Here is a 144,179-nt window from a genome sequence, read left to right as displayed (position 1 = left end):
TACCTTTTCGCTAAGGGTTTTTTTTTAAAAATGTTTATAAAGTATGTGTGTATGGTGTGAAGTATAAAGTATGGTGTGAAGAGTATCAGATGTTTTCCATAAGGGTATTAAAAAGTAATGAAATCGAACTAATAGGAGCCCAGTCATTTCCCTTTTAGTTGCTGATTCTAAGGCAAGGCTCACGGCCTCCCTGAAGAATGGATATGGTAAGACACGTGTGCTTCACGGGATTATTGTGAAGATCAAATAAAAGTAGGGAGGGAGACACTGGAAACCAATGCACTTACTTAAAGAACTCTTGCTGAACACTTACTGCATGACTTGCTTGCCACTGTCCTAGGTACTGAGCACAGGGTGGTGAAGACGGACAATAGTATAGTATAGTTATACTCACACAAAGAAAACTTCAGATTGTGGCACCTTTGCAGAGAAACAGATAGGGTAATGTGCTCTGAAGTTCTGCTTAAAAAAAAAAAAAAAAAAAAGTTCTACTGCTTGAAGTGAAGGAAGCAGTCAGATGAAAATCTGGAAAATAGGGTCGCAGGCAGGTAAGCTCTGGGGTGGGGCTAGGATGCCTCAGACAGAATGTGCTGGAGACTGAAAAGAAGCCAGGATGGCTGGGGCAGGGAAGACAGAGCAGAGAAAGGAGTCAGAGGAGGCTGAGCAGGTGGGCAGGAGCCAAGTCACCTGTTGGAGGCCTTCGCAAGAGTTTGAATTTGATTTTAATCGGTGTAGGAAACTTTAGTGGCTGGGAGGCTTATGCATGTAAAAAAAAAAAAAAAAAAAAAAAAAAAGACTCCGGCCAATTTAAGAAAAGGAATTGACTGAAAAGAATTTTGAAAACTCACAGACCACCAAGAAGCCTGTGGAGTCAGGTTTGGAAAATGGTCAACTGCCCAGCGAGGCAGGCAGTGGGCAGAATGGGCAGGACCATCTCCCAGAACTAGTGCGAAGGACCTTGGCCACTGCCACCAGAGTGGACCCGGCACACCTGCCTCCAGCCACCTGCAGCCCCAGACTGGTGTCGGGGCAGCGCCCCTGATGGATCCTGGCAGGCAGCCTGTGATGGAGGCAGACACAGAAAGGCTTCACAGGCACGCAGGGCCGCCCAAACGCCGCTCCAGCTGCCCGAGGCCGGGCATTACTCACTGGCCACCTGGTTAATTATCTACTTCATATTCCTCGTTCTGAACAAGAAAGGAAATAGCTTGGGGTGTTCTTATTCATTCCCACATCACAAATATCCCCCTGCTGGTGATAACATTGTCTTATTCCGAGACTAAACGTTATGACATACTATAAAAATATCACATGTCACGGAATTGAAGCATTTGCTTACCTACTGCAATGGTAATGTTTTCTGCTAAAGGAAGCTGCTGTGAAGGAGCAAATTTTTCACTGCTCAGAAGCCTCCTCATTGGGGGGCTTCACATCATTGGCAACCAATTCCAGTTCCTGAGAATATACATTTTAATCGGTTTCTTTCAAAATCCTAAGTTCTGAGCAAGGAAAGGAAAGAAAAAGCAAACGGGTAGGCTTGTGTTGGACGCAGAAAGCATTTCAAAACCGCTGGCCCGGGGAGAAGTCAGTACTGAGAGCGCACACGGGGTGTGCCCAGGGAAGGCCGCAGCCTGGCAGGGCGAGGAGCAACCATAATCCGAGGCTTCCGGGAGGAGGCAGGCAGGCAGTGAGTTACAGGCCAGGTGACACGGACAACTTTCACTGGCATCGGTCCAGGACGGTAGCATCGCGGGACAGGAAAGACCAGAATGTTTCTGGCGGCGCTGGACGGTGGAGCAGTACCCTGAGAACAACGGAGCCGGCCCCATCACTTAACAATGGTGCAGGCCTGTTACGGTTGGGGGGGAATTATTTAAACCTCTAAACCGGAAGTTTCCAATCCTGATTACACATTAGAATCACTTGGGAAACTTAACACACACACACACAGAAATCAAAATCTCTAGGGAAAGCCCTGGGCCTCAGCACCTCTAGAGCTAGCTCCCCAGGGGATTGTGAGGTGCAGCCAGGACTGGGAATCACTACTGAAGCTTAATGCTTCTGACTTGGGAAGCACAAGCTCTGAAATTCAAGAGGCTGGGGAATTTCTGTACAAGGCTACCTGCGTCTCCATCACCTCTTCTTCGTCATTTATACAGTTCTAAGTTCAAAGAATTTTATTTTTCTTTAAGATTTTATTAATTTATTCATGAGAGACACACAGAGGGAGGCAGATACACAGGCAGAGGGAGAAGCAGGCTCCATGCAGGGAGCCCGATGTGGGACTCGATCCTGGGACTCCAGGATCACGCCCTGGGCCGAAGGCTGACGCTCAACCACTGAGCCGCCCAGGTGCCCTAAGTTCAAAGACTTTTTAAGGCATAGTCTCAGATCTAATTTTTGCTAGATCTAACTTGGTGGGCAAGATAAATTGCCTCTGTTTTTTTTGCTGTTGTTCTCTACGAGCTTAAATTTTAGGGCAGCCCCTGTGGCTGCCTCTCTCTCTCTCTCTCTCTCTGTCTCTCATGAATAAATAAATAGAATCTTGAAAAAAAATTTAATTGCCTGTACTTAAAAAAGAAAACACAGTTAAGTCCTGAGAATTTATAATGCTATATTTGTCTTCATATCCATCACCTTTAGAATTTTAATATCCAGTGGATTTGTAACAGCGTAATTTTATTCTCTCTACTAAGGCATAAGGTGTGGAACTGTAAATTTATAATTTCTACTGAGGATACGGGTTCGGTATGATTGGATAGCATCTGGAACCCTACAGTGGACTACATGTCATTCTTCCAGACAGAGGGAACTTTCTGTTTTGTACTCACATACATGGACGGGGGCTTAGCGGGGGCTGGCCAGCCTAGGATGCCTCCAGTGGACGGAATGTCCCCACTGGCTTCTGACAACACAAGCTGCCACTCTGGACAGAGCCAGTGCCCACTCTGGGGAAGCAGGGTGCTCTTGGGACCTGGATAAACACATGGTCAGTGAGCTCTGTGGGCTTTCCAAAAGTTATAAACTCTCAAAACCTTAATTTCACAGCTAGAAGGAAAAGAAAAGCCTCTCAGAGAGCAACACAAGCTGCTCCCAGTGTTGATAGTAAAATACATTTAAGGCTTCTTGCAAGTTTGCCTCCAGAGAGCATGTTTTAGTAGGTTTGGGGTGGGGCTCAGAGAACTCCCTGGTTGACCTGATGCAATTGGCCTGTGGGTCAGTCATTGAGAAACACTGGTCATGGGCAGGGCAGGAGCTTTCCACAGGAAGAGAGTCTAATTAAGAGAGCTGAATTGCTGATTTTAAAAAGATTATTTTTGGGCAGCCCGGGTGTCTTAGCGGTTTAGCACCGCCTTCAACCTAGGGTGTGATCCTGGAGACCCAGGATCGACTCCCACGTCGGGCTCCCTGCATGGAGCCTGCTTCTCCCTCTGCCTGTGTCTCTGCCTCTCTCAAACTCTTGTTTTTTATGGCTTCAGGGCCAGTAAACTGTCCCCAAAAGGCCCAAAGGTCAAACCTGTGATTGCAGAATTACGACACACATTGAATCCATAGCCTTGCCAAATGATCTATAAATTTGGGGTACTTTATGGGAATAGGGAGGTACCCTGTGCATTGTAATGAGGGCATTTGGGTGCATTTGGATGGATGTGAATGCTCTGAATTTCTAAACTCACCGATTATTTTTTGCTAGCAGAAACTCTGGGGAGACTCATTGTACTTCGCTTGAAGCCCTGAATAATCTCTTCTCAAGTTAATCTCTCCCAGGGAGAGAGATCTATTCACTAAGGGCACTAGAAGATGTTGGTGGGAATCTGGTACCTTCAACAATCTCCCAGGTCTTTCCAGAGAAGGTCTCCAACACTCTCATGAGCTGGTCTGCTTGGTCAAGATCACCAATGACTCTCAATGCCTGTAGGCCAAGGTGTAGGAATATTCCAGGCCAAGGGTGCAGCCTGCTCCAGCTCCCCAGGTATCAAGCAGCAGTATTAGGAGATCTGGTCCCTCTCGTGTGCCTGTTGTCCCTGAGCACTTGGAACACCTCCTTCATTTTTATTTTTTAGCTTCCACCCCCTGATCACCGTTGAATTAAAAATGAGTCCAGGGGCACGGAGATTAGAGACGACTGGGATGGAGGGGTGAACTGCATGCTCTGGTGTCAATCTTACTCTCCTTAGGTGACTAACCACTTTCTTTTGTATTTTAACAAACCTAAGACTTGCCAGGTGTGAGGCATATTGTTATTCTATGTGCCACTAAAAGGGGGAAAACATTGTCAGCTGTAATTGTAAGATACCATCAGTTATGAAGAAAAAAAGCATGCCTTAAAAGGGGTGGAAATTAGTAAACGAAACTCCTTGGATCTGCCTCCTCTTCTCAGAATTCCTCATTTTGTTTTGTTTTAAAGTTGTATTTATTTAAGTAACCTCTATGCCCAACACAGGGCTCAAACTCATAACCCCAAGGTCAAGAGTTGCATGTTCCCCCAGCTGAGCCAGCCAGGTGCCCCCCAACTCCTTGTTTCCCTAGACCTTCTTTCTCATACAAATCATCCAGCACGTTTCTCTGGGTCACAAGACATGCCCAGGCATAGCAGATTTCTGCTTCTACCAACTGATTTCAAAGGATTTTTTAAAGATACAGGAAAATGTCTATGGTCATGATAAGCTGAATAAGTCTATAATATAGTATGTAAACTATATTAGCAATAATGTAAGAAAATACGTCAAAAAACTGGAGATAAATATTCTAAGAAAATATTTATAGCATATTGACAAAGAGCTAGTATCTTAACTGCATGAAGAATTCATAAGAAAAAGAGAGAAAAAGAACATAAAAATTAAGTTCATCCATTCAATAAATATTATTGAACATTTACTGCATCTCAGGCTCTGTATAGGCTGAGGGTGTGCAATAAACCAGAAAAAAAAAATCTGTCCCGGTGAAGTTTATGATCTTTTGAAGGGAGACATGGTGACAAACAAGTAAATATACAGGCAGACCTCAGAGATATTACACATTCAGTTCCACACCACTGCAACAAAGCACATATCACAGTAAATTGAGTCAAATGAGTTTTTTAATTTCCCAGTACATATAAAAGTTATATTTACATGATACTATACCTTTTTTTTAAAGATTTTATTTATTTATTCATAGACACAGAGAGAGAGGCAGAGACACAGACAGAGGGAGAAGCAGGCGCCATGCAGGGAGCCCGATGTGGGACTCGATCCCGGGTCTCCAGGATCACACCCTGGGCTGAAGGCCGTGCTAAACCGCTGTGCCACCGGGACTGCCTAATACTATACCTTTTTTTGAAAAGGTTTTATTTGTTTATTCATGAGACACAGAGAGAGAGAGAGAGAGGCAGAACATAAGCAGAGAGAGAAGCAGGCTCCCCGCGGGGAGCGGGACGTGGGACTCCATCCCAGGACTCCGGGTTCATGACCTAAGCCAAAGGCAGAAGCTCAACCACGGAGCCACCCAGGCTTCCCATGATCTATATCTGTTAGGTGTGCATTATGTTTGAAAGACAATGTATGTACCTTAATTTTAGAATATTGTATTGTTAAGAAATGCTGACCATCACCTGAGCTTTCAGCAAGTGGACATCTTTTGCCAGGGGAGGGTCCCGTCTCCATGCTGATGGCTGCCCACTGATGGAGTGGAGGCCGCTGGAGGCTGGGGTGGCTGTGGCAGTTTCTTGAAGTAAGACAACAATGAAGTTTGCCACATCGATGGACTCCTCCTTTCATGAATGATTGCTCTGTAGCGTGCAATGCTGTTTGATAGCATTTCCCCCAGAGTAGAACTTCAAAACTGGAGTCAATCCTCTCAAACCCTGCTGCTGCTTTATCGGCTAAATCCCTTGTGGTCGTTTCAATGGTCTTCTTGGTGGAGTCAACAGGGAGGTTGACTCTCAGGTTCCATCTCAAGAAACCACTGTGTTCGCTCATCCGTGAGAAGCAGCTCCTCATCCCTCCGAGTTTGATCAGGAGATGGCAGCAATGGGATCCCACTTTCAGGCCCACTTCTAACTCCAGTTCTCTTGCTGTTTCCACCATGACTGCCTCCACGGACATCCTGACCCCTCCAAATCCTCCCTAAGGGTGGGAACCACCTCCCTCCACACTCCTGTTGACACAAATTATGCAAGTGTATTAGCCACTCAGGAAAAAAATAAATGTTTAAATAAACAAGTAAAACAAGGGGCAGCCTCGGTGGCTTAGTGGTTTAGCACCACCTTTGGCCCAGGGCCTGATCCTGGATCCCCAGGATCGAGTCCCACATCGGGCTCCCTGCATGGAGCCTGCTTCTCCCTCTGCCTGTGTCTCTGCCTCTCTTCCTCTCTGTGTCTCTCACGAATAAATAAATAAAATCTTAAAAAAAAAAAAAAAAACAAGCAAAACAAGGCTCACTGAGTAAACTGAGACTCTACTTAGGATCTAGCCCAATTGTTTATCATTAGTGCTAAATAGTCACCTCACACCTGAGAGGTACCAGTGTGGTGGAGGAAAGAACAGTATCAGAGCATCTGGAAGAAGCACAAAGGTAGAAAAGAGAACCTACTGCCTCAGTTTGCAGGTGCCAGCTAAGCACCTCCATCTGAGGGACACCTGGCTCCCCATTCTCACGTGCCCACGCAATCTTGAATGACCACTCTTGGAATCTTTCAAATTCTATTTTTAAAAAGATCTTTATTTATTTATTTACTTATTTCAGAGAGAGAAAAAGAGAGAGAGAGGAGAGTGCACATGAGAGGGGAAGGGGCAGAGGGAGAAGCAGGCTCCCCGTTGAGCAGGGAGCCCAACGTTGGGCTCCATCCCATGATCCTGGGATCATGACTGGAGCCGAAGGCAGTTGCTTAACCGACTGAGCCCCCCAGACCCCCCTCAAATTCTTTTTTTTTTTCTCAAATTCTATTTTAATTATTTGTTACCACATCTATCTTTCTCGCTCATTAAGACAGGGTTGACTCACACTTACCCAGTGTTAGTTCTTTTCTTTTTCTTTTCTCCTAGACAGTAGAGACTGTATTTTTTCCTGTGTCCTGGGGCCCAGTTTGCTCCTGAGTTCTAATATTCAACAAATGTTGTGGCATTTGGATGGATGTGAATGCTCTGTATGAATGTATGAATGATTGAATGAGTGACGACCGATTGGCCCTATCTAATACATTTAAGAACATATGGGAAAATAAATATAAAGCAAAGGTGGTTAATTTGGATACATCTTGAGTTAGTCTTGTACTAGGAACAAAGTAAAATTATCCCCAAAACTTGGTCCACATTCCAAATTTCATGTACACAGGATCTGTCATTGCTAAAGCCATTATGTCGCCAGAACCTTCGAAATAGAATGACTTCTAATGGGAATACCTAGGGGGTTCCACTTTAGTGTTGAATTTACTACAAAAGACATACTAGTTTCTTGCACAGTGCTTAAAAGGGTAGTTAAAAGGGACAAGCAGTAATTACAGATATTCAGTATCATTAGACTGTGTCTTCACTTCAGTCCAGTGTGGCTCTGGGTGGCCTGCCATGGAGTTAAGGCGAAGCTGGAATTCCCTCACTGGAAACGAGGGGAGGGCTCAGCCACTAAGGAGCAGCTGCCAGGTGCAGGGCCCTGCTTCCCAAACAGGAAGTTCAGCCAATAATCTCCATTCCCAGGGTGGGTGGTGGGTCCAAGCAGGTCAGGGCTGAGTTTAGTGACATGGCAGTGACAGGAAATGCTGAACATTGCATTTTTCAGATCTTTAGTCTGTGACTAAACAGGATGCTGATTTACCACATGTGTGCCCTCCAAGTCCAGGTAACACCAATATGAGATTCCCAGTCATTTTAAGCTTGCTCCCATTCTACATTCTTTCAACATCAGTTGTGTTAATTTACACTTGAAAATAAATATATCTGTTTATGATCCCTATATAAAGATCATTATGGGGTGCCTGGGTAGCTCAGCGGTTAAGCATCTGCCTTTGGCTCAGGTCATGATCCCAAGGTCCTGGGATCGAGTTCTGCATCGGGCTCTCCACAGGGAGCCTGCTTCTCCCCCTGCCTGTGTCTCTGCCTCTCCCTGTGTGTTTCATAAATAAATAAATAAAATTTTTAAAAAATCATTATGTTCACTGTGTGAGAATAAAAGGAAATTCAGCAGTGAGTTAAGTGGAAAAAAAGCAGTGGAAAAAAATCATGGTCAGTAGAACCATGATTTCTGCCTTAGGTGCGAGTATCAGGTGCCACCCTCACCCCTTCCACGCAAATGGAAAGAAACATGCAGGGGGCTCGGGCATGGCATCAGCAGTCCCGGTGTCCACGGCAGCGTCATCACTCACTGGTGGTGTACATTTGGCCAATTACCTGCCCCCTTCAAAACTAATTTTTCCCACCTACATACTGGGATAATAAAACTCACAAGATTACCAGGAAGGTGAATTACCAGGAGCGACATGGTTTGACAGTAGCTGTCACAGAGCACATCTTCACCTGGGCATTTAAGCTCCAGCGCTCAACTCTGCAACATACTGGAAGAGAAGATCCAATCTACCCTTGCTGTTTGCGACCCTGAGCTGTTCCATCTTGGCCACCAAAGTTTGATGTTTGTTGTCTCATTTTCACCTCGCCTCAGTTTCTGAATGCAGTATTGCCCCTCTTTCCCAGTTTCAACTTTGGCTCTTGTTCACAATGATTTGGCATTACACGTGACGCTGCCCTCCAACCCCTACACAAGTAGGCAAAGGGCACTTCTGGAAGAACTCAGCTGGTTGTTTCAGACTGTGGTGTGGGCTGGTGGCTGCTATTCCACCAACACTGTTCTGATTGTATCTGGACAATGACCCCCCCCCCCATCCACTACTGCCTATGCAAATTGTTCAGAATGTTCTCTGGATTGACTGTGCAGCCCAGTGGTGCAGGGAGTTGTTTAGTTTCATGTACATCTCTACCTGGTGATATTCTCCTCTTTTTCTTTTGGTTAAAAGGAAGCATCCTAAAGTAATTAAGAGAGACACTCTGGGGCACACTGCCTGGATTTGCCTGTGGTTCAGTCACTTGCCAGCTGGGGAAGTTGGAGTCCTCATCTGTAACAGAGAGTTAATCACACCAGCCTTCTGAGATTGCCAAGAGGACTAAATTTAATGACTGGATATTAGTTAATCACGTACAACAGTGCCTGCCACTTAGTGAGTGCTTGTGAGTGATACGTATTTGGTATGAGGGTAGTGGGGGGTCCACTGTTTATATTTGCATTGAGAGCAACTTTGTGAAATATAGTTTTGGGAATTTGGTTTTGACCTTTTATTGCCTTTAATATAATTTTTGTTGTTGTTTTAAAGATTTTATTTATCTATTTGAGAGAAAGAACCCGTGCGCATGCTTGCACACAAAAAGGGGGAACTGCAGGCAGAGGGAGAAGGAGAAGCAGGCTCCCCACTGGGTAGGGAGCCTGATGCAGGACTTGATCCCAAGACCCCAGGATCCAGATCCTGACCTGAGCTGAAGGCAGGCGCTCAACCAACTGAGCACATGCACACCCCTCACATCATGTTGTTGAATAGAAAGATCTGCTGACTTGTATAATAGAAAGATCTGACCTGTATGATGTCAGTCTGCCAAAATGACAGGATTTGGGAGTTTCAGAAAGATTAATTATGGAGCAAAAACTGCACAGACAACATAAAAATGCCACTGCTCGCAGTGGCACAAACCCAGCTTTGCACCACTCCTCCGATCTCCATTCTCATCATTGTACTCTTGTCCTGACGGTACAGTGGCTGTGACGGTTTCCCTGCAGGGAGCAGTAGAGAATCTGGAGGCAGGCTCCCTTTTCCTGGTTGAACAAAGATGATTCGCCTAGTGAGGAGCCTTGGCTGTTGGGGCAGCAGCTTGAGGAAGAATAGAGGGGCAGTGAGGAGGAGGGGTAATGCAGTAGCAGTGTGGGGCTCCCAGGCTGCTGGGTGCAAATGCACCCATGTGCCTGACCACCTGCACATCACATTTTATAATTTCTAAATCATATTAAAGCTTCACATTTCTTTATTTTCTAGTTAAAAATATCTCTGTAGAAATATCCAGGATTGTATTCAGAGAGAAACTTAGAGCCTTACTTGCATTTGTTAGTAAGCATTTTTCTATACTTACCAAATTAGTAACAGAAGGAAGATTTCTTATTAATACTTTATTAATAAAGTATAGCTATCAGAAACATAAAAAAGCATCATACTTAATGGTAAAATGGTATAAAATTTTCATTAAAGTCAGAAACAAGATGAATGTGCTTATAATAATTTCTTTATAGTACATTTTACAGAAGTTCTAGCTAATGCAATCAAATAAGAAAAATAAAGGAGGTATGCATATTGGAACAGAAGAGCCAAATTGCAATTATTTGCCAATGATATGATGATCTATGGTAGAACATTTAAGAAAGTTGACTGGTAAAATACCAGTACTTACAAGAGAGCTCAGCAAGATAAGCAGCTCAATAGAAAAACAAACAAAAGATTTTGATAAACACTTTGCAAAAAAAGATGTAAGCACATCATTAGTCATCAGGAAAAGGCAAATAAAAATAACCACGCACACATTAGAATAGCTAGAACTGAAAAGACCATAACAAGTAACGGCAATTATGTAGAGCAACTATAATTTTAATACATTGCTGATAGGAATGTAAAATGGTACAACCACTTTGGAAAGCACTTTGGCAATCTCTTACCAAGTTTGTTTATCAGAATTCCACCGCTAAGTATATACCCAAGAGAAATGAAAATATTTTTCCACACAAAGACTTGTACACAGATGTTCACAACTCAAACTTAGAAGGACCTCAAATATTTATTAACAGGTGAGTGGATAAACAAATTGTGGCATATTTATATAATAGAATATACTCAGATACACACAACAACATAGCTGAATCTCAAAAATATTTTGCAGAATGAAAAAAAAACAGAAACAAAAGAGTACATAGCATTTGATTTTATTTATAAGAAATTCTTTTTTAGGGATGCTTGAGTGGCTCAGTTGGTTAGGTTAGGCATCTGCCTTCAGCTCAGGTCATGGTCCCAGGGTCCTGGAACCAAAGCCCTACAACAGGCTTCTTGTTCTGGGAGAGGCTGCTTCTCCCTCTCCTTCTGCCTGCTGCTCACCCTGTTGTGTGCTCTCTCTATGTCAAATGAATAAATAAATAAATAAATAAATAAATAAATAAATAAAATCTTAAAAAAAAAGAAATTCTTTAAAAAAATGCATTACTAATCTCTAATGACAGAAAGCAGATCAGTGGTTGCCTATGGAGAGGTTTCAACAAAGGGGGTATTAAGGAACCTTTTGGTGTGATGGAAATGTTTCTTATTTTAATTGGACTGTATACTTAAATGGATGCATTTTGTTGTATGTAAATTCTCTCTCAATGAAGTTGATTTTTTATTTTTATTTTTATTTATTTCTTTATTTTTTAAGTAGGCTCCATGCCCAATGTGGGGCTTAAACTCATGATCCTGAGATCAAGAGTCACATGATCTAACAACTGAACCAGCCAGTTACCCCTGAAGTTGATTTTTTTAAGTGGGCTCCACCCTCAGGCCTGAACTCATGACCCTGAGATCAAGACCTGAGCTGAGATCAAGAGCCAGATGCTTAACGGACTAAGACACCCAAGTGCCTCCAAAAGTGATTTTTTTAAAGTGTCAGCCTTTTATTTTGGATTTTTATGTCCTTTTTTTCTGTACTTTTTCTTTTAGTTTGTTTTTACTTGTTGAATAAGACAAACTCAAGAATGTTCACTGAATTGTAAGAGAGCTCAGACTGATCCATCTAACTTAGGGACCTCTTTCCTGATTCTGCCCTATTTTCTTTTCAGCTACCTCTAGCCCTACATTTTGACTTCATCCCTTATATCAAGCAGCCTATTATTTCTGTACTAGATGTTGGTGTTTGCTCTTTTTGGGTCAACTCAGCACTTCCTTAGCAAATTTATACATTTTAGACTTTCCTCTGTTTGGGCTACATGGGTAGGATACTTTGCTTCCATCTGCACTGTAACTCAGCCCTGTTCCAATGTGCTGACCCCAACAAGGCTTAGCCAGTGGTCCTATAAGGAATAGGGTGTCCAGCAGGCAGGGTGGGTACTCCACTGGGTGCGGCAGGCGGAAGGGAGTAGGCCAAGGAGAGCTTCATGGTATGAGAAATGCTTTAAAAATTGTACTCAGAAAGGATTGGTTATATTTCTACTGTATGTGAGACTCAGTGCTTTGTGCTCATTCTCCACTTAATACTAACATGCCTAATAGCTGGCTAAAGATAGAGCTAGATTCTGAATCTGCTTGTTCCTGCTCTTTGCACTCTACTACACAGACTCTCAACTTCAAGCATTACTGCTCTCATCCACACTCTTCCCTCAGAGGACTGGAGAGTAAACAGTGAGGACTGACAATCCCAACCTCCGGGTGCCCTTAAAAGCACAGCAAGCAGGAAAACTATTTTGGGGATGTCAGTGGGCGAGGTCAGAGAGGATGAACTAGAAGGCATACCTGTGCAGGGTTGTTGGTAACTCCTGTTTGAAGGAGTATGTGTCATGGAAGGCAGCCAAATAGCATGGACTTACATAGAAGCCTGAACAAGTGATCAGGGCCAGAGGGAGAGAGGCCCAGTGGATCTCTGAATTAATTAAATCATAACATTTTAGAGCATGAAAGGATCTTAAGAGATCACATAGTCCCACTACTCCATCTTAAAGATGAATCAATGTGGCTTAAGGAATTTAAAAGATTTCCCCAAAGTCTTGCTAGTTAGTAATTGACTTAAAATGAAAATTCTAGTCTCCTCACTATGAGTTGAGTAATTATTACCATGAGGCCAGGCTGCTGATTTATGTTCACTTTTACCCTTAGCTTCCTGTCCCATTTTAACTAATACATGTGTCTAATCTGACCTGATTACAAGCTGACCTCTCCAACTCCTTTTTTTTTTTTCTCCAACTCCTTTTTAAATAAATTGCCAAGGGACGCCTGGGTGGCTCAGTGGTTGAGTGTCTGCCTTTGGCTCAAGATGTGATCCTGGAGTTCTGGGATCAAGTCCCACACTGGGCTCCCTGCAAGGAGCCTGCTTCTCCCTCTGCCTGTGTCTCTGCCTCTCTCTCTCTCTCTGTGTCTCTCATGAATAAATAAATAAAATATTTAAAATAAAAATAAATAGCCTAGGAAATATGCTTTTGTAAAATGCTTTATGTCTTATCCAAATTCTATTTAACTAATAAAAGAAATTGTGAAGAATTCATGCAAAGAAATACAATAAATTAAATATAGCCACTCTCCCTAGAGAAAAGCCTTTCCTGCTATTGAACCATAACATAAAACAATAGGGTCTCTGAAAGTGTAGGAAATTCATGTGTCACCTACTCAAGAAGGGATGCATATGTACAACTTCCTCTTATTTTTCCTATGCTTTCAGAAAATTATTCCCCTTCACCTCTGAGCTCTACCTATTTAAGTCTGGGACATCAAAACTGTTATTCATAGAAAATAAAAATTAAAAAAAAAAAGAAAAGAAAAATAAAAAAAATTAAAAACTGTTATTCATTTATAGAATGAGAACTGTTATTCATTTATAAGAATCACTCGAATATTTTTGTACATTGGCAAACTGTCCTCCATCTCCTTTGACTAGGCTAGATCAGCGTGCATGTGAATGACAATAATTGAGGAAAATTCTATAATTTAAGGTGAAAGTCTTGACAAACTAAAAGAAAATTATTATATTTTTAAATCAAAGCTGCTGAAATAATAAATTTCACTTAAATTCATTATTTTGAATTTCTATACTGTATATGATTGCTTAAAAAAACCCATAAAGAAAAAAAAAACCATAAAGTTTGAGGGATGCCTGGCTGACTCAGTCAGTAGAGCATTCAACTCTTGATCTCAGGGTTGTAAGTTTGAACCTTAGATTGGGTGTGAAGATACTTAAAAATAAAAATCTGAGGGGTACCTAGGTTGCTCAGTTGGTTAAGCATCCAATTCTTGGTATCCATTCAGGTCATGATCTTGGAGTCCTGCGTTGGGCTGCATACTCAGTGAGGAGTCAGCTTCAGATTCTCTTCTCTGCCTCTTCCTCTGCCCCCTCCCTGCATGTGCTCTCTCTTTCTCTCTCTCTCTCTCATTCTCTCTCCCTAAAATAAATAAATATTTACAAAAATAAAATCTGGGAAAAAATACAAAATTTGAGATTTCATATAAACACCTGACAGAGATACTGATCATAAATAATAAGCGAAGCTAATATGTGTCTGAATTTATCTCGCTGAATGGATAACTGAAGAGTGTATTGTGAAGGTGATTGGATTGTATTGGTCACCTGTTCTTGAAACTTCAAACAACGCTGGGTATGTAAATCAAGAGTGTGAATCACTGGAGGAACCACCAACAGTTCATGTGCTACTGTTAATTAGTTCACAAGGGATCAACATTTAAAAATCAGATATCTTTTTGTTTTGTTTTGTTTAATTCATGAGAGACACAGAGAGAGAGGCAGAGACACAGACAAAGGGAAAGCAGGCTCCCTGCGGGAGCCCGATATGTAACTCAATCCCAGGTCTCCAGGATCAGGCCCTGGGCTGAAGGCAGCTAACCTGCTGGGCCACTGGTGCTGCCCATGGTTTTTTTTTTTTTTTTTTAAATTGTGGTAAAAAAACACATAGAAGTTATCATCTTGACCATTTTTAAAGGTACAGTTCAATAGTGTTAAGTACATTCACGTTGTTGTACTATAGTTCTCCAGAAATTTTTCATCTTGCAAAACTGTGACTCCATTAAGTCACAGCTCCTCATTCCCAACCCGCCCGCTCAAGTAACCACTATTATACGTCCTGTCTCTAATGAATCTGACTACTTGAGGTACTTCATATAATTGAAATCATACAGTTTTAACCTTATGTGAATGGCTTTTTTCACTTAGCATACTGCCTTCAAGATTCATCTGTATTGTAGCATGTGATAAGATCCTCTTCTTTTTTAAGGCTGAATAATATTCCATTGTATGTACATATCATAGTTTCTTTACCTATTCATCTGTCGATGGACACTCTCTTGGCTATTGCAAAACGTGCTGCTGTGAACATGGATATGCAAACATATGTTCAATATTCTGCTTTCAATTCTTTTGGATGTATACCTGGAAGTGGGATTGCTGGATCATATGGTAATTTTATTTTTAATTTTTCTGAAACCAACAACTGTTTTTCATAGTCATGGCACCATTTTACGTTCCCATCAACAGTGCACAAGGGTTCTCTTTTCTTGACATCCTCTCAACATGTTATTTCCTGAATTTTTGATAATTGCTATTCTAACAGGTATGACATCTCATTGTAATTTTGATTTGCGTTCCTCTGATAATTTATGAAGTTGAACACCCTTTCATGTACCTATTGGCCATTTGGGCATTTTCTTTGGAAAAATGTCTATTCAGATCCTCTCCCTATTTTTTTAATCAGATTGTGTTTTAGGTGTTGAGTTGTATGAGTTCTTTACATATTTTGGATATTAGCCCCTTATCAGATACATGCTTTGCAAATATTTTCTCCCGTTCAATAGGCTGTTTTTTCATTTTGTTTATTGTTTCATTTACTGTGCAGAAGATTTTAGGTTTGGTGTAATCTTACTTTTGTTGCTGTTGCTTTTGCTTTTGGTGTCAGATTCGAAATATCATTACCAAGATTTGTGTCAAGGAGCTTACTGTCTATGTTTTCTTTTAGAAGTTTTATGGTTTCAAGCCTTTGTTTCCATAATCCATTTTTTTTCTTTTTTCTTTTTTAAAGTAATTTCTACACTTAATGTGGGGCTCGAACTCACAACCTAAGATCAAGAGTCACATGCTCCATTGACTGAGCCAGCCAGGCACACCAAGTCTTTAGTCTAATTTGAGTTGATTTTTGTGTATGGTGTAAGAAAGTGGTCCAGTTTCATTCTTTTGCATGTGTCTGTCCAGTTTTCCCAGCACCATTTATTGAAAAGACTACTCTTTCCTCTTTGTATATTCTTGCCTCCTTTGTTAGAGATTAATTGACTATGTATGCATGAGTTTATTTCTGGGATCTCTATTCCATTGATCTATGTGTCTGTTTTCATGCCAACACCATACTGTTTTGATTACTATGGTTTAATATATATAGTAATTATAGTAATAGAATTTAAAATCAGGGATCATGTTGCCTTCAGCTTCTTCTTTCTCAAGATTCAGGGGCTTCTATGGTTCCATACAAATTTTAGAATTCTTTGCTTTATTTCTGTGAAAAATACTATTGCTATTTTGATAAGGATTGCATTGGATTTGTGGTAGTGCAGTAGTGTGGACATTTTAATAGTATTGATTCTTGCAATCCATGAGCATAGAATATTTTACCATTTATTTATGTATTCTTCATTTTTTTCCTTAATGTCTTATAGTTTTCAGTGTATAGATCTTCCATCTTCTTGGCTAAATTTATTCCTAGGTATTTTATTCTTTTTGATGCAATTGCAAATAGGATTGTTTTCTTAATTTCCCTTTCTGATAGTTTATTATTAGTGTATAGAAATGCAACACATTTTTCTGTATTGACTTTGTATTTTGCAACTTTACTGAATTTATTATTTCTAACAGTGTTTTGATGAAGTCTTTAGGATTTTCTATATGTAATATGTCATCTGCAATTAATGACAGTTTTACTTCTTCCTTTCTAATTTAGATGCCTTTTATTTCCCCTTTTGGGGGAAATATGGCTGGGACTTCCATTACTATGTTGACTAAAAGTGGAGAAAGTGTACTCTTGTTTTGTTCCTGTTTTGTTCCTATAAGGGAAAAGTTTTTAGCTTTTCACCATTGAGTTTGATGCTAGCCATGGTCTTGTCAGATATGGCCTTTATTATGTTGAAGTATGTTTTACCTGCTTTGTTGAGAATTTTTAATATGTATATGTATATGTATATAAATTGAGTTTTGTTGAAAGATTTGTGTCTTTCATTCTGATAACATGGTGTGTCACATTGATTTGTGGATGTTGAGCCAAACGTGCATTCCTTCAATAAATCCCACTTGATCATGGTATATGATCCTTTTCATGAATTGTTGAATTTGGTTTGCTAATACTTAGTTGAGGATATTTCAATCTGGATATCAGGATATCAGCATATGGTCTGAAATTTTCTTTTCCTGTGGCATCCTTGTCTGGTTTTAGTATCAAGGTAATGTTGGCATCATGAAATGACTTTGGGAGAGTTTCCTTCTCTTACATTTTTTGAAAGAATTAAGAAATATTGGTATTAATTCTTTGAAGGTCTGGGGGAATTCACCAGTGAAGCCATTCTGTCCTGGACCTTTGTTTGTTGGTTTGTTAATTACTAACTCAATCTCCTTATTGGTAATCTATCTGTTCAGATTTTCTATTTCATCCTGATCCAGTCTTGGTAGGATATGTGTTTCTAGGAATTAATCCATTTTTTATAGGTTGCCCAATTTGTTGGTGTATAATTGTTCACAGTAGCCCCTTATGGCCCTTTGTATTTCTGGTATCAATTATAACTTCACTTTTGTATCTAATTTTATTTAAATCCTCTCTCTTTTTTTCTTGGTGAGTCCAGTTAAAGGTTTGTCAATTTTGTTTACCTTTTTAAAGAACTATCTCTTATTTTCATTGATCTCTTCAATTGTCTTTTTTAGTCTCTATTTTATGTATTTCTGCACTGTTTGTTATTTCCTTTTCCCCACTTTGAGCTTCATTTATTCTTCTTTTTCTAGTACCATGAAGTGTAAAGTTAGATTATTTGAGACTTTTCTTGTGTCTTGAAATATGCATTTATTGCTATGAACTTCACTCTTTGAACTACTTTTGCTGCATCATAAATTTTGTTTTTCTTTTTAAAAGACTTTATTTATTTATTCATAGACACGCAGAGAGAGGCAGAGACACAGGCAGAGGGAGAAGCAGGCTCCACGCAGGGAGCCCGACGTGGGACTCGATCCTAGGTCTCCAGGATCACACCCCAGGCTGCAGGCGGTGCCAAACCGCTGCACTACCGGGGCTGCCCGCATCAAAAATTTTGATTGTATTTCCATCACTGTTTGTTTCAAGGCATTTTAAAGCATTTATCTTTTGACTTCTTTGACCCATTGGTTGTCCGGTACCATATTTTTTAAAGATTTTATTTATTTATTTATTTATTTATTTATTTATTTATTTATTTATGAGAGACAGAGAGAGAGGCAGAGACACAGGCAGAGGGAGAAGCAGGCTCCTTGCAGGGAGCCCAGTGTGGGACTTGATCCCGGAACTCTTCACCCCTCCTCACGTTTTGTGTTTTTAATGTCAGATTTTACATCTTTTTATCTGGTGTATTCCTTAACTAGTTATTATAATCATCATTATTTTTACTACTTCATTTTTTGACCTTCATACTAGTTTAGTAAGTGATTAGTACCCTACTTTACTATATACTTACCTGTCCAATGAGATTTATCCTTTCCTATGTTCTCTTGTTACTAATTATCCCATCTTTCAGCTTAAAAAATTCCCTTTAACATTTCTTGTAAGGCTGATTTAGTGGTGAAATCCTTTACCTTTTGCTTTTCTGTAAAATTATTTATCTCTCCTTCAATTCTGAATGATAAGTTTGTCAGGACTACCTGACAAAGTAGGTTGAGAGGTTTTTTTGGTTGGAAGTTTCTTCTTTCAGCACTTTGAATATATCATGCCACTCCCCTCTGCCTTCATGGTTTGTGATGGAATATCTGCTGATAGTCTCGTGGAGGATTCCCTTATATGTAACAATTTATTTTTTCTCTTGGTGCTTTTAAGATTCTCTCTTTTTCTTTAATTTTTGGCATTTTGATTGTAATGTGTCTTGGTATGGGTCTCTTTGGATTCTCTTGTTGGAATTCTTTAGGCTTCATCATTCTGGATATCTGTTTCCTCCCCCCAGGTTAGAGAAGTTTTCAGCCACTATTTCTTCAAAGACTTCTTCCTGTTTTTCCCTCTCTTCTCCTTCTGGGAGCCCTATAATACAAATTTAGTCTGTTTGATGTTGTCCCATACGCTCCTTGAGCTATCTTCACTTTTTTCCCATCTTTTTTTTATTTGCTGCTCTGATTGGGTGAGTTCCATTGCCTTATATTTGAGTTCACTGATCCTTTCTTCTGCTTCATCTAGTCTGATGTTGAATCCCTCTAGTGTAATTTTCAATTCAGTTATTGTGTTCCTCAGCTCTGTGACTTCTATTTAGCACTTTATATTTTCATCTCTTTGTTGAAGTTCTTACTGTGTTCATCCCTTCTTCTCCCCATATTTGGTGAGCATCTTTATGACCATGATTCTGAAATCTTTATCAAGTAAAGTATCTCTGTTTCATTAAGGTTTTTTTTTCCCCCTTAGGTTTTATCTTGTTTTTTTTGTTTGGCACATATTTCTCCATTTTTTCATTTTGCTTGACTTTCTATATTGGTTTCTATGATGTTGAGACTTCTCTCCCGGTCATATCTTGTGTAGAAGATAAACCTTGTGTTCAATCCTACACCAGCTCTTGGTTGTCTCTCAAACTTTTATGTTTGCCCAAGCAGCCTATTGTACTTTTAGTAGCTCTCTGTAATTACATATGTGCCCAGACTTGTCAATATCCCAAAGGGGAGTATCTCAGCACCTAGATTCAGGCTGATTGGAAGCCAGATCATCAGTCATCAGCTTTTAAATGTGTATAAATATATACAGTCCTGTAGCTATCATATTATAAGCTCTACTGGCCACCAGAGCCAAGTGATGTAGAGATATCCTCTGTGTGGCAATTATAAAAATTGGGCTCCAGATGAGTGTATAACCTCTTTTGCGGTAGGTGCTAGGAAGCTGGAGCAAGGTAGAAATGCCAAGATGGTGTCTACAGCCTATGTTCCCTGAGAACAGCTCTGTAGGCCATTAGATATCTGCTAAGTCTAAAGCCTGCCCCTCAGGCTTTTCTGTTTTTGTTTTGTCTTTTTTTTTTTCTTTTAAAGATTTTTTATTTATTTATTCATGAGAATACACAGAGAGAAGAAAGAGAGAGAGAGAGACAGAGACAGAGACACAGGCAGAGGGAAAAGCAGGCTCCATGCAGGGAGCCGGACACGGGACTCAATCCCGGGTCTCCAGGATCATGCCTTGGGCCAAAGGCGGTGATAAACCGCTGAGCCACCCAGGCTGCCCTTGTTTTGTCTTTTTAATAGTGGCCATCTGAATGGATGTGAAATGACATCTTATTGGGTTTGGTTTGCATTTCCTTAATGATTACTATGGTGAGCATCTTTCAAGTGCCTTTTGGCCAGGCATCTGGTTTTAACCTATTATAGAATGTCAAATGGTAGCTATTTTCAGCCAATTTGCATGTCATTTATAAGACTACATAACAAAAACATCCCATAAAACAAACAGTCTGAAGGCCAAAGAGCTTTTTCAGGTGACTCCAAAGTTAAGCACATGTCATGTCAGTTGGGTTCTATTAGATTGGAGAGCTTCGTTGTGTGCCCAAAGTACACAGTACTTCTAGCTCAGTCAATGTTTAAATAAGTTGATGAATACTCACTTGGGAGGTTTACAAAGACCTCTTAAAAGAAGGGATGTTTTATCACGTATAGTAAACTCCAGGTCTATATGGCTTAGATGGCTTCACTAGTGCTTTCTTCTATCCATTTAAGGAAGAAATAAGACCAACTCTACACAAATTTTTCCAGTAAATAGGACACTTTCAAACTCATATTATGAGGCTGATATTGTTCTGATACCAAAGCCAGATTGTATATATAAATACATATTTTATATATATGTATTTATTTCTATGTATACATTTTATGTACATATGTGTATAAAATTATATAGGTATCCTCCTTCTTCTTTTTACACTTCTTAGTTATCCATTAAAAGCCAAGAAAAAAAATGCGTTTCACAGCTTTTACCTTGATGGTAAGGTGCAAAGGGTGGAAGCATAGCATTAGCAATGTAGGCTGCTCTTTGGTGTGACCCATCAAATTCCACCCCATGCTCAGAATCATAGCATTTTGAACTGGTTGTCCACCATCTGAAAAAGGAAAAAATTCTGTAAGCCAAAATGAATTGAAAGGTTGACATGCTTTAAAGGAAGCTGATTAGGGATAAAAATATACCATTGGATGTTCTTCTGATAAACAAAGTAAACAAAACCATGGGATAGACCCATTAGAAGGCATTTGTGAGACACTCAGACTCTGAGAATTGATGCTTTGATGAATTAGAAGGGCAGGGAAAGATTGCAGGGTTCGTTTCCACTTGAGCAGGGGTTTGTTTACCCAAGTATCTGAAGTCAGAGCCAACACATCTAATGGTACTGACTCTGTGCAGTGTTTCTTTGCATTTGAGGGGTGGGCTGCAGTCTCTAAAAGTGGGTTTTTCTTTAAAGAGTGGAGCAATGATCTCATCCTTGAGTTCCACACAAGCCCATTAGGTAGCACTCCAGGCAAGGGAGGGATTGTCAGGATTCTTTCCATTGATACAACAGGAGGACTAAAGGGGCTTTCCACAGATGTGGAGTTTCCTTGGGATCACATTATAGTTTTTGGCCCTTCTGTTTTCCTGCTGCAGTGTTGGCTATTCGATGGTAGGGGGCATTGTTTTATTCAGCTTTGTATTTCCTCAAACCTGACCCATTGCCTGGCACCCAGTTGGTTTCCAGTAAATAGTGTACCTAGTTGGGGGCCTTAAGACACCTCTCAGTTCCCTAAGGGCTTCATTGTATGAGGGACATACCCCTGCAGTTCCTACAAGTAAGGTGGACATCTGTGCATTTCTCCTGAGCCCCCTGAAGCCCATTTAGCATTCATTACTTAATAATTAGTTGTCTCACGAGCTAGCTTAACACAGAGGCCCAAACTTGAGCAGTTTTCTGCAGTGGCTCCCTAATGTGGCTCAGCAAGCCTACAGATACTTAGCAGGGCAACCTGGTTCATTCCAACCCTGTGGTCCCCCTTTGATTGGCTCTGGCCTCCAAGCCAGTTCTCAGCATTAGGTTCTTCTCTTCTGCGTCCTGGTTTCCCTGAGCCCTCAGTGGGGAACTCATCCCTTAGAATGTTTAGTAGAAGTCCAGACTTTCAGCTGAGAACCCAAGACTTTGGGACCTGAACAGATTGGAATTATTTAAGGGTAACATGTCAGTAAAGAGCAGGGAATTCTATTTCAAATCTCTAAATGACTTTACTAACACCCACCATTTTTTTTAATACACAGTTAAATTGCTATAACGAAAAGATTTTTTAAAAAATAAAGCCATAAGTAATATAGAAGTTTCTTTTTTTTTTTTCCTATAATGGTCCAGATGTAGTGGTCCAGGCTTGTGGGAAAGTTCTGCCATCTTATGTTTGGTGAAGACTTTGGTTGTTGATGTTTTCCTACTAAAGAAAAGAAGGAAAGAGGTAGGGGAAGTTCTCCCCTGATGTGTTTTAAAGATACTGTACATGACCCCTGCAATCACAATCCAGCGCAAGAACCTAACCCAGGGCCACAGTTTATGATGCATACCTAGGCCCTGTTAAAATCTCTGCCCCAGGGCCTGGCTGTTCCATCCTCTCCTCTTCACACCAAGACACTTGTTTCCCCTATAAAACAAAATATTTGCCCTTGTCCCTAAAGGTGACATTTTGACTTCTGCCTCTGTACTGTTGTAATTACTGTCTTTGCTGGAAAACTCTCCCTTCCTTTCCAAAGCCAACCCCTACTCATCCCTCTGGGTGGGAAGGCTGCTGAAGTAGCAAACCTGAGAGATTTAGAGCCAGCTGTACAAAGTGCTCCTTATATCCTGGAAAACACCATGTCTCTCTACCCACTACTCGTGCCACAGCCCCAGAAGTCATCCTGCCTCACCCCTACATCTGACCCATCACCAAGTTCTATATTCCAAAGAGCTCTCAAATCCCAGCTGGTTTCTCTCTGCTTCCACTGCCACTATTATAGGAGCCTCCAAACCAAAATGTGTTTGAGAGTGAAAGGCACCTCAACAGATGGCAAGAGAGGACAACAGTCATAAACTTGGGTAGATTCTAGGCAAACCAGGGCCTCGGTAACTAGGCTCTGAGGTCACTCTAGTTTCTAGCATGGTTTGGATCTCTGGCCCTCCTGCCTGATTTCCCTGTTTCCAGGCTGGCCCCCTCAATTCCATTTGCCACACAATAGCCCAAGTGCTCTGTTTAATACATAAAACTAATCATGGCACTGCCTGCTACAAACCGTTCAGTGCCTCTTAGCCATTTTAAACTCTCAATGACATTATTATTATCACATCCTAAGTAGTTGATTGGCCTGGGAGTTTTAGTTTAAATGATGTGAAGTTCTTGCTATAACAATAACTCCTGGTACGGTTAGTTCCTAACATTTTATAATTACTTCATATCTTACAGTTTTCATTAGCAAATTAGCTGTAGATTTAGTTAATAAAGCAGGGAACTTCAGAAAAATATATGATAGAAATAGATAGATAATCTGCCAATGGCTCCCCAGTGCCTTCAGGACAAAATACAAATTGATTAATGTGATGTTCTAGGTTCTTTATAACTGGCTCCTGCCTACTTTTCTAGTCTTAACTCACCTCTCTAGCCAGGCTCCTAAATATTCCATCTCCTATCTCTGAGCCTTTGTACTATGTTCACTCTGCTTGAAGATCATCCCATGAGCCTTGTACCCAGCAGATTTCTATTCCCTTTTCAATTTTCCATGTAGACATCATTTACTCTAGGAAGCTGTATATTCCAACATATTACATTATTTTTTTAATAATTGTCCAGTTGTTTGGTGCCATCCATGGAAGTCTGCAAGTTCTGTGAAGGGAAGGTCTATGTAAGTCTTGTTCACTGTTCTATTCCTAGCCCTTAGCACAGATGGCCCTGATCCCACATGATCTTTGGTCAAGTGTCCATGTTTTCAGAGTCCTCCTTGCTGCTATGGTAAGTCCTCTCTCAGCCATCTCCACATTCCTTTCATGTGTTGTGGTGTGCCGAATGGTATGAGGCTATCCTCAGGCCGTCTGCTCAGGAGCCTCATCCAGCCAGGCCACTATACAACTATCCTGCCTCAAGGGGTCTGGAGCTCCACAGAGGGCCTAATGGCCTTCCTGAGCTGTGGGATCCCCTTAGTCTTTTCCAGGGCTGCTGTCAGCTTTCATCCAGGCTGAGCGAGGTTACTTTTCAGAGACACCACCAAAATGGCCCTTATCTTCATCTCTCTGAAGTTCATCTTCAGCTCAGTGACCTTTAATCTCCTCTTGGGTAGAACAACTTGCTTTTACGTCATCATGAAATTTTCCTGAATCAGTTGTTTATGGCATGAATTTTGAAAGATTGGCACTCATATAGGTTTTGGTAACTCAAAAAGTATTTTCTTTCAAAGCTTCTGTCTCTGTCACGAGCATCAAAAGTCTATTTTGATGACTCATTTCTTTGGGTTGTGATCTGGATTTAATGATGCAAAGGAATGTGGGATAAAAAGGAACTATAAGAATGAGTTCATATGTCAAAATACTGCCTCTATACAGACACAACAAACACACAGACACTTTTTACAATAAAATGGGGTTGCCCCTCCTCCTGTGTCTCTGCCTCTCTCTCTCTATGTCTATCATAAATAAATAAATAAATTTTTTTAAAAAGGACAAATTTCAAATAAATAAATAAATAAATAAATAAATAAATAAATAAAATGGAGTTGCATGCACAGGTATTTATCCTATAGAAATCATTACAAATCAAAGTAAAAAGGAATACATAAAAAGTTTTATAGTGTTTTTTGTTTTAGAGAGAGATGGAGAATAGAGGGAGCATAAGGAGAGAGACAGAGAAAATCTTATTTATTTATTTATTTATGTATCCATGGTGGTACAGAATGGAATGGTTTCATATTGCAGCATAGCAAATTAAATATATTCTTAGACTCGCCTATTAAAAAAACTCATTAAGCATTGAAATCAGAAGTTCTGGGGGTGGAGCTCAAGCATTAGTTTTTTTGTGTGTGTTTTTTAATTAAGTTATTCTAATATGCAGCCTGGTTTGAGAACCACTGAATAAATCCATTAAATCACTCTAAGGATCTGGTTTTTCATACTAAAAAAGGTCATCAAGATATTTCTTTTAAAGATTTATTTGTACATTATTTTAGAGAGAGAGCGAGCGAGAGTGTGCAAGAGTGCACAGGGGGAGGGGCAGAGGGAGAGGGAGAGCCAGGATCTCAAGCGGACTCCCTGCTGAGTGCAGAGCCTGGCAGGGGGCTCCTGTCTCACGACACTGAGCTCATGACCTGAGCTGAAATCAAGAGTCACATGCTTAACTGACTGAACTACCCAGGTGCCCCAATAAAGATATTTTTGCAGGGGGTGACTGGCTGGCTCAGTTGGTAGATCATGTGACTCTTAATTTCAGGGTCATGAGTTCAAGCCCCAGGTGAGGCATGGAGTCTACTTTAAAAAAAAAAACAGATACTTTTGTAAATAAACATAGATTCTCCGTCTGAAAAACACCCTTTTCCCCTGATTACCTGGCTTTAATAAAAAATATTCTTTCCACCACATTAGGTAGACTTATTGTTTCATGTCTATTTCTTTTTCTAGATTCTAAGCTCCATGAGGACAGGGTTAAGACATTTGTTTTGTTCATTACTGTTTTCCTCCCCCAACACACAAATATCCCAGTTTTTGAGACAAATTAGTCACCCAATAAACGTTTGTTGAATGATCAATAAATTTAGAGTTTCAGAATTTTTTTTTAAATTATTTATTTATGATAGTCACAGAGAGAGAGAGAGAGAGAGGCAGAGACATAGGCAGAGGGAGAAGCAGGCTCCATGCACCGGGAGCCCGACGTGGGATTCGATCCCGGGTCTCCAGGATCGTGCTCTGGGCCAAAGGCAGGCGCCAAACCGCTGCGCCACCCAGGGATCCCCAGAGTTTCAGAAAATTTGTAACAAAGAATACTTATCCATGTAAAAATTGATGTAGAAGAATTAAAAAAAGATATTTAATTACTAATATTATATTAGTAGTTAATGCTTTTATTAGATAAAATGCTTCCATAGGAGTTTAGGAATACAAATTTATATTATGGGTAACTTTGAAATAAAAATATACAAGAAAGAGGAATTAAGTGCCATTAACGGAGATGGAGATGAAGAAGAGGGGAGCTGTAATTCACTCCCGTGGTATTGAGTTTCTTTTTACAATGGACATATTACAATATTTTAATTAACTTAAAAACTACTTTTATACTGATAAATGAATTCAGTAAAGTCACAAGATACAAAATCAATGTGCAAAAATCCACTGCATTCCTGTACACTAATAATGAAACAGCAGAAAATGAAATTAAGAAACAATCTCATTTACAATTGTACAAAAACAATACAATATCGAGGAATAAACTCAACCAAAGAGGTGAAAGCCCTGTAAAGTGCTGATGAAAGAAATTCAAGACAACACAAAAAAATAGAAAGGCATTCTATTCTAATGGATCAAAAGAACAAATATTGGGCAGCCCTGGTGGCGCAGTGGTTTGGCGCTGCCTGCAGCCTGGGGTGTGATCCTGGAGACACGGGATCGAGTCCCACATCGGGCTCCCTGCATGGAGCCTGCTTCTCCCTCTCCCTGTGTCTCTGCCTCTCTCCCTCTGTGTCTATGAATAAATAAATAAAATCTTAAAAAAAAAAAGAACAAATATTGTTAAAATATCTATACTACCCAAAGCAATCCACACATTTAAGGCAACCTCTATCAAAATGCCGCCAGCATTTTTCACAGAGCTAGAACCAAAAATCCTAAAATTTGTATGGAATCACAAAAGACTCTGAATAGCCAAAGCAATCTTGAAAAAAAAACCCAAAAAACAAAAAACAAAGCTGCAGGTATCACAATTCCAGATTTCAAGTTATATTACAAAGTGGTAGTAATTAAAACAATATGGTACTGACATAAAAACAGACACATAAATCAATGGAGTAGAACAGAAAACTCAGAAATAAATGTACAATTATATGATCAGTTGATCTTCAAGAAAGGAGAAATGAATATACAATGGGAAAAAGTCTCTTCAACAAATGGTGTTGGGAAAACTGGACAGCCACATGCAAAAGAATGAAACTGGACCATTTTCTTTCACCACACACAAAAATAAACTCAAAACAGATTAAAGACCTAAATATGAGACCTGAAACCATAAAAATCCTAGATAACACAGGCAGTAATCTGACTTTGGCTGTAGCAACATTTTTCTAGATATGTCTCCTGAAGCAAGGGAAATAAAAGCAAAATTAAACTATCGGGACTATGTCAAAATAAAAAGCTTCTGCTCAACAAAGGAAACAATCAACAAAACTAAAATTCAACATGCTGAATGGGAGATGTTTGGAAATGACATATCTGATAAAAGGTTAGTATCCAAAATATATAAAGACCTGATATAACTCAACACCCAAAAAACAAATAATCCAATTTAAAAATGGGCAGAAGACATGAATAGGTATTTCTCCAAAGACATACAGATGGCTAACAGACACATGAAAACATTCTCAACATCACTGATCATCAGGGAAATGAAAATCAAAACTACAATGAGATATCACCTCACACCTGTCAGAATGGCTAAAATCCAAAATATAAGAAATAACAGATGTTGGCAAAGATGTAGACTAAAAGGAACCCTTGTGTATTGTTGATGGGAATGCAAACTGGTGCAGCCACTGTGGAAAACAGGATGGATGTTTTTCAAAAAATTAAGAGTAGAACCACTCTACAATCCAGTAATTGCACTATTGGGCATTTCCCCCCCAAAATACTAAAACACTAATTCAAAGGGTTATATGGACGCCTATGTTTACTGCAGCATTATTTACAATAGCCAGGATATGGAAGCAGCCCGAGTGTCCATTGATAGATGAATGGATAAAGAAAAGGTGATCTGTGGTGTGTGTATGAATATTATCAGCCATACAAAAGAATGAAATCTTGCCATTTGCAAGGACATGGATGGAGCTAGAGGGTATTATGCTAGGTGAACTAAGCCAGAGAAAGTCTGATCATACCATATGATTTCAGTAACATGTGCAATTTAAGAAACAAAACAAACAAGAAAAGGAGGAAAAAATGAGAGAGAGAGAAACCAATAAATAGACTCAACTATAGAGAACAGACTGATGGCTCCCAGAGGTAGGGGGGCAGGTGGAGGAAATAGAGTACGGAGACTAAAGAGAACACTTACCATGATGAAAAAAAAAATTAAATGATAAAAAAAATTTAAAAACAAGCTGTTTTTATCATGTACAACATATAGTGAATGTTTGCATTTGTAGTGGAAGCACAGTATTCCATCCTAGAGATGCAACAAAAATATTAACTTTCTGCATTTAGGTTTTCTCTAATTCTTAAAAACATTTAAACAAAGTTGGGTAAGTGTCCTTTTACATACTTGCATACTTAAATACTGACTTTTTAAAAGTCTTTATCACAAAAAATGTTCAAATATGCAAACATAGACTAGTACGATGACCCTCCATGCATGGCATCCACCTCCCACAATTACCATCTTGTTTACACATACACCCCCAGCAACTTCCCCCATCCCTGATTATATTGAAGCAAATTTCAAAAATAATATTTCATCCATAAATGTTTCAGTATGTGTCATTAAGAGAGAAGATTCTGCTTTTAAAATATAACCATAATACCAATATTACACCTAAAATAATTTTAAACATTAATTTCCTAGTATTAGTAAATGAATAGTCAGCATTCAAATTCTCACAGAACTTCTATCTTTTTGTACAATTTCTTTTGCTAGCTAGGATCCAAATAAGATCTGTCTCCTGGCTGCTATCCTTCTTAATTGTTTTTTTAGAGCAGCTTGATTGAGGTATAACTTACACAACATAAATTCACAAACTTGTTTCTCTTTTTATTCATAAACTCCCCTTCCATCTCTTTTTTTCTTTGCAAATTTTTGATGAAGAAAGTGGGTCACATTTCTCACAGCAGCCCCATGTAATGTCACTTAGTGAGTTTCTCCCATCCCCTATATTTCCTGGAAAGTGGAGTTAGATTTAGATGTGGGATCAGACTTAAGCTTTAAATTTTTGGCAAGAATATTTCACCGGTGGTGGTGTGTACTTTCATACACAATGTCTGCTTGTCTGTCTTTTTGTGTGTTTATAAGCCATTGATGCTTCATGACTGGAGTCCATAGAAGGTCACACAGTGGTGGCATTCTACTGTGTTTTCTTCATTTGTTAACTGGAATACTTTGTAAATAGAAGCCTCCGCTCATCCCTCTCAGGTTACCCAGTACTATATTCATACTGGAATGGCAGAAATGAATACTTAATTCTTTCCTTTTATGTGCCAGTCTGAAAATAAAACATGGGTCTCTCACATTCTCTGAAAGTGACCAGTGAGGGTCTTTCCATTGCTGTTTTTACTACCCTTTTGAATTCATAGATATAGATATTTTTAAAGTGTTTCTATCCAATGTAGTAAGATTCCTTGTTGTGACTCAAACTGTCCTTTCTTTGGCCGATGAGAGCTTTCAATTCCATCCTGGACTTTTTTAACTTAACAGGAGAAGTCAAGTCAATTCTTCCTGCCGGCACAGGAAGATATTCCAGGCTCGTTCAAGCCCACTCACTCTAGGACCTAATAATGTCACAGACCAAGGAAAGCACAAGGAAACAAATAAAAAGTGAACAAAGGCCCTCAGTTTAACTGGAAAAAGCCCTGGGGCATGAGTCAGAATATCTGAGTTTAAGTCCTGACTCTGTAAGCTGCTGAGTATTTCATTTGACACAATTGGTATACTCTGATTCTCTCTCTTTTTAAAATTTTCTCTTATTTGTCTATGAGGATAATAATAGCAGGAACAGCAGGAACAAGACCATGGTAAGATTGGCCTGCTTCAGCAGGTGTCTGTGTAAAGTCATTTTAAAAACCGCACCCTAGGGGATCCCTGAGTGGCTCAGCAGTTTAGTGCCACCTTCAGCCCAGGGCCTGATCCTGGAGACCGGGGATCGAGTCCCATGTTGGGCTCCCTGCATGGGGCCTGCTTCTCCCTCTGCCTGTGTCTCTGCCTCTCTCTCTCTCTCTCCCCCTCTCTCTGTCTCTCATGAATAAATAAATAAATAAATAAATAAATAAATAAATAAATAAATAAATAAAATCTTTAAAAAAAAAAAAAAAAACGCACTCAAACTATACACTATCGCCTGGGGACCCTACCTGAAGAAGCTGTCCACCAGGGCAGGCGGTGGTTTCTCTTCCTTCATCTGCCTAGTGGTTTCTTTAAAATGCTCTCTCTAAAGGGCTCTTGAAACTCCTTTCTAAAATACCAGTGAGAACAAGGCTGGTGAAGATGGATCTCCAGAACTCAGTGCCTGAAAGAGTGTGGGCAAGTGGGCACAGGCATGTCACACTGTTGAGAGGGTCAAGCAGTAGGACTTTCCCGAAGGGTCATTAGCCTGTATGTAACCACCTTCCTTCGATTCAGCAATCCTACCTCCTTGAGGGAACAATTAGACAAATGAGATAAGATGTATTTGTGAGAATGACCATTACAGAATGATTTGTGAAACCTTAAAAATTGTAAAGAATCTAAATATATCAGTAGTTATGGAAATGATGAAACATCCATGATATAAAATGGAATACCATACAAAAACTGAAAATAATTTCATAGGTCTATATTGACTGACATGAGACGTATCTATTCCTAAACCTAGACAAATCAAGACACAGAAGCTGGGGTGGGGAGGGACAACCACTGGGGTGCTGGCAGTGTTTCATGTCTTGGCCTGGATGGTGCCTACACAGGTGGATGCATATGTCAACCTGCATGGAGCTGCGCACTGAGATTTAGGTACTTTACTGCATGCACATTTTACCTTAATAAACAAGAAAAAGCAAAAGGAAGGAAGGAAGGAAGGAAGGAAGGAAGGAAGGAAGGAACGGAAGGAACCGTAAAAGGAAAGGCAAGATCATCAGAAGCCAGCATGGGCTAGCCAAAACCCAAACCAAATAAACAATATAACATAATCTTGCATATGTAGTAGGGACCCATATTTTTGTTTTTAAAAAAGATAATTAAAAAGATACACTTCTGGAAGACTAGCTGTTTACCAAATATGAAGGTAGAAGGTGCCCCTTCTTTGACTCATCAGGACCCCCAGTGAGTTGGAGTGCTGTGGCATCTCCTGCCTGCACTGCCTCCATAGCCTCCTGTGTGCTTCCCAGGAACCCCCCGACCTGTTCTCCACCAGCAGCCAGGGGAAGCCTTGGCAGCCAGGATCCCTTGGTCCCTTCCTCCCCCTCCAGTGACTTCCTGTCACCAACAAAATAAAAGGTGACCCCCACCTAACTCTCTGCCCTCCCCTCCATTCTGTCCAGAACGGGAGCTTCTCGCTTATTCTTGAACACAAAGAGGAAATCTCCACACTTGGTTTTCTCTCAAATACTCACATGGCTCATCCTCTCCTTCAGGTTTCCTGCCTCAAAGGCCATTTCTTCCAAGAACCCTTTCCTGATCTGCCAAGCTAAAACCTTCCCACCTTCCCAGTCACCTCCTTCCTCTCCTGTTTTATTTTTCCGCCCAGCATTGACCACCCCTGGCTTTCTGCTGCATATTTGTGAATTGACTTTCTCTGCTTGTTTCTGGTGCCCGGAGCACAGGTCTGTGCCTCATGTCTTCCCTTGGGGTGGAGCCCAGCACCTGGCCGTGCCCACGAAGATCTGTGGCTCGCAGACAGGAGCCAATCTCTGGTGGTAGGAGCACTGCTCACGTGAGCTGCTCCCCTTGTACTTTTTCTCATTTTCTGAAATGTTTTACAAGGAGCATATGTTATTACAACAACAACAAAAACTGAACGATGTTTGTATTGGTTTCCTGGGGCTGCAGTAACAGAGAACCACCCTCACAGCCGCCATGGTTGTCTCATGGCTCTGGAGGCTGGAAGACTGAGACCAAGACGGGCAGGGCTGGTTCCTTCCAAAGGCAGAATCTGTGCCAGGCCTCTCCCCAGGATGCTGATGGTTCACTGGCCATCTGTGGTATTCCTTGGCTTGGAGATGCATCACCCTGATCTCCACCTTCATCTTCACATGGTATTTTCCTTGGCACGCATGTCTGTGCCCGAATCTCCCCTTCTTATAGGAACACCAGTCACAGTGGATTAGGCACCTGCCCCCCATGAGCTCACTTGATTACCTCTGTAAAAACTCTGTTTCCAGATAAGGTCACATTGTGAGGTGCTGGGGGTCAGGACTTCATCATATCTTTTTGTGGGGAGGGAAGGGGGCACAATTCAACCTATAGCAGAAGTGTTTCCTTAAAACAAGAAAAAATGAATTTCTGAAATTTAAATGTCAGAAATGTGTGGAAACCTGCGTGTGAGGGGAGGATACTTACCTGGAAACATGACCTCTTGGATACGTTTTCTTTCAGGTCAATGATTTCACTATGTCTAAAGCTGCCTAGGAATATCTTAATCGCAGTGTTCTGGATCATGCCAACAGAGCACATCTTTCTTTAAGATGATGTTTTGTTCATCATTTTAATTCTCTACCACCGAGACTTTCCTGCATTAAAAGATTGGCCCCACTTTCTTGTGGCAAAAGGCCTCTTAACTAAGCCAAGAGGAGCCGGTCACCTCCCAGAGGGACCTTCCTCTCCCGTGGTGGGTCTAGATGTCCCACAAGCTGGGAATCTATCTTAGCCACCACCGTCTCCTTGCATGCAGCAAGGAGGGGCTTCCTTTGGAAGGGGGGGGGGGGGCTTGATCTCATTAAATGCTTTTAGAGTGTCTTTTATTTTTCTTCTTTAAAGTTTATTTTTGTATCCTGTTGTTAAATGAAATGTAACCTCCCTCTGTGCAGAAAGGAAGGAATAGTTAATTTTCTTTTTTTTTAAATCAGAAAACCTAGAATTTTTCTGGCAATTATACAGTGACTGACATAGCTTAGTCACTTTTACACAATTCTTTCCTGTTCTTTGTGTTTGTTTTGTCCTGAGGTAATTCTAGTACTTCAGCTTCTGTGGCCCTGTGTGGTTCCCGTGTGCTTTGCCTGCGCCCCCCCTCGCTGTGGGAGAGTAGTGGGGGTTCCTTCTTCTCTTCTCCCCAGCTCTGTTTGCCATTCACACACCACTGACTTCTCCACATCGCCTGCCAGATGGGGCGTGAGGCCGCCTGTGAACATCAAAGCCCCTTTCCCACCATCTTTGATCCTGGCCTACAGGCGAATCCTGCCCAGGAAGTGGGGGGTGACACCACATAGATAGAGGAGAAAGCTAAAACGGGAGTCATGCCAGAACGTGCTGGTAGGCTTTGCAAAGCCAGCCCACCAGGTTTTGTGAGGATCCCACCGAGAGGAGATGTGGGCTGGGAAATGCAAGGAAGGGGACCCGAAGGTGCAGGCTAATGGTGCCCGCACGCTTTCGCTCCCTACTCTCTTAGGAGCTGGTGGCTAGACAACCACTCGTGGCCTAGATCTGCTGCCAAAGTCCTTTATTCAAACATTTTCTCCGTTTTATTCATTTATTCACTGGTAACATATTTTCGGCCCCAGCGGCAGCATTAACCACGACATTAACTGCACCTCCTCTGAGCCAGGTGTTACACTCAGCACTTCACAAGAACCTTGTGAAGAAAGTATCACTGCTCTTCCCACTTCCTTTTTTTTCCCCTCCAGATGAGGAGCCTCGGAGGCCTGGTGGGGATGCAGAGAGCAGGGTCCTGGCGGTGTCCTTCCAAGGCACTTGGCTCAGGGCGTCTCCCTGTGGTTTCACTTGTGAATGCTTTACCAAGAGTGTCAGTAGGTCACAAAGTGGCCCAACACTGTACCAGCCAGACTCAAATCCAGCCCTACTGCAGTCTTCCCAGTCTAACTGGAACCACCCAGTGAGGCAGCCGGATAGGACCCTCAGCAAAGGAAAGCCTGCCAGAAGCCAGACATGTTGTTCTAGCATACTTCTTTGGAGGTGTCTTTAAAAGATGCTTTCACTTTCTAGAAAATATATGTATCTTATTTTATTAGGTTCTTTTAAAAAGAGATTTATTATTTATTTATTTATTTATTTATTTATTTATTTATTTATGAGAGAGAGAGAGAGAGCACAAGCAGGAGGAAGGTCAGAGGAGAGGGAGAAGCAGGCTCCTTACTGAGCAGGGAGTCAGACGTGGGGCTAAATCCCAGGACTCGGGGATCTAGTGCTTGAAACAAAGGCAGGGGCTTAACCAACTTGAGTCACCCAGGAGCCTGAAAATATATGTATTTTAAATATAAAAATATAAATGTGTAAATACATTCATATACTCAGATGCTTCCCTTAAAATTGTCAATCTATGCACATTAACGCTAAACATCTTCAACAGAGAAAAAGCTTGGGTTGGGTGCAGATCAACTTATTTATCAAACCAACAAGTGCTGTTTTATTTTTATTTATTATTTTTTTAAGATTTTATTTATTTATTCATGAGAGACGCAGAGAGGGAGGCAGAGATATAGGCAGAGGGAGAAGCAGGCTCCTCACAGGGAGCCCGACAGGAGACTCCATCCTGGGACCTCGAGACCACACACTGAGTCAAAGGCAGACGCTCAGCCACTGAGCTACCCAGGCATCCCAACAAGTGCTCCTAGATTTCTGATCTGCTCAGAGCCCTCGGGTGCACCCTGGGCTTTGATGTCACATGAACTGGAGGCGGTTCCCCGCCCTGCTCTGGTCCCTGCAACTCGGGAGTGGCAGACCCTGATGTTCATCTCAGGTTCCGTGGCCTCAAGATACGACGTGCCTGGCGCCTTGTCGGTGCCTAGTGGACAGAAACTCCTTTAAGGAGATCCCAGCCTAGAAGAGGATCTGATAGCTAACGTTTTGAATATTAGGGTAATTACATAAGTATATGGAGCATGAATGGTATTCCCTTATACACCAAATGAGAAAACATGGAATTTTTTAAAAAGCTACCAAATGTAATCTTTTCCTTAAAACCTCATTTATAGGCTGAAATGACTACTCATTGGGTTTATCTTTCAAGACCTCTCTTTATGTTGTATTGCCTTAAATTGTTCATTATTTTTTACAAACACAGCACATGTTAATTGCACAAAATTCAGGGAAAAAATCAAGGTGAAAGAAGAAAACTTAAGAATTGTCCATGAACCTGCCAGGCAGCAATAAGCACCACAAATATTTTGGTATTTTCCATTCCTTTTATGTGGAAACACATCTACATATACATATAAAACAATAAATACATGCATATAAGGCATGACACCGTAACATTTGATAATCTTCTTTTCTATAAAATTTTTCATTGACATACACATCCTACAGAAACCTGTTTTTATGCAATATATAACAAATATCTTAACATATTGTTGAATCTTCAATAGCATGTTTCATAATTCTAGTATTCCACTTTGTGAACATATCACCTCTCTGGGATTCTCGAGCTGCTCTAAGGTCAAACAACTCTCTGAAATGAATTTCAATTCTTAAGCAGGACTCTTATATCAAGATCCTGCACATTCTCGCAGGCCATTTAGGGAAACTCATGGCCATAGGACTATCTCTATCAGGATCCTGGGGCTCTTGATAAAATGCAGATTCTTGCCTAACTGAACAAGAAGGCCAGGATTTGGGGACCAGGAACCTTCATTTAAAGTAAGCTCATTTGGGACACCTGGGTGGCTCAGTGGTTGGGCATCTGCCTTCGGCCTAGGGCATGATCCTGGAGTCCCTGGATCGAGTCCTGCATCCGGCTCCCTGAATGGAGACTGCTTCTCTCTCTGCCTGTGTTTCTGCCTCTCTCTCTGTGTCTCTCATGAATAAATAAATAAGATCTTTAAAAAATAAATAAAATAAAATAAAGTAAGCTCATCCAGGAAATTCTTATGAGAATTGAACCTTGAAAGCTACTGGCCTTTTATCATTTTAATGTGAACATTCTTCCTTGGGGTGTCATTATCCAGAATAATTGAGGAAGTAACCTCACTTGCTTTCATGTTCCTCTGTGACACCTAGATTGTAAGGTCTGCTTAATGGGAGGTTGTGTGGGGATGAGATATCTCAGGGGAGAAGAGCCAGGCTGTCTCACCTACCCACTGAGCACTATTGGGCAAGCCACTTTCACCTCTCAGAGCCTTAATTTTCTTATTGCAAAATGATGTTGGTGAAAATAATTATCTCACAGGGTTGGTTCAAGGACTGTATGAGATAATGTCTGGGAAAATCTCTGCAAACCCAAATCTGCTCTAAAATATTATTACTATTATTATTATTATCCACAGCTCAATTTTTTCCTCTCAGTCATGAGGGTCTTGGTTAATGGTTATTTCTACACCTACAGTGTCTAATATGGTAGCCTCTAGCCACCATAGTGACTTTTGAACATTCAAAATGTAGCTAGTCTGAATTTTATTATAGATGTGCTGTAAGTTAAAACACAAAAAATTTTTTAAAAATTTTATTTATTTATTCATAGAGACACAGGGAGAGAGAAGGAGAGAGAGAGACAGGCAGAGAAGCAGGCTCCACGCAGGGAGCCCAACGTGGGACTTGATCCTGGGTCCCCAGGATCACACCCCTGGCTACAGATGGCACCAAACCACTGCGCCACTGGGGCTGCCCAAAAACACGAAATTTTGAAGACTTAGTACAAAATACAGAAAGTAAATATCTCCATAAATTTTTAATGTTGATGACATGTTAAAATAATAATTTGGGTTAAATAAAATATATTATTAAAATTAGTTTCCTTTTCCTAATGTGGCTGACTAGAAAATATTTAACTGCACATGTTATTTGCCTTATATTTTTATTGAATAGTGCTATTCTAGAGACATTTTCAAAAAATACTTGAATTAAAATTCCCAAGTTAAAATGAAGAAAGTCAGCAATAAGAAAACAAAGAATCCTATTAAAAAGGGGACCAAAGACCTTAATAGACACCTCACTAAAGAAGATATAGAGTTGGCAAATAAGCATAAGGAAAGATGCTCCACATCGTATGTCATCAGAGAAACGCAAATTAAAACAACAATGAGATACACACCTATCAGATTGGCCAAAATCCAGAACACTGACAACACCAAATGTTGACAAAGATTTGGAGCAACAGGAACTCTTGTTCATTGTTTGTAGGAATGCAAATGGTACAGCAACTTTGGATGATAGCTGGGCAGTTTCTCAAAAATTAAATATACTCTTACTTTTAGGCCCAGCAACTGTGTTCCTTGTCATTTACTGAAAGGAGTTGAGAACCTATATCCACACAGAAGCCTGAACATGGATATTTATACCAGTTTTACTTATAATTGCCAAAACTCAGAAGCAACCAAGATGTCTCCCGGTAGGTGAATGGGTAGACAAACTGTGATACATCCAGACATCAAAATGTTATTCAGTACTAAAAACAAATGAGCTATCAACCATGAAAACCCATGGAGGAAACTTAAATGCATACGACTAAGTGAAAAAAAGCCAATCTGAAAAGGCTACATACTGTGATTCCAAAGATATGACATTTTGGAAAAGGCAAAACTTTGGAGACAGTAAAATGATCAGGGATTCCCAGGGGTTGGTGGAGGTGTGGGAATAAATAGGTAAAGCAGAGATTTTTAGGGCAGTGAAACTATTCTGTAGAATACTGGAATGGTGGACACCTGTCATTATACATTTATCCAAACCCATAGAATGCACAACTCCAGGAGTGAACAGTAATGTAAGCTATAGACTTTGGGGGATTATGATGTGTCCGTGTAGGTTCATCAACTGTAGCAAATGTGTCATGCTGGTAGGGGATGGTGATAGTGGGGAAGGCTGTGCTTGTGTAGCATAGGAGGTGTAAGGGAAATCTCTGCACCTTTCTCTCAATTTTCTGTGAACCTAAAGCTGCTTTTTTAAAAGAAAGCCTTTAAAGAAAACAGAAGAAAAAGAACATTGTGGTGGTCTGAAGGAAAAGTCGGCCTAAAGGCAGGGTAATGTTATATTTATGTCGGGGGCCCCGGGGGTGGGGGGAAACCCCAATTTCATGCACCCAGCACTGCTGGCAGCCTGTGGAATCACGGGGGCCTTTTATCCTAAGAGTTTCTAGGAGAAGATCAAGGGAGGGAACAGAGCACCAAACTTCATGAAGTCACTTTAAGGAAATCATAGGTTATAGAGTAGAAAATATTACTACGGCCCAGGGAAGGTGAGGTGCAGATTACAAAAACCAGCGTCCAGCACACAATGTTCTTATGAACACAGGTGTTGCAATATCTGCAATTTATTTTAAAATACTTCAGTGCAGGGGCGGCTCAGGTCATGACCCCCCTGAATTGGGCTCCCTACTCTGCTGGAAGCTTGCTTCTCCCTCTCCCTCCGCCACTCTCCCAGCTTGTTTTCTCTCTGTTTCTATCTCTGTCAAATAAATAAGCAATACTTCAGCGCAATTGTGTGTGCCAATCGACCTCAAACCTAATTCTAAGATTGTCCAGCCAACAGCATGCTATCAGTAGTAAATACTGCTCAGAAATAAAAGGAATCAGGCAGCCCAGGTGGCTCAGTGGTTTAGTGTCGCCTTCAGCCCAGGGCTGGATCCTGGAGACCCGGGATCAAGTCCCACGTCCAGCTCCCTGCCTGGAGCCTGCTTCTCCCTCTGCCTGTGTCTCTCCCTCTCTCTGTGTCTGTCATGAATAAATAAATAAAATCTTTAAAAATAAATAAATAAAAGGAATTACTAATAACATGGTTGAATTTCAAATGTAGTGTGCTAAGTGAAAGGTGTCAGACAGAAAAGTCCTCACGTTTTGTGATTTCATTTCTATGACACTCTGGAAAAGGCAACACTATGAGGGTAGGAAATAGATCAGTGGTTGCCAAGGGCTGGAGGCTGAGAAAGGTATTTACCACATAAGGGCTTGAAGAAACATTTTATGTCAAGGAAAATGTTCTCCATCTTTATTGTGGTGCCTAACTGTACGTATTTGTCAAACTCATAGAACTATGTACTATAAAGAGCGAATTTTACAATATGTAAATTCTGGTTCAATAAACTTGAGGAAGAAAAAGATTACACAGTTCACATTTCACCATATGTAAATTTTACCTAAAAAAAAATCCACGAGGGGCCACCTGGCTGGCTCAGTTGGTGGAGCATGCGACTCAGTCCTAGGGTCATGAGTTTGAGCCCCACACTGGACAGAACTTAAAAAAAAAAAGTCCATGTAAAAATACTGGAGTCTAGTTGATATGCATCTTCAAGTGTTTACATCAAAACATGTACTGATTTCTGAAACCTACTTTCTTTTCTTTTCTTTTGTTTCTTTTTTAAGATCTTATCCATTCATTCATGAGAGACACACAGAGAGAGGCAGAGACACAGGCAGAGGGAGAAGCAGGCTCCATGGAGGGAGCCTGATGTGAGACTCGATTCTGGGCCTCCAGGATCACGCCCTGGAATGAAGGCAGTGCTAAACCGGCTGAGCCACCCAGGCTGCCCTAAAACCTACTTTGAAATGAGTCAGAAGATTGGAAGGATATGGGGTGCTGGGTAGTTCAGTCAGTTAAGTGTCCAACTCCTGATTTCGACTCAGGTCATGATCTCAGGGTTGTGGGTTCGAGCCCCATGTTGGGCTCCGGGCTGGGCGTGGAGTCTGCTTAAGATTCTCTCTTCCCTCTCCCTTTGCCCCTCCTCCCTGCTCTAAGAAAAAAAAATTGGATGGATAAGTGGATAGATGTGTGATAACATAAATATGGTGAAATATTAAAAGTAGAACCAGTTCCAGTTCTACTGGCAGCATCAGCATCACCTAGGAACTTGTTAGAAATGCACACTTTCAGACCAGACCCACTGAATCGGAAACTATGGGAGTGAGGCCCAGCCATGGATGTTTTAACAAGCCTTTGAGGTGATTCCGATGTATGCTAAAATTTGAGAACTATTGATCCAGACAGTGGTATGTTGGTGGTCACTGTACAATGTTTCTCTTTTCTGTGAGTTTGAAATTCTCATGATAAAAAGTTGGGGCAGAGAGAAGAATGGGAGTCCAGGAGTGGTCAGCTAGCATTTCACCAGAAGGAGCACCCTTCACAGGTGGCTGCTGCCAGTCCCTCTGCAGTCTATGTCTCCATCAACAACCTACGCCTTTCTAATAAGCATACTGGCTATCAAAAATGGATTTTTTAAAATTTTTATTTATTTATGATAGGCACACAGTGAGAGAGAGAGAGAGAGAGGCAGAGACACAGGCAGAGGGAGAAGCAGGCTCCATGCACCGGGAGCCCGACGTGGGATTTGATCCCGGGTCTCCAGGATCGCGCCCTGGGCCAAAGGCAGGTGCTAAACCGCCGCGCCACCCAGGGATCCCCAAAAATGGATTTTTATTGGTTAAACAGTGTCTTGTTTTTTTGAGTGAGAAATGCCAAAAATGGGCATGAGTGGAAATGAAGTGTAACCAAGCTGGGATTGGCTAAAACAATTTACAGTTTCTCCTTACAAGAGCAAGATAGAAGAATTTGGAGCCCTGCAGCCTATACCCTTAAGATCGAGCCTGGGGTTTGAAGGCCTTATGGTAGGGGGTCCAGCCTTTACATCTCCAGAATGTTTCATCTGCTGTGTTGAGGGTACAGGCAGAGCAACTGAAGAATAGAGAGCTGGTACTTCCTTGAGCTTCCAGAACTGGTGGTGTGAACTACTTTGTGCTTGCTTTGCTAATAAATGTCTGTCTGCTAAGTACCTGTTTGTATCTGATTTCGGTCTGAGATTTGCTTTCATTATAACCCAATAGGGAGATGTGGGAGGGTTGCTTCAAAATTCTCCGGCAGTTACCATTACCTGTGAAAATTAACTGGGGGGTTGTGTGGAATCAAATTAGCTTAGTCCTGGGATCAAGCCCTGCATTGAATTCCCCACAGGGAGCCTGCTTCTCTCTCTCTCTCTCCCTCTCCCTGTGTCTCTCACGAAAAAATTAATATTTTTTAAAAACTTAGCTCAGACTGGGTGTTATTCTGTATGTTGGCAAATTGGACACCAATAAAAAAATAAATTTATTATTAAAAAAAAAAAGTTAGCTCAGGTCAGTTACAACAGCAGGAGACAGATTATTTGACGTCCAGATGGTATTTAGGAACATTCATGTAGTTGGCTTCCTGGAAGTGTAGCTGTTTACCACCAGTACTTTAAAATTTCATTTTTAAGTATTCATTGCAGAAATGTGTGGCTTCCAAACCTTCTTTGATTCTTGGTTAGGTTCATTAAAAGGGAATATAATCATGTGATGTATATTGTGATCACTGCTAACATTTAATGCCACGTTAAGCCTTTTATCAGGCTCCATGGCGGGGATACTTCGTGTAGGGGATACTAGTCCAGAGTTCTTAGCCTGAGGTTTAGAGATCACCAAGAATCTGTGGCTAGAGCTAAGGGTTTTGTGAACCTGGATAAGGAAAAGTTACATCTTTATTTTCTCTATTTCTAACTGAAATTTAGCATTTCCTTCCTTTATGAATGTAGGCAGCATTCTTAGTAGTATTAGCAGAAACTGTGACTTTGTCTCCAGGAGAAATTACAGATTTTTCCTATCACATGACAATTGCAGTTATTCTTGAAATACCACTTATAGTCATTACTACATCTTTTTTTTCTTTTTTTTAGATTTTATTTATTTATTCATGAGACACCCAGAGAGAGGCAGAGACAGAGGCAGAGGGAGAAGCAGGCTCCTCAAAGGGATCACACCCTGGGCTGAAGGCGGTGCTAAACCGCTGAGCCACCGGGGCTGCCCCCATTACTACCTCTTAACTATGGAAGTTGTTAGATCTGCCATCAGATCTTAATGCATGAGTAAAGAAACACATCTATTACTTTGTAATATATATAATGATTATATTTCAATAAAATTGGCTTCCTTTGTAATCATATGTACTTTAATTTCATGCATTAGAAAATATTCTGAGAAGGGATCCATAGGCTTCCCCAGATTGTTAAACAGATTCATTAAAAAAAATTTTTTTTCAAAAACTCTGCTTCACCAGCCTGAGAGATAGCTGTTCCACTGAAATTTATTTCTGACATGTAAGAATTGGAACCGCCCCCAAGCCCAGGGCTCTGCCAGCCAGATTCAACAATCATTCTGAATTCAAGGGAGCTGGAAGGAGGGGGGATGGCAAAGTGCAGGCTGATGGAAAACAACACTTGCTTAAGAACCAGGACCAGAAGAGGAGGCATCTGCCTTGGTTTCTCTCTGTACCCTCCCTCCATGTTCCAAGATCCTCCCATCTGGGCCTGGCGACTTGCTTGTATCTCGTTGTTACAGTGATAGCCTTTGTTATTAAAAATACTAATCTTCAAATTCCTCACTTTTGCTGTGAGCCTCGGTATTTTCAGTGGCACCAAAACAAAAGTAGATTTATTGCAAATGTATTGCATAGTTTTCAGTGAAGCTCAACCTTGGCCCACGGTACAGAAATGCATGATAAACGGCCTCTTCTTTGCCGGCTGTAAAACTCAACTGGAAGCTGTTCCAAGTACAGGACGAATACAGAGTGTTTAATAAGAGAGAAAAGAAGGAGAAAGAGGAAGAGGAGGAGGAGAGGAGAAAGGTCCCTGTTAACTTTCTTAAAGTCACTCGAGATAAGAGGTACCTGCTGATTGACACCCTCTGGTTGGTTTTAATGGCAATGAAATTGTAGTCCACTTAGTAAATTGTAAACATAGATTTGGATCTGGCTTTGAAACCCGGTTTAGCCCCCGACTCACTATGAAACTTTAGGCCAATTAAAGCCGCTGAGCCTCCTTTAACTCACTATGAAATGGAGTTGGTCAGAGTAGCTGCCTATAGGGTTGCTCTGAGGATCTGATGAGAAAAATCCTAGAAGCAATTTCCCTGGGGCTTGACAGGTGGTGAGCACAAGTCTCAACCCTGGTCTTCACGCTGGCTGCAAGGAGTGATCACAAGAGGTGTGTGTGTGGTGGGGGGGGGGGGGTGTTTATTGTGGTAAAATATACATAACATAACCTTTACCGATTCAGTACTCTTAGGTGTACAATTCAGTGACAATTATGCTACTGTACATTGAAAACCACTGTCCATCTCCAGAACTTCTTCATCTTCCCCAACAGAAACTCCATCCCCATTAAACAATAACTCTCACCTAGGGAGTTTCCAAATAATGTCTGGGTCCCACCCAGACCCACTGAAGCGGGGCCTCTGTGGCAAGGGCCCGGCAGCCGCATTTTTAAAAACTCACAACCACAATGTTGATCATTAAACAAAGAGAGTCCTGCTCAAGTGGGTTTCCAGTTCCCCAACCATTTTTTTTTAAGATTTTATTTATTCAAGAGAGACACAGAGCGAGAGAGAGAGAGAGAGAGAGAGAGAGAGAGGCAGAGACACAGGCAGAGGGAGAAGCAGGCTCCATGCAGGGAGCCCGATGTGGGACTGGATCCCGGGTCTCCAGGATCACGCCCTGGGCCAAAGGTGGCGCTAAACCGCTGAGCCACCCGGGGCTGCCCTCCCCAACCCATTTTTTCCCTCAACTCCCTGAACATGCTAAGAAGGTAGAGGATGAAGAGTACTGAGCCTGAGTCGCCAGGCTCTGGGACCTGGACATGGCTGCAGGCACACCCAGCCCCACCAGCTCCTCCAGCCTGAAGCCTCGGCTTTGGCATGTCATTTTCAGTTTTTCCAAAGGGAAGTTTATTGCTGTTGTTCTCTGATCACAGAGACAACATTTGCTCCCAAGAGAAAAATCAGAAAATATAGGTAAGCAAAAAAGAAAAATGTTTTCACTTTAAAAATATTCCTCTTGTACTTCCTGACTCCTTAAGCTCTCTGAGCTCTTTCTGCCAGTTGGCTGCCATTTGCCCGTATGTCCTGAGCTTAGAATTGATTTGATTTGATTTTTTTTTAAGATTTATTTATTTATTTGAGAGAGAGAGTGCAAGAGCAAGGGGAGAGGCAGAAGAAGAGGGCGAGGGAGAAGCAGGCTCTCGGGGCTTGATCCCAGGACCCTGAGATCATGACCTGAGCAGAAACCAAGAGTTGGATGCTTAACTGACTGAGCCACCCCAGCACCCCACAGACTTAATTTTCATTAAGAGCGTCCTATATAATTTTAGCCCACGTTCACTATTTCTTAGAATGATTTTTGTAGAGATGGAGGGTTTCTTCCCCCTTTCATTGATGTCACTCAAGGCACCTTGCTTTCCTGTCTTTTATATTTAATTTAATTTAATTTCACAGTTCAGCCACATGAATGTAATATCTGTGTACATACGTGGTAAAAGACACTGTCAACTTGAATCATAGTACTATTTAGCTGTTTTAGCAAAGTTTGATTTGCTAAGATGCTTTTTATAATGAATGTCCTTGCTTACAAAGGACAGGTAAAAATCAGTAATGACCACAGATACTGAAGGAGTTTTAAGAACTGCGGAGGTGCCTCTACTCAGTAGTGGTCAGATGTTGGGGAAAGTTGTCATCTTTCAAGAAAACCAAGGTTCTGACTCCTCTTCTTGTGATGCAGGCTGAGAAAATGGAAGCAGGGTTGTACCTGGGCCTCAGATTACCTACCCACACTTCCTAACTGCAGAAGAATATTTGAGCCAATAAACTTCAGTTTTAAAATGTGATGATCTCTTTCTATATACTAATAATGAAGTAGCAGAAAGTGAAATTAAGAAAACAATCCCATTTACAATTGCACCAAAAATAATTACATACCTAGGAATAAACTTAACCAAGGAGGTGAAAGACCTGTACTCTGAAAACTATAAAACATGGATGAAAGGATTTGAAGAGGACACAAATGAATGGAAAGATACTCCATGCTCATAGATTAGAAGAACAAATGTTTTATGCTACTCAAAGCATTCTACACATTTAATGCAATTACTATCAAAATACCAACAGCATTTTAACACATAACTAGAACAAATTACCCTAAAATTTGTATTGAACCACAAGAGGCTCCAAATAGGCAAAGCAATTTTGAAAAAGAAAAACAAAGCTGCATGTATCACAAACCCAGATTTCAAGATATACTACAAAGCTGTAGTAATGAAAACAGTATAGTCCTGGCACAAAAATAGATACATAGATCAATAGAACAGAATAGAGAGCCAGGAAAAAAAATAAAATTATGTGGTCAATTAATCAATGGCAAAAAGACAGGCCCTTCAACAAATGGTGTGGGGAAAACTGGACACATGCAAAAGAGTGAAACTGGACCACTTTCTTTCACAATACACAAAAATAAATTCAAAGTGGATTAAATACTTAAAACCATTAAAAAATCCTAGAAGAGAACACAGGCAGTAATCTCTCTGACATTGGCTGCAGCAACATTTTTCTAGTTATATCTCCTGAGACAAAGGAAGCAAAAGCAAAAATAAACTATTGGGACTACATCAAAATAAAGAACTTCTGCACAGCAAAGGAAACAACAAAACTGAAAGATAACCTACTGAATAGGAGATGTTAGCAAATGACATGTCCAATAAAGCATTCATATCCAAGATATATAAAGAACTGAACGTACACACACACACACAATCCAACTTAAAAATGGGCAGAAGAGGGGATTCCTGTGTGGCTCAGCGGTTTGGCACAGGCCTTTGGCCCCAGGGTGTGATCCTGGAGTTCTGGGATCAAGTCCCGCGTCTGGCTCCTTGCAGGGAGCCCACTTCTCCCTCTGCCTGTGTCCCTGCCTCTCTCTGTGTGTCTTTCATGAATAAATAAATAAAGTCTTTTAAAAAAAATAAAAATGGGCAGAAGACATGAACATTTTTCCAAAGACGACATCCAGATGGCCAACAGACACATGAAAAGATGCTCAATATCACTCATCATCAGGGAAATACATATCAAAACCACAATGAGGTATCATCTCACACCCATCAGAATGGCTAAAATCAATAACACAAGAAACGAAGATGCCTGGGTGGCTCAGTTGGTTAAGTGTCCATCTCTTGATTTTTTTGGCTCAGGTCACGATCTCAGTGTCGTGAGACTGAGCCCAGCATCAGGCTCCACTCTCAGAAGGGATTATACTCGAGATTCTTTTTCTCCCTCTCCCTCTGTCCCTCCATCACTCTGCTCTCTCTCTTTCTCTTTCTAAAAACAAATAAATATAAAAAAATACAGGAAACAAGTGTTAGCGAGAATGTGGAGAAAAAGGAACCCTTGTACATTGTTGGTGGGAATGCAAATTAGTGCAGCCACTGTGGGAGATAATATGGAGGTTCCTCAAAAAATTAAAAATAAAATTACCATATGATCCAGTAATTTCACTACTGGGTATTTACCCAAAAAACCCTGAAAACACTAATTTGAAAAGATATATGCACCCCTATATTATTTACAATACCTGTAGCATTATTTACAATAGCCAGGATATGGAAGCAACCCAAGTGTCCATCGATAGGTAAATGAACAAGGAAGATACATAGAGATACAGAGATAGATAGATGAATATTATTCAGTCATTAAAAAGAATGAAATCTTGCCATTTGTAACACCATGGATAGAAGTAGAGTATAATGCTAAGCAAAATAAGTCAGTCAGAGAAAAACAAATACCACATGATTTCATTCATATGTGGAATTTAAGAAACAAAATATATGGGGGTGTCTGGTTGGCTCAGTCAGCTGAGAATCAGGCTCTTGATTTCGGCTCAGGTCATGACCTTGGGGTACTGGGATTGAGTCCTGCCATGGCTCTGTACTCAGTGTGGAGTCCCTCTCCCTCCCCCTCTGCTCCTCCTTTCTCTCTCTCAAATAAATAAATAAAATCTTAAAAAAGAAACAAAGCATATGAACAAAATAAAAAAGAGACAAACTGAAAACCAGACTTTTAATTATAGAGTATAAACTGATAGTTACCAGAGGGGATGGGGGAAAATCAGTGATGAGGATTAAAGAGCACACTTGTCATGATGAGCACCAGGTGATGTACAGAATTGTTGAATCACTATATCGTACACCCGAAACTAGTCTAACACTGTAAGTTAACGACACTGAAATTTAAAAAAAAAAAAAAAAGCTCCCCTCCCAATATAATGACCTCACAGGGTCTTCACTTCAAACTCTTTTGATATCAAGCATCTCTTTCTAACACCAAGGTCAGCCTAACCTTGGGGCTAGAGGTTCCAGCGCAGCTGGGAGCACTGTTGAAGACCCATCCCACCTCAGCCTTGAAGCAACTAAAGGCTGCTCTGGGACGCGTCCCTGCAAAGAGGCCAAAAAAGACTGCAGAGGAACAGCTTCAGTTTCCTTGTCTGCAAAATGGGATGATGTGAGAGGGCCAGTGTGAAGGTTAGAGGGAAACAGCATTTGTAAAGCCCTTCACATAGCTATGGGCATGTAGCAAGCACAGAATAACAGGTACCTGTTACTGTTACATAGTCAACACCATCATCATTTCCTATGCCATCTCCTTTGCATAGGTGTAGTGGGTTGCTGATGCCCAGTTTGGATTTATTTCTCCCCAGAAAAAGAGAGATATATATAAGAACTTCCATCCCGGGCAGCCCCGGGGGTGCAGCGGTTTAGCACCGCCTGCAGCCCAGGGCGTAATCCTGGAGACCTAGGATCGAGTCCCACGTCGGGCTCCCTGCATGGTGCCTGCTTCTCCCTCTGCCTGTTTCTCTGCCTCTCTCTCTAGCTGTGTCTCTATGAATAAATAAATAAAATCTTAAAAAAAAAAAAGAACTTTCATCCCTATAATTCTATGGTAGCCACTGACACCACTTACACTAACTAACATCCACTACTAACGTGACCCCCTTTAATTAGTCCAGACAAACATGTCATTAGATAAAACATAAATGATCTTGTTAAGAATAAGTAACATGGGCTGAAGCTGGACAAACTACTTAGGTCAGTGTATTTATTTGTTTATTCATTCATTCATTTATTTGAGGGAAAGGGAGAGGGCAGGGAGGGCCCGAAGGAGAGGGAGAGAGGAAATCTTAAGCAGGCTCCATGCCCACTGCAGAGCCCAGCACAGGGCTCGATCGCACGACCCTGAGATCATGACCCTCGCTGAAATCAAGAGCTTTACCAACTGAGCCACCCAGCTACAAGGTCTGTGTATTTTAGATTGTGGTCCTTAGACCTCCCTTAAGAGAACCACCGAGAAAACTTGTTTAAAAGGAACTTTCCTATGGGACTCCTGGGTGGCTCAGCGGTTGAGCATCTGCCTTCTGCCCAGGGTGGGATCCTGGTGTCTCGGGATCAAGTCCCACATCAGGCTCCCCATAGGGAGCCTGCTTCTCCCTCTGCCTGTGTCTCTGCCTCTCTCTCTCTCTCTGTCTCTCATGAATGAATAAAATCTTAAAAAAAAAAAAAAAAAAAGGAACTTTCCTGAATACTCAAGGTGAGCCCAGAACATCTTGTCATACAGGAAAGGAAAGAAGCCATTCAAAATGACTTGGGAGGTAAAGTGAATCAGCATGCACTGGTTGAAATGGAGCAGTGTGAGAATAAACATGTCAATAGATCAAAACATATCCTGATATGTTCAAATGATACCAAAAGCAAACCAAACACTCCTGGGTTACTTTCACAGAATGCTAGAGAAACAGCTAACAAAATAAAGGGGAAAATCAAACATTTATTCTCCATTTCTTTTTTTTTTTTTTTTTAATTTTTTATTTATTTATGATAGTCACAGAGAGAGAGAGAGAGGCAGAGACACAGGCAGAGGGAGAAGCAGGCTCCATGCACCGGGAGCCTGATGTGGGATTCGATCCCGGGTCTCCAGGATCGCGCCCTGGGCCAAAGGCAGGCGCCAAACCGCTGCGCCACCCAGGGATCCCTATTCTCCATTTCTTATTAGAACCTAACCTCAGGAGAACCAAATAGTTTTGCTAGAAGGTTCTCTTTATAAAGAATTCCAAAAAAAAAAAAGAATTCCAGGGCAGCCGGGGTGGCTCAGTGGTTTGGCACCGCCTTTGGCCTGGGGCGTGATCCTGGAGACCTGGGATTGAGTCCCACATCGGGCTCCCTGCATGGGGCCTGCTTCTCCTCTGCCTGTGTCTCTGCCTCTCTCTCTGTCTGTCTATCATGGATAAATAAATAAAATCTTTAAAAAATAAAAAATAAAGAATTCCAAATGATAAATAGAGATAGAATGATAGAATATCCCCACTGTGGATCCCTGGGTGGCTCAGGGGTTTAGCACCTGCCTTTGGCCAGGGGCGCGATCCTGGAGTCCCGGGATCCAGTCCCACATCGGGCTCCCGGCATGGAGCCTGCCTCTTCCTCTCCCTGTGTCTCTGCCTCTCTCTCTCTCTCTCTCTCTCTCTCTCTCTCTCAGTGTGTGTGTGTGTGTCTATCATGGATAAATAAATAAAATCTTAAAAAAAAATATCCCCATTGTGCACCCCTAATGCATTAATGGATTAGGTACTGAGCATCAACATTTCCTAATACAACACAGGAGAAACAACCACACTAGGTTGATACTAGGCACCTAACTATGGGAGTATATTACATTCATCTTGCCAAAATATCAAATCTGAATCTGATCGAGCAGCTTGGTCACACCCAATTTACATAACGTAAAAAGAATATAGGAAAAGGTTAAAGGGCACCAGGAATGCAAGCAGTGAAACCTAGATGGCGGAAGGCTCTGCAAGACATGTAATCTGGTTTCTGGGCAGCCCGGGTGGCTTAGTGGTTTAGTGCCACTTTCACTCCCAGCATCAGGGTGTGATCCTGGAGACCTGGGATCAAGTCGCCCGCCAGGCTCCCCGCATGGAGCCTGCTTCTCTCTCTGCCTGTGTCTGTGCCTCTCTCTCTCTCTCTGTGTCTCTCATGAATAAATAAATAAAATCTTAAAAAAAAAATCTGGTTTCTTCAGGAAATATATTGCAAGTGGGAAAAGAAGAAAAAAAGAAAAAGAGGGGATGGCTTAAAAGAGACTGAGGCATATTAGTCTACTGCAATATATAGACTTTACTGTAATCCTAATTCAAACAGAAGGCAAAAAACATATTCTTAAAGAGAAAATTAGAAATTTGATCAATGATCCTATTTGGTGATTTTAAGGGATTATCGTCAACTTGTTTATGTGTGAAAATCCTATCATGGTTATATTTTCTCTTAATTGAGGCATAATTCACACACAACAAAATTTGCCATTTCAGGGCAGCCGGGTGGCTCAGTGGTTTAGTGCCGCCGTTAGCCCAGGGCATGATCCTGGAGACCCAGGTTCAAGTGCCACATCAGGCTTCCTGCATGGAACCTGCTTCTCCCTCTGTCTGTGTCTCTGCCGGTCTCTCTGTGTGTGTGTGTCTCTCATGAATAAATAACAAAATCTTTTTTAAAAATTGCCATTTTATAGGGTAGAATTCAGTGGTTTTAGCATTTTCACAAGGTTGTGCAACGATCATCATTATCTAATTCCAGAATGCTTTCATCACCCCAAAAAGAAACCCCATACTCATTAGCTGTCACTCATCTTTCCCTTCTTCCTCTTGTTTCCTAACAACCAGTAATCTACTGTCCCTTATGGATTTGCCTATTGCAAGCATTTCATGTCAATTGATGATATAATATATAGACTTTTATGACTGGCTTATTTTCCAGGTTTATCCAGGTGATAATATGTAAAGTACTGCATTCGTTCCTTGTTATGGTCAATATTCCATTAAATGGATGTATTACCTTTGGTTTATCCCTTCATCAGTTGATGGACATCTGGGCTGTTGCCACTTTTTGGCTATTATAAATAATGCTTCTGTGAACATTTATATACAAATTTTTTTAAAGATTTATTTATTTAGTTGAGAGGGGAGGGGCAGAGGGACAGCATGTCAAGCAGACTTCCTGCTGAGCAGGGAGCCATATGTGGGGCTCAATCCCACTATCCATGGGATCATGATCTGAGCAGAAACCAAAATTGGAGCTCAACCAACTGAGCCACCTAGGTGCTCTATGTACAAGGTTTAACATAAACATTGTTTCCACTTCTCTTAGGGATATACCTAGAAGTGTAGTTGCTGGATCCCAGTAACAATGTATAAAGTTTTGAAGAACTATCTAACTGCTTTCCACTGTGACTATACCATCTTACATTCTCACCAGCAATGCTGGAGGAGTCTGCACCCTAGCCAACATTTATTATGTCTTTTTTTATTATCATTATTCTCGTGAGTGGGAATTAGTATCTCATTATGGTTTTGATTTACATTTCCCTAATGACTAATGATGTTGAGCATCTTTTCATGTGCTTCCTAGCTATTCCTATATATTTGGGGGGCACATATCTATCTGTATCCTTTGCTTCTGTTTTAATTGGATTCTCTTTATTTTTGAGTTACTAGAGTTCTTCATATATTCTAGACACATTATTAAGTATATAATCCTTTTATTAAATATATTTCCATAATAAAAAACAAAATGAACATGCCTGGAGTCAGCACTTTGAACTGATTTTTTGGACTCAGAATCTCTAGGTAAGGAGTATACTTTTTTTTAACAAGCTCTCCAGACTATCCCTATAGACAATATTGCTTGAGGGTTTCCATTCTGGTCTGTGAATTACAAATGAACAGAGCTTCCTTTATCCTGGCCCAGGATCCTCTCCAGGTTTTCACCACCTTGGTGCTTTACCAAACTCAGGTCTGTGTTCGAGAAGCCATGATGAAAGATGCCTCTTTACTTTCACAAAAACCTGTGATTTGGCAGTGTCATTTTTATGTTGACTTAGTGAATATTTTGGTTGCTTGAGAATGTCTAATTCCATTAATTTGTCACTCAATTAGTCTGCTTCCACAAAAAAATGGGGGATTGTGAGACCAAGCATACATGGTAGAAACCGTTTTTATTTTTTTATTTTTTTTTTTAGAAACCGTTTTTAAATATTCCACTTGTCCATACCTTTTGTCTCATCACTATCAAGTACCACAAGTTTAAGAATAAACTACCTTTAAACCATAACTGTGTAAAGTCACAAAAGCCAATTTTTTTGTTTTTGTTTTTCTCATGAGAATAACTTAGTTAAATACAAGTAGATAGATTTTAAAATACAACAAGAAAAAATATTTAATTCTGCCTTCTAGAGTTTGAAGGTGAAATCATAGCTCTCTGAGCCTCATTTTTGGATGCTATTTAAAAATTATGTTTCCAAGCCCAGACCTGTGTTTAGACCATAAGGCTGTGCCCTGAGCTGTCCCTTCTGTACCTCTTTTGTTGTTTTCCATAGCTGCAGTCATCTGAACTTCAGATTCCAACTGAGCCCTGAATTTTGGTTTGATACCCTCTGAGCACTCGAGTCCTTCTTTGTTAGTATATTATTTTGAACTTCTTATTGCTCTGTTGCAGCATAAAAAGCACGCTGTCATTATTTCTCTTGTATGTGGGGCTCTCTCCATCAGTCTTTTCTTGGCACAGAAGTGCTCAATGGATGCTATTGGCTAACATCCAGTCCCATCCAACTTTACTAAATAGCACACCTACAGAAACTAAACATTACGCTATTATGGGATCCCAGGCATTTGAAAGAATATTGTAACATGTGCTCCAGATTGGTATGTAGTATTTAGCAGTGAAGCAATGGAGGCAACTGCAAATATGAAATTCATTTGCAGCTGAGCATAGAAGTACTTGTTTTGCACACAAATGAAACCCCATACATCCACGTCTTGCCAGTTGTGCTTTTTTTGTAGAACTTACATGTAATGACCATATCTCAAATTAACGTCCAGTAGTGCCAGGGGATTTTTAGGGCTGAGCCCCTCATACTGATGTTTGTCCTCAGTCAGCCCATTTGTTGTTTGAGATAATGCCCACTAGATAGGAGAACCTGGAAGTGAAAGAGCAAATTCCTCTAAGCATTCCTCATGGTGTCAGGAATTGCTTCTCTTGAGGAAGGAATTGAAATCATTTGACCATCTCTCTTTACCCATAGTCTCAATTTCCTGACATTCAGAGTTTTTCAGTGACACACTCTGCTGGGCGTGTGAACTGACCCAACAGGGTGTGGCCTCACGGAATGTGACGTGGTGAACAGAATGTCTGATCTCCTGTTTCCAGCTGAGGTGGGGGTCAATGTGTGTGTGTGTGTGTGTGTGTGTGTGTGTGTGTGCGTGTATGTGTGCATGTGTTAACAAAGGATAGGGTTTGACTTTGATCACTTCAGCTAATTTTGTTAACATAAAAACAAACCTTCAAAAAGAAGATGAAGTGACATAAGACCATGGGATATCAACAAGTTCAAAATCATCTTTATATTTGCAGTCTAGACTGTAAATCCTATGTTTCTTCTCTTTGTATAACAGCACTATAGGAAAACTAGGGTTATCCCTGAATCAGAACCCCAAGTTTCAGAGATCTACCATAACATATTGCTCTACTCTTGCAAAACAAAATACTTGTCAGGCCTTAAAATGGCTTAAAATTAATTCCACAGCTGGCAGTTATGATATTCGAGTTGTGGCGTCCCTCCCTAAGGTTAGGGAAATTCCATTCAAAGTCCCCAAATTCTTTGACTTTTTTTTTCCAGCATGTACAGCACGTAAAGTTTAATATAGATAAATAGTTTTGTTTTAAAAATTCAGTATCTATGGGATGTTGGTCACAATTGTGCCTTACTTAAGAATCATTATAAATGCCTTTTTTAGATTTTCTGTTCATGATTCCTAAGAAAGCACAGCTATGAGCTATAATTGGTAGCATATGGTGCTATTACCTTCTGTAGAAATACATTTCCCTCCCTAAATTTGATGTTAATAATTTGATTCATTAGGCTGAAAACTCTCAGAAAGATTATTGGCTTTATCCTCCCTTCTAGGATGTTCTTTTCACTCCTTTGAAATTTGGTGAGCTCCAGCTCTTCAAAATTTTTCCTTGGATAAAAAGTTTATTTATTCAACAACCACCTACCATATGCCAGTGACTTCACATACATTGTGTTATTTGATCCTATGACACCATGAGATGGATATGAATCTCTGCTTTATAAATGAGAAAACCAAGGCTCTGAAAAGTTTTGATGAAATTGGTTAAGATCTCACAACTAACCAGATATGCTGACTTCAAAGATTGGGTCTTTCCAGCACACTCAGCTGTCTCCTGGATGAGAGGTTATATGCTTGCAATCCAGGATCAGGAAAGGTTTTGTGGAGAAGGTGGCAGGTTGGGGAACTCTTTTAAATCAGAGTGATGGAAGCTTTCAGAGCAACAAGTGGGAAAAAAGTACTAAGGACCAAAATCATCTGGAAAATAAATAGACATGCAACATACACGTGGCATTTCTGGGCACCTGAAATAATACCATTGGAAAGTAGTTACTTTCAATAGTTCTATCATGTTTATGGATCACCTCCTATGTACCAGTCTTGTTCTAGGTGCTGAGGGTGAACAAAGACTAAACTAATCCCTGTCATAGTGCAGTTGATAGTAGCAGGGGAAGGTCTGTCCTTCCTTCCCCTCTTCACTCAGTAGCTCATTCACACCTTTCTTTTCCAGGAACTTCAGAAGTGCAGCCAGGAGGCAAGACTCAGAGAGAAGCCTGGGAGCAGCCCTTGGTTGGTGGAGTATCCCTGGTGTGGCAGAGCTGCACATGGGCATCAGTTCCCCCAGAGAGTCTGTCAGAGTCCAGCCTGGATCCCATCTCAGATGGGTGGGTAGTGCTAAAAGGCAGGCGGAAGTGTTGGGAATAACCTACTTACCTTTGAATGGTGTCCTGGTCCAGCTGTCTGGGCCTTTGTTCAGAGTCTTCTTGTTGCCTTGGTCCTCACTTCCAGTCTTCCTCACACATTTGCACCTGTCTGTTGTGCCCATCTCACCAGAGATGAACCAGCCTCCATTTTTGTCTCCCCTACTAGAGGAGAGCCCTTTGAGGCAGAGGTGAATTTGGCCCTATCTCCCTTGGCTTCATACAGGCCAGGGTGCAGAAAGGCTGAATCAAATTTGAGGGTGGGGGGGAGGTGGGCCCCAGGGAACAAAGGAGCTCAGTGGGGATGGTGAAAAGGAGCTAAATGCTGAGGGCCTTCAGGAGAGAAAAAAGGTGGGGTGCATGTGGTGTTGGTTAGGCCCCAAGGTAGACAGACAACTCGGATTTAACAGTTGTGAGGCTCCTCCTTTTACCCCATAAGCCCAACTGGACTCTGCACATCAGCATTAGAAGTCAAATGGGAGTTATGAACCAGTAAGTCAGCCTGCATTTGGTTTTCAGATGTATTGTTTCACCAGCATTATGTAGTCACAAAAATTGACTTTGTGAACTTTTAGGTGAGGTGTGCATCCCCCCCAAAGGCCCCAGTGTTCTTTACTTCTTCCAGGGGTCCAAACATAGGGTCATTTTACTTCCCTTCTTGGTCTGTGGAGGTGTTTGCATATCCTGAGCTCTGTGGCAATATCTGGGGGAGGCACCAGAAAAGCAGGAGTCCCTGATGTCTCCCTCCTTGTCAACCCCTTTATAACCCAATACCAAATTTTATCAATCTTGCCCCCTCAACAGCCCCCTTACCCACCCAGTTTTTCTTGGCCCACTGCTGTAGCTCTGGAGTAAACGTTGGCAACCTTTTCCTATAATAAGCCAGGTAGCAAATGTTTTGGCTTTACAGGCCATATGGTGTCTGTCATAACTACTCAACTCTAGTGTAGTGCAAAGGCAGCTACATTTGATACATGAATGAATGAGTGTGGTTGTGTTCCAATAAAGCTTTATTCATGGACACTGAAATATTCATAAAATATTCATGAATGAAATATTTTTCTGACTTTCCCCCCTATTTAAAAATATAAACACCAGGGCACCTGGGTAGCTCAGTGGTTGAGTATTTGCCTTTGGCTCAGGGCATGATCCTGGGGTCTGGGATCAAGTCCCACATAGGGCTCCCCACAGGGAACCTGCTTCTCCCTCTGCCCACGTCTCTGCCTCTCTGTGTGTTTCTCATGAATAAATAAATAAAAATTTAAAAAATTATATATATATAAACACCATTCTTAGCTCAAGGGCCACATAAAAAAAGGTAGTGGATTAGATTTGGCCCATGGGCCATAGTTTGCTGACTCTTTGTTATTAGTTGAGGTGTGTCCCTCCAAAATTTGTATGTTGTGGTCCTAATCCTCAGTACCTTCAGTATATGGCCTTATTCAGAAATAGAGTCTTTGTACCAGCAATCAAGTTGAAGTGAAGTGGTCAGGCTGGGCCCTAAGCCAGTATGATTATATGTCCTTATAAAAAGGGGAAATTTGAACACAAACACATACAGAGGAAAACTAAGTGAAGACACAGGGAGAAAATGACCACCAACAAGCCAAGGAAGGCCTAAAGCTACAGGAGCCTGTGGAGAGGCCTGGAACAGATTCTCCCTGACAACCCTCACTAGGAACTGACTCTGTTGACATCTGGATATCAGATTTCTACCGTCCCTGACCATGAGACAATACATTCCTGTTGTTTAAGCCCCCAGTTAGTGGTACTTTGTTAGGCAGCCTCAGCAAACCCTTATCTCCCTGCTCTGAGGAAGCACCATTGTCCCTCACCTCTGTGAGGCTGGTGGCTGTTTAAACTCCACCCAAGCAGCTCCACCATCTGCTCTCCACATGTATACAGAGTGATCTTTCTACAATCACGTCAGTCCTCAGCTTAGACCTTCTCAGTGGCTGCCCATTGCTCTGAGGTAGATAAAGTCCCACATCCTTACCTTTCCAGATGTCTGGCCCTGCCTGTCCTCCAGACCTTTCCTTTCAGCTCCCTCCTTGTGCCTTCCTGTTACAGGCACTTCCCATGGCTGTGGTGTGACTACTGCCCTCATGGGCTCCTTCCTCCATAAAAAATTAAAATGATACTTATGACTTTATATAAAGATAAATATAATTGATAATTGATATTACATTCACGCTTTTCTTCTGATTCTAAAAGGTGTTAAAATTAAAATGTTTTTGTGGACCTGATAGGAAGATTGTGCTGACAGTTCCCTCTGGCTGGTGGTAAGGCTGAAAGGGGACATGAGAGGGACTTAGGTCACCAACATCCCCTTCAGCCCTTCCAAATAAACTTTGTGTCCCAAAATCACTCCTATCAGCATCACCAAGAAGAGGTTCATTTGGTGAAAAAAAATGGTCTTTCCAGCAAGAGTAGACTGGCTATAGTTTTCACAGGATACTCGTTAGCACAGCACTAGTCACCCCACCCCACTCCTCCTCTCCCATCCTTTATAGAAATCCTCAAGTTCCCAGGCCTGGGATGCTGCTTCCACCCCATCCCTACACTTTGCCAGCTTACCTTCCCCTTCCCCTTAAGCTCTCAGATGTCATTCCTTCAGGGAGGGCAGGCCTGACTGCCTCCTGTGCCCAGCAGGTTAGAGGAATTAGGTTATATGGTTATATTTAATAGTTTCTAATCACGCATTTGTTTTTATGATGATTAATTTATTAATTTACCACTCCTCCTCAGAGTGGTAAGTTCTATGATGACAGGGTCCTGCCTGAGTTTGCTTACCATAATGATCTCAATGCCCGGCACTGTGCCTGGAATTCAACATACATGTGATAAATGAATGAATGACAAAGTATTTCTAATTCTTGATATTCAACCTAAAGAGATTCAGTTCTTTGAGTCTTAAGGGCTTTACATCTCCTGAGTTCCTTTTAAAATACAAATACTCAGTGGCGCCTGGGTGGCTCAGTGGTTGAGAGTCTGCCTGTGGCTCAGGTTGTGATCCCAGGGTCCTGGGATGGGGTCCTGGGATTAAGTCCTGCATTGGGTTCCCTGCAGGGAGCCTGCTTCTCCCTCTGCCTATGTCTCTGCCTCTCTCTGTATGTATCTCTCATGAATAAATAAATAAAATCTTTTTTAAAAATTAAAATAAAATATTCAGTGGTTATTAGTTACAGAGGAAATGCAGCATCAGAATGGACTCAGACATGGCTTCCTAAGGCACCCACACCTGTGACCAGCACTGTCCTGGGGACATGGAAATACAGCACTGGTTACCTTCCATGAGGACTTCAAAGAACCTCCTCTTTTCCTTTTGGCCTCCTTTTAGGCTCTACTAATAAAAAGGACTTGTGCTCAGGCATCTGTGTGATCCTACAGTATTTCTAGCACACTTAGTAATTAAAACTTAATCTGGAGAGGAAAACTGAGAAATCTGCCAAGAGCAATTCTACAGTAATAGGGTGGGCAACCACAATCCAGCAGCCCTGTCAGTCGCAGGAGCATCAGTGCTCCTTGATTATTTTCCTGCTGGGAGCTCAGCCCTCCCCTCTGTCTACCTGCCTTGTTTCCTGGGTGGGTTTTCCCCTGTGCTTCTGCTCCAGTTGTACTTCTTGGCTTTTCCCTCTGTTTTCCTGCCACTTCTTCTACGTCCTAGCCAGTTTTTATCTAAAATTTCTCTAGATTTCTGTAGCTAACTATGTTCAGTATTTGAGTCTTTGCGTGTCTGCTACAGAGATCTTCAACTCGTTTTCATTTTGGAAACTATATAGTATACTATCTACTAAATAAAGGCATACTGGGGGCTATTGCGGAAGCTTAAAAACCAGCAAGAGCCTGGTCAAAACAAAATCTATCATTCTGATCTCTCAATGGAAAACTAAACTTAGTTCAGCTCTGAGTTGTGATTTTTTAGTGTAGCTCCAACTGTTCAGAAAATATTTTCCTTTTCTCCTGACTTTTTAGATTTCTAGTTCTGGGATCTGTGAAATTCGTGCATCCATTGTCAAGGGACAGTCGTCTCTAATATCTGAATCTTGCTTTATGCTTTTACAGTGATTATTTGAATACCAGAGCTTCATGTCTTGGGATTTTTAGTAGTATATAATGTTCTGTCTTACTAGTATCATCATGGTATTTGTTTGGTATAGATGGGCTTGAATGTATTGATCTGGGAGGAGAATTTTTTTAACACTTTTTTCTCTTTTTAGGTCCAAATATAATTTATATTCACTATTGTACTCTTCCCTCCCTCATAATTCCACCCTGGAAAAGAAACATTAAAATGCAGACTTAGTCCTTCATAAATAAACCAAATCCTGTTTAGCACGAATGTAACTGATTATTATCAGCAATATTAAAAAAATAATACCTTGGTTGTCACCAGCCATTTACAGGTAAACGTGTCTCTTTATCCATTCTTATTTATTATCAGTTCCCTTAAGTTCCAAGGTCTGCTTCTGAGGAAAGGCATGGAATATAGCTAATTGAAATTAATTATGTAACAGGAATAATATTTTCTGTTAACAGTAAATATTCAAATAGTTTGGGGGCCACCCATGATAGTAAAGGAATGGCTTCTAATTTTAGAGTTAAGATAATTATATCTACCATGAGGGAAAAAAGAAGAGAAAGGGTACACTTTACTATGGTTATTTTGCTTCTGCCATCTTTATAGGGATTTCCATTTGTTCATTTATTACATTAAAAAAAGAGAGAGAAAAAAATTGTTGAGCAGGTACTATGTATTAGACAAGGGGCTAAATACTGTGGTAACTACTGTATGCACCTATATCCTGAACATTTACTCACCTCAAGGAGCTAGAAGTCTAATGAGATTTAGGACAAGTCTGCATATAACCAACATACCAGACCATTTCTCACTAGAAGTCCCACCCACCACTGCTGGGAATTCCAAAGAAAGGACAGTGGTTATTTCTTGACTTAGATGGTCAAGGACAGCTTCTTGGAGACAGTGAATTAGAAAGTGTCTAATGGGGATGCCTGGATGGCTCAGTGGTTGAGTGTCTGCCTTTGGCTCTGGGCATGATCCCGGAGTCCTGGGATAGAGTCCCATTTCGGGCTCCCTGCAGGAAGCCTCCTTCTCTCTCTCCCTCTGCCTATGTATCTGACTCTCTCTGTGTGTCTCTCATGAATAAATAAAATCTTAAAAAAAAAAAAAAAGCAAGTGTCTAACGAAGAAGCAACCCCACGAAGAAGGGAATAGCAGTCTCCTAATGCTGCCACAACAAATTCCACAAACAGTGGCTTAACGCAACAAAAATGTCTTCTCTTACAGTTCTGAAGGCCAGAAGTCCAACGTGGATCTCCATGCCTAACTCCAAGACGTCGTCAGGGTTGACTTCTTTTCTGGAGACTCTAGGGAGGAGAGCCTTTTTCTTTTTCTTTCTTTTTTTTTTTCAAAGATTTATTTTTATTTATTTATGACAGACAGAGAGAGAGAGGGAAAGAGAGGCAGAGACACAGGCAGAGGGAGAAGCAGGCTCCATGCTGGGAGCCCGACACGGGACTCGGTCCTGGGACTCCAGGATCAGGCCCTGGGTCAAAGGCAGGTGCGAAACCGCTGAGCCACCCAGGGATACCCCCCCTCCTTTTTTTTTTCAAAGATTTTAGGAGAGCCTATTTCCTGTCCATTTGGGTTGTTAACAGAGTTCAGGTCTTTGTGGTTATAGGAGTGAGGTTCCTGGGTTTTTCGGCTAGCTGTAAATCCAGGGTTTTGCAAAGCTTCTAGAGGCTACTGCATTCCTTGGATTGTGGCCCTTTATTTGTCTCCAAAGTCAGCTGCAGGACCAATTCTTCCCATGATGTAGCATCCAACCTTCCCATCTGCTCTCTTCCTCTTTTTTTCTTTTTAAGATTTTATTTATTCATGAGAGACACAGAGAAAAGGCAGAGACATAGGCAGAGGGAGAAGCAGACTCCCTACAGGGAGCCCAATGTGGGACTCGGATCTTGGAATTCCAGGATCATGCCCTGAGCTAAAGGCAGATGCTCAACCACTGAGCCACCGAGGCGTTCCTGCTCCCTTCCTCTTTATTTATTTATTTATTTATTTATTTATTTATTTATTTATTTATGATAGTTACACACAGAGAGAGAGAGAGGCAGAGACACAGGCAGAGGGAGAAGCAGGCTCCATGCACCAGGAGCCCGACGTGGGATTCGACCCCAGGTCTCCAGGATCGCGCCCTGGGCCAAAGGCAGGCGCTAAACCGCTGTGCCACCCAGGGATCCCCTGCTCTCTTCCTCTTAAGGACCCTTTTAATTACATTGGGCCTTATCTGTATAATACAAAATAATCTCCCCCATCTCAATGTCTGTAACTTTAATCACATCTGAGATGTCCCTTCTGCTATGTGGAATATCATATTCACAGGCGCCAGGCACTGAGGCGTGGACATTTTGGGGGGGGGGATAAAGAGGAGATGGCATTCCACTACCTACCATATAGGGGTATGATTTCAACCAGGAGAGAAAGTGGGGAGTAGACAGCCAAACCTGGCAAGGCATGAACATGACATGGAGACAGATTCCAAGCAGGAAACAGCCATTTCATTTGCATGGAGGTCTAGGGTACTTGCACCTGCACACATGCACACACATAAAGAGTGTGGAAGAAGCCTCGAAACACATTTTTTTCACTTTATCACAGAGAATGTCAACTATCAAAGAGTCTAGGCTTTGTTTGGTAGGCAGTGGGCCACACAGTAGGCTGTACATTAGGAAAACTAATGTGGCTTTGGGTTGTGAAGAATGGATAGGAAAAAGATGAAACTGAAAGGAGAGGAGCGCTTTAGGCCACCATATTGGTCTAAAAAAGGAAAGGGAATGGTGATGCTGGGATCTCCTATTCCATTCTTCACCTGTGCTGCAGGTGGTATCTTTGGACCTACAACGTGGTAAAGTAACAAATATGTGCTTCTGCAAGTCATTAATCATGCTGTAATTTATAACACCAGCAGAATTCTTCAATTTAAAATAAATTCTACCCTTGAACCCTCATTGTCTCCAGCTACTTTCATTGCCCAGCTTCTTTGCTACCTTACTCATCACAAATCTCTTCCATCTGACATCTTCTCTCCTCAGCCTCCCAAGAGAGAGCTCTCCACTACGGTTCCAATGGCTGCCAGATCTTTAAATCCAACGGACATTTTTCAGTTCTCATTTCACCTGACTTTTCAGGAGCATGTCTTTTTGTTGATCCCTCCTTCCCTGAAACACTCTTCCCTTTGTTTCTCTGAAACGACATTTACTTGCAGCTTTCTGGCAGCTTGTCTGTTTCCTGTGCAGGCTCACCATGAAATATTGCATTTCCTCAACATTTGAGTCCCCTCCACCTTTCCCTCTACACTGTCCCATGGGCAAATTCCTCTACACCTTCAGCTTCAGTGGCCACTTGCAGTATACACAGGCAACTCACAAGTTTGGATATCCTGATCAGATTTCTCAGAGCTACAAATGGGTGTCTACAACTGCCTTCAGAACACCTCCATTCACTCCACTCTACCCCAAAAGATAGCTCCAAACCCAAATCTGGAATCTCAGTGCAATGGATGGCACAATAGCCCACCAGTTTGAGAAATCAGAAATCTATGAGCTACTACCATCTCCCTTGGGCCATACAGCTGATCCCATTGTTATTTCTCCATTTCGCCTACTCATTCCATGTCCATCTCTACCATCTTAGCCCAAGCTTTATCACTTCATTCCTTGACTAGTCTCTGCCTCCTTCCTCTCAGCTCCCACTCATCCTTCATTCAGCAACCAGAGCGATCTTTTGGAAACACATCAGATCATGCCATTCCATCATGTCATTATGACCCTTTCATGACTTCCCATTGTTCTGAGTCTAAAGACTAAAATCCTTAAAGTGACACACCAGGCCCTATGTAGCCTGACCTCTGTCTACCTCTCTATCCTCATCTTTTATCTTCCATCCCCTACTTCTGCATGCCAATAACAATAGTCTCTTTTAGCATTTGAAGTGGTTTATTATGCCTTTGCATGTGTACTTCTCTCTCTTAGAATGCTTTTCCCTGTCCATCTTGTTAATTTTCTTTGCATCTTTTACATCTCTGCTAAAGTGCTTCCTGATTTATTAGACAAGGTCAAATACCACCCCCCCTTTTTTTAAATAAAATCTCAGTTGTCTTTCCTTTATAATACTAATCACAATTCCAAAGTTCCGTTTGTTTGTAGCATTACCTTATTATTATTTACCTCTCCCACTAGACTTTAAAGTTCCACAATAGTGCCCATTTTCAGTATTTTGTCCCTGGTGCCTAGCACATCAGGGCACCCAATGGGTTGAATTAAGTACTTCTGGAGAGGGTGACAAGACTAGCATATTGTAAATGCTTGCTAAATATTTGGGTGAATATATGTGTTCCATTTTAGACCACTTTGAAAGGTTGTCAAGCCACATATGTGAAAATGTCTAACATTGGTTGGAAGTGTAAGAATGAATATGTGGGACTTTCAATTGAAAATTGTAACTTTCTTATCCATGAATACACCCAAAATTCCTATTTATGCAAAATCCCAGGGGGAAGAGGTAGGCAAACTCAAGATCTTGTTTTCCTTTGAGGTCACCTTTCAGTGTAGACATAAACCTTGCTCCGTTCTTTTGTTGTGTGACCCCTGGGCACTGTGATACTTTCCACCAGAGTCCTTTACCTGAGCTCAGTTTAACTTTCTCTCACCTCCTGTGATATCTACCCAATATTCTTTCAGCTCCTTTCTCTCCCCTAACTATTAATTTGACAGTACATACGCACAGAGCGATGCCATCTGGTCTTCTCAACTTCTCTGTTTACTTCATGGCCCTATTTCTCTAACATTCTTCCCACTCTCTCCATTCTGTCCATTCTCTGCATGCCTGAAATACCAGGCTTTCCCATGACTTTGCTGCTGCCCTTCTCCCCTTCCAAGTATCTTTACCTCAAACATTAGTTCCTTCTCTCACCTCTTTCTAAAGGGCATTAGCTCAGGGACATTTTTCAAGTTTTGACCCCAAACCAAAAAACTCTTTTTGTTCTGGAGTTGCCAGCTACCAAATACAATATGCATGACTGCTTCCTGACTTTTACAGATTTTCCTTTGCTCTCTGAAATTTGGCAGCCTGTCTGTCACTGGCCTCCTTCCACTTCTGCATATGAAATCACCTTATCATCATCACATCGTGGTTTTTATTATCAAGACCCATTTATCAAGCATCTGAAGATAACACACTCAATTGTTGTCGTCTTCAGTTCTGCTTAACAAAACAAAATCCATAGTTTTAAAGTGCTGTTCAATAACAACCAAAACATTTAGTAGTTAATTTTAAAGTTAAAAATAGACCATGAGCCTCTCTTTCTGTGTGTCTCTATGATTAAACAAAATCTTTAAAAAAATAGACCATGAAAACATTTCTATTACAATTATTCAATTAAATATTTGTCAATTTAGATGAACTCAGATGTTTCCCTTTGAAAATGTTAATTTTGCCATTGAGATTGATTTCATGGAGAGGAGAGTTTGAGCCTTATACTTTTAGTTTTTCCTAAAGCAATTATTACCAATGTTTCCTGCAAAAGATTAAATTAAAAATTTGAATGGAAGGTTTTAGAACATATAGGAGCATATAGACCTTTTCAGTGGGATTTTTATTTCAGTTATAGACATAACAACATGCTGCTCCTGTCTGCAGATAATATAGAAATTGCAGCCAGCATCAAACGTAATGAGAAATAAGTAAATAGCTGGTGTTACTGTCATAGCTCACTCAGCATAAAAAGTAAGCTAATGGAAGATGTGGTAAGAAAAGAAAATTTGTTTTAGCAATTCGTCTCTTAATAACGTAAAGTGTCAACATAAGAATTCTCTAAATGCAGAATGTGATTTTTATCTTGACAGTGTTTCTTTGAGGTCTTCTGGGAACAAATCTTAAACTCTTGAGCAATTCTGACTTATGCAATCACATACTTTATTACTCATCTGAGAAGCAGAGTGGCTATGTGGAGAATGAAGCCGTACTCTGTAGTGTTGGAGTGCTGGAAAGGCAGGTCTGCAGAGACTGACCAGGTGGCCACCCAGGAAGGCTTCCTGGGACCCTGGGCCTTCCCCTAAACATACCCCAGAGAGTTTTACCAAGTTTTTAAGGAAGTCTTGTTTTCCAAAATGGTGAAAGCAAGTAGAAATAAACCAGAATCAAGAAAATTTTACTTTCTCATGATTTTACTATTAGAAAACACGTGTAAGAGTTAAAATTTAATACTGGGGATTTTCTCCTCTGGTATCAGGACTGTTTTCATTATTGTGAAATATAAGAGTTTATACACTTAAAAATGGTTAAGATGTTAAATTTTAAGTTAGGCATATTTTGCCAAAATTGAAAAAAATTGAAAAAGAAACCTAATGGTGGAACCTATTAGATAGGTTCCTATAAAAGGCTTTTTAAAAATTACAAAATATAAAACATTTCTAGTCATTTATCTGCTATCTAGTAATCTGTTACTCTCTTAAAAACAATAAACTATTTGTTTGTAAGTCTGACTTTCTACAATATAAACCTTTTGGGAAATGTCCAGAAACTGAAGAAGCAAAAGGCCTTTTAACAGTTGAAATAGTCATCACAAAGTCCTAGTTCTTCCTTGCAGAGGAAAGTCTTTTAGGAATAAGTTCTATTAGCTCTTACTTTACATACAATTTTGATAAGTAATCTCTCTTATCCAACAGCAGATTAAAAGCAAAAAATTAGTAAGGTATGGTATTTTACAAGAGACTGGAATCTCGATAGGAGAGAAACAAAAAGAGTTGATTTACCTAACAGAGGCAAAGCAACTAACTGCAAAGAGGTCCCTCAAAAAAGCCCCCAAACAAACAAGAAGGGGAGGGGAAATGGGATTTGTTTAATGGGTAAGAGTGTCAGTTTGGGATGATAAAGTTCTGGAGATGGGTGGTGATGATGGTTGTACAACATTGCAAATGCACTGAACTGTACCCTTAAAATTAGTTAAGGTGATAAATTTTATATTATGTATAGTTTATCAGTTACCAAAAAATGTTTAAGAAACAAGTTCATCATTGAAACAGAGCCCCGACTAATAGAGATGATATTGTTAACTTTGATTTTTTTTTTCTTTTTCTGGAAGTTGCTTTTTTCTTTTTCTGGAAGTTTTGCAGAACCGAAAACTCCAAACAATGAACCAGATCTCTTTGGCTGACCCAGAGTCATTGGTTTAAAGAAAAAGGTTGTATTACATTTTGATATTGGAGATACTAAAATGCATTCAATAAATTCAAATTAGCAGTTAAGAAATTCTTTATCTGTAGTCTTAGGGGAAGAATATGGTTCCTTTTTCTTGTGGAGTTTGTTTTTTTTTTTAAGATTTTATTTATTTATTCATGAAAGACACACACAGAGAGAGAGAGAGAGAGAGAGGCAGAGACACAGGCAGAGGGAGAAGCAGGATCCATATGGAGCCTGATGTGGGACTCGATCCTGGGACTCCAGAATCACACCCTGAGCTGAGCCACCCAGGTATCCCATCTTGTGGAATTTATAATCTAATCAAGGAAACAAAATAAATGAGTATAAAACAAATTAAATCAGTGTAACTCATCTTCTAGTTTTCTAGGGCTTTTAAGACTAGAGCCTGCTTTCTAGGCACTAAGGCATAAAGAAGCTGAGCCATAATCAGGTTTCTTGCATTGGAATCTTGGGGAGAGGGTGAGGGCAAGGTGGATAGTCTTAGGGCATATTCCTCGGGGGCCTCAGTGAGAACCCTTAAAACATCCAGACCTCACAACTGCAGGGGACTGGTGGGGAGTGGATCTGCAGGCTCTCTTGGCTCTGGCTGGTGCTGGAGACACATCTTTGAGTTCCCCTCTTCCTCACTGCACAAAGCCCAATCTCCCCACCCTCCTCGGACAAAGCATAAGGGAGTCATTTGATTTCAGTTTCCGTATTTATAAGTACATTGTAATCATGATTCTTGAGGTCTGTGTTTTCAAGCTTTGGAGTCAGATCTATCAAGTTTGAATCCCAGCTCTTAGATCTTGGAATTACTGGGGCTCTCTGTTTTAGGGTGAGTAACGCATAGAATTGTTGAATCACTGTATCGTACATCTGAAACAAATGTAACACTGTATGTTAACTACACTGGAATTAAAATGAAAAACTTAATAAAAAAGAAAAATCAAGTATGTATTAAAAATAATAAAATAAAACAAAAAGCCACCCAGAATCACTACATCCAGAAGTACAACTTTTAATATTTGGCTGCATACTTTTCTGGACTTAAAAAGAAAAAAAATATAAAATATATTTTTTTTTGAGAGAGAGAAAGAGAAAGAGCAGGAGGAGAGGCTGAGAGATAAGCAGATTCCCTGCTGAGTGCAGAACCAGAAGTGGGGCTGGATCCCAGGACCCTGAGACCATGACATGAGCTGAAGTCAACCACTTAACCAACTGACCCACCCAGGCACCCCTATATATGCATCTTTTAAAAAATTCTATATGATATGTTATATATTTTTGTATATATATATATTTTAAATATAAATATACATACTTATTTTACAAAATTGTATAATACTTGCTTTTTTTTTTTTTTTTTAAACACATTTATAAGACTGTCAGCTCCAGCAGGGGATAAATCATGTGGTTTTGCTCTCGATGGTATCCCCAGTACCTGGTTTAGCCCATGACTCATAGCAGTATTCAAAAAAAAAAAAAAAAAAAAAAAACCCAAAGCAATGAATGAGTCTATATCAATAAACACATATATCCAGAATAACAATAAACACGACCATTAATCATAATATTCTCTTGCATAGGTGTGTCAATTTGTCCAAGCAAGCTTTGGACAAGCTTTCCAATCTGTTTCATACATAAATGTTTGAAAACTTTATTTTTTTTTAAGATTTTATTTATTTAGTCATGAGAGACAGAGAGAGAGAGAGGGGGGCAGAGACACAGGCAGAAGGAGAAGCAGGCTCCATGCAGGGAGCCCGACATGGGACTCGATCCTGGGTCTCCAGGATTAGGCCTGGGCTGAAGGCAGCGCTAAACCGCTGAGCCACCTGGACTGCCCAATATTTGAAAACTTTAAAAAGATTTTTTTTTTTAAGGCGCAAAGAATAACACATGATTGAACCTAACCACACAGAATCAACAAATTTTAAGACTTTGACAGTTTTGCATTGCTTTTTTAAATAAAAGAAATAACATACTGGAGGTAAAGTTGAAGTCCTCATTTTACTCTTCTCAGTCTAATTTCCCTTCTTCCTTCTACATAGTCAACAGCCATAATGAATTTGGTGCAACTTCTTGCATTCTCCATGTCTATACCTATAAAAGTATTGATTAGCATAGGTTCTGAGGCATCCTGTTTATTTATGAATATAGTATCATAGTGTGTATATATATAGTTCTGCAACTTGGTTTTTTTTGCATTCTACAATTTGAATTCTATCATTTATCCTTTGAAAAGTATGGAGCTCTTTCATTTACTTAACAATTTTGTCATTTGAATATTCACCTTTTATTTTCCTACTATTCCCTATTGCTGGGTATTTTAGGTTCTTCTTGATTTTTCACTATTGCAAGCAATAGTATAATGGTCATTATAATTACAAAATCAGGGACTTATACAAAATTTTAAGTCCACTAAATTCCTTTTATTTGCAATATTTCTCTGACAAAAAAAAATGTTTTATTTAATTATGTTTACATCTTCAAAGACAGCAAGAGCAGGACCTTTAAACACACAGGAAGAAGAATGGCAGCCAGCCCAGCCAGCCAGGGGCTGGGAAGGAGAAAGAAAGGTCAGTGCATGAGTGAATAGGTACACAGGTGAATGCAAAAGAGACTCAATTACAGAATATCCACTGGGGTTTTATGCCATTCAAGATGCCTGGGTAGAGCACAGGATAAGATTGAAAAATGAAATTGAATTCTATGCCACACAATAATCGGCTTAATTACCAGAGCCCAAAGAGAAGAGAAAACAGTTGGGCGATCTAGGAAGATTTCCTTGCAGAGCTAAGACAGAGGCAGGGCTGAAAGCCTGGGTGGGAATTAGAGAGTAAAGTGTATAGGATGGCCCGCCAAGGATTGCTAACTAAGGTTGTTAAAACGGCCGGACCTGATGACCTTCATGACGGTTTCTTTTCAGATTAAAGTTTAAAAAACTTCCCAAGAGTGTATTAGTTAAAAAGGAAATTGGACTGCCTTTTAAAACAATACTAGCCCTCACCATCACCTGCCGCAGACTGCAGCTGGTAGGAAGTATGATGCCAGGGGAGTCCAGTAGTGGGTTAGGGGTTTGGTTTGCGAGCTATTATTTGCACTCACATCTCTGCACCATCCCTGCACATGCCCTTGCACCACATGCACAGCCCACAGATGGACACGCACGACTCAGAGTTTCACTCGTTGGTCTACGTTACTAAGTTCTGCACATCAGGGAACATTTCTCATAAAATATCCATAGCTCTGGGGTTTGATTAAATGAAAACTGACTAAATCGGGGTATATATATGTGAACGTCCTTTATTACTTGATTGCACGGTGAGGTTGTCCTCTTCTGCCCTTACTTTTAACAGCTGACACAGACTTGGTCACTTTGGCGGCTCCTCTAGGCCTGTTAAGTCACTCTCAGCCGAGGCCGGTGTGAGATGCCTTGAGGACGGAGTTACCAAGTTTAGTGCGGAGTAGCGCGGTTGGAGGGGCGACGCTGGAGCGGGGAGCCGGGGCAGGTGGCGGCGGCGGCCGGGCGGGCGGCGGGCGGCGGGGACCCGAGGCAGGAAGCGGCGCGGGGCCGGGCGGGCGGGGCGGCGGCCGAGCAGCAGGGCCGCCGAGCAGCAGGGCCGCGGGCGCCCCGCCCGGGCTGGTATGCGGCCGCCGGTGACGCGGGAGGCGGGGTCACGTGACGCCCGTGGAATGCCAACAATGTAGCGAATGTCCCACTTGGGTCTGCGCGCTGGAACCTCGGCGTGAGCGCCCCGGGAAGATGGAGCCGCCGCCGCCCGCGCCGCCGCCGCCCGGGGCTCCCCCGTGCCCGCGGGGCCAGCAGCCGCTCCAGCCACTGGCGCCCGGTCCCCCGGCGCGCGAGGCCCCGGAGCCGCGGACCGGGACGCCCCGGAGGGTGTAGACCGCGCCCCAGGAGGTGAGGGGGCAGGGGCGGGGGCGGGGGGCGTGGGGCCCGGGGCCAGGGCGGGGCGGCTGGAAGTTTCCGCGGGCCGGCGGGGCCCCGGGGCCCCGGGCGCCCACCCTCGGGCCGAGCTGCGGGAGGGGCGCCGGGCTCGGCGGGGCGGCCGAGGAAGTTCGTCCCGAGCGGAGCCCTCGCCCTGCCCCCACGGCCCCCGCCCGGCCCGGGCCCGGAGCCGCCTCCGCTGGCGGCGCGTCGTCGCGGGCCGTCCGGAGTCCGCCGAGCGGGGGCCGTGGGGAGGGAGCGCCCGGCCGCCGGCGCTGCGCCGCTTTGTTGTGCGCCGGGCTCCCGCGGGGCTGCGGCGGCCCCCGCTGCGACGGCCCGGGCTGCTCCGCGCGACCCCCCCCCGTAGCCTCGGGGCCCGCGCCCGCTGCACCGCCGTCCACGGAGGCCGCGCCGTCGGCCCCCGGGCTGTGCGCTCGTCCCCTCGCAGACCGTGCGGCCGCCCCCCGGGCCGCGCCGCCGCCCGCCGCGTCCCCCGCCCCGACGGCGCCGCCCGCAGAGCCGCAGCGTTGCCCACCCGCGTCCACCCCTGCAAGTTCGCGTCCCGGGTCTTCGCGGGTCGCGCCGGGAGAGCGGCGGCCGTTGCGCAACGCGCTCCCGGTGCGCCCCGGTTTACCGACTTTGCGGAGCTCATCTTTCTGATGCAACCTCACGTGCGCTCGGTCCCCCGCCGGACCCGCGTCTGCCCTCGGAACTTGAGCTCGAGCGTCTCTGGGGGAAGCCCCGCTGGCGGGGCTGGGCGGCGGCGCCAGCCCGGAGCGAGCCTGCCGTTCGCTGGACGCGAGCCCCCGGTGCCCGGTGCCCCGGAGGCGGGGAAAGGAGGACGGACCCCTGCGGGGCGGCGAGGCTCGCCGGAGGCCGGGCCGGGTGTCGGGCGCTGCAGGCAGCGCGTGCCGACCCCTCCCAGGGACAAGTATTTTGTGTTCTTGCAGTCACGACCGTGGAAGTATACTTTCCTTATTTGTAGACGTATAAAGACACATCCTAAACGAGGACTTGGACGTTTTCACAGCTATGTAGGGTATACGTGACGGGGCTCTAAGAATAATAGTAATCGAGCCTTTCAAAGATTGCGCAACGGTGCTCAAGCCACAGACTGTCCATTCGGCGGATAAAAATTCGGCGGCCAAACAGCTCTCTTCCCAAAGTATTCGGCAAATATGTTAACGTTTTTAAAGGGAAGTTGGCCCACGTTTTACTAAGAAACTTAAATGTACTAAAATTTGAATGTGAAGTCCCAAAACGCGTGTTGTCTGTGTACAGGAGTCCTGTTTAAACTTTAAATTAGTAGATAAGGGGCCTTCCTTTAATAATGGAGGAGGCAATTCGTGGCTTATTATTAGGAAATTCGTACTTAGTAGGTCTTGTTCCATATCGTTGACTCTCAGCGTAAATCCCTCCCACGATGGATCACGGTTTCTGAGTGCTAAATCAAGAGACTAAGCCGCCTTGTATCTTTCACTTTTTTTTTTCTTTAGCAGCTGTTGTAATAAGGTAGTAACAGAACAATCTTCCAGAAGAAGAATGCAGAGACTGTTTAAGAAAGTCTGTTTTAAATTATAATTAACAAGACACTATGTTATTCAGCGTCTCATAAAATTTGGTCTCATTATCCAGATATATAGAACACTGTTTAATGAGTACACCAGCATTCCTTTGATATTAAAATTGCTAAGCATTTAATAAATCTCAAAGTGTCAAGTAACTTAAAATGGTATCTGAGCAGAAGACATCATGCAAAAGTACTAAGGTGAGTTACTAGAATCATGGAATTTTAGAACTGGAAAGGATTCCCTCCATCTTGTTGGAAATAGTTTTGACCTAAGTGTAAATTGGAACTGTACATATTTCTTTCCTTAGCAAATCACAGGGTTGATGGGAGGGACTTTCCTTTGGTGGGAGGGGAATGTTTTTACAATAAGGTGCCTTGTTATTTTAAATGCTGTGTTGTAAATAGCCAGTCCTAGGCTTCTAAATCCCACTGTGTGTTGGGGGGGGGGGGGGGGGCGGGGGCAGGTGGTGAAGCTGATAAATTCACCGTAAACACATAGGAAAGATTTGGGAAAGCTTTTGGAGGGGGCTGGGTGTTCTGCTTTGTATTAGATAAACCAGACCAACTCTGTTTTTCAAAGGTTGCTTTTATATTTTATTTCATAGTTATGATGTGAAATTTCTAAGCAACATTCCCTACTGACTTTTTAAAAAAATGGCTTGAAATATAGAAGATAACTCCGTGCATTTACTTTGTCTGGACTGTAAATCTGCTTTAAAAAGGAGCACCATATCCTGATCAGCAGAATGAGGGGCTTGGGCTTGGTAATCCTGAAAGTGACTGATTTCCAGCTCAAAAAATTCTCTGAATCTCCTTCCTTTTTACAAAAGCCTATTGCTTAATAATTCCTCTGGACAGAACTGGGCCTCTGTGGCACAAGTCCAGGTGTCACCATTCCCATTATACGTTGGGTGGATGATGCTGTGTGAACCAGGGCTTTATTACACAGAGCATCTGTGAATGGCTCCTGGTGTTTGAAGATAGCCCTGCTTGGACCACCAGTTTCACTAAGTCCAGCTATTCTCTCAGTATTTTTAAAGCTGATGTTATTTGATTTGTAGTTTCATTTTAGAAGTCTTATTCAAACAAAGTAGTGTTGGAAATAAAGATAATGGTTATGATACTGAAATTAGGACAGAAATTTGACATTACTTAATGTTTATCATTCACTATAGTGAAAACTTTATGTTGCTTACCATGTAGGCATGTCAACCTAATTGTGACAAAGGATTTCTTAATTGAATACTTTTTGTTTATGTACTAATATTTGACATTCATAGGAATTTTTCTGGAGGACAAGTGAAAAATCTCTTATTTTGTAGCACTGGTTTTTTTTTGTTGTTAACTAACCATTGTTCTATTGTGTAGCTCCTAGATTCTATAACATCTAAATTAGCAAGGACGGTAAAGATTTTACGAATTTTAAGTTGGCTTTTGAATGGCTAGGTCTCTGGAGGTATTGGCCTCCCTGCCTCCAAGCAGTTTTCCTGATTAGGAATGCTAAGGACCAGAGAGTTCCATTACTAATTAACATTATCTTACCTCACTCTTGTGTTTTCCTGAAGTGTACCCAGACTGTACCTGCCCCCTCCCCAACATTATCTGCCTATTCATCTTTCTCTTCTATGTTTGAGCCTTTTCACAGGAAGTTCCAGACTCTAAGAATAGCCTCACACTTCCTTCATCAAATCATAGCCTTTTAGACTTTCCAGTTCTGGTGAAACAATCCTTTCTCTAGTAGATTTTCTCCAAATAGGCAAGTGTATCGGGATTCTTTGGATGGTCCACACTATTACCTCTGTCCATAGCAGTGACTCTTTCTTTAATGAGACTCTCTAACGGGACTAGGATTAGTCCTTAGGGATCAAGGACTCCCTAAGTGGTGTATGTCTGAAATTTGGAGGGGAAGGAAGCAGGGCTTTCTCAGAGATCGAAAAGCCTTACTAGGGTATGGAGTTGAAGATAAGGAGACCCATCCTGTACGGTTGCTTGCTGTTAGGAATGCTGCAAGTAATGGATGCTAACTTTGTCTACAGCCTGATCATTCCTTGTGGTCATCTGGAGTACAAACTTCTGTAGCTCCATTTTTTTATGCCATTGTTCATAATGCATACATACATGTACCATAGATAACAGGTACAGAGCCAACAGAGAAGGTGATGGTTTGTTTTTCCTCCAGATTGTAAGCTTATTTAGAGGGGAGACCCTGTTCTCTTCATAACATCCAGTGGAGTATTTGGCATACATATGGTGCTTCTGAATCCACTACAGCCTTGTGATTGCACTATTTATTGGAATTTTCTTGGATCCCCAGAGGAGTGTAATCATTGATTTCTGCAAAGACCCTCATTATGAGGGGTAGCCACTGTTGTCTGGTTTCCTGGCCTGAACAGTACTGGAGAGGTGCATCAGCATGGTAGTCTGTGATTCTTACATTCAGCATCTGACTGGAGCCTGACCCATCTGCCTGATTTAGTTTCAACTTTGCTAGTTAATTATAGTAAAAGAATATGATTTAAATAATTCGAGTTTTAGGTCCAAGAAATACTGATTTAAAAAATGCCAGTGTTTGTCGTTAGTGTGGGTCTTGAGATACATGGGTTTGGTTGATTCTTTGGTTGGTGCTTGATGTGTGTTTAGCATCCATCCTTGATGTGGGTTCATGAAGCACTAACAAAAATTAGAATGAAAGTTCATGAACATTTGATAGCACTTTCCAGGATTGGAATTGGGCTTGATAGGGCCAAATTAAGGGATACTTCAAATAGAGTTCTCACATTTTTACATGAGCCACCTATACTATAGTTGTCTTAGCTCCAGGATTGAAAATGAGGTGTTTTTGAGTTGTTAAATTCTGGCGTCTGACAGTTTCTTTTAAAGTATATTTAAATTGATTGATGATGCCAAACAAATTTCCAAAATTAGATTTACTTTGTGTGATACCTCTTTTTTTAAATCCACATTCATGAGGCCTTAGGGTCATATTTAGAAAATTCTTGATGAACGAACTTACTGAAATGATATAGTAGGGTGTCAGAGTAGCTCATTTCCAGCTACAATCTTTGGTGAGTATTCTCGTGAAGAATTCTTTCATAAGATCATAATTTGGCCATGAAATCAACTGTCTTCAAGTTAAAATCTAAAATACAAGGTCTCAAGCTGAAAAAATACATTCATTCTTTATGGGATTGAAGGAAAGTTTCATGCTTTCCAGATTATTCAGGCAGGAACACAGTTTACCCAGCGGTGCTATTTTACATATTCACTTTCACAGAGACAGGGCAGTACGTGTGGTAGTCCTAGGACCGCTGTTTTGTGTAAGACAATGGTGGGAGATGGAAAGAACATGACAGGAGTGTGTGGTGACCTCCTACTCCCACCACATGGAGGAACTTTTCCCAGGGGGTGTGTTTATGGGGTGACACTGAATCATTCTTTCAACTTCTCTGTATGCTTGAAAATTCCTATAATAAAATGTTCTGGGGGAAACAGAAAAGAAAGCAAGGCCTCTGGTCCAGATTCTGGTTAAGGGCTCATCCCCTTGGCATTTCTTGGCTAATGCATAAATACACCTGTGCTGGCTGGCTTTGTAACTGGAATGTTTGTGGGACACATGAGTGGTTACAACTCCCGGTATCTGAGGAGCGCAGCTCTTTGGAAGCTGCCCCCTGCTGTGTGTTTCAGCCTCCTGGTGGTAGGGGTGCCTGTGTGCTTGGGAGGGCATAGGTGGCACCTGGCAGGTTAGACTCCACTCTGTGAGGGGACTTTGCCTTACTGGCAGCACCCTGTCCCAAGGTTCGGCCTCTGCATGTGTAACTGTTTAGAAAGGGAACAATTCTTCAAATGCTAGTTAGCTAAATGTTAATAGATGATTTTTCCCCCATTTTTATATGAGTGTAAAATGTATGTAATACTTATCATTTTATCCATTCATAAGTGTATAATTCAGTTGCATTAAGTACATTCACATTGTTACTGCTGTCATCACTACAGTCTATACTCAAAGATTTTTCATCATCCAAAAAGAAACTCTTTGCACTAAATAATAGCTCCCGGTGCCCCTGGGCCCTGGTCATCTCCATTCTGCTTTGTCTCTCTCAGGTTGCCTATTCTGGGCTCCTCATGTAAGCAGAATCATGTAGTATTTGTCCTTTTGTGTCTGGCTTATTTCACTTAGTATAACATTTCCAAGGTCTATCCATGTTGTAGCCTATGTACAGTTTCATTCCTTTTGCTGGCTGAATAATATACCGTAGTTATAAAACTTTATATAATAGTCATGTGTGAACTTCATGTGAGAACATTTTATCTGGGCCTACATCTTACACTTCAGAGAAAGAGCGCTGCTGTTTACTGAGGGTCTTTCATGTGCTCAGCCTAGTGCCAAGAGTACTCCTGCACTGCCTTTAGATCTCCAGCAGGTGTTGTCACCAGCTTAGAATGGAGGGGATGGCCCCCGAGTGGCAGGTGGCTGCATGTATTCAATCAACAGGTGCTTCTTGGGCCTGTGTGCATGTACATGCCAGGCAGTGGGTGCAGGTCCTCCTGCCCCCACGGAGCTTACAGTTAAGGTGATTGAAGATGAAAGTGGGCACGTCAGTAATTCATCGTACACTGTGATGAGGCTGTGAGTGAACACCACAGTCTTTGAGGTTGCGTGGGTGGGGAAGTCCTTCTGTGGAGGGAATTTTTATTTTTATTTTTTAAAAGATTATTTATTTATTTATTTATGAGAGACACACACACACACATAGAGAGAGAGGCACAGAGCAGAGGGAGAACTAGGCTCCATGCAGGGAGCCCGATGTGGGACTCGATCCCGGGTCCCCAGGACCATGCCCGGGGCTGAAGGCGGCTCTAAACCGCCGAGCCACCCGGGCTACCCTGGAGGGAGTTTTTAAACTGAGAATTCTAGCAGGCATAAGTGAACCAGGCTGAGAGTAGTATTTGTTCCTAGCAGAGAGAATGGTCTTGTTAAGTTCCAGAGGTAAGGAAGGATTTGTTGCTTTTAACATGTCTCTGGTCATCCAGATGGAACCTAATCCTGGCTGGTTGGGAAGCAGTCAGCTTCTGGAAGCTCAGGTACTGCTCAGAACTGACCATCCTAGGCCCTGCTGCAGGCACATGTTTCAGACATCAAGTCTGATGACTTAAGTTTTTCCCTCTTCATGCTTTTCTTTTTTAAAAAAGAAAATACTTTAACTTTTCAAGCGTACTTATCAAATAGTCATTCAAAGAGGAGTCACTTGGAGTAAGCCTGCATTTCTACATTCAGTTTGGAACCTTTCCCACTAGCCAATCTGACCTTTACCCTGGTCGTGTCTCTTGACTTGCATAAAGCCTTTTCTGTCTTATTCTGAGTCCTGAACTTATTAGTAATTCTAATAATTAGCCAGTGTGTTGTGCATTACAGATGAGAGTGATCTCACATGCAGTTTCACCTGTGATCTTCAGAGCAGCCCTGTCAGATAGACAGAGAAAGGCTTGTTACCTAGCAGGAAATTGAAGCTCTGAGAGGTGAAGTGCTTGCCCAGATCACATGGAGCTCAGTGCCAGAGCTGGGGGTGGAAGCCAGGCTTCTCACCACCAGTTGCTTTTTCCTTTGCACCGAAACGGCCATATTCTGAATGCCTCCCCCAGACATGTCTGTCCTTACCTCCTGAGAACTGCCCTCTTCCATCCCCACCAAGGTGTCTTTCTTGATGCTCATTGTCCAAGTGGTTGTCCTGGCTCAGAGAATGGGACTACCATCAGCTCTGGTCTCTAAACCAGAAACTTGGCCTCCCCTTTCCAACCAGTCCTCTAGTGAACATCACCACCCCTATGGGTTCTATTTCTTAAGCTATTGAATCTACCCATTTTTCTTTGTTCTCCAGCTATTCTTCTATTTCAGATCCCCATAATTCTTTGGGTAAACTTTTACTGTTACATTATCTAAGTAAAATCCCTGGGTGGCGCAGTGGTTTGGCGCCTGCCTTTGGCCCAGGGCGCAATCCTGGAGACCCAGGATCGAGTCCCACGTCGGGCTCCTGGTGCATGGAGCCTGCTTCTCCCTCTGCCTGTATCTTTGCCTCTCTCTCTCTCTCTCTCTCTGTATGACTATCATAAATAAATTTAAAAAAAAAATTTTTTTTTTAAATTGATTTTCTTGTTTGTCTCCCATCTTAAACTGTGAACTCCTTAAAGTCAGAGGCTGGTCATTATTTTCTGCTTCCCTGAGACCTAGTAAGAGGGTCACCTTGTATGGGTTTATGAGCCTTACATGTAAAAGGGCATACCTCACATCATACAAATGCTCACTGATATGAGGGCATGTGTAGCCTATTTGGAGACTCTGGACCACTCATGGAATACCTGTACAACAGTAGAGAATCATCTCCTGAGATAAAGCCACACAGTGTGCATGTTATGCACATATTCTGGAGAGTATGCATGATCACTCCACTGTCACCTGCCTCAGAAGTCCAGTTCCAACTCTCCTCGTAATTCAGACTTTACCTGTCCCCCTTCACCTGGGGTGTATGTGATAGACTGTGGCATCAGTCTATTTAGGAGTGGGCCAGGCCACTGCCTGCAGAGCTCTGGAAGCTCCCCAGGCAGGAGTTGCTCATGTTGTACAATAACATAGTAACAATTTACTTGAGGAAGGGGTACATTTTTATAATCCCAGAGAGGTACTACATGAATCACTAGGGCTCTGCCAGTAACTACACAGAAAATATTTGATGTGGTGGTAGAAGCAGTATTTAGAGCAGACGACTCACTCTTCAGCTCTTCGTAGCTCTGGGGCTGGAGCCATTAGGCAGCCAGCAGTTTGCAAAAGCCCCAGACTGGGAATAGCCCAGATGTCCTTTGGTGGCAGAATGGATAAACAATTATGTTCGTACAGTAGAATATTACTCAGCAGTGAAAAATGGCAAAACTCTTGCTGCATACTGCTGTATGAATAACCAAACAGTGTCAACCAAAATAAGCCAGACATGTAAGGTACAGACTATGGGTACAGGTAATTCCATGGATATAAAGTTCAAAAACTGGTCAAACTAATCCTTGGTGTTAGAAATAGTGAAGGCGGTTCCCTTTGGGGCATTGACCTGTGGGGGCCGAGGGCTTCTGTGTTGTAATGATACACTCCTTGATCCAGATGCTATTTATAAGGGTGTGTTCTTTGTGAATATTCATTGATCTTATGATTTGTGCACCTTAAGAAATCTATGTTAAATAAAAACATTCCCACCCCCCGCCAAAAAAAGACTTCTTCACTAGATTTTAGCAACTTTACGTTTTTAGAGTGAATTCAGAGGGCTTTCATCAACCAACCAGGGCCTCTTTCAACCTGTGCCTGGCTCCCCTTCTCTCTGCTGGTGTAGCCCAGCAGAGAGGACATTCCCCGCCCCCTCCCCCATCTTGGGTTGGGCATTCTCACAGCTTTTTTTCTTCATGTGGACCATCTCTTGTGGCCCTTGCCCTTTCTTAGTGGAGTATGAAGTAGCTCTGTACTTTCTTTTCAGTCTGTTGATGTCATTTGAGGGTAAAATGAGGCTTACCCTAGACTGCCACTCATGCCAGTTGGGAGGGATAGGAGTTCTTCGCTCACTTACCTAACTGCTGAGCAGACAAGTCACTAGCTAGGTAAATGTCCCACCTACTGGTAGTTCCCATCCATGTCTTTAAGCCCAAATGTCTGGCCAAGGTGTAACTAGCTCCTGAAACCCCCTCTCCTCCCTCCCTGGGATTACTTACTGCACCTCATCCAGGCTTTCTTCATCTACCTGGTGTGTTGCAGTTGTCCCTTCTAGTCCACTTTCCAGCTGGGCTCCAGACTCAACTCTTTAAACAGCACTTTTGGACATACCGCTCCTTGGCTTACGCAGACAGTGACTTGCCACCATCTGCAAGGAGTCCAGACAATTAAAATGGCCTTGAAGGTCCTTCCTGGTGGAGCCCTGTGCACAGCCTCATCCTTCCATAACTGTCCAGGAAGAGCCTTTACGACACAGATGTAAATGTGACGGGTGGGGCCTGTCCCTCTGCTCCTTTGCATATGCTGGTCCCTTTGGCTGGAATTCCATTGTTCCCTACACTCAGATTCAGTTATCTCTACTTCAGAGCTTCTGGCTTTCTCCTTTCTTCTCCTATTTGTTAGATGACTTTTCCCCCTCCTTTCTTTTCCTTTGAAGCTGTTTTTTTTGGCTACCTCACCTTTACCTTGCTGAAGGTGGGATTTTGTTCTTGTTTGTCCTAGCAGTCCCTGAGACTTAGTAGGTTTTTGATGAATGTTCGCAAGGTGGATAGGTGGGTGGATGGGGCGTAGGTGAGTAGATGATACAGGAAGGTAGAGGAAGGGTGAAGACATTTTGACAGTAAAGAAACCCTCCCTGATTATTTATTGTGAAGGGAGTATGATTTATGTCTTGTGTATTTCAAAAAAAGGAAAAAAGACCCCAAAGATTGGAAACAAAGTGATGTTTGAGAGAGACTCCTGCCTGTTCTCAGACATAGCGAATCACTCAGGATTCTCCCTACGTGCTTGGCAGCTCCTTGAGAATCTCTATTTTTGCTGGAATGGGAATTCATGGTTTTAGAGAGTTAGGTATTTCAAAACAGATGCTTAGACCACGAAGTCACTGAAAATGAGTGTGGTTGCAATATGCCCTGTTTTACACCAATTAAGCAGAGCTCTGGGCTTCTGGCCTCCTGCCAATACTCTGGTCCAGGCCCCAGGGAAATCTCAGCAGTTCTTGGATCTAATTGTTCACTGTCTGCATAGTCTTAAAACAGTCATTTCGGTGACTTTACTATGTTAGATGTTGTGTATTGAAGTATGGATTTCATGTTGAAAAATGTATTTAGTCTGCTTCTTACTTTCTAAATAGAATCTTCCCTCAGATTCATCGAGAAAGAGATAGTTAGAACCTTTTAAGAAAAGAATCTTCCCACCTCTAAGAAAAAAATAGTAATTTTAATGTAATTTCTTCAGGTTTACAGGCATATATGTATGGTTATGAAATAGATCTACATAAGTAAATTCACATAGAACGCTTAGGGCCTGGCACATAATAGATACTGGGTAAAAAAAATTTTTTTTTTCTACATGGCAAAGCCTGTGAAGCCAACTTCCATCTTATAGTTCTACAATTCCTTACTGAGAAAATCCAGATCTCTCTGCCCCCCTCCTTTTAAAGACTGTTTTTTTTTTTTTTGAATCAGTTTTTCTTTGTTCATTAAAATGCAAAAGGACTTATCCTTTGCAGTTTGCTCATTGAATTCTGTGGATTAGTAGGAGTGAAATGAGTGAGGGCAAAAGAGGAGGGACAGGTAGAAGGGGCCACCACAGCTTCAAGTATGAGCTAAGAGACTGTGTAGGCCTTTGCTTTTGCCACTGGTGGGCATCTGTGCTCCGGTGATGATAGCTAATTACACAAGTAATAATAACAGGAGTAGTAGAAACATGGTTTACCAAAGATGTGATATGTTCCAAGTGCTACTGAGCCAGTTACTTGCATGGTCTTACTCGGTGCTCACTACTGCCCTCTTACCAAGTGTTGTCATCTGTTTCACCCAGGGAGGGTGAGGGAAGTTAAACGACTTGTCCAAGGTCACCCAGTCACCTAGTGCCTGGAGCTGGATCCTGCTTCCAGTAGAGCTGGCCGCTAAGGGCAGTATCAGGTTGGGCTTCATTTTGTTTTCTGAATGCAAGAACAACAGAGTAGTTAGTGAATTAGGCCTCAGGTAAGATTAATTCACTATCAGAAAATGGCTTTGTGATATCTAGTTCTAGTGTAGAAGCCATTTCCATGCTGAAGTAGTAGGTGATCTATATAAATAACTTTTATCGGTATAGCCACTCATCAGTACTGAAAGAAATCACCCACATGCTTTTACCAGTCCCCTTCCATGTAAGTATCAGTTTCTACCAGAAAGGTATTTAGGTCACAATGCTGATAAGAACTTGACCACTTTATAAAAAAAAACAAGAGAGTAGTTACCTCCAGAGTCTCAGTAACACATTGTGTTAGAACTGCTTTAAGTTGCAAGATAGGACACCTTTAATGTGACAAGTTTTGTAGTATCTTCCAGGAAGTTTGGGAGGGCTTTATAAGGAAAAATTTCCAAATTTTTGGAAGGACCACAGGTTCAGGTGGGGGGAAAGGTCAGTAAAACCACGAAGAGACAAAGGTGTGGGCCCTGAGCTGAGTGGTAATTAGGGGCGAGCCAGAAATCCAAGACTTCATGTAGAAACTTTAACCCTAAATACTCAGGCTTGAATTTCAAAATGAAATTCTATTATAATGAAGTATTATAAGTGAGCTATCAATTCTTAATACTACTTACTGTTCTTGCCTGAGTTACATATTTCTAAGTCAGTATGAGCTTGTGGAGATTTACTTTATTGCAGATTACATATTACAGGAAACATCTTGGGACAGCCCTAGATGTCACGTGTGCCAACCAGTGTTGAACAGTATTTTTATCATTTCTGAGAGGTGTTGTGTTCTTTCTTAATCCTTCCTAGTGGAATATTTTCAAGATCATTGTCCATTTCTGAGAAGTATTGTTAACAGTTTGTGCAAATCACAAATGAATATGTTCTTTCCATTTTCTTTTTCAGATAGTGATGATCTTCAAAATGAAGACTCTGGAAAATTTTGGGTTCTCTATAGGAACTACAAAAATTGAAGGAAAGAAAATTTTCAAAAGGAAATTGTTTTGAAAGTATGTTTACAACTAACTGATACTGTTGACAGTTTTTTTTAAATAATAAAACACTTTAAGAAGATTGTATTTATGGTAAAAGGAAACTGGACTAACAATGAGGCCAAAGACTTTTCCTGCTACGACTTATTCTGGAAATAGCCGTCAGCGACTACAGGAGATTCGAGAGGGCTTAAAGCAGCCATCCAAGTCTTCTGCTCAGGGGCTGCCCGTGGGACCAAACAGTGATGCTTCCCTGGCCACCAAGGTCCTGGGGGGCAAGGATGCTGCCAGACAGCAACAGCAAATGAGAGCTACTCCAAAGTTTGGACCTTACCAGAAAGCTTTGAGAGAAATCAGATACTCCCTGTTGCCTTTTGCTAATGAATCTGGCACTTCCGCAGCTGCAGAAGTAAACCGACAGATGCTGCAGGAACTGGTGAATGCGGGATGTGACCAGGTGGGTGTAGCTTCCCTGAGGCTCCTGCGGTGGCAGTTACAGTAAGTAGTCCGTCCAGCACAGTTGAGACAGCCAAAGAGCCCGTGGTTGCCACTTGAAGGCTCTGAATTGCTTACAAAGAGAAGTGTGTATAGGCCAAAACCTGAGACCCTTCCAGTGTGCCATTGCATGGTTTTCCACCTTCTCTCCAGAACTGACTTCTTGGTTGCTTTTCCTTTTCAGGCCAGACCTGGACATTTCTGAACTCTAGTGAAATTGTACCTGTGTATTTTCTGTCCTGTCCTTATGAAGTTGAGAAGGGCTTTCACACTTAGCCCTGTCTTTGAGATTGATTTGGGCTTACTCTGAGCTGTCATGGGGAAGGTACTGGCTTCCTTGTTTTTGGTTTGTGCATTTTTTTGATTTAGCTAACATTGATTAACATGAATTCGCTCTTCTTAGACTCTGTTTTCTCCTATTTTAGAAAATGGTATGTATACTGTTATAGGAAACACAACTCTGTTAAGGAAATGATCAAGCTTGAGAAGTCATCAAAATGGTGACAACATAGTCTGACTTCTCAGTTGCTTAAGAATAAGGGACACATTAATGGAGGTGGCACCAATAATATATAAATAAACAACTTGTAGCTCTATATTTATGATCCTGTGGCGATTTGCATAGCCACGTAAAACACAGGTTGAGAGGCAGGACCATGTAAAAGGGAATTAGTGTTCAACCCGGTAAAAATGTATTTAGTAAAATGTAACTGGTAAAAATGTAATTGCCTTATAAAAGGACTTCTGAAAGCTAATGCTTTGTTATACATCTGTCATCTTAAAAGTCACAGTTTCATGAAAATGGAAATCAGCTAGGTATTTTTTGCTGCCTTGGAAAACTAGTAAGATTTCATACTCAAAGCAACATCAAGATGGCTTGAGCACTTGTACTTTCTTAGAAATAACCTAATTACCTACTCCTGGCCTCACAGTCACAGGAAAAGCCTAACAATGCCCTCTTTTATTTCCAAAAGCCATATCAACCTTCTTGTTGTAGTTGATTACCACAGAATTTAACTAGAGAATTTATATTTCTCAGATGATATGTCTGTGAAACTAATCGTGCTATTTTGTAGGGCATTTCCTTGACACTTTAGGATATACTAGGATTAACTTGTGTGAAGAAGCATTGTTATGTTGAGTTGCTTTTATAAAGCACAGGATCATGAATAATGTGGTGCAGAGTGTTTTAGCAGTGGAAGCTGACAGCAAAGGCATGACCTCTCTCATTGTGAAAATATGAAGTTAAATACGCTGCCAAGTGCTATCCCCTGACAAACAGAACTTGATGGTTTTGAAAGTAAGAAGGAGCAGTCCTGGGGAAATACTAGAGTAAGATTGCAGATACTTAAAAACCAACAGCAAAGCCTAAAATCTTCTATAAATCACTTGCAAACAAAAGAGGTAATCAGAGCAGGGCATTCTTTGCAGTTGTGTTTCAGCTGTGATAAAAAGAAACGAGTGAAGCAAATAATCCAAAATACAGGTGGGAACTCATTGTGGCAAAATCCATTAGTGATAATTACAGTGCAAGAAATAATGAAGCCATTGCTGTATCCAAGACGGTAAAATACAAATAGAGTAATATTAAGGATCATGACACCAATGATCTTCCCATGAACATTTAATTTATGCTAATTGCTAGCAGAAAGGTCTCCATTTGTCATATTTAATGCCCCTGAAATAATTCAATCACTTTGGTGTATATAGTGTTACTTAATAAAGTAAAACAGCTCTGCCCTCGCCCTTACCCTCCGATTTGGACTGTTTTTGGTCTGTATACAGGGTACATTTGCTTTCAGAGAATCCTGGTCAGAACCTCATTATGAGAATCCAAATAATGTGAGTGCAAACCACAACAATCTCTAGAGCTGTGTGTGTCTTCACTAAAGCAGATTATCAGATCCAATATGATAGGTATAGAGAGTAGCTAGTATTGCAGCTTTTCATTTTCCTTTGTCTTCTACTGTATTGCCTTTTAATTTAGGTTTAATTTTTTCTCTTGTACTTTGTTATTTTTAACCCTAATACTAATCAGAATGGCAGTGAACACGTTTTCTCAAGATCTTACTGGTGAAATACACTTCTATATGCACTATTTTATCCATCACATATGTATGTGCATACATTTTTTCCCATGTCATTTGACCTGAGATTTAATGAAAGTATTTACTTGAATATATGTTTTCTTTTAAACTTTTTATTAAAATAAAATTTACGGGGCAGCCCTGGTGGCTCAGTGGTTCAGCGCCGCCTTCAGCCCAGGTTGTGAACCTGGAGACCCGGGATCAAGTCCCACGTCTTCTTGCGGCTCAGGGAGTGATCTGGGGTCCCAGGATCGAGTCCCACGTCGGGCTCCCTGCATGGAGCCTGCTTCTCCCTCTGCCTGTGTCTCTGCCTCTCTCTCTCTGTGTCTCTCATGAATAAATTTTAAAAAATCTTTTTTAAAAAAATAAAAATAAAATAAAATTTAAATAAGAAAAATACATGATTCTCAAGTGTACAGCTTGGTGATTTTCACCCAGTGAATGAATCACACCCATGTAACCAGTATGTGTGGGTATATATTTTTTTAAACTTTTTTTTTTTTTAAGTATTCTCTATACCCAATGTGGGGCTTGAACTCATGACCTTGAGATCAAGAGTCACACGCCCTTTTGGCTGAGTCAGGCACCCCTGCCTGGGGTGTGTGTGTGTGTGTGTGTGTATTTTAAAGATTTATTTATTTATTGTGAGAGAGTGCCTGCATGGGTGTGGAAGGGAAGGGCAGAGGTTGAGGCAATCTCCTGCAGACTCCCACTGAGCATGAAGCCAACACAGGGCTCAGTCTCAGAGCCCTGAGGTCATGACCTGAGCCTAAACCAAGAGTTGGATGCTCAACTGACTGTGCCACACAGCTCCCCCTCCCACCACAGGATACGTTTTTAATGTAAATTTCTAGGAAAAGTACAAGACTGAGTATTTTCTGTGTAATGATATAGTGTATATGTCAAATGATAGAGTGCCTAAAATATTTTGCACATAGATTTCTAAAGACTTATAAAAAATACTATAGAAAAAAAAAAAAAGCCAGTAGGTTAATAGTCCTTATGGAAGGGGCTGTTCTTTATATATAGATTAAAGGAATTGGGAAAATAAGTGTTTTGGTTATTAGTGTCATATTTTGTATCACGGATACTCTTCTTATTGGCATAGGTAATTTAAATTTAGCTTTTATTTTATCTTATAAAATTTCGTTTCACCTTTTCTTTTAATGGTTTCAAGTGTTCATATTACTGGGTTTTCCCTCTTCCTGACAAAGTTTTAAAAACCACTAATTTGATTTTGCAGCGTCGTTAATACATATAACATGTCTGCTTCTCAGAAGCATCTGACTTGTGTCTTCTCACTGAATTGCAGTGGGTTAACAGGTGTAAGGATGTTGTTGGGGCAGGTTCACTATACTCGGGCCTTCTCAGGGTGCATGGGATGGATGGATGGATGGATGGATGGCATGGGGGCCTTATGATAGCAAGGATCCTATTCAGTAGTAGCTCCTGCACTCCTCAGAAATAGCTAAGCATTTTATCACCTAGAGGAAGACGTAGGTGCAAACTTCCTTTCAGATGTGAGTACCAGGAAACGTTTTTTGCTTCTCTTGAGCAATTAGCCTGTGCTCTTTCTCTGTGGACAACCCATATCCTGACCTTCGTGAGCCTCCCACATTGATTGGCTGTGAGTGGTGCCAAGTCTGTGGCAGCTTTGAAGACTTTAGGGCTCTGGCTTGTCACAACCATATTCTTCTAGTCCTGAATTTCTATGTTAGCATAATTTTCCTAATCCTGATTTAATCCAGTTTTTCCTCACTTTATTGTGAATGTCTGAATGACTTAAATCTTTAATGGAACGAGGATAGGAAGAAATGTAAACAAACAGATTGATGTATTACACCAAATTTGGCCTAAGAAAAAAGCTGCTGGTCAGGATGTATATTCAGAGGCAGGCTTCCTGAGAATAATGGCCACAGCAACAAATAAATCTGAGGTAGTGTGGTTAATAGGAAAAGGGAGTGATTTAAAAAAAATATTTTTTTGTATTCTCAGGCTGAAAAGTGCAAAAAAATCAAGTTTCTTTTTTTTTTTTTTTAAAGGATTTTATTTATTTATTCATGAGAGACACAGAAAGAGAGGCTGAGACACAGGCAGAGGGAAGAGAAGCAGGCTCCATGCAAGGAGCCCGATGCCGGACTCGATCCTGGGAATCCGGGACCATGCCCTGAGCCAAAGGCATATGCTCAACTGCTGAGCCACCCAGGCGTCCCCGAAAAATCAAGTTTCTCAACCCATTCTACTAGTTATTCATCAACCCACGTCCTTTTGCCAAAGGAAATATCACTGCAGAGGGGTGAGGCCTGCTGGGGCCTGTGCATCTCTCAGAGGAAGGACAGATACTGGTGTTGGCAGCAGCTTCCTGTGCCAAGGACCATTCCAACAAGCACTTGCACTGGTAGCCTCATTGAAACTGCACAGCAGGCATTTGAGATGGATTCCAGTCATTAGCCCAGTATTGCAGAGGAAATGATGGCTTGGGCGGTCAGGCAGGTGACTGTAACCCCCTCTGCCACCCCTCCCCCAGCTCTTACTGACCTTGTATCTTCAGTGAGGGTTGGTTAGACATAGTTGTTACACTTGACAGGAAAGACTTCAGTGCTCCTTTAATGTGGCCACGCAGACCTCTGTCTTTGGCTTGCAGTGTGTTTGCTGATGTATATACCTTGTCCTGGTAGGGGTTTTTTCTTCCCAACTTGGTCCTCTGCTCCCCTCATGCCCAGTGAGGACATCCATCCCCTCTCCTCTTACTTCCATGGGCCAGTGGCACATGCTCAGTGCTTCCAGTCCCCCAGGTCCCCTGGCCATCAGGCCCCACCTGGCCCGACTCCTCCCCTGTGCACCTGCCCTGGGTGTGTGGTGCTGCCTCCTCCTGCTCACATCTCCACTTCACTTGTTCTGGGGACTTCTTCAACATATCATTCTGTTGGCTGGTAATGTTGGCATCCGCCTTCCCTAGCCTGGATTTGGGCACCTGTGAGGGTCCAACCCAGGTTCTTTCTTACTGCAGGGTTGTAATTCTTCCACCTGGATTTGAACTGTTCTTGTTCAGACTTCCATAGTCTTGTAGTTCCATAAGTCTTGTATTTCCATAAGGCCCTGGATGCTTGATGCTTGATGCCTAGCCCTGTGAAGACAGGTGTTCATGCTGTGGTCTCACTCGCATGTCGTGTGCAGGCCTCTGGGTGCTGCATCTGGTGCATCCCGGGTGTGTGCAGGGCCATGGGTGTGGCTCACCCTCGATGTGCACTGTGGGTTTGCACACGCACTGTGCATGTGCCTGGAACACTGCCCAGACAGTTCCCTGTGCTGGTCAGTGCAGAAGCCATTGCTGATTTGTCAGTTGTTGAGGCAAACACCTCGGTGGGGGGGCGGGGGGGGGAGAACTAATCCTGCCTCGGGATTGGTTCTGTGTAATGCAGGTATTTTGCTAATGAAAAAAGGTAGAGGGACACCTGGGTGGCTCGGGGGTTAAGCATCTGCCTTTGGCTCAGGTCGTGATCCTGGGGTCCTGAGATCAAGTCCCACATCAGGCTCCCTGCAGGGGGCCTGCTTCTCCCTCTACCTGTGTCTCTGCCTCTCTCTGTGTTTCAGGAATAAATAAAAAAAAATCTAAAAAAGAAAAAGTTTAGATAACATGTACATTTCCTCCTCCCTTCCTCTGGAAAGGGAATGACTTTTCAGTATCACGGAGCATTGGGTACTGCCCTGAAATATTTGTAAGAGGAGAAGGAAAAAAGAAACACTTAAGTTTAGGAATGCCAGTAATGTAACAGGAAATTGTATTACAATGGCTTTTGGGTGTAGCAGTTCCTTGCCTCCCCCCTTCCCCCCCCCCGTTTTTTTTAGCCTTTCAAATTAAATCTGGCCTTGCCAAAAGATAAACTGTATACTTTGTTAAAGTAGGATATTTGACAAGATACAAGACACAAGCACATCATACCGACTCCCCCCACAGTGTTCCCCCTGGTTATTAGAAGAGTATGTGTTCATTGTGTAAGTTTGGAAAATCTAGAAAAGTATAAAAAGAAAATAAAAATTGCCTATAATTCTATCGGCTCAGATAGGACCACTTTGAACTTTTGGTATAAAAGCAGCCAAATTTTTTTGTAATGAAAGGAAATGAAGAAAAGTGAGGAGGGATGTGACGAGTGGAAAAAAACAGAATATGCAGTATGATCCCACTTCTTCCTTTACAAGAAATACATGTATGTAGTATAGCCCTTCTCACTCTCCTTACCTAATGTCAAGGTCAGTCAGTTCTCTCCCAGAGTGTATCTTGCTCCCGTCTATGCACTTAGGGGGCCTGCTCCCCCCACCTGCCAACCCTCCATCTTTGCTCGCTGACAGCACTGCTTCTCCTGGCCCCTCTGCTCAGCTATTCCCTGCACAGAGCTCTCTGGATGATCATTCTAAAATGGAAAAGATCCTGTCATTTCCTTCTGGAAACCTTGCCACTGCACTTGGGATGAAGCTCCTGACCCGTAGGCAGGGCCCGCCCCACAGCCTCCGGCGGCTCCCCTTCTCCAGCACTTGGTGCTCCGGCCCTGCCAGCTTTACAGCCTTTCCCCGGACTTCTCAACACTGGCCCCTTCTTGCCTGAATAAAGCCTGCTCCCTTTAGAAGGCTTGTCTTGCTGTCCTGGATTCAGAAAAGCATTTTCTGATGCCCTAGTTTGAACCAGATCCCTCTGTTTTATTCTCTCTCATTACAGAAGTTTCTTTTCATAGCATTTATCAGACTTTGTTACTGTTTAGTTGTGTATTTCGTGTGATATACATTTCTCTCTTTAGATTTAAGCCCCATTAGGCAGTGGCTTTGTTCTCGTCCTCATTCTCAAGTACCTAAAACTGCAAACTCTAATAAGCATCGGATGTATAAGTAAAGGGAGAAACATTTTGTTATACAGATTTTCATTTTTTGTGCCTATATTATATTCCATTGTTCAAACAGTAGTTCTGTAATTTATTATAACTGGTGTTAAAAGGTAAACTGAAGCATATTAAAATTTTTTTAAGTTTATCTGAGCAAAAATGATTCCAATCAGTGGTGGCAAACCAGAAGTTAGGAGCGCTCCACTAATAGGTGTTCAGGGGACAACCTTCAGAGAGAAGAGGCAGAAGCAAAGTAAGAAAATTATTTGATTGTTTACAGCAATGAAGTTACAATATTTGGGAAAGCCTAGGTTTAGGATTGGTTGTCCTTATCAGGCTTAGGTTTGGTATGTCAGCTTAGGCAGAAGGTCTTAGAATCACTTCAGTCTGATGGCTTCTTTATTTAATTAGTTTAACAACTGTGATGGACATTCTTCTACGTAAATCTTTGTAGATATCCCTGATTTACTTAGACTAAATTTTAGAAATGGAATTACTAGGACAAATGAGAAGAGCAGTTTTTATTTTGCCAAGGTTCTCTCGAAAAAGTCTTATAAATTGCCTTTATATTTCCAACCCTGCCAGCAATGAATACTGCTACTACAAAACAACACATCTGTTTGTCAGTTTAATAGTTTGTTCTGTATTCTTAATTGTGGCAGTAAGTATGTGGTCATAAAAAAGTGGTGACAGTTCTTCGATTTTAAGTAGCAGAAAACTCATATTTTGAGGGGGGGGCTCTGAGTGTCTTGAGATTAGACCCATTTTCCTCTTTTTTTAAAGATTTTATTTATTTATTCACGAGAGAGAGAGAAAGAGGCAGAGACACAGGCAGAATGAGAAGCAGAGAAGCAGTCTCCATGCACAGAGCCTGACGCGGGACTCGATCCCAGGACTCTGGGATCACGCCCTAGGCCGAAGGCAGGTGCCAAACCGCTGAGCCACTCAGGGATCCTGGCAAACAGGTAGGCAAGGCCTGGCGTCTTGGGAGGACAGGCCAGAACAGCCCCAGGAGCAGCACTGTCTGGACACTTCAGCTTTCTTTGCTCCCCAGAATGTTTTGTGTGCCAAGCAGAGCACTTGGCTGGTGTTTGGGGATGACAGGCTCTGAGTTTGCTGGGGTGTGGTTCTGCTGCCTTCAGGAAGCCAGGTCCTGGCCTCTTTGAGCAAATGCAAACACGCAGTACAACCATCAGTATTTTCTCTACGTGCAACAATGTGGAAAATAGTGGAGATCACCAGTATTGTTTATCTAATACCTATTATGGCACACTGAGCAGTTTTCTACCTGAATTATTTGCTATTATACATATATATGGTTGTAGCCATTTGATGGCTCATGCCATCCTAGTAGGTGATTAATGAGTATTTGAATATATTCTATAGCATAGTGCTGTATTATATTTTATATAATTATTTTCAGAATTTTTATAAGCATACTTGGTATTTTCCTAGAGTTCTGGGAAGCCATAGGAAATGTCTTTTCCCTTTGTACCATTCTCTCATGCCCTCACCCTTCCCCCGTCCATCTAGCAGAGTCCTGGGTAAATAGTGAATGCTCAACAGATATCTCCAGCTGTTAGAATCAGACAGACTATATTTCAGTTCTGACCAAGCTTGCTCTGAGCATGATTTGGGAGTTGAATCAAGCTACTGGAAATAGATCCCCAGCTACAGGGTTTAATATACATAGGTGGCATAACAAAGGAAGGTTGGCAGGATATGGCCAGCCTGGTGGTATGCGCTGTCACCAAGGCCCCAGGCTCCTCCTCTCTTTCGGTTCTGTCCTCCTTAATAAGAAGCTAACAATTCCAAGTATACCAGGTGGTACCTCTCTGAGAGTCAACAGTTTGTATAAGAAGCAGAAATATGGCAGCAAAATGCTGCTCTAGCTCTGGCTTGCTTTTTTCTTTTCTTTCTTTTCTTTTTCCTTCTTTTCTTCTTTCTTTCCTTCCTTCCTTCCTTCCTTCCTTCCTTCCTTCCTTCCTTCCTTCCTTCCTTCCTTCCTTCTCTTTCTTTCAGATTATTTATTCATGAGAGACACAGAGAGAGAGAGGGAGAGACATAGGCAGAGGGAGAAGCAGGCTCTATGCAAGGACCCCGATGTGGGACTCGGTCCTGGGACTCTGGGATCACTCCCTGAGCTGAAGACAGATGCTCAACTGCTGAGCCACCCAGGCATCCCCTGGCTCTTTCTTAAAGGGCTTTCCTCCACACCTCACTGGCCAGAACCTAGTCACAAGAGGTTAAAGCAGCCTTGGAAATGTGTACTTGAGTTGTGCATATGGCTGCCTGGGATAGAACTGGGCTGCTATTAGTAAGGAAGAAAGGACCTCAGTTAAGTCAAATGGTATATTTGGTTAGGAAACCAGAGCATAACAACATGTCACACATGTTAACAGCTTACCTTTCTGAGCCTCACAATTCTTCATCTATACCCTGGGGGTAACAGTTACTCCTACACTGTGGGTTGTTTTAATCGACCAGAAGGAATGGAAAGTGCCTGGCATATGATGGGCACTCAGGAAGGTGGCTGAACCATAGTGTCATCAGCTGGAAAGCTGGTGAAGTGCCGAGAGCTGGGTTTCAGAGTGTTTCCTGTGAGATTGTCATCCTCTCGCCAGCCTTGGTCCTGCAGGTCGTCTCTCCCCCAGTAATCACACAGAGCAGATCTGCTCTAACCTGTGCAACTTGTGTACCCTTGTGGTTTTCATATATATTTGGCTAATTATGACATTAGAAGAATTATCATGGGCAGAAATAAAGGTTGTTTGAAAACAAATGACTGATGTAATGAAATTTCCCACCCAACAAAACATTCAGTGTAAATTTAAAGCAACTTCATTGGATTTATGAAAGATTTACTGAGCAGAGAGCCATCGTAAAGCTAGTGGCATTTGGCATCTAGGAGGCTCAAGAGTGTGGCGGGGCATACCTGAGTAAATCAGCCTCTGTGCCAGCTGTCAACCTTGAGGACTTAGACGAGGCTCTGGAAAGAGCGTGTGTCTCCACCACCTCCCCTTTCTGCCCACATACCAAATGGCCTCATTCAACTCTTTGGCATTCCCACTGTTTCTCTGGTGTTTTCAACTGGAAGTGTTTGCGCCAGAGGTCTCACCTGTGGCTGGGGATCTGTTCATAAGTCTTGATGTGCTTGTTTCCAATCTGCCATATCTACCTTTTGAAGGCGAAGGTTTCTGAGATCTCCACAGTAGAAAGGAGACTCATGTCACCAGAGGCTCAGCCTACCCTTCCTTTAGGATTTCACTGGTAATTTTGGAATTCTTTCTCCTACAACATAAAGATAGGTGCTCTGTCTCTACTTTCTCCCTCAAGAAGTACTGGGAGTGGTTTCTAAAGAAAGATTGAGACCTCTGTTGTTGACTTGTCTTTGACTATACTCTGTGTACTTCCCCAGTACCTACCTTTTTCCTCCGTTTTTTTTTTTTAAGATTTTATTTATTTTTGCGTGAGAAGAAGCACAAGTTGGGTGGAGGGGCAAAGGGAAAAGCAGACCCCCCCACTAAGCAGGGAGCCTAATGTGGGGCTAGTTCCCAGGACCTTGGGATCATGACCTGAGCTGAAGGCTGACACTTAACTGACTGAGCCACCCAGGCACCCCCATATTTTTTTTTCTCTTGCATAGCTTTCATGTCTGTGTGTTTTCGGTGCTCACACTCTGCTCTATGCCCAGATTCTTCTAAGCAGTCTCCCTCAGCCAGTATTTGTGCCAGTGAACTTTTCCTGAAAGGTGACAATCAGCCACTCTCTCAGTATCCACTCCCTTCCTTTTCCTACCATCTGATCGATCACCACTTACCAAACTTGATTATTTCTCTCATTACCAGCCCAGCCTGCTTGCTTCAGCTGTGTTTGCCTCTTTACACACCAACTGTCGCCAAGCTGTGTGACTTTCTCCCACACTGACTTTATGCCTGTTTTTTGCCCTACCTGGAATGCACCCCCACCCCCCAGCCCAACCATGCTCTGCCCACTCAGGTCCCGCTTCTTCCATGATTCATCTTTGTGGCCTTTTCCAGCTATTCATTCCAGTACATGTGTGGTTCTCCCTTTCCTGAATTCATGTTTTTATCATACCATCTCGGGAACCATGGTAGGTCTACAGGGTTTTAGGGGCTATTTAGTCTGCATGGCTCATGTTAAATTAACTGAAACCCAGAGAGGTGATGTGCTCAGTTTAAGACTATACAGCAAGTGAGGGGCAGACCCAAAGCTCTACAGGTCTCTTAGTTTTTTCCCATGAAACTTGAAAGAGAAAGAATTAGCCATCACCCTACCATTTATAAAAGTAAGATATTAATTACCATACAGTATAATTGACCCATCAACCCACTGTCCTGGGATAATTGTTATTATTTGGCCACATTATATTTTCTTTATTTGTCGTTTTGATGGACTTTTTATTTTGGAAAAAAATTTAAAAGTACAAGAGCATCTATCTCTGTAGTACTTTTTGGAATAAACATTTAATTGAAGTATAATATCTAGAATATTTTAAAAACAAATACCAGACATTATTTTACTTATCACTCATATACTCATATATTTAAATGTATCTGTAAAAGATAGGAAAAGATAAAAACACAACAGAATAAAAACATAATCACAATACTATTATTACATTCAACAAAATATATTTAATTTTAATGTAATTTTTATGACTACATAGTTGATATTTTGAACTACTTATTAATGAAATTAACATTTTTGAGTGATTACTATGTGAATATCACTATATCTTCCCAGCAAGTCCACAAGGAAGGTTCTGTTATTGTCAACATTTACAGATGAAAACACTGGTTCACAAGTTAACTTGCACAAGGTAAATAATGTGTCTGTTAAGTAGTGGAACTAAGAATCAAATCCAGATCTGGCTCTTTCTTGTTTTGTATGCTGAATTCTTTTCCCTCAACATTTGTATACAAAGCATCTCTTCATATCAGTAATAATAATCCGAAGCGCTTATATGCCATCATGGTAGTCTGCTAGAATTTAACAATTCCCCTATTTTTCAAATTTTTTACTATTATAATGCCACAGTGAACATGTTTATTCACAAATTTTGGAAGACATCTCTGTTGCTTTCCTTAGGTTAGATTTTTTAAAGTGAAATTACTCCAGGATCCTTGTCCTATAATTGTTTCATGTAAGTTAGTTTTTCCGAGGTTGAATAACATTTAGTACTGTTAAATGACTGGCAGAACCAGACATAAACCTAAATAATGTTTGTAGTCCTTCTTTGATCTTGTGTTTTTTTGAACATCTATGAGTTATGCACTGTGCTTAAGCATTGAGGATTCAGAGATGTCTGAGACCTGAGATCCTTCCTCTTAATGTCTGGTTGCTTCTGGCTGGACTTTTTTCTCATTTACCAGAGTGCTGAAGGAAAAAAAATCTATCCACTGAGGATTCTGTATGTAGTAGAACTGTCCTTCAGAGATGATAGCAAAGACATTTCCAGGGAAACAAAAATCTGAGAAAATTTGTCACCATTTGCACTAAAAGAAATACAAGATATACAGGGAGGAATGAAGAGCACTAAGGATGGTAAATATCAACAAGTATAAAACACTAATTTATTCCTTTAAAAGACATGTCAGTATTTAAAGTAAAAATTACACTGTATTAATGAATTTATCACACATACAAATGTAACATAGGACGCTATGGATAAGTGGTTAAATGGAATTGTATTATTGCAAGGTTTCTATGTTTCTTCTGACATAATTAGAAATTAACACTTAAGTAGATTGTGATAATTAAAAGTCTATATTGCAGTTTATAGAGCAATCACTAAAATAGAATTCAAAGAGATAAAGCAAGAGAGCCAATTAAGGAATGAAAATGGAATACAAAGAAAAATTTGATTAACATGAAAGGAGGCAAGGGAGGAGGGACAAAGGAACAAACATACAAGATAAATAGGAATGTCAGGCTTAAATCAAACCATATTAAGAATTCCATTCACTTAAAGGGATTAAGCACTCCACTCAAAAGGCAGAAGTTGTCATACTGAATAAAAAAGCAAGATTCAACTATGTCCTGTCCATAAGGCACTTTTTTGGGTAAAGACTATTTATTTGAGAGAGCACGAGCTTTTGGGCAGGGCAAAGGGAAAGGGAGGAGCAGGGAGCCCGAAACCATGGGGGGCTGATCCCAGGACCCTGGGATCCTGATCTGAGCCAAAGGCAGTTGCTTAACCAACTGAGCCACCCAGGCGCCCCAAGACACACTTCTTAGATACAAGGACACAAATGGACTCCAAACAAAAGTCTGGGAAAAGATAAGCCATGCAAACTGTGAACATAAAATAGATGCAGTGGCAATATTAATATCAGATAGGACCCCTCAGGATGAGTATTACTTTAGACAAAGAGGACCACTTTATAGTAAAAGGGCCTGTATATCAGGAAGATGTGGTAGTGAGTATGCATTTAAACACAGAGCGTCGGGATCCCTGGGTGGTGCAGCGGTTTAGCACCTGCCTTTGGCCCAGGGCGCGATCCTGGAGACCCGGGATCGAATCCCACGTCGGGCTCCCGGTGCATGGAGCCTGCTTCTCCCTCTGCCTGTGTCTCTGCCTCTTTCTCTCTCTCTCTCTCTCTGTGTGACTATCATAAATGAATTTAAAAAAAAAAGGATCTTTAAAAACAAAAACAAAAACACAGAGCGTCAAACTATATGATGTGAAGTAGATGGAGTAAGAGCTAACGGAGAAATAAGCAAATCCACAATTGTACGTGGAGATTTTAACCTGCCTCTCAATAATTGATGGGATATAGTAGATAAAAATATGTAAGTAAGGATATAGGAGAATTGAACAGCATTGTCAGCCACTTTAACTTAATTGGCATCTATAAACATCACACTCAGTAAATAGGGAATACACATTCTTTTCTAGTGCACATAGAATGTATACAGAGGCGGATCATTTGTTAAGACAGAAGTCTCAATAGCTTCTCAGAGATTGAAGTCTGTGTTCTCTGACCACAATGAAATTAAATTAGAAAAAAGTTAAAATCTCTGAAAGCCCCAAATATCTGGATGTTAAGCAACTCACTTCTTCTTCTTCTTTTTTTTTTTTTTTTAAGATTTTATTTATTTTATTCGAGGGGGGTGGGCGCGGCAGAGACCCAGGCAGAGGGAGAAGCAGGCTCCACACACAGAGCCTGACTCGATCCCTGGTCTCTAGGATCAGGCCCTGGGCTGAAGGCGGCACTAAACCGCTGAGTCCCCCGGGCTGCCCAAGCAACTCACTTTTAAACAAGTCATGACTCAGAAAAGAAATCACAAAGGAAATTATAAAATACTCATTCTAAATAATCATAATTTGTGAGATTTTGTTAAAGCAGTGTTTAGAGGGAAATTTGTTGTTTTAAGTGTGTATATTTTAGAAAAGAAGTCTAAAATTAATCATCTAAGCTTTTCCCTTGGGAAGCTAGAAAATAGAACAGTAAATTAAACCCAAAGTAAGTCAAAGAAAGGAAACAATAAAGAGAACAAACTATAAGAACAAACAGAGAAAAATCAATGAAGCCAAAAGCTAGTTCTTTGAAAAGATCAGTAAGATTGATAAACCTCTAGGCAAACTTACCCAAAAAAGTAAATAAAAAAGAGAAAGAGGGTACCTGGGGCCCCACCCAGGTTGAGCAGCCATCTCGATTTCAGCTCAGGCCATGATCTTAGGGTCATGGTTTCAGGCCTCTCATCAGGCTCTGTACTCAGCACATGGAGTCTGCTTTTCCCTCCTCCTCCTGCTTCCCTCCCTACCCCATGCCCCTGCCACAAGCTTGTACACATGCTGTCTCCCTCTGTCTCTCAATTAAATAAATAAAATCTTTTTTAAAAAAAAGAGAGAAAAAAGGCACAGAGAAAACAAATGACCAATTTTAGGAATGAATGAAGGGATAGGGGTCCTACAGACAAAAAGATTGTAAGGGAATATATAAACAATTTATGATCCAACAAATGTGACTTAAATGAAATGGATAGACAAATTTGTTGGAAGACCAAAAACTACCAAAATGAGCACAAGAAGAAATAGAAAAATCTGAATAGCCCAGTTTCTATTCAGTTCATAATTAAAATTCTTAAAAAGAAAACTGAAGGTTCACATGCTTCGCTGGTGCATTCTATTAAATAGTTAAGGAAGAAGTAATAGTAACGATAGCCAAACTCTTCCACAAGATAAAGCAGTAGGGAGTAGTTCCCAACTAATCTCATGAGACTAGTGTTGCTCTGGTATCAAGACTTGACAAAGCCAATTATAAGAAAACTACAGACTGTCTTTTTTTTTTTTTTTTTTTAAGATTTTCATTTATTCATGGGAGACAGAGGCAGAGACATAGGCAGTGGGAGAAGTAGGCTCCCTGTGGGTACCCTGATGAGGGACTCGATCCCAGGACCCCAGGATCATGACCTGAGCCGAAGACAGATGCTCAACCACTGAACCACCCAGGCGTCCCCCAACATCTTTTGTAAATGCTATATAAAGGCAAACATCCTAACCAAAGTATTAGGAAATACGCCATTCAGTAAAAATATATTAGGACCAAATGATATTTATCCCAGACATGTAGGGTTGGTTTAAAAATAGAAAATTAATGTAATTCACCATGTCAAGATTAAGAATAAAGCCATTTCCATAGATGCAAGAAAAGCATTTCACAAAATCTAATAGCCATTCATAACAAAGCTAATAAAAGAGAATTCCTCAAATTGCTGAAGGACACCTGTGTAAAATCTGCTAGCATAACATTTGAGGGTGAAACTCTGAATACATTGCCTCTAAGATCTGTAATAAAGCATGGATGTCTACTTTTCATCTTCTTTGGAGATCATGGGCAGTGCTTTAAGAAGGGTAAAAGAAATAAAAGTACACAGATTGGAAAATAAGTAAAACTGTCTTTATTTACATTTTACACGATCCTTTTATAGGAAATCCTAAGGAATCTATTAAAAATTACCAGCACTGATAATTTCCTACATAATAATAATGCATAGTTATAAGAGACAAGGTCAATATGCAGAAATCAGTAGTTTTCTGTAGTCCAGCAATTAACATTGGGAAATTGAAATTTAGAATATAATTTCACGGGGCACTTGGGTGACTCAGTTAAGTGTCCAACTTTTGATCAAAGATCAGGCTTTGATCTCAGGGTTCTGAGTTCAAGCCCCCATATTGGGCTCCATGCTGGGTATGGAGCCTACTTTAAAAAAATAAGTGATTTCATTTACAGTAGCATTAAGAAACATGAAATATTTAGGGATAAATTTAATGAAATATGTATATGTATAAGACCTGTAAAAAAATACAAAACAGAAATGAATGAGTTAAAGAAGATCTAAATAAATGGAGTGATATACCATGTTCATAGATCAGAAGACTTAATATTGTTTATGTGGCATATCTCCCCAAACTTATTTGTAGATTAATCACAATTCCAAGAAAGCCACAGCAGGCTTTTTTTTTTTTTCCTTTTTAATTGAAATTAATAAACTGATCTTAATCTTATGTTCTGCAAAGGACCTAGAATAGCAAATGCTATATTAAAAAGAACATAGGTAGAATACTTAAACTATATAATTTTAAGACACATACTAGTTAAAACTTCAGACTATAATAGATTGTATAGATTCTAGAGCTATAGAATAATCAAAACAGTGTGGTAGTGTCATGAGGACACACAGATGAGTGAAATTCTTAGAGTCCAGAAATAAGCCAACTCATTTGCAGCAAGGATGCCAAGAGAAAGAAGGAAAGGAGTTTTTGGTTTTTCAGCAAGTGGTCCTGGGATAAATAAATATCCTAATGAACAAAATTAACACTCTTACACCATTCACAGTAATTAAATCAAAATGGATTATAGACCTAAATACAAACTATAAAAAATTTTAGAAGAGAAGGTAGTAGAAAATCTTTGCAATCTTAAAAAAGGGAAAGATTTCTTAGATCTAATATGAAACATGTATCATAAGAGAAAAATTGATAAATACGACTTTTCTGAGATTAAAAATCTTTGCTGGGGATCCCTGGGTGGCGCAGCGGTTTGGTGCCTGCCTTTGGCCCAGGGCGCGATCCTGGAGACCCGGGATCGAATCCCACATCGGGCTCCCGGTGCATGGAGCCTGCTTCTCCCTCTGCCTGTGTCTCTGCCTCTCTCTCTCTCTCTCTCTCTGTGACTATCATAAATAAATAAAATTTAAAAAAAAATTAAAAAAAAAAATCTTTGCTGTTGGGACATCTTGGTGTCTCAGTTGGTTAAGTGTCTGCCTTCAGCTCAGGTCATGATCCCAGGGTCATGGGATCAAGCCCCACGTCTGACTCCCTGCTGAGCAGAAAGCCTGACATGCTCCCTCTCTCTCTCTCCACTCATGCTCTCTCTTGCTCTCTGTCTCTCCCCAGTAAAATAAATACATCTTTTTTTTTTTTTAAAGATTTATGTTATTTATTTTTCATGAGAGACACAGAGACATAGGCAGAGGGAGAAATAGGCTCCCTGTGGGGAGCCCAGTGTGGGACTCCATCTCTGGCTCCTTGGATTAGTCCTGACCCAAAGGCAGACACTCAACCACTGAGCTACCCAGGTGTCCCTAAATATACCTTTATTTTTTATTTTATTATTTTTTAAAGATTTTATTTATTTATTCATGAGAGACACAGAGAGAGAGAGAAAGAGAGAGAGAGAGAGGCAGAGACACAGGCAGAGGGAAAAGCAGGCTCCACACTGGGAGCCCGTTGTGGGACTCAATCCCAGGACTCCAGGATCACGCCCTGAGCTGAATGAAGGCAGACGCTGAACTGCTGAGCCACCCAGGCATCCCCCTAAATATACCTTAAAAAAAAAATCTTTGCTCTTGAAAAGACATCACTAGAACAACAAAAAGCCAATCCATGGGATAAAAAAACTATTCTGCATACATACATTGGACAACAGACTTGTTTCTGGAATATATGAAGAATGCTAACAATTCGATAATGACAAGCCTTCAAAAATGGGCAAAGATCAGGGTTGCCTAGGTGGCTCCATCGGTTAAGCATCTGCCTTTGGCTCAGGTTGTGATCTCAGGGTTCTGGGATGGAGCCCCGTATCAGGCTTTCTGCTAAACGGAGAGCCTGCTTCTTCCTCTCCCTCTCTGTGTCTCTCTCCCTCTCAAATTTATAAAAATCTTTAAAAAGGGCAAAGATTTGAGCAGACACTTCACAGGAGAATATACAAGAACAGACCATGGAAAAAAATACTCATTATTAGACATCAGGGAAATGCAAATGAAAACCACAATGAGATATCACTACATTAGAAAAGATAAAATTTTAAAGTCTGATAACACCAAGTGTTGGTAAGAATGTATAGCAACTAGGATTTTCTTATACCTCTGGTGGAAATGTAAAAAAACTTACTAAATATATACTAGCCATACATTTTGGTCATTCCTATTATTATTTCTCAAAAATGAAAACATACGTCTTTAAAAAGATTTGTGCATAAATATTCATAGCAGATTTATTTGTAGTAGCCAAAAAATATAAACAGCTCAAATGTCCATCAGCCGGTGAATTAGCTGAGCAGCATAAGTTTAGTACTCTTGTAGATGATGGCATGAGCAGTGTTAAGACAAGGACCTAATTTTGAGTCCAGAGTTCACAAAAGCCAGGCAGAGTTTCATGGTATACTACCTCGTAGGTCACGAATTAGAGGTAAACAGCTAAGTAATCCTGTATGAAGGAAGACACTGAAAAGTAGACTTACTGAACAAGATGGTCCCACTGATCTTAGTCCCTGTCCTTTCCAGAAACTCTCCACAGCTTTTCCTGCAAATGTGTCCATGCCCCACTCCCCACCCATAGACACCAACCAGAAACTCTTCTCCACTGGTGTACGTAAATTATACTTCATTAAAGACACAAAACTCACTGGGAGTGATAGGTAGAAGGGTAGCCATAAAGGAATAGTGATATATAACTGATAAGAGCCTGTTAAATAGGAAACTGTGAATAAAACAAAACAAGACAGTGACTTGAGAGCAGTCTGCTGGGTTCTTCATAACTAAGGGGCCTAGTGGGCACAGCTGATGCTGTCAGGCCACACTGCCCAGGCAGGGCCTGAGCCACTCATGGCTGTGGAGCCCCTGAGATATGGCTTATCAGAGTTGAGATATGTGAGTCTATAATACACACCCAATTTGGAAGACTTCATGGGAAAAGAGAATATGAAATATGTCCCTATTTTTAATATTGGTTACTTGCTGAAAAAATTGTGTTACAGAACATATGTTAATGTTAATTCCCCTTTTATCTGCTTTTTTTTTCTTAAGATTTTTTATTTATTTGTGAGAGAGCAAACACAAGAAGGTGGAGGGGTAGAGGGAGGGAGAGGGAAAAGCAGGCTCCCCGCCGAGCAGGGAGCCCCCTGCAGGATTCGATTCCAGGACCCCGGGATTACAAGATTACGACCCGAGGCAAGGGCGGATGTTTTAAGACTGAAGTACCCAGGTGGTGCCCCTATCTCTATTTTCTTAAACATGGCTACAAGAAAATTGGAAATGACCATGTAGACAGTGCGGTGCCAGTTAATCTCTGCCCAGACTGCCTGCTTAGAACTGTCCTCAGTAAAAGTTTAAGCAATTTAGAAGGGACAACTTTATAATTTTGTTGTTGTCATTTCATTATTTCTAAAACAGTAATCTGTACTCATTGTAGAAAACTTTGGGCACCATAGATGAAGAAAACAAAAGCTGTTGAAAACCTTACTTCTGAAAGGCAACCACTGGTAAAATTACATTTTTTAACATGAGTATATTGATAGGAATATATCGCTTCAGTCTTTTTGTACATATGCATTCTGTAAGAAGCCAAACTGCAATCACATTGTTTTATAATCTTGTTTTATCATTTCATGAACTGTGGCTTCTCTCTGGATTCCACTTTTTCTTCTTGTGTGTTTAAACCAATGCATGTTTTTTTCCAAATTGGCATTTAATTTTTCACAGTTAAATTTTTTTTTCTTAAGATTTCATTTACTTATTTATGAGAGACAGAGAGAGAGGCAGAGACACACACAAGCAGAGGGAGAAGCAGGCTCCTCACAGGGAGCCCCGAAGCAGGACTTGATCCTGGAACCCTGGGATCACGCCCTGAGCCAAAGACAGACGCTCAACCACTGAGCCACCCAGGCGTCCCTCACAGTTAAATATTTAACTTTTCTCTGTGAAGGTCTAAAAATTTACCTGGTGGGGGGGCACCTCCCTCAAATGATGCCAGGATGCCTGCTTTCTTTTTCTCCAAGTCTCTGTTTTCTTTTAGCTAATAGCACAAAATGTGTTGTCACATCCCTTCCAGTCCTTTTGGAATTTTAAGATCTTGTTTCATTGTTAATCCACAACTTCAGAAGACTCAGGAACCAAGCCTTCTCATCAAGAATGTCAGTTCAGCACCTAATGTACATTGGTTGCGCCACGCACATGGTTTGGGGATGAATACAGGTTCACACCACAGGCAGGCAAAGGCCGTTCAGTGCACTTGGCAGCTCAGGTTCCAGTCAGTATAAAGCAGAGATCACGGACTGGAACCATAAGGATCCCTTTCTTTAGCTGCAATGGTTTTATTCCACCCTCACTTAGTCTTGCAGTTAAAAAAAAAAAAAAATCAGTTTCCAATTTTTAAAATCCAGGATGTTTCACATTCAAATTTGGGTTTGTAGCTTCCCTTGAAAAGGAGAAGTCCATGACCTGTCTGTCTTGTACAGAAGCTGGTTCCAGAGCTTTTGGGTGACCTCTGAGCCCTCAGTGACAGCTCTGGTTCAAAGGTGACACAGGCAAAAGTATGGTCTAATGGAATCTAAACAACCAAGCCCCGGAGCAGCCCAGCTGAATGGTGTTCCCCTCCTGCAACACCTCACTCTCTCTAACCTGCTGCTTCTCTGCTTCCTATGTTTGCTAAAGAGAAGAGAACAAAATGCCGGGGTGGAGGGAATATAATACACCAGCCATTGTAAAGCATCCAGCTAAAGATTAAGAAGGGGAAATTTTATTACTTTTTAATTTATGTGTGATCAAGGTAATAGATGTGCCCCAGAAAAGGTGATTGTTTCTTTTAAAGCCAGGGTATTATGGCTCCTCCTACCTCCCTGAAGAGTAGCTGGAAAATCCCTTTGTGAATATAATGAAGATCTTTTATTCTCTATCAGGGTGAATGACTTTTTATATCAACTTGAGTTTCTCAAAAACATGTAAATGAAGCTCTCTACTTTCATATCTCAATTGGTTGTTTCTATAATATCTCTCATCTCTGACTCCTGCTTGCTTGGATATTCAATTTCTCTGACTCAGGTACTAAACACAGGACTCCTGAAAGCACCTGACAATTAAATAAAAAGCTCAATTTTGACTTTGATATAGTTCACTTTGTCTCTTCAAAGACTTGGAAGAGGGACAAGATTTATTCTGTATGGTTTGAACTAGAGCAGGTGGGAGCAAGTTCCCTGTGATGTGTGCACAATATGAGGGGGAGCTTCCTAAAACTGCCGTCTGAAGGTGGGGTGTTAGAAGGGTTAGCTCCACCTCCGGGGGTATGTTGGGGGAAGTCTAGAACCTCAGGGTAAATGCATGAACTGCAGCAACAGTTCTTAGCCCTGAGCAGTTAGACTCACTGTGGGGGCTCTGGGAACACATATGAGCATGCACATTCTCTTTCTCTTTCATGCTCACACACTCAGCAGGCCTGGGCCCCAGCCCCAGGAGTTCCAATTTAATTGGTCTTGGATGGGTTGTGGGCTGTGGTATTTTTAAAAACTCAGCAAATATGAGAACCCACTGGGCTAGTCTTCTGGGCTGTCACCTTCCTGTTTCCCTCTGGGCTCACTATCCTTTACCCCAGTCACTTGAATGTCACACATGAAATTAGCTCTTCTTATTTGGGGACGAAAGTATTGAAAGCAAGTCCAAGTACAGTTTGTGGAACTGAGGAGGTTGAGAGCAGCTTTCACCTGCCGCTGCTTTCTGACACAGCTGGTTTGTGGGGTGCTGTGGTGGATAGGGATGTGCTGGGTTTGCACGCCACCAGAGCAGCGGTGCCCCAGCAGCCTGGGAGCGTTGGGTCCTGTGACACGGATTTGGTGTTCTGTGTCGGTGCCATATCACCTGGTGGTGAATCCCTTCAGCATCACTGCAGATCCCATACTTAACAAGTGTTCTGAGAGGGTCATCCTTTCCAAATCAGGAGCAAACTTGCCTTGGCTTATCTCCATAAACAGTATTTCTCAAATATATCTCCACTCTCTGACTTAATTCTAGGTATTTGACACATGCCTGAGGGGGTGTCTTAGGACTTACAGGCCTTTCTGACCTGTTAGGTTGCAGATCTGCTAACCAACTAGGTGATGCTCTCATACGTCAGGGAAGTCGATCCTGAAGAGAATGGACCAGCTGGTGACTTCCCACTTCCATGGAACCTTTAAACTGAGAAGATGTCAAGAGGATCATGGCACCTAATTGAAGGGAGGGCATTGTCAAAAGTCTCACATGACCAATATGAAGAAGTGAGTGATCCTTCTGGTGGAAGGCAGTGGTTGCTGACAGCACCCAAACATTTTAGTCAGGTGTCTCAGCCTACAGAATGAGGAATGGATCAAACAAGCATTTTGTGGGCCATGAATAACATGCAGAAAATCATATCACATGTAAATAAGGATAAATTGTTCTTACAAATTTGTGAGTCATGATATAAACAAAACAACGACACCACAGTTCCATGTAGAATGTGAATTTTTACTACAAGGGGAATGACGGGTGACAAGCTCCGTGTTTCACATCATCATCTAGCTGCTGTTCGCCTGCTGGGCACTCTGCTAAGGGTTTTCCTAATGGTCTGCCACTTCCTACTACAATGCTTCAGATTCTTTAGAAATCTGAGCGAGAAAGGCACAATGAGAATGGATTTGTTTCTGGTTTTGCCATATTCTGTGGGACATGTTTTTTCTCATGAGTGATTTGGTGCCTTGATCAGTCTTCTGTCTGAGAACAAATAGATGGCCCAGCGTTGAGCATGGTATTATCCTTTGTCCTGGTGTCCCTCATTTCAAGGAGTTGGATTTAGCAGAAAGCTAGGTAGTCTTGGATCCTGCCCATGGTAGAGAGTTACATCAGGTTTTCTGTGGTGTTTTTTTAAGCAAGAGGTTTCTTGACTAATTTCTCAACTGTGAAATGAAAAAACCAGTCACTTGGTGTTGGTGTGGGGAAACTCTTGTTTTTACTCAAGGTCACAAGAGAGGCTGTGCTTATTGTCTTAGTATTTATGGCAGAGTGCTGATATTTCCTGATTGTAGGACAAGGGTTAAATGTGAAGAAAGATACTTTTTTTCTGGCCATTTTTTAAAAGATTTTATTTATTTATTCATGAGAGACACAGAGAGAGAGAGAGGCAGAGACACAGGCAGAGGGAGAAGCAGGCTCCATGCAGGGAGCCTGACGTGGGACTCGATCCCAGGTCTCCAGGATCAGGCCCCGGGCTGAAGCGCTAAACCACTGAGCCACCCAAGCTGCCCTTCCTGGCCATCTTTAAAGGAATGAACTGGTATAAAAAGGAAAACTGCTGGGACAGCCCAGGTGGCTCAGCGATTTAGCACTCACTCTGAGGAGCTCCCTCACTCTGAAGAGTTGACAATGGAAGAAGAGTAAAGAAATGTATTACTAAACCATTCTTGCCAAAGTGCAGTATGGGTCATTGCACAGTAATCTAAATATTAGTGGACCGAGAAGGTTATACAGTTTTACCCAGAATACCACGCACTGGACACTCCAAAGAAATTCCTAATATTGCTGATTCAGCACATACTGTGGAGTGCCTACTGTGTGCCAGGCACTGTGTTAGGGCCCCAAGGGTGCTGTAATGAGCATAAGAGAACTGATGGCCTCTCTTGGAGTTTACAACGGCCAATAAATACATTTTCAACCTTTTTTCAAAACCAAATTGTCGTAAAACAGACAAGATCTTAGAATAGCTTAGATTGCCCAGCTGGATAAAGAATGTTATGTGTTATTTGTGAATTTCTGAGAAAGGAGTGTTCATGTGGTTGAGGCTCTAAAGTTAAACTGCTCAACAAACTTTAAGTATCATATTGATTCTTTCCTTGGCCCTGTGATGTTTATTTTTGTTGCTCAAATTGGACTTTAAGGCTGATAGCAGCAGTGCTGGCTGCAGAAACAGATTTTTCCAGTTCAGTGAGATCAGCAGAACTTGTGTTAGTGGATGGGCTTATGGTCAGTGCCTTCCTGACTCAGTGGCTGAGGTGTGTATTGCCAGTGAGGGGTGCTGCTTCAAGGCACTGTCTCAGCATTTCCATGCTATCTGAAAGAGTTTTTGTAAAACCTTCCTGGCATATAATTTTCTAATACACATCAAGCATATACTTTTCATCCAAAAATACTTTCTTCATAGCAGTTCCTTAGCAAAGGTTATGCTTTATTCATACTTCAGTATTGAGCTAGGCCAAACCATGCAGCAGGGCAAATTGGCTTTTTTGGTTTGTTTAACCTGACTGTGTTATTACTTTCTTTGGCTGGTGTGTTTTGGTTTTGGAATTTGTTTCAGATAGATCATTTGAACTGAGAGGATAGAGAGAGGATAGATGGTTGAATTGCTAATTGTCCTCTGTGGTTTGCTCTCATCTTTGAGAGAACTGGTGAAGAAAGCTGCTGGATTTCCTAGCACCACGCCTTCCCGTCCAGGGAGTGGTGACTAGGGTCACAGACCTCATTATTGTCTTGTTCTTGTTTTTAGAATGATTCCCTTTTAGCTGTTTTCCCCCCCTAAATTATGTAGCCTTTTACGTCTACTTCCTTATCTCATTTTTTAATGAGCTATACAAATTTAATGGGAGGACAAGGAAAATGACATTTCAGAGAATAAATAAAAAGAGCATTCCAATATAAAATGGAACTCTGTTATAGGACCTTGAAGCAAAGGTCAGGACTTTATATCATCAACAGCCTTCTTGAGTGCAGCTTTTCAGACAACCTTATCTTTACCTTTCCTGCTCATTTTAGATCTTGTCTACAGAAAATGCGATTCTTTCCATGCATTTTTGAAATTAGCACACACTGATTTTTGCTTTTATAAAGTATGATAATAAGTCTTGGCTCAAGCACATTGCTCACATCCTGAGGATGAGCGTATTACTCAGGCAGCAAGCCAGGACAACTGTTCAGGTCCCATTGGGATTAACCACAAGCTTCCATAACTCTAGTGAGTAGTTACTCATAACCCCTGAAAGCCCTGCTTTAACCCATCACTACAGCTGGTTGGCTTACCTGGCCTAAATGAGCAAGCAATGAGAATTTTTAGGTATAGGCACATTACTGACCACTGGAATGGGACTCCTGTGAGCCGAGGACCATTCATTGTCTGCTCTGTCACTGCTGCGTCCCCAGTACCTAGAACAGGGTCCCTTACTGTTTGGTGATTTAATAACTGTTTTGAATGAATGGAATGTTCTAGCCGAGATCAGGAAGTCACTGACTTGAACAAAGTCTCTATACCTTAAATAATTACTTTGTAATAGAAACAAGCCTCTCCTCTCCTTAACACTGCTCCATCTGTGTTATCTTTGTCACTTTGGGTATATTGCTAATCTGTTCCAGTCGCAGTTATTCCATCTTGGAAGCATGGCTGGTAATGTTTATTTCCCAGGGTGGTTGTGAGGTTGGCAAGAGATGATTTAGGTTAAGGGCTTTGCACAGCACATGACCCTTTGCTAGCATTCTCCCCTCATGCTGCCCCTTTCTTTAAAAAAACTACCAACAGTTTATAGTTACGGGCTCTGGTCAGTGGCATAAGTGGCATTTCCTAAGAATTGAAGGTGGGAACACTGTAGGTGGAAAATTTGACTAGAGGGGCACCAGGCTGGCTAGTCTGTACACTTGATCTCAAGTGCAACTCTTGATCTCAGGATTGTGAGTTTGAAAGCCCATGTTGGGTGTGGAGATTACTTAAAATAAAATCTTTTTTTTTTTTTTAAGATTTTATTTATTTAGGAGAGAGAGAGCTAGCGAGCAAGAGAGAGCATGAGCAGAGGGGAGGGGAGAGCAAGAAACAGGCCCCCCGCTGAGTAGGGAGCCCCATACAGGGCTCGATCCCAAGACCCCAGGATTATGATCTGAGCCAAAAGCAGATGTTTAACTGACTGAACCACCCAGGTGTCCCCAAAATATTTTTTTTTTTAAAAAGAAAATTGGATTAGAAAATTTCCTAGTGGAAGTGCTGAAGCTTTGGCAAATGTTAATAAAGGCAACATTCTATCATTTTTTGGAAATCTGTTAACTCTACAGGAGCCAGCTGGTATTTTGCCCCCAGATTGTCCAGTCCAGAAAGCAGCACAACAGATTTTGATACCCTCGACTCAGGCAGAGCCTCCTAGCAATAGCAGGTACTTAGAACAGTTTAATGCTCTTTCACATAGAGTCACTTTGTCATGCAACATAGCCATTTTCTAAGAGCAAATGTTAATGCACCTGAGGAGTTACACATTTTCTGATTTTTTGTTTATTGGCTCCCTGACCCTTGTGGGTACAGTGTGACCAGTTTAAAAACAAAATCCTCCCTGAAATGAGAAGCATTACCTCCAACCACATCTTTTGCAGCGGTGTCAGAGTACACGTTTTGTAAATGTCTGAGACCCATGGATGGGTGGGAAGGATTTGTAGGATGTATAGATTCTTTCAACCAGATGTTGACACATATTCACCATCTTGAGAACTCAGTTTTGAGTCTGTGAAGGAAGGCAGATATTTCAGAACAGTAGCCAAAGAAGTGAGAGAAAGTAGGAAGGGTCATGGGTCCTGTTAAAAGGTATTTGGCGTGCATTTCTGGAAAATCATGCTGTTACCCTCTATCTACAAGGAAGCCACTATTCACCATTAATGTTGGTATATGCTGTGATTTTTAAAAATTTTACAAGAACAGGATCATATTGTATGTGCTGTTTGATTTGTGTTGACTTTATTTTGGGAGACATTCTCAAGTGTCTAGTGATTTGGGGCTGTTCATATTTGGGAGTGGTGCACTAAAATGCTGATTGGAAAGACTGTGGGATGGAGCCTATTGATGGGACTGTCACTGTAGGATGAACAGATGGAGAACCAGACCCACAGATGTCTGTTTCTAGAGGCTTATCTGAGGGGCCCTTGAGTTTTTCCAGGGGAGACCCTCAAGTCTGTGAGATGGACAGAGGCTCTGGGAGGTGTGTTCTCACGACAAGGGAGGATTGCTGACAGGCCATGGTCAGTTTGGTGTGTCTGGCTTAGTCTCTCTACTGTATCCCGGTGCTTCCTATCTGCTCCTTGCTGTGCTGTAGTTTCTGATTCGAGTGCTTCTGGTTCAGTGTCTCTTGCACAGAGTGGGGACCCAAGGACCTGGGTGCACAGCATATGCACTTCCAGCAGAGCACCCTCCTTTCTCCCCTGCCCTGGGGGTTCACATCACTGCTACTCCATTTGGTGCTGAAGTAAATCCCTTCCTCACTGTGTTTGTCACCTAAGAGCTATGATGGAAGAAAACTAAGCAGAGTAACAAGAGTTGTGGCTAATGCACCAAGTACCAGCTGAAGTCCTATATACTTATCCTGGGTGTTGCCCTCTCTCCAGGAGGAGAAGACTCTGGTAGAAAGTTTTCCTTTGGATGGCCTTCTGCCTATGTGGACTGGCGACTGGTGGAGCCCCCCCCCCCCCCCCCCCCCCCCGGTCTTGTCCTGGCTTTGGGAAGAGGGAAGGAGCCTTTAGTCCACTTTAGTCTAGCTGTCTGCTGGCTCTGGCCTGCCTTCCATGCCCTTGGTTCATGCACTATGTCTTGTAATTTAAAAAAAAGAAAAGTCTTTGGGATCTCTTCTTTCCCTGGTGTTTTATGTGTTTACACATTGTGTCTAGCAATAAAGAGGAAAAAAAATTCAAAATTCATTTTTTGTTGTTTGCTTTTACTTAACTATATATTATAAACATTTTCCTATGTCACAAAATTTTACTCTCTAGCACTTAAAAAAAAAGACAGTATTGTATTTTACCAAATGGATGATAGACATTAGTTTATTTGGGGACACTCAGTTCATTTGTAATTTTTCACCCAAGTGGATATACTTCTAATCAACTCTTTCATTCCTAGACATGATTTGCGGGGCCAATTGTCAACAGAGAATTTGAACCAATTTCCTAGAGGGATTTTCAGCTAGTTGCCTGAGAGGAGAGGGTGAGGAGACAGGAGCAAGGGCAAAGGAAGAATGGGTTCTTTGACACTGTAAAAAAGGTCTCCAGGGCACTGAATCAGATGTGAAATGGTGCTTGTTCCTGCCTCCTGAGAGCTTGCAAGGTGGAAGAGAAACCAAGGCATGAAAGAGCTATGCTGTCATTTATTCATTCGTTCATTGCTTGAGCAAACACCGAGCAGCCTCTGTTTGCTAAGCAGAGTGGATACAAATATGAATATGACTCAGCTTTTGGCCCTGAAAGCATACAGGACAAGGAGGCAGGATTGTGAAGAAAGGCCGTGGGACAAAGAGAAGCTGGGTCTTGGTTTAATTGTTCAGTATGTTTGGTGATTCATGATGATGATGATGATGTAATCTTTCAAACATTTATAAAAGGAGAATAAGAGAACATTTCCCCACATTTTTTTCAGACTTTTTAAAAAGTTTTTAGTATAATTCCAGTTAGTTAATGTACAGTGTGTTATTAGTTTCAGGTGTACAATATATGATTCAACACATCCATACAACATCCGGTGCTCATCACAAGTGCATGCCTTACTCCCATCACTTATTTCACCCAACCCCCTACCCGTCTCCTCCTCTGGTAACCATCAGTCTGTTCTCTAGAGTTAGGAGTCTTGATTTGTCTCTCGCTCTTTTTTTTTTTTTTCCCTTTGCTTCTTTGTTTCTTAAATTCCACATATGAGTGAAATCATACAATATTTGTCTTTCTCGACTGATTTCACTTAGTATTATATCCTTTAACTCCATCCATGTACTTGCAAATGGCAAGATTTATTCTTTTTTATGTTTTAATAATATTCCATTGTAAATATATACCACCTCTTCTTTATCCATTCATCTATTGACGGACACTTGGGCTGCTTCCATATCTTGGCTATTATAAATAATGCTTCTATAAACATAGGGGTGCATATATCCCTTTGAATTAGTATTTTTTGTACTGGATCACAGGGTAGTTCTATTTTTTTTTTTTTTTTGAGGAATCTCCATACTATTTTCCACAAAAACTATACCAATCTGCATTCCATGAACAGTTCCTTTGTCTGTCCTTGCCAACACCTGCTGTTTCTTGTGTTGTTGATTTTAGCCACTCTGACAGATGTGAGGAGATAGGTCATTGTAGTTTTGATTTGCATTTCCCTGATCGTAAGTGATAATGATCATCTTTTCATATGTCTGTTGGCTATTTATATGTCTTCTTTGGAGAAATGTCTGTTCATATCATCTGCCTATTTTCTAATTGGATTATTTTTTCAGTGTTGAGTTTTGTAAGTTTGTTATGTTTTGGACACTAACCCTTTATCAGATTTGTCATTTGTAAATATCTTCTCCCATTCAGTAGTTTGCCTTTCAGTAGTTTGCCTAGTTTTGTTGATTGTTTCCCTTGACTTAGGAGACATAGCTGGAAAAATGCTGCTATGGTTGATGTCAGAGACATTATTGCCTGAGTTCTCTTCCAGGGTTTTTATGGTTTCAGGTCTCACATTTAGAACTTTAATCCATTTTGAATTCATTTGTGTGTATTTCTGACAAAAAGTGGTCCAGTTTCATTCTTTTGCATCTAGCTGTCCAGTTTTCTCAGCACCATTTGTTGAAGAGACTATTTCCCATTGCATAATCTTTCCTGCTTTGTGGGAGGGTAATTGATCATGTAATTGTGGGTTTATTTCTGAGTTTTCTATTCTGTTCCACTGATGTGTCTATTTTTGTGCCGGTATAATACTGTTTTGATAACTGCAGCTTTGTGATACAACTTGAAGTCAGGAATTGTGATTCTGTTTCAGAGACTTTTGAAGAAACACTCTATTACATATATAATGGCGCTTCTCTGGGCTCTTCCAGCCTTGATCACTCCCCTTCCTCCCCAGCCATTGTTAATCTTCTCATTCCCCTACAGATTATAACCAGTCTACCATACCATTTTACAAAATTTTTAAAAAGCTGTGTACAGTATGATTTTGCAGCTTACTTTTTCATTCAACATGTTTTTGAGATTTATGCTTGTTGACAGAAGAGGTTCTAGTTCATTTTAATTGCTCAGTTGTATTGTATATCATCACTTATCTATCCATTATCCTGTTGATGGACATTCAGATTGTTTCCAGTTTTCTTTTGCCCACAGAAGCGCAGCGAGTATTCTTCTGTATGTCCTCTTGTGTATGTGGAAATTTCCCTAGAGTATACATACCTAAAAGTAGGATTTCAGGGTCATGGGATTTAACATCTTAAACTTTCCTAGATATTGTCAAAGTGTTCTCCTATGTGGATATACCAATTCACACTTCTTTCCTTGGTTTAATCAGGGCAGGTCTCACCGTCCTTGCCAATAACTGGTGGTGTCAGACATTTTAAATATGTCAACCTAAGGGGTGTGAAATAGTCTTTAAAAATGCAGTTCTGTAGGGAGACAAACCATAAGAGACTCTTAACCATAGGAAGCAAAATGAGAGCTGCCGGAGGAGAGGGGGGTGGGGGGATGGAGTAACTGGGTGATGGGTGTGAAGAAGGCACTTGATGTTCACTGGGTATTATATGCAACTGATAAATCACGAAATTCTGTCCGTGAAACTAATAATGTCTATGTTAACTAAGTGGAATTTAAAATAAATTTTTTAATGCAGTTCTGGGGGTGCCTGGGTGGCTCAATCAGTTAAGCATCCATCTCTTGATTTTGGCTTAGGTCATGATCTCAAGGTTGTGAGGTCGAGCCCTGCATTGGGCTCTGCACTGGGTGTGGAGTCTGCTTGAGATTTTCTCTCTCCTTCCCCTCCCCACCTCCTTGCATGCATGCTCTCTCTCTCTCTCTCAAAAAAAAAAAACAAAAAAAAAAAAATTTTTTTTCCAGTTCTTGATTACTAATGACTTTGGACTTCTTTTGACTTTTTGAGTTTGAACCCCTGATAGCATAAACCTCTGATATGATTACTCATTCTGACCCTCAATCCCCTGATTTTCATTGAATATGAATACCAACATTTTGGAGTCATTCTGAGGATTGGAGACCATGTGCACAGCTCCTGGCCCTATTTCTGTCTCAGTCTTGAGTCATTCTTCCAATAATACCCTCAGGGCTGCCCCCACATTGAAGTGATAACCCTAATACCCGCCCCCCACCCCCTGAACCGTGGGCTGCGGTCTGGAGCCCATAACAAAAGCCCTACTGGAGCTGAGAGCACCTTCCTGAGCCCCCAGCAGGAACCTCTGCATGAGGTTGCAGTGCCACAGAACATATGGACAGTCGGTCAGGTCTGTTATGTCAACTGATCTCCCTTCTCTCTCCTTGTCCCTTTTAGAGCCCATTCTCACCCAGCAGCTGGAGCAATCCTTTCAAAGCAGAAGGCAGATCTTGTGCTCTGGTTTGGCTTCTGGTCTCACTCGGTAAAAGCCAAAGTCCTTATCGTGGCCTGTGCATTGAGTTTCTACCCAATGGTTTGTCACCCCTTTTAATCCTGAAATGCACCTGAAGGATCATGTCTAGCATTTCAAAGCCAGGAAGTAGAGGGGGGATATCAGAAGCAGCTGCTGCTTAATCAGTTGGATCCGTTAGGTGCACGTGTACTGAGTTTTCATGTAAAATGTGGCCATAGTCAAAGTAACGTCACAGCCCGTGAGCCTCGGTGGGATGGGGACTCCTCATTCTGGCCTGCCTGCTCTGTTCCAGCTACTGAGCTTGCTTTTTCTTGAACACACTTAGCTGCCTCAGGGCCTTTGTAGTCATGTTCCCACTTCCTGCAGAAGACTTTGGGCTCCCTCCCTCCCTTCCTCACATGTTCCCATAATAGGTCTTCAAACATCCTTTGTAAAATAGTAGCCCCCTACCCCTGACACACACTCGCTGTCACCCTTACTTGACATTTTTCCACATAGCACTTGTCACTCTATAGTAGGTTATTACCTAACTTGTGATTTTCCTCAGTTCTGTTCACCTCTGCGTCCTCAGAGCCTAGAATGGTGCCTGGCACATGGTGGGCCCTTGGTAGAAATGTTTCTGGAACAGATGACTGAGTTGCAGACTTTCAGTAAATGTTACCACAGTCCAGTACGGGCAGACAGTATGTAAACCAGTAAGGACAACTCCATAACATCAGTTTGATGGTAGCTTTACAAGGCATTTTGCTACAGGAAGACTGAGAAACGAGTTCTTCTGGGTGGTTTTGGAGGATGAGCAAAGGACATCAGGGAGGGTTTCATGGTGGAAATGAGGCTTGAGCTGAGTCTACAGAAGTGTGTAGGCCTTAGCTGGAGCTAGGAGTGGGCTGACATTCCAGCATTGGCAGCAGTGTGAGCAAGGGTCCCAGGACCTTAAGCTGTGTGACAGATTTCTGTGATGCATTTCAGAGTGGCAAACCATTGAGAGCATAGCCCACGTGGCAGGTGACAGCTAAGGGGAAGGGGACAGAGGTCAAAGAGGGCCCCAGTGTGTGGGTCCCTGGGGGAGGGAAGGCCAGGAGGAGAGGAGGAGCTCCTGAATTCAGGCAGAACCAGAGTGGGCTGCTTGTGTGTCTGTATGAGAGGGTGGTGGTGACACATGTTTATAAAGACTTTATTTTCTGAGTACAGAAACAGTACGAACTCACTATGGAAGATTTGGAAAGTGTAGGAAAAGTGGTGAAGAACATAAACCTCACCCCTGATCCCACACACAGAGATGACACAGTGTTAACATCTCAGGTTGTTCCTTCGGTACGTGTTTGATTGTCTATCCTCACTAATAATGATAATCCTTCTCCAGTTACAAGCTGTGATCAGATATTAGTCTGGCAGGGTGGAAGGCACTGCAAGCTGGTGGTAGTGGTTACTGGCATGGAACCCCTGCAGTCGTGTGTTCTTGGTCCTTTTTGTAATTTTAGAGGAAGACACTTTTTAAAGTCTTCCCCCAAATTACATTGATTTTGGCCCCCTTTCTCTACAACAACCAATTAGTCCCTCTGTCACACCCATCTGCACCCACACCCACTCTTCCGTCTCCTTGGCCATGGCTGTCCAGGCTGACGTGGTTGCTCCGGGGTGGCTGTGCTGGGCCTTGCCACGTCTTGTCACCTGAGCACGAAGGAGCTCCATAGCACTGTAGACGGCAGTGAAGGCTTTTCAGAGGCCTGGGTTCACTCCTTGGTGCTATAAGAAATGCCACTGATGAATTTCTCCTTTCTAGGAAAAATTGGGGCCTGAGAGACATGTTTGTAATCTGAACCTGGAGAAAGCTATTCTTCCCTTATTGGCCATAATAAGAATTTAAATGCAGCATTCTATTTAATATTAAAAATATTAAAATGTTAGGACTGGTCGGTGGCTCAGTCAGTTAAGTGTCTGCCTTTGGCTCAGGTCATGATCTCAGGGTCTTGGGATCGAGTCCTGTATCAGGCTCCCTGTTCAGCAGGGACTCTGCTTCTCCTCCTCCCTTTGCCTACCCACCCCCACCTGTGCATGTTCTCTTGCTCTCTCTCAAATGAGTAAATAAAATCTTTTTAAAAATATGTTAAGGGCAGCCCCGGTAGTGCAGCAGTTTAGCGCAGCCTGCAGCCCAGGGTGTGATCCTAAGGACCTGGGATCGAGTCCCATGTCAGGCTCCCTGCGTGGAGCCTGCTTCTCCCTCTGCCTGTGTCTCTGCCTCTCTCTCTGTGTCTCTATGAATAAATAAATAAAATCTTAAAATAAAATAAAATAAAAAATATGTTAAAATGCTGTGCACGTAGATTTTTTTTAACCGAGGTAAGATTAACATATATTAATTTAGGATATACAACATAATGATTCAATATTTGTATATACTGCAAAATGATTGTCACATTAAATACAGTTAACATCCATCACCATACATAGTTACAAATTTTTTTTTAATTTTTATTTATTTATGATAGTCACACACAGAGAGAGAGAGAGAGAGAGAGAGAGAGAGAGAGGCAGAGACATAGGCAGAGGGAGAAGCAGGCTCCATGCACCGGGAGCCCAACGTGGGATTCGATCCCGGGTCTCCAGGATCGCGCCCTGGGCCAAAGGCAGGCGCTAAACTGCTGCGCCACCCAGGGATCCCCAAATTTTTTTTCGTGATGAGAACTTTTAGGATCTATTCTCTTAGGAACTTTCAAATATACAATATAGCAATAACTGTAGTTAAACTGTAGTTACCATGCTGTACATTACATGCCCAGGACTTATTTTATAACTAGAGGTTTGTACCTTTTGACCCCTTTACCCACTTTGCCCACTCCCCACTCTTCACCTCTGACAACTGCCAGTCTCTTCTCTGTGCCTATGAGCTTGTTTGGGGCGGGGGGCTTTGGGGTTGTTGTTTTTTTAAGATTCTACATATAAGTAAGATCATATGGTGTTCGTCATTCTCCGGCTCATTTTTTAATGGCTGAATAATATTTGTGTGTGTGTGTGTGTATGTGTATGTGTAGATGTAGATATAAATATAGATACCACATTTTCTTTATCCATTCACCCATCAGTGGACACTTAGGCTTCCATGTCTTGGAAGATAATGCTGGAACAGACATAGGGGTGGAAATATCTTTTTGAGTTAGTATTTCCTTTGGATAAATATCCAGAAGTGGAATTGCTGGGTCATATGGTAGTCTTTTTAATTTTTTCAGGAACCTCCATACTGTTTTCCACAGTGGCTACATTAGTTTACATTCCCAACAACAGTGCATGAGGGTTCCTTTTTCTCCACATTCTTGCCACACAGATACATGTATATTTTTTTAAGCATAAAAGTTATACCACAATTTGGCAATGCATGTTCTGAAATTTCACTGTCAGCAACATAGAATTAAGAAAAAATTATAACTGGTAGTCACAGCCAAGTTTGAAACAAAATGAGTGGATTTTAAAGCATTGTTGGAGGGGCACCTGGCCGGCTGGCTCAGTCGGTAGAACATGCAACTCTCAGTCTCAGGGTTGTGAATTCAAGCCCCACATTGTATGTGAAGCCTGCTTAAAATAAAATGAAGTAAAATAAAATATAAAGCATTGTTGCAAAATGAAAGTTGTTCAAGCCTTTAAGCCCTTGGAGATGTGAATTAAAAGTTAACTCCCCAATATGTATCTGTTTCAAAGTTATACTGTAACTTTTTCTGAAAAATACATAAAAACTGGAACACCCTGGTGGCTCAGCGGTTGAGCAACTGCCACTGCCTTCGGCCCAGGGCGTGATCCTGGTCCTCGGATTGAGCCCCACATCAGGCTCCCTGCATGGAGCCTGCTTCTCCCTCTGCCTATGTCTCTGCCTCTCTCTCTCTCTCTGTGTCTCTCATGAATAAATAAATAATTTTTAAAAATACATAAAAACTTAACTAGGGAATTTCAATTTTCACTACCATGTTTCATAACTAAAATATTTATGGATTTTAATAAATTATACTGTAATTAATATATTACATGGTATCTTTCAAAAGTACTTTTAGAAGTAGCAGATTGCTGTCTTCCTTCTTTGATGAGCCTATAGCTTTCTAGATATTCCCCTTTACGTTTAAAAAAAATAACCACAGGGAAGAGAGCTCTGTGTACACTGCATCCAAATGCCCCTCCCCTTGATGCTTATGGGCTGACCATCCCCAACAAAATGAGACAGAGACAGCATGGAGGACCAACAACACATGGAAAAACACAGTTACTCATTTAAGAAGCAAAGAAAAGGAGCTTCAAGTTTTATGACAAAAGTATGGGTTAGGAAGTATGCCTACATGCTGTTTTCATGTAAGTGGGTCATAGACCAGGGTAGAACTTTGGAAATGAAGAGCAACCAGTCTTCCCACATATTGGGTAGACTTCAAGAGCCAGGATTGGCTTGGAGCCCAGTAGGAGAAATCTGTTTGTCCAGAATCACATATAAGCTGTTCGTGCTTCAGCTTCAATGGCTGGTTTATCTTTTGGCCAGCTTGATGCCCAGGCCTGACACAGGGTAGTCCTTCATAAATTCAGTCTCACATAGCACTTAAGTTTGGTGGCATACGGTTCTTCGTAGAGTTGAACCGGCTATCCACTTGCCCTTTCCAAGCGTGTATATACCGGGTGCTGGAGACCAAGGACAGGTACCAGTGTCTTTGATGAAAGCACGCACATCTTGGGGTAAAGTTTTCTTTTGCTCACTATTGACAGGTTTCCATGCTTTGTTCACAGGCCATTGGTCCTGCCATCCGTCTTGCTATGATTTTTCTTCTTCAAGCATCATGAGTTGAAGCAGAAATTGAATCTTTTCCTTTATGGAGACTTTCCCCTCTAGTCATGCTGCTGTAGGCAGCCAAAGACAAACGGCAGGTGGCCTTTTGTCTAACTTTATCTTTAGTATCTATCTTATCTCTGTTCTGTCAGCAACACTGGAAGTTCAGGGTTAAGTTTACAGATGAACTCCTATGCTTTGGCAAGCCCTTGCTTCTGGACCCTTGTCCTGACCTCTGAACCTATCTGGAAAGGAAGAGGAAGCCACAGGAGAAAGCCTGAGATTGGTGCAGAGTCCTGGCCAGCCTGAGCCCTACCCAACAGGGGGAGCTGAGAAGGCTGGCTTGGGTCTCTTAGCATCTGTTCAATTATCCACTCTGTCAAGGTCTGTTTGTATTCTAAGTTTTCTCTGTAAAAGTTTTCTCCCTATTTCTCTTGAGAAGTTTCTCTGATCTTGTCTTCTCTACCAGAAAGGTTGTTGATCTGTCTTCTACCTACACTCAGCCCCACCCTCATCCAAGGATGCCACCTGGCATCCTTCAGCTCATTCTTTGAAAGTGTGTGCTCTGACTTAGGGATAGGTTTTCTTTTGTGCTAGGAAGGCATGGACCTCTGCCTGCTTGAGAAGTCAAACCCTCTGGCTTATCAGTTACCAGAATTTTCCCTAGAATTCTGTCTTCTGGGGCCAGCATCTTTGCTTCCTGCAGATTGCACCATTTCTGTGCTGTCTGCCAAAGGCTTCTTGCTTCCCTAAGCACTCAGAACACTGGAAGTGCAGATCTGGATTTCTTTCATAGTTTCCTTAGGCAGTACAGATTGTTTTAGAGACTCAGTAAAAGTGAGGCACATCATAACTCCCCTGTGTATGCTTTTTTTTGTTGTTTTTTGCTGCTTTTTTTTTGCTGAATTGTACTAGCCAAATTTTAGAGTATACCTGTTGTTCTTCTTAAAACCAGGGATGTCTTGTTGGGTGGAGGAGGTGCTCTGGAAAGGGCCAGAGCAGATTCTGCCTTGTGAAGCTCTTTTGCAATCTCTGTTGGGCTTTGGCTCTCACTCCTTGGATCAGGATGCTGCTGGATTATTCCCTGGTGCTGCTGGAGCCCAAGGGCTTCCTGCCAGAGCACAGGGGTACCTGCAGGTTGCAGGCTGGGGCCGGGAAGCCCAGTGCAGTGCTAGTTTCCTAAGCCCAGACAGTGGGCTGTATGCACACATGTATGTGTGCCTATGCACACATATGGTTGGGACCTAGGAGTTCTCCCCTAGTAGACACTGAGGTGAACAGATGTGCTGTGAAAGATTAATTTGCCCGGGGGTGCCTGTCTGGCTCAATTAGTTGAGCATACAACTCTTGATCTCAGGGTTGTGAGTTCAAGCCCCATGTTGGACATACAGCTCACTTAAGAGAAAAAAAAAGAAAAAGGATTCATTCACCTATTCTTTCCTGAAGCACTGTAAAGTGTTTTGTATTTTTATTTTTCTGTTACTTTCATTACTGAAAAAAATAGTTTATTTTTCTCAAAAGAGATTGGACCTAAGTTATAACAAGTCATACCCAAGAGTTTGTTACTCCTTTAAGAGAACAAAAACATTTAGAGATATAATAATAATAATTTTGTAGTCCAGTATTAACCCAACCAAGTATTCATTTGAGGGCCTACAGAGTTGCAAGTAAAAAGGCAGTACTTTTGAATATGCAGCCAAATTTTTATAACTAAATGCAGAGTTTAAGATACATAGGTGAACATACTTTTTCAGAGTATACACTGCAGAAAAAGAAGTCAAGTCAATCATCAGTTATCTATTGTGTAACAAACCATCCTGGAACTTTTGGTGACTGAAGAATAACAATAATTTATTATTTATGATGATCCTCTGGTTGGCTGGCCTCTCCTGGATAGTTCTGCTCCACGTGGTGTCTGCTGGGGTTCCTTGTAGCTCATTCCCCTGGGAGCTCAGCTGGGGCTTGAGCATCCAAGATGGCACACCCCATATGCAGAACTACAGCAGGCAGGGCAGCCTGGGACTGCTGAGGCTGGCTGGGTTTCTCTCTAGTCACACAGAGCCCAGAAGCATAGACAGAAGCATAGAAAGTATTTTTATGGCTGTATTAGTATGTTCTGGGTAAAACATTAATTAAAATTAATGTAAAAAAAATAAATAAATAAATAAATAAAATTAATGTAATCCTTCTATCATTGTATATTTAAGCTCCTTGTCCAACTCCCATCCTATCCCCCTTCTATTTAAGGGGCCAATTTATTTTACCTATTTCTGACAACTCTTTGTACACATTGAATTTCAAAATATTTTTATAATATTCTTTTAAGTTAGCCAAAAAAATGTGCAGCCCGGGTGGCTCAGCGGTTTAGTGCCGCCTTTGGCCCAAGGTGTGATCCTGGAGTCCCAGGATTGAGTCCCGTGTCGGGCTCCCTGCGAGGAGCCTGCCTCTCCCTCTGTCTGTGTCTGTGCCTCTCTCTCTCTCTCTCTCTCTCATGAATAAATAAAGCCTTTTAAAAAATTATAAATTAGCCCAAAAGGGACACCTGGCTGGCTCAGTCCATATAGAGCATGAGACTTTTTGATCTCTCGGGGCCATGAGTTCAAGCCTCATGTTGGTGGTAGAGATTACTTTAAAAAAAAAAAAAATAGCCTGAGAATGAATCGGAAGAAGTAAAATTATTAAATCAGGATACAAACAAATTTTGTAACTATTGATATTTAATAACAAACATTCATCTCAAAGGAGTATTATGGTTTATATTGCCACCAAAAATATGAAACTGTTTATTAGTGTTTCTTTGATCACTGGCAAGGTTGAAAATTTTTCATATTTAATTTTAAGCCAAATTTATTCTTTATTCCCTTACCTGCAGGTTACTTTAAGAAATTTTTTTCCCTCAAAAGTGCCGAGTGGTCACTCTACCCAGAGCCACTTGCGTAAATAAAGTACCGGTGCAGTGGCTTTTTCCTGTTGAAGTTTCTATGAGCTGCACTAATGTGCAGTAGTAATTAATTTTCTTTTCTTGTACACACACATTTAAAATTCAAAGGTTGCTTCTGTTTGTTCCTCACTTTATTTTTCCAGCCATAGAGCACATGCACACAAGCTTTTACAAGGCCACGTAGAATGCTCTTTATTCTCTTTGGGAGCTGCGTACAATGGTAGGAGGCTGGGTCTGCCGGGTTGGTCCTCCCAGAGGCCTGTGTTTCTGATTGAGGCTTGACAAACTGGTGGCAAGATGCACTGAGACACTAGGTTCTACTTTGTTTCCAAAAGAACTCCTGGAAGCATCTGGTTGAGGAGATGCAGCACAGCGGTGGACCTGGTGCCTGTACCCACATGTTCCATGGTGATGCCTCCGGCCACTCCCGGGAGTGGTGGGAGCGTTACTGTGCTCCCTGGCCACTGACTGCAGGTACTCTGAGGAAATACCATGATACTCAGTTCTGCTCTCCGTCTTGGCCGTGGTCTCTTCAGGAAATCAGGTCTTCTGGATCACTTTCCTTTTTAAGGTGAAGAAGAATAGTTCCCAGTTTCAAAGCTGGCTGTGCGGTCTTCTTTTTCCTTGACAGGTGAAAAAAATGCCTGTTGATTGGGGGGAGAAGGGGGCATTTGAGTCCCAGGATAGCAGTGCTCAGGTGGCTATTAGGTCTTGGCCAGAGATGGGGTCTCCAGCAAGGGGTGGCCAGAGACTCTTCCTCCATTCCAACTTTGAACTAAAATAGAGAGTTTGTATTGAGAAGGCCTGCAATGCAGGCCACACAGACCCAATGAGGCCCAAGTTCTACATTTCTAGTTTTTCAGCCAAAATTCATAATTGGAATGTGAAAATGTTGGGATTTGGCTTTACTCACAATTGAAAAATGCTTCCTTACCAGGAAGGGGCTGGGGGAGGGACCTCCATGGGAAATTCCTTCCTTCATACATAATAACTCTTCACTGCTTTTCAATTACTCTTGGCCCTGCGTCGATGCCCGTAAAATAATTGAGCTGTACAGAGTGTGTGAACCCAGCTTTTGTCTCCCTATGAGCCAGGAGTCAGAAATCGTAGGCGTGTGACTAGGTTTGCTGCAGCTCTTCCCTGTAGGGCCTGTGAGTGGTGGTGAAAGCACAGCCATTTGAGAGTGGCCAGGTCAGGAGAGCAGAGGCAGGTGGGACACAGACCTGGCCCAACCACACAGCCTTTGCCCCGGGCTGGGAGCAGAGTCGGTGCCCAGTGCCCATGCACCTGCGGCCAAGGAACAGCAGAACTGATTGCTGGTCCTCTCATGCTGTTTGGTGGGCTTCCTGCCGTGTCTGTGGGTTTCAGGGCTGGCAGGCCAGCTTTGGGGGACCTGCGTCAGCTGGAGAACTGGTCGCTGGACGAGGCAGAGGGGAGGTTAGATGGATGATGGACCTGCAGCGGAGGCATTGGCTGATCCCAGTGGACACTCTGGAATTGGGGTGTGGGGAAGCCCAAGAATCTGCCAGGGCAGAGGGAGGGCAGTTTGGCTATGTGCCCCACACCTCATCCCCTTGGCCATTTTGTTAAACTGCATCACTGCAGTCCCTTTCATATGAGATGAGATATAGGAAAATCTCATTTTCCAGAATTGATTTTAGCCAGAACCAGTTGTAAGTTATCAACAGTTTGTCAATAAAATGTGAAAGGAGAAATCTCTTGGGAGAGATACCAATGGTGGAGTGCTCTTGCCTTCAGAGCATCCAGAATCTTTTACCACTCTAGTCTAGGTAAAGCTTAGAAAAAAAATGCTTCTAGATTAGATGTGAGATATGAATGAAATCTCAAAGTCAAGATGCTTCCAAGGTTGGGAGAATGGCATGGTTGTTTACTGAATGGGAAGACTAAAGAGGTAGGTCCGGTTTGCACAGATGCCATCATTGTAGTAGGTGGCACGGAGCAGTCACCAAGGAAGTGAGTTTGAACCTGGAGGCGTCTTGTACGACTTTAGCATGCCTGGTAGAGTGACTTCAGCTCCAGCATGGTGGCTTTCTGGAAGAGAAGGCTGGCTTGCGGGGATTCCTGGGTGGCTCAGTGGTTTAGCGCCACCTTCAGCCCAGGGTGTGATCCTGGAGACCTGGGATCGGGTCCCACATCAGGCTCCCTGCATGGAGCCTGCTTCTCCCTCTGCCTGTGTCTCTGCCTCTCTCTCTCTCTCTCTCTCTCTCTGTTTCTCATGAATAAATAAATAATACCTTAAAAAAAAAAAAAAAAAGAAGAAGGCTGGCTTGCAGACATGGTACCTTTAGTCCCTACTAGATAAGCCTAACTTTAGTGTGAGACAGTAAGCAATCCTAACTGAAGCTTTCTGGAGTGCTTTAGAATTTAATTGTATGTGACATTTTCTTGGTGCATGTTGCTAGGTGACATAAATGTATCAAAGTCTTGTTAATCTTCTGTACTGCCCAGGTTTAGACTGTTAATACTTAGTAAAGGGTAAGCCATTTAAGAGGCACACAGTAGGACAGTTTAAGATTTCATGAACTTCTATAGAAAAGGCTCTCCTGAAGAATGGCCCAGGTATGCAAATTAGGTAGGGTAATAGAGTAAAACTTGGGAAATCAAACTTAGTTTGATTTTTGTGTTAAACATTGGTATTTTACATTCCCTACAGCCTGTGTTTGGGTACAGCTCTGGCTTGTGCTTTCTCTCCACCTCCCCACAGGCAGGAGGCAGCCTGCCCAGAGAACCGGGAGCACCTCCTGGCTGCCACCCCACTTGTAGCTCTTTCCTCCTTTGTTGATCTGAGTCTCATTTGGTCATTCCATCCACTTAGCCAGCACTTTCTAGTGTCAGACACTAGAACAGATACCTGACTCTCCTTCCCCTTTAATAGGGGCCACATGCTTGCTTTAGGGCAGGACTGCCTGACCTTGTGCACATCTCAGCACCCATGGAAGATAGTAATATTTATGGGGCAGCCCTAGGTGAACTGGAAGAGATTGGAGGTGTCTGTTGAGACTTGGTGAAAGAACCCATGACATTTATCTTTAGAAGTATGGTAAAAAGGATAAAGTCCTTTAGATGAAATATTGACCCTGTATAAGACCTACAAATATAATCTTTATGTTTGTCACCAGAGATGCTTAAATACTTCTGTAGCTGTAAGAGCAGACCCTTAAATGATGCTGTTTTGAAACATGTCATGGTCTTTTAATCTGCGGAGCAGTACTATTCACCTTATTTCGCAGGGAGGGAAACAAATGCTCCAAGTAGGCAAGTAATTGGCTGAAGGTCACACAGCTGCTGTGTGACAGGGGGCAGGGTGAAGCCAGGCACTGGGCTCCATGCCCCACGCCAAGGCTCTGCCACCCTGCAGCCTCTTCTGGAGCGGGTTTTATGCTTGAAATAGCCGCAGTTCTAGATCAGGACTCTTAGATGCTGGTGAGTTCTTGAGAAAGAAGTGGAGGACCAAGCCCTTGAGCATGGCTTCAGGGCCCTGATGCTGGGCTTTATTAGCTTCATCCCCTCAATCTCCTTAGGCCAGCTTCTTGCCATCCCGCTGACTGTGCACAGGCTTTTCGCTCTCTTTGGTCGCTGTCCCCTCCTGCCCCCAGCCTTCCCTCCTAGGAGGGGAATGATGTACCTTGGAATTGAGCCAGCTGCCCCACGCAACGTACGGGGTGGGGTCTGTGGAAAGTCTAGCACACAGAGGAGTCTGGGCTCCTATGGGCAGCAAGTGGCAGGAAAACTCCCTACAAGTTGGGGACAGTGTGGGAAATGAAGCTTCTGTGACTTGCTTAAGGTCATCATCTGTCAGTTCCCATGTTAGGTTTAGTTAGAAGTTAAATAATTTACAGTAGTTTCCGTTTTTACTTTTTTATTTTCATCAAAACCAAGTATTTTTCATTTGAAGTTTACAGTGAAGATTGGATTCATGATCCGCTTTTGACCGTATCAGTCACTGCGTGTTTTTGTTTCCAAGCTGTAAGTGGCCACCGTTTCTGCCATGTCCATGCCTCCCGGGTTTCATTTTTCGGGTAGAAAGTCGCCCTTCTGTCAAGGGCAGTCACCATTAATCCTTGCAATAGGTGCTTTTAGCTGTTGTTAGTTGTATCTTGGGGTGTGTTTCTTTCTCCCAGTAATTGTCATATGAATTTGATAACAGGCTGATCAGTAGTTTTGTTTCTTCATTAGTCCATTGGAAATGGGTGAGCAGTTTTGTGAAATGGCGCATTGAAACAAGGGGTGGAGTGAAAGGGGCGGTAGGCCCACAGAAGTGCCATGAGCCCCAGACAAAGTTGGGGTCTGGGGCTGGACTTCCTGACTGGTGTGGGCACTGCGGGCCCCATGGCAGCAGCTCGCGGGGGTGGGAGGCACCTCTACCCACCCGGGGCCTGGCCCACCCCCTCATTGTTTCCCTTGAACTCTGTGGAAACCCTGTCCTGCACCGAAGGAGGGTGCATGGGACAGGTGGCCCACCAGCCATGGGGCTCACAGAGCCCAAATCCATCCCAGATCTGCCTTGGAGGCAAGGCTTCTCGTGGAGCACTTCTGTGGAAGGTATTCACTGAAAAAAGCTCTGTGGGAAAACTGATACTGTCAGGCAGGTCTTAGTAATGGTTGGAAGATGATACCTTTGTTTCCACAGCTCCTGTGAATGAGTGGGGTGGGCCTTGTCATGGAGCACAAGCTACAGAGGAGCACGCGTGTGTGTGTGGTGGGGTGGAGGGTGCAGGGATAGGTAAGATGAAGAGATAGTCCAGAGGCAGACGGAACATGGGTGTGTGCTGCCAGAGAAAGGGGCAAGGGGGGCTGGTGTGTACTAGTCCGTGCAGGATGCTTAGAGTGTGGACACATGGCACATAAATATGCCAGTGTCTGAGCACATACCATCCAGGGAAAGTGCCTAAGCTCTGGGGCAGAATTTGGGCATTCTTGGGTGCATTAGAAATACTGTATATGAGGGCACCCTTGGCCCCACCATAACCCTTGACCTGTGCCAGGAGGGGCATCTGACCTTTGGGGGAGAGGCCCATGCCTTCTCCCACCAGGCAGCCACGCCCAGCCCCTGGACACCATGTAGGGATGCGGGGGGCGTCCGTTTCTCCGCCCTGCTCCCTAAGCACGTTTGGAGCCACCTCAAGCTGTGGCAGGATGTCTGAGAACTAGAGTCATGTGGAGCTTCAGAGAGGTCGCACACAGCAATGGTGCCGCAAGCAGGTCATGCTGTTAGATGGATTTAGCACTCACTGATGTCTGCTTGAGCCTGTTTGCAGCCCACAGCAGACAGTGAGGCTGGATCAGCGACGGGGTGCCTATTCCTGGTGGATTTGTAAATGATCCTGGGTTTCCTCCAGCTGTACGACCTGGGTGTATGTGTATATAGCATCTCCCAAGAATTAATGTATAGAAACTACTTAATTGCCAAATGAAGATGAGAAACAAACAAGGTCGAGACACAACTGACCTGAATTATTTGACAGGTTTTTTTTTTTTAATTATTTATTTACTCATGAGAGACACAGAAAGAGAGAAAGAAAGAGGCAGAGACACAGGCAGAGGGAGAAGCAGGCCCCATGCAGGGAGCTCATCACGGGACTCGATCACTGGGACAACTCGATCCCGGGTCCCCAGGATCACCCCCCTGACCGAAGGCTGGGAGCCCGCACTTCCCTGTCGATGGGCGGGTGCCGAAGCCGTGAGCATGGCTGGCAGGTCACCCCAGGGAGATGTAGACGGTGGTGGTGGTGGTGGTGCAGACCCAGCACATGCTGGTTAGGGTCAGCTCTCCAAGGGCGCAGTGTTTAAATGGGCGCCAGAAGCTCCAGGGCGATCCTGATAAGATGAGGCCTTATACCATGTTTTTCTCGGAACTGTTGAGAGTTCTCCGCAGACATGACCTCATCGCATAACGCAGCCCTGAGGCGGGGAGGCTGAAGCGTTACCTCCCGCCTGCAGGTGAGGCATCACCGTGTTGGCTTGTGCGCCTCCCTCTCAACAGCGCTTTACATGCCTGCTCGCTTTCAAACACCAGCCCTGTTCTTACTCCCAGGTCTCCGTCTGCCTGGAAAGCTGCCTCTTCCTGCCCCGACAGCCCCCCCCCCCCCCCAGCACCTAGGCCCTTGTTCCCTGCCCCACCCCCACCCGCACCGCTTGCTCTCTTGGCGTCAGCAGGAGTATAGGCACGTGTGCTTTGTCCTGCCACAAGGCGGGAATCTCTGGGAATGGAAAGCTTGGCTGGAGTATGCTGTCACCAGGGGGGTAAGTGAGCGCTGAAGTCACTTGTGCTGTCGTGGCCAGCGGCCATTATAGCAACAGGTACTGTGGGCTGCAGGCCCCAGGATGTGCGCCCAGTCCTGGAGGAGGAGACAGATGGACCGACGGACATGTTGGTCTGATAAAGGTCCTGGGGGTGTGATGCCTGGCCGAGGGCCATTGGGAGCACAGTGGTCTGTTGGGAGTCAGCCTGGAAAGGCGCTGGGCTGGGAAGCTCAGGAGGCTGGCTCATTCTGAGTCGGGGACAAGTACTGTTTCCCCAGAGTGGCCCTGTGCTAGCGCAGCCACAGTCTGCCTGCCCAGAAGTACCCCGAGCTTTCTTCTTGTCATTCTGAGGTCTTCCCACACCCTCACCCCTTTTCCTCTCTCCTGTCTGAGCCCCGAGATTCCCTTTGCCATGCTTTCCCATCCCTTAAGCCCTCGGAACCCTTCTCATCTGTCACCACCCCTACTGCATTGTTTCTTCCTCCCCACTGGCCTGCCCTCCCCCTTCACAGTGCTGTGTTCCCTTCCATACATGCCCCATTTGCTGCCTCGACATGGCTGTTCTGTCCTTGTCTCCAGGAGGCTGGGCTCTCAGGCTTTCTCTCCCCTCCGCCACCCGTCCCATTTGCCCACAGCTCTGCTGAGCCAACCAGCAGGTGCTGTGTCCCCTCCTGTCTACTGTCTACTCTGACCTGTTTTATCTCTCCAACTTGAGAATCTGCTTATTGTCTCTCTGCCCCAAACTGATCTTCTCATTGCCCCATGTCCCCTGTTGAAAAGCCTCCATAACTGCTTTCAACTAGGAGCAGGCCTGGGCACAGTCTGGCCCCAGCCCGAGCCCCCCTCTGCTGTCTCTAACGCCCCTTCTCGGTGCCTGCCACTCTGCCCGTTCTCTGCCCCCTGTCCTATACTCCGGCGGTTCCACCTACCAAGAATATCTTTTCTCTCCTGGGCTCTCTGTCTACCCAAATTCTGTCTGTCCTTGAGGGGTCATCTGTGTCTCTGTCTCCTCCACAAACAGTCCCTGATGCCCTCTCTCTCAGCAGAAGGAGTCCATCTCCTCTGACCCTCGGCTGCTGTGTCTCCCATGGTGGCTAGTCGCCAGCTTCTGTCTCTTGTTCATCCCCCAGGCAGTTTTAGGGGGCTTGTTCTGGGCTGGGTCCTGCTCCAAGGGCTCCTATGGGGGCCTGTCTTCTCTTCTATTAGATCAGGAGCCCATGCGCAAGTTCCCAGCTACTGTAGCCAGCACAGGGCACTGGAAACAGTAGGCATCCAGCAAGCTCTTTATTATCGACCCTGGCAACCCTCCCCTTCTCTAGGGGCCACGAGGGGGGCCACTCCTTCTCTGTCTCTTTCTCCCAGTTAGCCTGGGGGTCAGCTGGGATTAAAGCTAGGGTCTCAGACTTCAACCGTTGTTCAACCGTTGTTCACATTAAACTGTTCTAGTTTTAGGTTTACTCCCAAAGCAGGATTGTTTTTGGGGGGGTGGTGGTTTATCACATTGGTTCTTTTATTTTTTATTTTTATTTTTTAAATAAATTTATTTTTTATTGGTATTCAATTTGCCAACATATAGAATAACACCCAGTGCTCATCCCGTCAAGTGCCCACCTCAGTGCCCGTCACCCAGTCTCCCCCAATCCCAAAGCAGGATTTATCAGTCCAATCACAGAAGTTTTCTAAGGAGAAGCAGAACTTAGGATTCTTTCAGGTCCACCCATCAAAATTCCTGTGTGTTTGTGACATATAATAAATAGCCTATGGGTTAGTGTGTGTTAGGCTTTTGTCATGAAGCACCTGAGGACATGTGGCCAACTGTGCTTGTTCTGAGACTTGTCTGCAGCACGTCACAGACCCCAGCAGGCACAGAGGCAGATAGCACAACAGTCCTGAACAGGGCGAGAATAGAAGTCCCTGCATGGCTTTGTGTCAAGATGACACACATTGAGACCTCCCATTCATCTGTGTGCTTTCCTCCCAGGAGATGGCAGGCAGGGCCCTCAAGCAGACTGGCAGCCGGAGCATCGAGGCCGCCCTGGAGTACATCAGCAAGATGGGCTACCTGGACCCCAGGAATGAGCAGATAGTGCGAGTCATTAAGCAGACCTCCCCAGGTGAGCTCAGACCTGCTGCACTGTGGGTGAAGACGGTTTGCAGGAAGTGAGGTCCAGTGTGGCCCTGGTCAGTGCATTATCTGTTGGCACTCACTGCCCTTACCGGTGAGTTGGGCCTGCCCTGCTCTGCATTTGGGCCCTGAAAAGAGAGGCAACACGTGGCAGATCATGGGACTTACCTGGGTCCTGAAATAGCCTCTGGTACTTTCTGGGGGGCAGGGGTTGTATACATATTTTTTTTTATGGAGTTTGAAGAACTCACTGGATAGTAAAGTTAGGCAACCTAGCAGAGAGTGAGTTTTAAAATGTTCTTTTTACTTTCTCTTGGGCCTGCGAGGGAGTCTTTGAAAAGGGAGGTTTATTTCCTTGATTTTTTTTTTAAAGATTTTTAAAAAGATTTTATCTATTTGAGAGAGAGTGAGTACAGCAGAAGGAGGAGGGAGAAGCAGACTCCCCACTAAGCAGGGCCCGGTGCAGGGATAATCCCGGGACCCTGGGACCATGACTGGGGCCAAACGAAGTTGCTTAACCGACCGAGCCACCCAGGTGCCCCTATTTCATTGACTTTAAAATACAGTGATTTCTCACACTGTAGCCTCAGAGCAGGCGTCTCTCCAGCCTGGAGGCCATAGGCAGTGGCCTAGACAGCCCCTCAATATCCCCTGGGAAGGGCCAGAGGCACCAGCACCAAATGCTTTGCCTCATTGGCTGTCAGTGAATGTTCCTTTTTGAGGATAGAGCAAATGGGAGGGACAATTTTTGGTACCTGAGGTCCCTGGGCATGATAAGGGATTTAGGATATTTAGCAAAAAGGGCTTTCCTTATTTTGTGGTAGATCTTTGATAAAACTCCCTTCCTCTGTTGAGTGAGAAATTGTATCTTTGTTAAGAGGGCACAAACTCTTGTTTTCTTGTTGATAGAAGACCCTTAAACCGTTGCCTGCCGGCTATCCCTGTCAAGATTCTTAGAGTCCCAGAGTCTGTCTTGGGGCAGAGCCCCAAAGGGAAATGCAGGCCCAAATCTGTTATGATTTACTTCTACATTTGCCTCTGATGTGTATTCACTGATGCATCTTCTTAGCCCAGGAAGACAGTCATTGTTTGTCTGTGCTTCTGCACTAGTTGATGTCTGTAGAGGTTCTCGGCTCTGCCAGCTATCCCTGTGAGGGACCTCGGGGGGCAGGGCAGAGCCTGTGACCCAGAAGTTCCCCAGGATCTGCCCATAGCAGAGTTCAGCCTTTGTCAAAGGGCCTTCCAGAGGGCCTGGGCTCATGGAAGAGCCTGCAGCAGGGCCAGCCCCAAGGACACTGCCGGCAGGCAGGGCCAGTCTGCAAGAGGCAGACCAGCTGCACAGGCTCCCCACTAATGCCATGTCCCTCTTCTGTTCTCTGCAGGAAAGGGAACCGTACCAGCCTCTATACCACGGAGGCCAAGCTTTGAAGGAACAGGTGACCCTTTCCCACCCTACCATCAGATGAGTGCGGCAGCCTACGAGGGTGGCAGCACACTGGAGGAGGTGCCTCGCCAGTACATGGACTTTCTCTTCACTGGAAGCACTCACAGTGTGCCCAGTGGCCATCAGCACCAGCCCAAAGGCTATGCCACAAACATGGAGGCCGCGGGCATGAGCTTCCCAGTGGCTGGCCCTGGGGGCCAAGCCCTCCCGCTGCAAGGCCCCCACTATAGGCCACACCTGCTGGTGCCTGGGGAGCCGCTGGGCTACGGCATCCAGCGCAGCCCCTCCTTCCAAAACAAGGAGGCCGGAGCTTATGCAAACCTGGCTGCCAAGGGCCCAGGTGGGCAGCCTGGGGCTGGCCATGCATTCCCGCCCACGGGAACACCGACAGGTCTGTACATGCCCCACCCGCACCACAAGCAGGCCCACCAGGTGCACATGCTGGGCTCCAGGGGCCAGGTGTTCACCAGCGACAGCCCCCCCCAGAGTCTGATGACACCCTCCAGAAACAGCCTCAACGTGGACCTCTATGACCTAGGCAGCCCTCCTGTCCAGCAGTGGCAGTCCTCTACCCTGTCCCGCCGTGACTCTCTTCAGAAGCCAGGCCTGGAGGCGCCAGCCCGCCAGCACGTGGCATTCCTGCCTGAAGGCCCTGTCCCTAGCAGAACCAACTCCTTCAACAACCACCAGCAGCCAGTGGCCGTGCCCATCCGAGCGGGAGTGCCCAGCAAGACGGAGCCATCCATGCCCTCCCCCAACACCATCACAGCTGTGACAGCCGCCCACATCCTGCACCCAGTGAAGAGTGTGAGGGTGATGCGGCCCGAGCCTCAGACGGCTGTGGGGCCCTCCCACCCAGCCTGGGTTCCAGCGCCCACCCCCTCTGGAGCCGAGGGTCTGGATGCCAAGGATGAGCACCCTCTGCCCCTGGGGGGCGCCAGTGCGTACCCGTTGGATGTTGACTACGGCAGCCCAGACCTGAGGTGCCCACCCCCGCCCTACCCCAAACACCTGCTACTCCGCAGTAAGTCCGAACAGTACGATGTGGACAGCCTGTGCGCGGGCCTGGAGCAGAGCCTCCGTGGGAGCCAGGCTGCCGAGCCTGCCGACAAGACTGACAAGAGCCACAAGAGCGCCAAAGGGGACAAAGCAGGGAAGGATAAAAAGCAGATTCAGACCTCTCCTGTTCCTGTTCGGAAAAACAGCAGAGATGAAGAGAAGAGGGAGTCCCGCATCAAGAGCTACTCCCCATACGCGTTTAAGTTCTTCATGGAGCAGCACGTGGAAAACGTCATAAAAACCTACCAGCAGAAGGTCAACCGAAGGTTGCAGCTGGAGCAGGAAATGGCAAAAGTAATTTCTCATTATGTCCTTATCAGTGGGCCCTGGTTCTTTCCTAAAGTGGTAATGGGAATTACAGCAGAATCCCATTTCTGTTTCTGCTTTATGCACCTTTATTACAAACAATTCATCTCACGGGGCGATGGTGGGTTATAGGCGAACACCTTGGCAATGTCACAGATGTTGCTGGATCTGTTGCACGTTCACCCTGACTCTGCAGGTGAGCAGTGAACACTGTGCATGATTCCCCCAACAGGTAGATTGCCAGATCGATTTTTAGGGTCAGTCCTTATTTATTAACAAAATTTGTCAAATTTTAGTAACTGGTACTTAAACACTTTGAAAGGGTAGAAACAAAGTTTGAGATTTTATAAATTGAAATTGTGGGATTTATAAAGAAAAATATATCTGGTAACAATCTATTTATCCTTTAATTCTATAATTAGCAAATAATATATTTTTTTTAAGATTTTCTTTATTTGGGAGAGGGACAGAGGGAGCACAGCAGGCGGAGAGGCAAAAGCCAGAGGGAAAGGGAGAAGCAGACTCCCCACTGAGCAGGGAGCCCAATGCATGACTCCATCTCAGGACCCGGAGATCATGACCTGAGCCCAAGGCACATGCTTAACGGACAGCCTCCCAGACACCCAGCAAATACATATATATGTTTTAATATTTTATTTATTTATTCATGAGAGACACTGAGACAGAGAAGCAGAGACATAGGCAGAGAGAGAAGCAGACTTTGTGCAGGGAGCCTGATGTAGGACTGGATCCCGGGACTCCAGGATAATGCCCTGAGCCGAAGGCAGACGCTCAACTGCTGAGCCACCCAGGCGTCCCCCAGCAAATATTTTAAATGTACCTTAGTTGACAGTAATCTGCTAGAGAAGGTTATTAAGGAAATGATTTAAATTAAAATGTTACAGTAAATTGAAATCACACAAAGCCAATCATTGCAAATTCTAAAAATCTGTGCTCTTACTTTCTGCTCTCCCATTTTCATTGATTTTTCTTTGTTCCCATTTTCCTTGAGCTATTCAATTATTAGATTGCTCTTAGAGTTCCAGGAACTTTGTGGTCCCCTTTTCAAAAATTTTTATTTATCGAGGTTTCCTTTAGAGCCTAAAAAGGAAGTAATTTCACCTGTTTTATCTTCCCTTTAGATTCCAGATGTGTGTCTACATAAGCATATAAAGAACAAACCAGTTGCTTGTGTAGTATACTGGACCTATTCAGTGTTCTTAAATATGAAAATTAAGTTAGGACTGTCTCAGTTCCAGGGTCTCCCACCCCACCTGTTTCCTATCATGTGACCAATAATGTGACTTCCTTGTTTTCCTTCTCCACAGGCGGGACTTTGTGAAGCTGAGCAGGAACAGATGAGAAAGATCCTCTACCAGAAGGAGTCTAATTACAATAGGCTGAAGAGGGCCAAAATGGACAAGTCCATGTTTGTGAAAATCAAAACCCTGGGGATCGGTGCCTTTGGAGAAGTGTGTCTTGCTTGTAAGGTGGACACTCATGCCCTATACGCCATGAAGACCCTGAGGAAGAAGGATGTCCTGAACCGAAATCAGGTGGCCCATGTCAAGGCTGAGAGGGACATCCTGGCCGAGGCGGACAATGAGTGGGTGGTCAAACTCTACTACTCCTTCCAAGACAAGGACAGCCTGTACTTTGTGATGGACTACATCCCAGGGGGGGATATGATGAGCCTGCTGATCCGGATGGAGGTCTTCCCCGAGCACCTGGCCCGGTTCTACATCGCAGAGTTGACTCTGGCCATTGAGAGTGTCCATAAAATGGGCTTCATCCACCGAGACATCAAGCCAGACAACATTTTGATAGATCTTGATGGTCACATCAAACTGACAGATTTTGGCCTCTGCACTGGGTTCAGATGGACTCACAATTCCAAATACTACCAGAAAGGTATTGTCTCAGACGTGCCACATCCACTTTTTTTTTTTTTTTTTTTTAAGATTTTATTTATTCATGAGAGACACAGAGAAAGGCAGAGACAGGCAGAGGGAGAAGCAGGCTCCATGCTGGAAGCCCGATATGGGACTCTATTCTGGGTCTCCAGGATCACACCCTGGGCTGAAGGTGGCACTAAACCGCTGAGCCACCAGGGCTGCCTGCCACATCCACTTTCTACATCTAGCCATAACTGAACTAAGGCAATGCTTTCCCATCCTGGTGGCTCCTGATCATTTTGAAATTATCTGTTTTCCATTATTTTATAATTTGATATGACATCCTTTTCTTCCTGAAGGAGATGCAAGTTTTATTATAGTATTTTTAGGACAATAGGCTGTGGGGTGTGGACCTTGGTTGGGAACCATCGCTCTGCCCTTATAAAATGAGCCTTAAAAACTAAGCCTTACAACCTCCCAAGAGTCCTCTTCTTATAGCTAATGTGATTTTTTTCTATAGGTATCTCTAAGTATAGGTATAGGTTAACTCCATCTTTTGCAGTCCTGCTGGCCATTATCTTATTTATGGCTCAATTTCTTGAAATAGTCATTTTAATACCATGGCTCAGCCTTTTATTTTATTTAAAAAAATTTTTTTAATGTAATCTCTACACCCAATGTGGGGCTCGAACTCAACCCTGAGATTAAGAGTTGCATGCTCCATCAACCGAGCCTCATGCTTCTATTTTTCAACTCAAAACTAATCCTAATTTAATTCATTCCCATTAATGCCATTCATTCTGGCATTAAAGTCACTTTTGTTTATATTTTTTAATTCCTCTCATGCTTTTCCACGCTCATCTTGAAACATGTCTTGTCAGACAGGTAGTAGACTTTGGCCCGCATGCTATGCACGATATTGCCACAGTTACCTGAGCTTTGCTCCCTCAGCATCACACTATCACCCTGCACAGCACCCAGCTCCTGTCATTGCTTCATCCGTTGTTCGTAGTGTTTGTGTTACCTCATGGCTTGAGTCTACAGAGCAGTTGGGGAGGATTCTTTCTCTTAACATGTCAGGAGCTGAACTGAATTACTTTCCCCTTTGAAATTGTGGATTTGTTGCATTGTTGAATAGTGGAAATTCATTTTTTTATTCCCTTCTTCACTGCCCCTGATTCCTGGATAAAAGGGAGCCACATCAGACAGGATAGCATGGAGCCGAGTGACCTCTGGGACGACGTGTCTAATTGTCGATGTGGAGACAGGCTGAAGACCCTGGAGCAGAGAGCCAGGAAGCAGCACCAGAGGTGCCTGGCTCACTCCCTGGTTGGGACCCCAAATTACATCGCACCGGAAGTGCTCCTCCGAAAAGGTGCGTACTTCCAGCCACAGCCAGCTGCCCAACTGGCAGCCATCTTCACTTTAAACCTGTTGAGCCAGATGACCTCTAAGAGTCTCTCCAGGTCCAGCTGTCTGAGACTCTGAATGTTCTCATTGTATTTTTGTGCTTGTGGAAGCCCGAGAGCGAAATTATTTCCCTAACAAACAAGCCTCCAATGTATCTCATGTCTTTTGCAACTGCCCTTGCTTCCGGGGTGAAAGAGGACATACACCATTAGACGTGTCTTGCTAGTTCACTCCTTTGGCTGGGAAGTGTTAGGTTGGGGTGTAGGGTTGGGCTTTCTATCTAGAACCCAAGAGAATCTCTCCACATTGTTTTGACAGACACATCTCTCAGGGCACAGGAACACTATTCAGTCTCCTAAGCCATACACGTCCAGGATCCCGCTTTGACTCTTCCTTGCCTGAGTTCCTAGCTGCTTATACCAGCTGGTTATGGTTATCTTCAGCTGGTTATGAAGTATGACAGGACATAAGTATTGTTTCCCTCCAGTTCTCCCCCTGTTCCAGAAGTGCTGGAAGGTGAGATTTGGGGGCAGTGGTGTACATGGAACTACAAGCGTTCAGTAGAATTAGTCTCCTGTGTGGATGCTCTGTTTTATCAAATACGACATTTGATTGAGTACGAGAAGAAGCTTTCAGGGATCAGTTGCAGGGCTTTTAGTGACAGTATAATAAATCCAGAGATCGGTGGTCTGTCTTTTCACATGTGTTGTTTTACTCCAGTTTTCTTTGTCAGCTGTGGAAATCCAAAGCAAAGCACTTAACCACTCAGAGCCACAGGTATAACAATAACTACCTTGAGAGGTTGCTGTGAACATCAGCCTTACCGCACAGGAAAGTCTCATTGTCTCCTTCCTCTCACAGTGGGAGGTGAGAAGTATCTCCAGCACCGTAACGTGTGCAGTCCTGGCACTAGGGATCCAAGTTACCCTACCACCTCTAATGCCAGACCAGGGTGGAAGAGCTGGGGGATGGGGTGATGGGAGAACACAGCAAATGCTGCTGGCAGGTCTTAAGGCCCAGTTCAAGCTTAGCAAGGATCAGGTGACATCAAGACTGGAGCATGACTGGGACTAGGATGCAGAGCTCTGAAGAACAAGTGGGAGAAAATCGAAAAATGGGCCTGTTGTACTGCCTTGGTGAGGCTGGCTCGCCTGACCAAGCTGCAGGCGCCCTGCCGCAGCTACTGCACCGTGGGAGCTCCGTGAGGAAGGGCCTGGCTCTGTGAGTGCATCACAGTAGGTCTTAGGGGACAGTTGTTTTCTTTGCCCTCCTCTTCATACTCCTCAACTTCTTCCAAAACAGACTTAGCAAGCCTCCCAGGGAAGCCCTCAGGACTGGCAGGTGGAGCACTCTCTGGTTTTCAGTTAGTCCTATTTTAGTTTATGTCTTTCAGTTCTTTAAGAACTGAAAATCCCGGTTAGTGATGTTACTAACAGTAACAATAGGCTTTTAAAAGTAGAAAGTCTTATTATAAAAGCATCCTGTGTTTATTATAGACTAATTGTAGAAAATAAGAGAATACATGAAGACTGTCACCACCCTGGCAGGTGTCCCACCCAGCCTGCTATTCTGAGCCACACGTACAGGGAGGCACATTTTGTGTAGGTTGCTTTCCTTTTACATGACATGTGTGCTGCTTGAACATGCTTTCCCCTTCAACGGCAAATTAGCATTTGAGGATTTTGCAAAACTCTTCTCTGAGAAGAATGCACACCTGTGTGGAATTGAGTGAGACTTTGTCTTTCAGGATACACTCAGCTCTGTGACTGGTGGAGTGTTGGTGTGATTCTCTTCGAGATGCTGGTGGGACAGCCACCCTTTCTGGCCCCTACCCCCACGGAAACCCAACTGAAGGTAGGTACTAACCAGCCCATGCATCTGCTCACTGCAAACACACTTGGTTTTCTGATGAACCCATGAGTCTCTGGTCAGCATTTGACCTTTAATTCTGAGTAGTGGAAGAGTGTCAGTTGTATGTTTTTAAATCATTATTATTACCTGTATAAAAAGTTTTATTTTAATAAGTAAAGCCACCAAGTTAGACCTGTGTTTTGATATCTATGTATATCTGAAGTTTTACTTGAACTATTGATCATCCGCCATCTTGAACTATGAACAGGGAGAAGCAGTAAAGGTGGGCTCTACGTCCATTCTCTGCTGCCACACGTGCCTACCTTGCAAAAAATACTGAAAACTTTATGAACTGTACTTGAAGAAATCAGTTACTTCTTTGGATATTATACTACATTATACACTATATCCATTATTGTTTGCAGATTATCAGCTATGTGATTGGGCTAGTTGTACATTTTTCTAATATTGATTGGAAATAATCATTTAATAGTAAATAATTAGTTTTGGAGTTATAACCATTATTCTCCGAAATAAATGAATTGATTTCTAGGGAAGGACTGAATTGAGAATTTGATAAAATCTTTGGAACATCTTTGAACAGTGCACTTACCCACCAAAATATGTGTTCACTAAAAATTCTTGAAGTATTCATAAGTCCCAGAGTCCATGTTAGACCCTAAATTAATAATCCCTTATTTAGAAAAATCCTGAATGAAGGCTTAGTTTTCACTCTGGTAACAATAAAAATGAAATTTGACACTATCTCTATCCTAATTGGATTGCCATACCATTCACTAATTTGCTTGTATGATAACTCAATTTTTTATTGTGATAAAATTTACCAGTTTAAACATTTTTAATTTTACAGTTGAGTGGCATTAAGTGCATTCACAGTGTTGTACGACTGTAACCATAACCTGTCTTCAGATAGTTTTATCATCCCAAACAGAAACTGGACTCATCAAACAATAGCTCCCCATTCCTCCCACCCCCAGACCTCTCTTTGACTTTTTTCTCTGTGAAGTTGCCTAGTCTAGGTATCCTGTAAAAGTGTAATACCGTATTTGTCCTTTCACCACTGGCTTATTTCACTTTAGCATGTCTTCGAGGTCCATCCATGTTGTAACGTGTCAGAATTTCCTTCCTTTTTAAGGCTGGAGAATATTCCAGTGTATGTGTATAGCACATATATTTATCAAGCATCTGGTGATGAACAATTGGGCTTTTTCTACCTTTTGGTGATTGCGAATAATTCTGCTGTGAACATGAGTACATATACAAGTATCTGTTTGAGTTCCTACTTTCGTTTTTGGGGTTACATACCCAGAAGTGGAATGGCCGGATCATATGGTCATTCTACATTTAACTTTTGGAGGAACCACCAAACTGTTTGCCACAGTGGCTACATGATTTTACATTCCCATCATCAGTGCTTGAGGCTTCCAGTTTCTTCACATGCTCATCAACATTTACTTCATTTGTTGTTGTTGTTTTTTAATAGTAATCATCCTAGTGGGTGTGAGGTGGTATCTCATTGTGGATTTTTTTTTTTTTAAGATTTTACTTATTTGTTCACGAGAGACACAGAGAGAGAGGCAGAGACATAGGCAGTGGGAGAAGCAGGCTCCCTATGGGGAACCCGATGTGGGACTTGATCCCAGGACACTAGGATCATGATATTATATATTCTGGACAGTAATCCCTGATCCAGATATATGCTTTGCAAATATATTCTCCCTTTCTGGGGGTTACCTTTTCACTCTGTTAATAGTGTCCTTTGATGCACAAAAGTTTTAAATTTTGATGAAGTCCGTTTTATGTATCTTTTGTTTTGTTGCCAGGCTTTTTGGTACCATATACAAGAAATTTTGCCAAATCCAATGTCATGAATATTTTCCCCTATGTTTTCTTCTGTGACTTTCACAGTTTTAGATCTACTAAAACAACTACTCAAGTTTGAACCAGCCCTCCCACCCATACCCCACCTGCCTCCATGCCTTACCAATGCCCTGTCACCCTAGCCTGTGGCCTGTTAGCTTGGCCTTGCTTTATCCTGATTCTAAGTATAAATAATAGAGAAGTCTCTTAGGTTTTCTTTTCATAGCAGATGCATTTCATAACAAATGTATTTACTGAACATCCCAATGGCTGCTCTGTGTGGTTGACTGTCATGAACATGAGGCCAGGGCCATTGGTTCAGTCACCTTTATTTTCCTCTGTGAGGTTGTCTTTTTTTTTTTTAAATAAAACCTCAGTTGACCATCTGTTGGCCATAATAATCACAAAATTATTTTGCTAAACTCTTTTTCCGATAGAAGAAAATCAGTCTCTTTTGGTCTGTATTTGGCTTTATCACCCCCTGCCTCAGGCTGTGAGCCCCTTACTAAACCACACTGGCCTTTCCTAGCTGCTCAGGTTTGCAACTTCTGCTCCTGGGTTTGTTCTAACTGTTGTCCCATCATGAAAGTAAAATTATTTGAAAGCCATGTCACCACATACTGTCTCAGAACTGCCCTAAACTGGCCTTAAAATGTGAAAAGAAAGGAAAATTTGGGTTCTGTTGTCTCGTCAGGTGATAAACTGGGAGAACACGCTCCACATTCCAGTCCAGGTGAAGCTGAGCCCCGAGGCCCGGGACCTCATCACCAAACTGTGCTGTGCTGCCGACCACCGGCTAGGGAGGAATGGGGCCGATGACCTGAAGGCCCACCCATTCTTCGGGGCCATTGACTTCTCAAGTGACATCCGGAAGCAGCCGGCCCCGTATGTTCCCAAGATCAGCCACCCCATGGACACCTCAAATTTTGACCCTGTAGATGAAGAAAGCCCTTGGAATGATGCTAGTGAAGATAGCACAAAGGCCTGGGACACGCTCACCTCCCCAAATAATAAACACCCTGAGCACGCATTTTATGAATTCACTTTCCGAAGGTTCTTTGATGACAACGGCTATCCCTTTAGATGCCCAAAGCCTTCAGGAGCAGATGCTTCCCAGGCAGAGGACTCCGATTTGGAAAATTCTGATATGGTGGATCAGACTGAAGGTTGCCAGCCTGTGTACGTGTAGACCGTGAATCGGTATCCCTGACGCTCTGCTTCAGAGGTTCAGGGTGCCAACAGCTGGTTTCCTAACAGGCCTGATGGAGAGTTGATGTCAGCGTTGTTCAAGTTAGTCCATTCATTACTTCACTTGAAGTTCTGGTCTTCACCAAAACCCCCCAAAACAAAAAAGCTTTTTAAAGAAGGACTCAAATCTAGCAGATTCTGGTTGATGGGGTTGGGGGCAGGTATCAATATTGCTTTGAATTGGAATTGGCTTTTGAGGACCTTCACTGCATTAAAACATTATTTTAAAAAGTTTAGTACAGTTTAGAAAGAGCACTTATTTTGTTTATAGCCATTTTTCTTACTAAATTATAGGGATTAACTTTGACAAATCATGCTGCTGTTATTTTCTACATTTGTATTTTATCCATAGCACTTATTCACATTTAGGAAAAGACATAAAAACTGAAGAACATGTGATAAGAAATCTGTGCAATAATGTGTAAAAAAAAAAAAAGATAACACTGTTCTGATATTACTGATATCATTTTATTCACACAATGGTTTTTGTTTTATATTTTTCCCACATTTCAAAATTGTGATATAATGTTAAAAGCTGCTTTTTTTTTTTTGCTTTTTGCATATTATAGTATAATAGAAAGTGTGAGCAAGGTGATTACGTGGGTATGATTTCAGATGTCTGATGTGTAGAGAGTACTGCATGAGCAGGGTTTTTCTATTATAAAATTACCATATCTTGCCATTCACAGCAGGTTCTGTGAATATGTTTTTACTGAGTATCTTTAAATGAGATGTTCTAGACAGTTTGCTGATAACGTATCGTGTGGGTGACTTCCTCGCTGTGATTGTATCCCTTATTGTTTTGTTAAAGAAATGCAGATGTGTAACTGAGAAGTGATTTTTGTGTGTGTGTCTGGGGTATGATTGGATTCTTTGGGGGATGATCTTAGACATTTGTCATGTAAGAAACTTGTATACATCAAAAGGGATTAATTTAGCTATGCCAAAAAATTTTAAGTCAATCATAGAACTCTCTATTTCACTGGTCAGTACCCTCTGGTTGGCGTAGCTGATATGTGGAATCCAGTAGCTGCCACCCTACTGCCAACAGACTGCCCGCACTGAAAGGTTTGCGTGACATCATTCCTCCTGTTGTCATAGACAACGGAGGTGTTATTACCATGATGAAATTCAATTCTTTCACTTTTTTTTTTTTTTTGGTGTGCGTTGAAGTATCAATCTTAACTTGGTTTTAAAAATACAGTTTTCTAATCTTTGTAAAACAGCAAGGATTATTCAAAGTGACATTGAAATAAAAAAACTAATTAAGCCATACATATTTTCTTAGAAGTGTAGATGTACATATAATTACATAGATAAACACACAAAATATTCCTTATTTCAAATTAGTATGATTCCTATTTAAAGTGATTTATATCTGAGTAAAAAGTTCAATTCTTTTTTGCTTTTTAAAAATCTGAAGCATCATATTTTTCATTATATTATTCCACATATTTTTCCTTGAATTTTTTAGCATAATGTATCCATTATTTAGTATATATCTAGGCAACAACACTTATAAGTTTATCAATGTCTAAACTAAAAAAAAAAAAAAAAAACAATTCCTGTGTACTGGTTTACATTTGTATGAATGGCAAATTCTGAAGTCTGCTGTGCTTGTATCGTGACTGTCAGTATTTTCGCTATTTTATAGTAACGCCCCGTTATTTACAGCGCTCTGACATACTTTCATGTGGTAGGTTCTTTCTCAGGAACTCAATTTAACTATTATTTATTGATATATCATTGCCTTTGAAAAGCTTCTACTGGCACAATTTATTATTAAAAGTTTGAATCCAAATCCCTTGGTGTCGTGTTGTCCTGGAATTTGTCATTTCCTGCCTTTATCAGTGTGTAGTTTCTCCCTGGTCCACATGCAGCCAGGATTGCCAACTGCAGATGGAGGCGCTATCACCAGAGGGAAGGGGGTGGAGCCTCCCCAGACAGCGTTCTGCCTCAGGAAGGAAGGGATAGATGTGGGAAGAAGGAGTTTCCAGATTATACACAAAAAGTCCAGGTGAGGGTGTGGTTCTGTGACCTAGCTTCTCTTTCATAAGATAGTAACGAAGTACAGCTCATTAGGATTGTCACGTGGTTTAGGTGGGATATTAGATACCTACAGTGGGTGATAAAATAAGTCACAAAGTTCATTCTCGTGCATGAGATGTTTAAACTGAGAGGGCCATTGGAATGCCCTGACCTTTGGTTTAAGATGGTGGGATTTCAGAAAATGTAATACTTTGTTTTCTTTCAGTTAACCTTTCAAATAGTTGTAATCACATGGTTTAAAAATCAAAACAGGGATCCCTGGGTGGCGCAGTGGTTTGGCGCTTGCCTTTGGCCCGGGGCGCGATCCTGGAGACCCAGGATCAAATCCCACGTCGGGCTCCCGGTGCATGGAGCCTGCTTCTCCCTCTGCCTGTGTCTCTGCCTCTCTCTCTCTCTGTGACTATCATAAATAAATAAAAATTAAAAAAAAATAAAAATAAAAATCAAAACAAGTAGGGGTGTCTGGGTGACTCAGCAGTTGAGTGCTTGCCTTCGGCTCAGTGATCTTGGAGTCCCAGGATCGAGTCCCACATCAGACTCCCTGCGGGGAGCCTGCTTCTCCCTCTGCCTGTGTCTCTGCCTCTCTGTGTCTCTCATGAATGAATAAAAATCAAAACATTTAAAAGGATATACAATAAAATGTCTC

At 42.4% G+C, this 144,179-nt stretch overlaps 1 protein-coding gene and 1 long non-coding RNA gene across 3 annotated transcripts; one reads left to right on the top strand and one right to left on the bottom strand.

The window, feature by feature from the left end:
- Positions 1-66,693: 66,693 nt before the first annotated feature.
- LOC140593864 (uncharacterized) lies at positions 66,694-69,379 on the bottom strand. Its single transcript, XR_011994210.1, has 3 exons — positions 69,262-69,379; positions 67,934-68,051; positions 66,694-66,827 (listed from the first exon to the last, which is right to left on the bottom strand). It is a non-coding gene; the product is annotated as an uncharacterized lncRNA (long non-coding RNA).
- Positions 69,380-69,731: 352 nt separating this feature from the next.
- On the top strand, positions 69,732-143,285 carry LATS2 (large tumor suppressor kinase 2). Of its 2 annotated transcripts, XM_072719800.1 has the most exons (8): positions 69,732-69,870; positions 82,080-82,622; positions 130,247-130,379; positions 131,773-133,187; positions 134,528-135,110; positions 136,287-136,469; positions 138,252-138,358; positions 140,931-143,285. In XM_072719800.1, exons 2-8 carry the CDS (start codon positions 82,281-82,283, stop codon positions 141,423-141,425), a joined length of 3,258 nt encoding a protein of 1,085 aa, XP_072575901.1. In that variant the 5' UTR covers positions 69,732-69,870; positions 82,080-82,280; the 3' UTR covers positions 141,426-143,285. The 2 variants fall into 2 exon arrangements, with proteins under 2 accessions (XP_072575901.1, XP_072575902.1); XM_072719801.1 differs by lacking the exons at positions 69,732-69,870; positions 130,247-130,379 and having other exon boundaries at positions 82,149-82,622.
- The last annotated feature ends 894 nt before the right edge of the window (positions 143,286-144,179 follow it).

Source organism: Vulpes vulpes, chromosome 9, assembly GCF_048418805.1.
Source record: "Vulpes vulpes isolate BD-2025 chromosome 9, VulVul3, whole genome shotgun sequence".
NCBI classification, from domain to species: Eukaryota; Metazoa; Chordata; class Mammalia; order Carnivora; family Canidae; genus Vulpes; species Vulpes vulpes.
The sequence above is the reverse complement of the archived record's forward strand: the minus strand, read 5'-3'. Positions and strand labels throughout refer to the sequence as shown.

Bases quoted from the DNA above. Each gene is read 5' to 3' on its own strand.
- LATS2 (XM_072719800.1), top strand. From the start codon at position 82,281: ATGAGGCCAAAGACTTTTCCTGCTACGACTTATTCTGGAAATAGCCGT. The intron at 130,380-131,772 runs GTGAGCTCAGAC...TGTTCTCTGCAG, and splicing joins CATTAAGCAGACCTCCCCAG to GAAAGGGAACCGTACCAGCC. The intron at 136,470-138,251 runs GTGCGTACTTCC...TTTGTCTTTCAG, and splicing joins GGAAGTGCTCCTCCGAAAAG to GATACACTCAGCTCTGTGAC.